This window comes from Prionailurus bengalensis, chromosome F2 (assembly GCF_016509475.1).
Source record: "Prionailurus bengalensis isolate Pbe53 chromosome F2, Fcat_Pben_1.1_paternal_pri, whole genome shotgun sequence".
Taxonomy (NCBI): domain Eukaryota; kingdom Metazoa; phylum Chordata; class Mammalia; order Carnivora; family Felidae; genus Prionailurus; species Prionailurus bengalensis.
The window spans coordinates 38,629,819-38,773,997 of record NC_057353.1 but is presented as its reverse complement, the minus strand read 5'-3'; the positions used below and the strand labels follow the sequence as shown (position 1 = coordinate 38,773,997).

Sequence of the window (144,179 nt, the reverse complement as noted above, 5' to 3'; positions counted from 1 at the left end):
TTTATTTACTGCATTCTCTAGGATTCAGATGTCCCAGAAAATTGAAGCTAGAAATACATTCATGTGGGAGACAGTGTAATCCAAATCCATACTCTTCTCCAAATACCTCTTCTTTATATTTTTCAAGCTCATGATGCCTGGTTTCTTCTTTCCTTCTAGCAATCCCTCTACTCTCCCTGCAATAGGTTTTCTTGGATCATCCACCAGAGCTTCAGATGAGCCAAGGTATTGCTGCCCTCTATCAGAAAGCAGTCTCTGGGGCGCCTGGGCTGCTCGGTCGATTAAGCGTCTGACTTAGGCTCAGGTCATGATCTCACGGTTCATGGGTTCAAGCCCTGCATCGGGCTCTGTGCCGACAGCTCAGAGCCTGGAGCCTATTTCAGGTTCTGTCTCCCTCTCTCTCTCTGCCCCTCCCTGGCTTGCACTCTGTCAGTCTCTCTCTCTCTCTCTATCTCAAAAATAAATAAACATTTAAAAAAAGAAGAAAAAAAAAGAAAACAGTCTCTTCTCTAGGTGTCCCACAGCAAAGCTGCATATATATACATATGTGTGTTATATATACATATATATATATATGTATGTATGTATGTATGTATGTATACACACACACACATGCATAATGATTCTCTTACAATTTAGGACAGTTTCACCTCAATTTTGAAATTGGGTATTTTAATGGGCATGAAGATTCAATAGATTTGGCATTCCTAAAATAACTACTAGACCAAAAGCATTTACATTTACAAAGGAAAATATCTGAAAATTAGTTTCATGACTTATCTCTTTACCTAGCTTGCAGTTTGGGTCAGACTACATGGGGATCAGGAAGGAATTCTAGAAATAAACTCCCTGGAACAAATTAGGGTGGGCTATGAGTTCCACCATTTTGAAGCCTAGTGAGAGGGGCTTCCCAAGGCCTCTCAAAGAACTTGATTTGTGTCTCTTTTATCTGGAACATTTACAGTGGACTCATGTCAGATTTTGCTAGTCAGAGTGTCTGGCTGGCCACTCTGAGGCTGAGAAGGCCAGCAGGGCCATAAATGGCATGTAGCACTATGATTTACTAAGTGTTCAAGGCCACATGAGACAAGTTCTAGCCAAGAGGAGTACCTAAAAGCCCAAAGGAGCCTCAGCACAGAGTAGCTGAAGTTTGTCCAAACTGGGAACGCTCAAGACCCATTGAACATAGGACCAGGAAAACAAAAACTTCCTTACACCCCTTATCCACCCTGCTTTCTTATCACTTTTCACCTCCCTTTCTCCCCTCAAAATCAGTAGCTATCAAGTGGGGAGGAGGTGATCCAAAAAGAGTGAAGAAGCTGACTTACACTCTTTTTTTCAGGGCAGATTGCTCACACGATGTGTCCCTCCTAGTTGTGGGATGAGAAGGCGGGCATGTTCTTCAATGAAAGATCTGAACATTCTAATTTCTAAATTGAGGACTAGAAAAGCCTTCACCAGAAAGTTACAAAAATGCCAAATTTTTGTTCAAAGTCATGGAAACCTAACCCCAGTAATTAAGACAAAAAGGCAATGAAAGTACAAAATAAAGTTGCTTTATGAAAACACTCCATGAATCCCGCATGTTCCATACAACAGGTGGGGTAGCCATGAATCCCAGATGGTAAGTGAAAAGCTCACACTTAACGCTTATATCTAGCTTAATCCCTTTTTCCTTCTTGACCCTTCCAATCTATATGACATTTCATGTTTCTAATTAGAACAACTTCTGTAGTGTTTCCAACATCACTGGTTATACCAGAGTTTTATAATCATATAAATTTTAAAGGTGGAAGTAAACTTAGGAACATCTAGTTTAGGGGTTCCCAACCTTTAATGTGCAAATGAATCACCTAAGACCTTGTTAAGACTCAGATTCTGATTCGGTATGTCTGAAATGAGGCTTGTGAGTCTGTGTTTCTAACAAACTCCCAGATGATGTCAGTGCTGCTGGTCCGCAGGCCATATTTTGCACAACAAGGCTCTGATCCACATCTGTCCCACCCTTATAATAGAATAAAGAAACTGAAAACTCTTGGGGACGCCTGGGTGGCCCAGTGGGTTAAGGGTCTGACTAATGATCTCTGTTCGGGTCACGATCTTATGGTTCATGGGTTGGAGTCCTGCATCGAGTTCTGGGCTGACAGTGTGGAGCCTTCTTGAGATTCTGTCTGTCTCCCTCTCTCTGCCCGGCCCTTGCTTGCTCTCTATCTCTCTCTCTTAAAATATATAAAAAAATAAACATAAAGAAAAAAAAAAGAAAGAAAACTCTTAAAATAAAGAATTGAAAGACCTGGTTTGAGGTAATGACATTAAGAAGAGGTGATCCTAAAATAGAGATCTCTGACATCTGCTTCTTTAGGCCATGCTTCACCGCCATTACTGCCATTACTCTGGCCATGTATTGTGACTAATTCAGGTGCTAAGTGACTTATGAAGCTCTTCATCCACATCCAAACACAGTAAGAGGTGCAATGGCTACACTTCCCAACGTGTTCTATGATGCCAGTATTACTGTAACTAAAGCCAGACAAAGACATCATAAGAAAAGAAAACCAGAGTCTGACATAGATGCAAAAATCCTTAATAAAATATTGGGAAACACAATTCAACATTCTATAAAAAAGATTATTGAGCATAACTGGCTAGGATATTTCCTGGTAATGCAAAGTTGCTTTAACATTCAAAACTCAAGGGGCACCTGGGTGGCTCAGTCCATTAAGCATCTGACTTCAGCAGGTCATGATCCCAGGGTTTGTGGGTTTGAGACCTGCATAATGTTCTGTGCTGATAGCCTGGACCCTACTTCAGATTCTGTGTCTCCCTCTCTTTCTGCGCCACCCCAACTTGTGTTCACACTCTCAAAAATAAATAAATAAATATTATTTAAAAATAAAAAAAATCAGTTGATATAATATACCATATTCATAAAGGACAAAAACCACATAGTCATCTCAATAATGGAGACGAATTGCTTGGCAAATATCTAATATCCAATTATGTTAAAAAACAAACAAACAAACAAACAACCTCTCAACAGACCAAGAGTATAAGGAATACTTCCTCAATCTAATAAAGAGCATCTACAAAAAATTTTTAAAGAACAGCTAATATTACACTAATGGTGAGAGACTGAAGATGAACCTTTTCCACTTAAGATTGAGAATAAGGCAAAGATGTCTAATCTTTCACTTCTATTCAACATTGTTTGGAGGGGTCCAACCAGAGAAGAAAAAGGAAAGAAAACAAGAGAGAAAAAAATTATTTTAAAAGGCAACCAGGTAGGAACAGAAAAAACAAAACTCCATTTTAGCAGCAACATGTTGCTATTTGTAGGAAATCCAAAGGAATCACAGAAATTACTACCACTGAGTTTAGCCAGGTCATAGGATATAAAATGAAGATACAAAGATCAATTTTATTTCTATATGCTAGCCATGAACAATCCAAAATGAAATTAAAAAACAATTTCATTCATAATTGGATGAAAAAACAGACTACCTAGGGAAAAGTTAACAAAAAAGTATAAGACTTATACACTGGAACTGTTAAATATTATTGTGAGAAATGTTAAAAGATATATAAATAAATGAAGTTATATCTTATATTCATGGATTGGAAACCTCAATATTATCAAAATGGCAATTCTCCCCCAAATTAATCTTTAAATTCAATGCAATCACTATCAAAAGTCTAACTGACTTTTTAATACAAATCGACAAGCTAATCCTAGAATGTATACAGTAATGCAAAAGACCTAGAATTGCCTAGAATTTGAAGGACTTACGCTACTAATTTCAGAATGTACCATAAAGCCATAGTAACCAACACAAAATGGTGTTCGTACAAGGAAAAGCATATAGATCAGTGAGGAATAGAATTAAGAGTCCATAAACAAACTCTTACATCAACTGATTTTCAACAAAGATGCTGAGGCAATTCAAAGGCAGAAGTGATAGACTTTTCAACAAATGGTGTTGGGACAACTGGATACCCACATGTAAAACAAACAAATAAATAGATCTTATGTCAAACAATCGAAAATTAACTCAAAATTGGTCATTGACTTAAATGTAAGAGCAAAACATATAAAGTTTCTGCAATATTTCATAGGAAAACAACTTTTAACTTTGAGTTAAGCAAAGAATTTTAGATATGGGATCAACAGCATAAGCCATAAAAGAAAAGTTGATAAGTTAGACCTCACTGAAACCAGACCTTCATATTTCCAACAACACAATTATGAAAATACAAAGACAAACCACAGGCTAGGAGAAAATATTTGCAAATCAAACATCTTATAAAGGACTTGTAAACAGAATATGTAAAGAACTCTTACGGCTCAATTAAAAAAACCAAAGAGATCAACTTAAGAATGGCAGAAGATGTAAATAAACATTTCATGTATTAGAATGGCTATAATAAGAAAGACACGTCAGTAGCAAGTATGGAGAAGATTGTTTTAAAATGGAACAGCCAATCTAGACAGCAGTTTGGGGGTTTCTTCAAAGGTTAACCATAAACCTACCATACAACCTACAAATTGTACTTCTCAGAATCTACCCAAGATAAATGAAAACACATGTCCACACAAAGACATGTACGTGAATGTTCACAGTGGCGTTATTTATAACAATCTCAAACTGGAAATGGTAAAAATATCCAACAACTGGTTAATGGATAAACAACATCCATACGAATAGAATACTACTTAGCAACATAAAGGAATGAGCTACTGACATGTGCTATTACATAGACGAACCTTGTAAACCATTATTTCTAAATTAATGCTTTCAACAAATATGTCTTTATTTTGTTTTTATTAAGATGTGATTGACATATAACATTATATTAGCTTAAGGTGTATAACACAGTGACTTGATACATGCAGGCGTTGCAAAATGATCACCACAATAAGTTTAGTTAACATCCATGACCACAGATAGTTACAATTTTTTTTTCTTGAGATAAAGGACTTTTATAATCTAGTCTCTTAGCAACTTTTAAATATACAATACAGTATTGTTAACTATAGTCACCAGAAAAACGTTATTTTAAGTGAAAGCAACCAGACACAAAAACCTTACATATTGTATGCTTCCATTTATATGAAATATCTAGAAAAGGCAAATTCGTAGAGACAGAAATCAGATCAGTGCGTTCTGAAGGCTGGGAGCTAGAGTGTAGAAAAAATTGCACACGGATGCAATGGAAAAGTTCTAAAACCCGACTTGTGTTGATGTTTGCACAACCAAATTTGCTAAAAATCTTTAACTGGAAAAAAAATGTTTAGGGGGAAAATGAGGCTAAATTTTAGAAGTACGAGTTTTTTCTTTTATTATTTCAGCGCCTCGCCCTACTTTTGGTTCATATACTAATTAATGCTGACATTAGCTGTCGAATCAGTTCAAGATATGAGTCGTAACATACCCTCTTCATAAAAACGTGTTGTTGCAACAGGCAAACGGTTTGAACGCTGTGCTCGCTCCGAGGGGACCAACTGAGTGCCCGTTCCGTGTGGACTCATTTCACAGGATATTTTTCGCGCTGTTTTGCACAAAGTCTGAAGCAGTGGTGCTTCCGGTCCAGCACCTTTATCATGGTTAAGTGATTTCTGGCTCTGCCCTTAAAAAAAAAAAAAAAAAAAAAAAAAAAAAAGAAAACACAAAATGCCAAAGTGCAGATGTCCCTACTAGTAAGCAGTGGGTTACACTAGGCTGGAGGAGTTTCCGATATGTCATAGAGCACACTGAGCCGAGTGTTTTAATCACCTCCTCGTCATCTTGTCGGTAAGGGAGAGATTCCCGCCCTCAGGTTAAGGGGATGGCTCAACACAAGACACCAGACCGATGAAAGCAATCGCAGTTTATTGTGCACAGACAGCCTGGGGGAGGCAGACACGCATGCCATGCAAGACCCCAGGGGCTTCCAAATGGGAACAGAGTGAGCAACCGGGAGCTGGTGGGGGTGGCGGGGGGAAGGCTTCCTGCTGCCAAGACTGCAGGGCATCCTCAGGTTCCAGGATGTGATTGTCTTGTTTGAATAATTCTGTGGGCCAGCAGGGGACTGAAGCCTGCTGCTGGGGGGGGAGGGGGGGGGATGGATAAGCAGGAAGTATACCTGGCCCATTTGACAGGGAGGTTGATTGGCCAGGGACCTTATTCTCAGGAGCAGAGAGGGGAGGCGACCTGCAGGTAGGCCACGTGGGGCCCTCCCGATTTTGCCAAACGTCTAGGAAGTATCTAAATAGCCTTAACGCTAGGTCTCACACCGTACCAAGTTTAATACGTAAACACCTTGCTTTCTGTTTTTGGTTGTGTACCCAGAAAAGTGAATCAATAGTCCTGTTCAAATTCTCATTTAGTCTCCCCACCCCCACCCCCACTCCATTTACAGTCACAGTGTCTGTCAATTTCATCGCGGGAGAGAAGAAACGTTAAAAAATTAATAACCAAGAAGTCACCTATAAAACGTTTTATACGCTTAGAAAGAAAAAAACTAAGCGTGATGTTCCGTGTCACAGATGTAAGAGACTGCTTTTAGGCAACAGGCTTGAGCAATGGAAATTTGAACAAGGCACAAGGGCCCACTGAGCACCACCCCTGAGCTGAATGCAAACTGGTGCTTGAAGGGACCCACCTCAAAACAGCCATCGGGCCTAAATGACCAATTACCATTGGTCATTACCAAGATTACCAAAAAAGGGAAAATTCCATTCGTTCCCCAAAGTCTTCACGCCTCATGGCAGTCTCTCCTTTGCTGTCCTGCCCGCTGGTCCCCTGCAGTGTATTCAATACACTTCTATCTCTTTTCTTCTGCGTCGGGTGAGTCCTTTCACCACCTGCACCACCAGCCCCCACCCGATCAGGACGTGCCACAGTAGACCCCATGACCAATATAGGAGAGAGATGGCCATTAAAAATGGCTTCTTTGTGTCCCCACTGAGCATCTTGTGCTACTCTTATCACTGTATCACACTAGATGGTTGGCTTAAGCTGCTTGAGGATGGGGCTGTGTCATAGCTAGTCATGGTGTCTCCACTCCATCACTGAGCCACATGTCTGGCAAAATATAGGAAACGAGACCCAACAGTTAATGAGAATTCACTACAGGCCAGGCAATGTTCTTTTTTTTTTTTTTTTTTTTTTTTTTAACGTTTATTCATTCTGGAGAGACAGAGTGCAAGCGGGGGTGGGGCAGAGAGAGCCAGAGACAGAATCTGAAGCGGGCTCCAGGGTCTGAGCTGTCAGCACAGAGCCCAACGTGTGGCTCAAACTCGCGAGATTATGACCTCAGCCGAAGTCAGAGCTTAAAAGACTGAGTCACCCAGGGGCCCCAGGCCAGTCGATGTTCTAAGCAATATGTACCTGTTATCTTGTTCAATTGTCACAATCACCTTATCAGGTCAATACGATCATTTCTGTTTACTAGATCCCACGCTGGCAAGCATTTCCTGTGAAGGGCCAGACAATGAATATTTTAGGCTTTGTGGACCATGGGACGTCCGCTGAGATACTCCACTGCTACAGTAGCATAAAAGCAGTGGACGACAAAATGTAAATGAGTGGGCATGGCCAGAACTTTATTTGCAAAAACAGGCAGTGGGCAAGTATGGCCCACAGGCCATAGTTTGCCAATGCTTGCTTTAGGTGATATGCTAATGTCAGGTGTGATTAAGTAATGTGCTCAAGGCACACAGTTCACAAGAGCAGAGCAGGATTTGTCTAATTCTAAAACTTCTCTCCCTAACCACTCTTCTGTGGTACAACTACCTACTGTACTAGTCAAAGGGGCTCTCTCTCTATGTGTTGAATAAATGAGAACTTCTCTTCTTATATTCCTTGTACAAGAGAAAAAAATGAGTTCGGTGACATTAAGTTAGCACAGAGTCAGGGCTTCTGACTCCTATTCTAAACTGAGTTTAAAATACAAGGGAGAATTAATCCGTTTGGAATCAGGACCCCTCTGTGTACTGGTTTAGTGGTATCTCAAGTCTACAACCAATAGGAAAGACCGGTCGTTAACAACAGCCGCTGGACCTTGGGCTCTATTTTCCATTACGTGGATTCTCATCGGCAGGGGCCTCACAATAAATCAGTTCCATTTCCTTCCAGCTCTGACTATGGACTGATGCATTTGACTTTCCAGGGCTGTTCAATCCTAAACCTGTTCACATTCCCATATGCTAAAAGAAATTCAAATACCCCAGCAACTGGCTCTTCTTCTCTCAAATTAGTTTCAAAAGACTAACAATGTTTTTTCACACTGTGTTGAAAAAATCACTTCCCAACTGGGATACTGTCGTCTAACTTTGAACCAAAAATACAGAGGATGAAGAATAAAAAATTGCTGACACATCTTTAACTGACGGTGCCTGGAATAATGGAATTTCTAAGATGGTTCAAATATTATTTTCCATAAACTGGAGGAATGAATAGCTACAGTATTCTTACTTATAATTCAGAGCTAGCTGGTATTAAAAAAAAAAAAAAAGACAGACATGTGACATCCGGAAAATGTAATTAATTTGATGGTATAAGCCTTCATAAATTATCAAGTATTCCCAGTAGCAGCCATGAAAAACTTAGAGAGAACATGAGCTGCCTTTAAATTGCTTAGTTTGCTCGCAACCAGAATTCTTTTAAGGTGGTTGAGCTGCTGTTGGTATTAAAAGATGTTTGAATTATTATTACCATTAATGGCGACTCCACCTTTAAATAAGGTAATAGAGATTTAGAGTCACACACACAAGCCAGCATCAGTGTCTTGAGGCTGTCATTCTTTTCGCTAATGAACTGCAGCTTACAGAAATTAATTATGGGGGAAAGGTTGTTGTTACCCCACCAGGAATGAAGTCTCCAGATTCCCAATCAAGTGTTACCGAGGAGGAAGTGCAAAGACTCCACCTCCCCGAGCTCTGCTCACATTGTGCTCATTCTGCCAGGAACAGGCGACACGCTTGACTGAACAGTGGGAGAAGAATGACTTAGGGAAGGAGTTTTTAATCTTAGCAATAAGTATAAAAGGCAGTCCAGGAAAGACAGAACAGCCTGGTGGCTTGAACAATTCCCAGGGCTGGAGTTGTGGGTTCTGGGCCAACGGGTGATCTTGAATTTACCTTTGAATATCTGCATGGTATTTGCAAAATAAGCAAGGCAATATCTAACCTTTCCAACTTGTCTAGAGACATATACATATATATATATATATATATATATATAAATATACATATATACGTATAAAATATATATGTATGTAAAAACTAGGCACATTTTTTTTTTAAACGTTTATTTATTTTTGAGACAGAGAGAGACAGAGCATGAACGGGGGAGGGGCAGAGAGAGAGGGAGACACAGAATCTGAAACAGGCTTCAGGCTCTGAGCTGTCAGCCCAGAGCCCGACGCGGGGCTCGAACTCACGGACTGCGAGATCGTGACCTGAGCTGAGGTCGGACGCTTAACCGACTGAGCCACCCAGGCGCCCCAAAACTAGGCACATTTTTAAACTGAAGGCAATGCACAGCATGATTCTATTTTCCAAAATAGTAGTTTAGAAGACATTTATAGTCTGCAAAGTGTTTAGGTGGGATCTGAAGACAATCTAAATCACCTCTAGCTATGTGGTCATGGGAGAAAAACAAACAAACAAGCAAACAAAATGCCAACTTCTCTGCCTTGGGAGAAAGTTCATTGAATTTGTCATCCTGGAGGTATTATGGTCTAAACTGTCTGCCTAATTTTTGTTAGTTTGAATGGGAGGTTCTAATATCTGCTTGAAGTTCTACTACTGGGTAATTTGATGTCCTTATTCATGTGACACTTTCATTATGTAATAAGACATTTGTGAAAAGTTTGGGCAATTAGGGAATTAGGAGCCTGATGGGACATCTGGGTGGCTCAGTCATTTGAGTGTCTGACTCTTTTTTTTTTCTTAACGTTTTATTTATTTTTGAGACAGAGAGACAGAGCATGAGCAGGGGAGGGGCAGAGAGAGAGGGAGACACAGAATCCGAAGCAGGCTCCAGGCTCTGAGCTGTCAGCACAGAGCCTGACGCGGGGCTCGAACTCACAGACCGTGAGATCACGACCTGAGCCAAAGTCGGATGCTTAACCGACTACCTTGAGGGTCTGACTCTTGATTTCCGCTTGGGGAGTGGTCTTGGTGTCATGAGACTGAGCCCTGTGTCAGGCTCCTCACTGAGCGTAGAGTCTGCTTTTCTTTCTTGCTCCCTAAAATTAAAAAAAAAAAAAAAATAGAAGCTTGAATTTTGTAACTTAAGTCAAAAAAATTAAAATCATAAGCGATCATTCCCAGTATTAACCAAAGTATTTTCTGAGTGAGGATAGGAGAAAAAGACCTAGGAATAAAATAGTCTACATTAGAGTTGGAATGTGGAGATTTCAGAAATTGGCCATTTGCCCAGCTGCATAAATGCTTACAGCTGATTTGAAGGCAATTTTACAGAAACATTCCTCATCCTCTCACTTGCAGAAATCAGAGGAAAAGTTACATGGAGTTGTGGATCCCTTGTTTGAGATTGGGCACTAGGAGTGAGGAGCACAAATTTTAAGACATCCATCAGGGCACCTGGGTGGCTCAGTCGGTTAAGTGTCCAACTTGAGCTCAAATCATGATCGCTCGGTTTGTGGGTTCGAGCCCTGTATCAGGTTCTGTGCTGACAGCTCAGAGCCTGGATCCTGCTTCAGATCCTGTGTCTCCTTCTCTCTCTGCCCCTTCCCTGTTTGTGCTCTCTCTCTCTCTCTCTCAAAAATAAATAAACATTTAAAAAAAAAAAAGACATTCATTATTAACACACTCCCTATTTACTGATGACTGATAGTTGTAAAGGAGTTGAAAAACTCTCTGAAAATACTGAAGAATGTTTTTATAAAAATGTTGTAACAGGACCTCCTGGGTGGCTCAGTTGGTTAAGCAACCGACTCTTAGTTTTGGGTCAGGTCATGATCTCACAGTTGGTGAGTTCAAGCCCCACATCAGGCTCTATATTGACAAGGTGGAGCTGCTTCTGTCTCCCTCTCTCTTTGCCCCTTCTTTGCTCTCTCTAAAAAAAAAAAAAAAAAAGAAAAAGAAAAACAACGGAATACAAAAAGTAAAATACCAATGTTGTAACTACTGGCTCTTGAATATTCAGTGTGTGAATTTGGGCTCTTCTCTTCATGTATTTATTTATGATAATCATAGGATATGTTAAATTAGATAATGAAAATGATTTCTCTTTTTTCCGGTTTTATTGAGAAATAACTGACATGTATCACCCTGTAAGTTTCAGACCTCCAGCATGGTGATTCAATTTACACATATTGTGAAATGATTACCACAATAGGTCCAGCTAACAGCCATCTTCTCATATAGATGTATTAAAAAGAAAAGAGAAAAAGAAAATAAATTCTCCTTGATGTGAGAACTCTTAGGATTTATTCTCTTATCAATTTCTGTGTATATCATAAAGTGGTGTTAGCTCTAATCATCAGGTTGTACATTGTTGGAATTTTGTATCTTTTGACCACCTTCCGCCAGTTTCTACTGCCCCCTACCCCTGCACCTTCCACCTCTGATATCTACAAGTCTGATTTCTTTTTCTATCAGTTTGATTTCATATATATATATATATATATATATATATGTATACATATACATATACATATATATCTCACAACTTCTTTATCTATTCACCTATTGATGGAAACTTAGGTTATTTCCATGTGTTAGCTATCACAAATAATGTTGCTCTGAACATGGGGTTATAGATACCTTTTTGAGTTACTGTTTTCATTTCCTTTGGATATATGCCCAGAAGTAGAATTGCTGCATCGTATGGTAGTCCTACTTTTAATTTTTTGAACATCCTCCATATCGTTTTCCATTGTGACTGTGCCGGTTTACATTCCCACCAATAGTGCACAAGGGCTCCCTTTTCTCCACATCCTCACCAGCACTTGTCATCGCTTGTCTTTTTGGTGATGGCCTTTCTAAGAGGCACGAGGTGATATCTCATTGTGCTTTTAATTTGCATTTCCCTGATTACTAGCGATGTTGAGCATCTTTTCACGTGCCTGTTGGCCTTTTGTATATCTTCTTTGAGAAGTTCATTTAGGAGTGAGAATGATTTCTTTTTAAGCACACATTGAAATATACAAAGAATAAAAGCGCCCAATCATAGAAATGTGTTTCTTCTGCAAAAAGAAAACAATCTGAGGTCAGAGTAACTGCAGCCTCTACTGTCAGTGATCCAGATTTATTGTCATCAAAGTACAGTGACTATACGTAGGCTCATCTCCTTGTGTCTCAGGGTCTACAAAGCTGATGATGCCTTGCTGGCGTAGCTGCTGAAAATACTCGCAGGAAACATAACCACTTTCCATCCATCCATCCGTCTGTCCGTCCATCCATCCATCTCCAGCTAGCTACCCAGCTAGCTAGCTATCATCTATGGACGAATGGATCTATCTATTGACCTATATGGATTTATCAAAATCTGTGAAGCCAATCCTCGGGCACAGGTCACTTACCAGTCAACTATTCCTGCCCAACAGTTTAGCAGAAATTCACTCTAGCAGATGCTGGTCAAAGCCCTTCCAGTTTGCTATGGGAAGTTAAGAAAACATAACAAGAAAATGACTCAGCTCACTACATTTTGTTTAAATAAAAAAACACACCCCAGATCAAAAAAAAAAGTAACAAAATAATATTTAAAGAATAGAAAACAAATTGTTCCTCCTTGGGTATTGTGAGGAATGAAAGGTAAAAAGGCCATGTGTATTTTCTGTTGAAGGAAGGGAGCACCTGCTAAATCATCTTAAATAATGCCATATTGGCCTTGACAGGTACATATTTCGCTAAAACAAACAAACAAAAAACACCCCCACTAAAAAGTATGAGAAAAAGATAGATCAACCTACTGAAAAAAAATTCGTGCAAATGGAAAACCAGTTAAAGAGGTTGCTTGTACCACTCAATTTAGTAAAATGTGAAGAATTTCCAAGTATTCTCTCTGCTTCCATAAAGAATAGCTTCATCCTTTTTTTTAGCTCTTCAAAAGAGGGATTTGGGGATTGATGCAGACAGAGGAGAAGGAAAGAATTCATCTCTCAAGCATGGGCACAGAAAGCATGAGTCAACATCAAGGGTGAGAACCACACACAAGCCCTGGAATTGATTGAGGAAACCCGAGAGCAAGCTCCTCATTCTAGAGATGAGGGCACTGATGTTCCAGGAGCAAAAACAATGCTTTCCAAACTTTGACCTTCATAGAAAGCATCTTGTCAAACTGATCATTCTGATCCAGAAGGTCTGGAGAGGGACCAGGATTCTTCATTGCTAACAAGCACCCAGGTACCATGCTGCCCTGTGGACCACACAGAGTAGTGAAATAGTGACTTTTCCAGTTTAGGGGATGGAATTAAGGAGACCTGGCATTCCCCAGGTGTCCCATTTTATATTAAATAAAATTATTAATTCTCTTGTCAAATATAATTAGGTAGCAGGTTCTATTTATTATTAATCAGAGGTACCCTTCATTCTCCTAATAGAGAAATAACATACTCTATGATATACTTCTTGGTGATAAAAACTGGATTCTGTGACAGGTTTTCTGGGTTCAATTCCAATTTTCCCACTTACTACTTATGTGACCTTGAGCAAGTATCTCAATTTCTTCAACTGTAAAATAGTGATAATAATATCATCTACCATGTAGAAGTTGGGTTTTGGGGGCGGTTGTTTGTTTGTTTGTTTGTTTGTTTTACCACAAGGGAATAAAAGAGCCTGGCATAAGCTAAGACTCAAAAAATGTTAGATATATTATCAAAGAATGGAGTCTGACTGATTTTATAGGTATGGAACCTGAGATTTAGAAGAAGCACAGAGCAGAATCAGAATTAACATGATTTATTGCTGCTTGAGACATTAGGAGAGAGAAAAGTTCAAAAGGCATTTTATCAACTTGTTCCAGAGCAGAAAGGAAAATTGCATGTGCTGAAAACTGATTTTGCCTCAGATGCCAAGTATTATCACCTTTAATTTTCTTAACAGCACTGTAGGATTGCCTTGTCACCCCCATGTTACAGGTGAAGAAACCAAGGCAAATACTTCCAGTGGCTGGTGAGTGGCCTCATGGCTTACAAACACGGCAGGTCCAAGTTTTGGCTTCAGCTTTGTTGATTCTAAAACCTGCATGAGGCCACTGAGTGCAAGCCCTCTGGTGTGGGAAAGCAGGTGTCTGGGCTGAGCTAAGGTAAGGCTACCTGCATCTTACAGGATCACCCTCCTAATTCTCCAACTGATCAGCCATTGTGGATTGGTCAGCTAACATTGTAATGTGTGGGGAAATGGGCTGGTAATTCTCTTACACACCAAAACCAAGTCATTTTCCTCTGACTTGTTGACTCTTTTTTTTTTTTTTTCCGTTTTAGGTGTTATAGGTGAGGGGAAATGAATGGAAAGGTTTAGTATCACCTTCCTCCCCAAGGACTTCAGGGGTTCTCCTGGTCTCTCTCTCTCTCTCTCACCTCTCCATTTTCCATCTTCTTCTCAAGGAATATCACCATCATGTCTCCACACTCCCACGTTAACCTTCATTCTTGCCTGAGCCACTGTGATTACAGAATTTTCTCCTTCTCTGGGTCACCATAACTAAGAGAGCCTCTCAAAAGGATTAGCAGGCAATTTAGAATTTACCGATGATTTCACAGGAGGGATGGAAGAGAAGGTTTACACTGGAAACACCTCAGCAAACTACTTAAAACTATCCTTCCACAATTTTTCTTTTTCCCCATGCTGCAAACAGGGGTCCTCAATCCCCCATTTCTTCATTGTAGCACTCACTTTGCTGCCTCTCCTCTTCCCTCCAATGGCCCCCCAGCCCTCTCACTTTTCTTAAGCAAAGTCACATAGCTTTTTTCTCAAACCGACATGTTTATATCCACTCCAGAGCAAAGTATGTTTCTTTGAGTCCCATGAGCTGCCTTTCTTAGAAGGTACTGAGTTCCTATAGCAGGAAGTTTGCTGGCCAGTCGCAAAATGTACAAATAGCATCACTGTGTGCCAGGCAGAAGGAATGCTCAACAAGAGGCCGGGCTCTCTCACACTTACAGTTCGGTGGGAAAATCAGACATTGACTCAATGACTACAGGGCCTGCAGGAGTTATGATAGAAGGCCAACCACTGTCTAAAGGAAAAGCCCTTTCAGGAACAGCTTTCCGAGGGAGGAATATATCAACCAAAACCTAAAGACAGAGCAGAAAACTCAGACGTAGAGATAGAGGAAGGAGAGTTCCTCTTCCAGGAAGGAGAGATAGAGGAAGGAGAATGGCAACAGATAGCCCAGCATGTTCTCATTCCTTGCTTCTCCATGGGGAAGACAGTCTCCCTTCTAATAACCCTTGCACATGATCTTGCAGGTGACCAGATGTCACAAATCATTTCAAAACTTATTATAAGTCCTCAAGGGATACTTGAGTGAAATATTAATAACCCATCCTAATCCAGAGAGTGGTGCCATGGTATCTCTCTAAACATTATTACATATCATCTTTAATGTATTAAAATATTCATGTGTCTACTGTATATATTTAATAGTTTATTCTTAGAGATAATAGGGAGTAAACACTATAATGCCACCTGCTGAAAAGCTATATGGATACACGTACATTTTTGGTGATATATATATATATATATATATATACACACACATATACATACGGTTTGCATAAATCAACAAAAAGGGCATTTTGTTTTTTTTTAACAATTTCCAACAACAATACTGTACACATGATTGTAGCTCTAAGTAATCAGTGGAATGACCAAACCCATCAGAAGTTGTATTTTGGGCTCTCTTTCCATGACCCCTTGTCAAAATTTACAGAAGCTTGAAAGTCTGGGATTCTTCAAAATAATTTTCTAAGATTACCCTATTTTTGAGTTCCAGTCCCTATCTTTCTAGTCACTGCATTTGCCTCTTTATCATAAAAAGACAGGAAAGACCAATGATTTCTATCTCACTCAAGGACAAAACCAAACTTCCTACGAGGAACCGTTCACTACTCTTCTCTCCACCCTGTGCCTCTTTCACATACAAGCTTCACGAGGGCACAGATTGTTGTGAGTGTTGCTCACCATGGTATCCCTACCTCCTACAACAGTGTCAGTGGATTACAACTTGAAAAAAAGTACTTTTTAATAACTCGGAATTACAATCGCCTTGAGTCATCAGTGAATCGTAATTCATTGGCCCTTGTTTTCACCTCTTATAGTACCTTGCGATGTTATTAAATAAAAATAACCCAGGACTGTATTCATTTTCACAAGCATATATGAATATGCAAATAATCACACCTATCTTGTCTTGTAATGACTCTATATTGCTCTTGTCTTCTCACCTTTTGCTGGATGGTAAACTCCTTGAGAGTAGATGACTATTTCTGATTCAATTCTGATTCCTTCTGCTAACCTAGAACAGAACCCGGAATATCACAGATGATGTTTGTTGAATATGTGCAAGCCAACAAGAGTAAGAGGTAGAGTTAACATAACAGATGAACTAGGTCCCCATTTTCTTACTAGACAGGTAACACGATCAGCCATTCTTCCTAACCCTGTATTATTGCAGGCCGTTCTAGATGGAGCACTGCAGGGCCACTAAAGAATTTTGCTCTGATGGCTCAATAGTTGTCACTTATATTCCCAGGCGGAAGGAGGGCGAAACGGGAAAACTGCCCAAGCTTCCTCTCCATTGATTATGCTCTGCAGCAACATGACTGTTTTCCCCAGGATGGCAGGTGGCACAAACGTTTTGTTACTCAGCAGGAGGTGTTGGCTTGATGCTCCGGACCTCAGTGATGCTGGCGGGTGCGGCAGAAGGGGAGCCGACTTCCTTTACACGGGTTCAACTGATTACGCCACGAGTCCCCACAGTGCCAGTGCCAGAAGGCCCCTGGGAGTGACTGCAGCCAACCTTCTCATTTACAGAGTTCCCTTTCTGTGATGCCTGACATATTTAAGGCTGAGCTGGCAAACAATCTATGAGGATAGCCTCCAGAGACAAGCCTCATATTAAGTAACCATAATAGCTTGAGTTTATAGGGAATCTCTCTTAGCACTTAAGTTGTTTCGTTTTTATCCTCTCTGTGTTCCTTTCCTGTGAAAAGCATAGAGTGATTCCCACCCCTGTTTTCCAGCTGAAGAAACAGAAGCACGTGGAGACCAAATGCGCCTCTAAGATTAACACCTAGGTGTTCGGATTTTTAGCTGAAGAATGTTTCACTCTTAGGCTCAGAGATAAAATGAAATTTTTTGAAAGCATGAGGGTAGCATTTTGGGGAAGAAGTCAAATGTAACTCAAAATGCAAGAAGCCAGGAACCATTCCCACCTTTCTCCAAATTTAAAACCTAAACTTCCTATATCTGATGTGGCTCATTCCTGAATTCTTGTTCTTGCCTATTACATTTTTGTAGAAAAAGCCATGTTAAATGCCAGGTTAGAGAAAGTTTGGGGTTGGTTCTAAAGCTATTTGTATTTCTCCCAAAGAAGGAGCTTAAGGGGCGCCTGGGTGGCTCAGTCGGTTAAGCGCCCGACTTCGGCTCAGGTCATGATCTCACAGTTCGTGAGTTCAAGCCCCTTGGCAGGCTCTGTGCTAACAGCTCGGAGCCTTGAGCCTGCTTCTGATTCTGTGTCTCCCTCTCCCTCTCCCCCTCTCCTGCTCGCACTGTATCTCTCTCTCAAAAAATAAATGAAAAGTAAAAAAAAAATTTTTTTAAAAGAAGGAGCTTAACTATTGGCTTGCAGGGGATTTTTTTTCCCTTAAGACTAAGAGTCACAGAAAAATCAGAATGACCCAAACCATTCATTTGGAGGGTTTCTTTTTAAATTTAATGACAGTATTTTTTCATTTTTAAAAAGTATTTTCATAGTACAAAGACAGGGAAAGAGAGGGGAAATATTCTTAGATATAAAAGAAAATTGAACAATGTACCACATCTTAAAACAAACAAAACAGTAAACAATAGTGGTGTTTCTTTGTATTTTTGTATTTCTTTGTTTTACATAATTAAGACTTTATCATTGTTATATAAAGAAAGCACTCAAAATTATGCTCTGATTACAAATTTTCTCTCATTTTCAAGGTAGATTGAGTGGCCAATTTCCAATTTCTACTCACTGCAGAGTACAGACATAGGTACACGTCAAGACCAGATGAAATCAAAAATCCAATGCACATAAAGAATTAGATGCCCACCAAATGCATCTTCCTTTAGTATCAGCTTGGCCACCTTCCAGACCAGTCATGTCTTACAGCAGACTTTGCTCATGATGTGGATATTAAGCCTAACCACCGAATAGTCATTAGAAATTTTCAACCAAAAGAAGATCCACACTCCATATTATGGAAGCATCAATTAATCTTGTTATCCTAATTATCTGAAAAATCTTCCCTTTTGTCACTGAGAAGAAATGTCTCTTGAACACGCTGGACTTTTTACTGGTTAGAAACTTACAGGTAACCTATTGTAACCTTCCAGATAGCCAGTACTCCCTTGCCTACTGAAGGTTTCTCTCCATGGTCCTGGGAATCCAGGATAATAGTGAATATTTCCAACCCTTTCAACTGCCACTTGAACTGAGTTTTCAATTGCCATCCTCTGAATACGTGTATCACCCCAGCAACACCAGCCAGTGCCTATGCACCAGAAGCCATTTTTGTTTATATAACTGTTTTTAAAGTAATAATTACTTTGGTTTTATTTTTTAAGTTTATTTATTTTGAGAGAGAGAGAGAGGGCAGAAGGAGAGAGGGAGATGGAGAATCCCAAGCAGACTCTGCACTGTCAGTGCAGAGCCTGATGCAGGGCTCGAACTTGTGAACCGTGAGATCGTGACCCGAGCCAAAATCGAGAGTAGGGCCCTTAACCAACTGAGACACTCAAGCACCCCAAAGTAATATTGCTTTGAATCATCATCTGTTTTGCATATATCATAACCGCTATCCGCACTTTACTCCTAAAGAAACTAAAGCAGAAAAATATGGAGGAGACCGTGCAGTCTTATTTTGCTTCTTAGAGCAACCCGAAGTGACTAATTCAGAATTTTCCTTAGAGGCATCACCTGTCCCAACGAGTTGACTTCCCTCCTGGGCACACAGTCACGAAGGGAACTTCTTATATAAGCTTTCTTGAATCTCATAGACATGTTAAAAACAACTATGGAAAAATATTTATTTAAGAGTTTTTCATTAACTTGAGCATTTGTAAATACGTTCTGGAGAGTGAATCACAGTAATGAATGTATGCTGGGCATCACAAAAAAATGTTGGCTTACACAGGACTTCTGTCAAGCATTTAGAGACAGCAATAACTGCTAGGGAGCTTTTAAAGCAGTTGTGACATCCTCCGTAGCAGTAAATTAAGCCCCACGAAAACTGTTAGTGTTATTTTTAAAATAATAATCAAAAATAACAGAAATACTTATTCCCAGTGACTCATACAAAGCAACAAGAAGAAAAGCCACAATTCCAATCGAGTCAGGCTTCCTAGGAGGCCTCAGGCAATCCTTCACAAATTTTGAAAGATCAATATTTAAGCAGCAGCAAGAAAACAAATATAGAGATTTTTCTTTTCTTCCCTATTTGTGAAACCAGTACAGGACTTCACAGAACAAGGTAGGAAATAAAATGAAAAATCATTTCCCAACATGAAGAGAAAATAAGGCGATGGGTGGGGAATGGAGGGGGGATATTTTTATAGATCAAACCAGTAAGCTTTACTGAGATCCAAGAGCCAATTACTTTCAGTGCTATTTTCTAAGGGATTTAAAAATACATCTCCTCCTAATATGTTCTAACGCCAGCTCTTGAGATGAGAGATTTGAGCTGCACACAGGTGTTGTGAGCGAGTGGCCCAAAATGAACAAAAGGAGCTCACTGGCTGTGCTGAAGAGGTGAATCTGCACAGGGAACATTCTGGATGGAACCCCACCCATCCCAGATCTTACCAAGGCAGTGTAGAATAAGAATCCATACATTATGAGAAAGTGTTTGCTTCAGATGAAAGAACTGAGAGGGGTAGGGGCTTCTTCTACCTTTTGATTTTTTTCTCCTCAGTGTCTTTTATTTATTCCCTCTGCCCACTAGGTGCTTTGCTGATCTTCCCTGCATTCAAGAGCAGGCTAGACTGCCCCAGCGGGTTGTAGCATGTGTATGTGGAAAAAAAAGATCCCCAAGATGATTTTCATTACAAAAAATTTTTATAGTGTTTTTTAATGTATTTATTTTTTAATTTACATCCAAGTTAGTTAGCATATAGTGCAACAATGATTTCAGGAGTAGATTCCTTAGTGCCCCTTACCCACTTAGCCCATCCCCCCTCCCACAAGCCCTCCAGTAACCCTCTGTTTGTTCTCCATATTTAAGAGTCTCTTATGTTTTGTCCCCCTCCTTGTTCTTATATTGTTTTTGCTTCCCTTGTCTTATGTTCATCTGTTTCATATCTTAAAGTCCTCATACGAGTGAAGTCATATGTTTTTTGTCTTTCTATGACTAATTTCACTTAGCATAATACCCTCTAGTTCCATCCATGTAGTTGCAAATGGCAAGATTTCATTCTTTTTGATTGGCAAGTAATACTCCTTTGTGTGTGTGTGTGTGTGTGTGTGTGTGTATACCACATCATCTATATCCATTCATCCATCAATGGACATTTGGGCTCTTTCCATACTTTGGCTATTGTTGATAGTGCTGCTATAAACATTGGGGTGCATGTGCCCCTTCGAAACAGCACACCTGTATCCCTTGGATAAATACCTAGTAGTGCAATTGCTGGGTCATAGGGTAGTTCTGTTTTTAATTTTTTGAGGAACCTCCATACTTTTTTCCAGAGTGGCTGCACCAGTTTGTATTCCTACCAATAATGCAAAAGAGATCCTGTTTCTTCACATCCTCGCCAACATCTGTTGTTGCCTGAGTTGTTAATGTTAGCCATTCTGACAGGTGTGAGATGATAGCTCATTGTGGTTTTGATTTGTATTTCCCTGATGATGAGTGATGTTGAGCAGTTTTTCATGTGTCAGTTGGCCATCTGGATGTCTTCTTTGGAAAAGTGTCTATTTCATGTCTTTTGCCCATTTCTTCATGGGATTATATTTGGGTTTTTGGGGGTATGGAGTTTGATAAGTTCTTTTTAGATTTTGGATACTAACCCTTTATCTGATATGTGGTTTACAAATATCTTCTCCCATTCTGTCGGTTGCCTTTTAGTTTTGCTGATTGTTTCCTTTGCTTTGCAGAAGATTTTTATTTTGATGAGGTCCCAGTAGTTCATTTTTGCTTTTGTTTCCCTTGCCTCCAGAGACATGTTGAGTAAGAAGTTGTGTGGCTGAGGTCGAAAAGGTTTATGCCTGCTTTCTCCTCGAGGATTTTGATGGCTTCCTGTCTTACACTGAGGTCTTTCATCCGTTTTGATTTTATTTTTGTGTATGGTGTGAGAAAGTGGTCCAGGTTCATTTTTTTGCATGTCGCTGTCCAGTTTTCCCAGCACCACTTGCTGAAGGGACTGTCTTTATTCCACTGGATATTCTTTCCTGCTTTGTCAAAGATTAGGTGGCCATACATTTGTGGGTCCATTTCTGGGTTCTCTATTCTGTTCCATTTTTCTGAGTGTCTGTTTTTGTACCAGTACCTTACTGTCTTAATGATTACAACTTTGTAATACAGCTTGAAGTCTGGGATTGTGATGCCTCCAGATTTGGTTTTCTTTTTCAAGATTGCTTTGGCTATTCAGGGTCTTTTCTGGTTCCATACAAATTTTAGGATTATTTGTTCTAGCTCTGTGAAGAATTCTGGTGTTATTTTCATAGGGATTGCTGAAAAAATCTTTTTAAATTCATTTTTGAGAGACAGAGAGACAGAGCGTGAGTGGGGGAGAGACACAGAGAGAGAGGGAGACACAGAATCAGAAGCAGACTCCAGGCTCTGAGCTGTCAGCACAGAGCCTGATGCAGAATTCAAACTCATGGACCATGAGATCATGATCTGAGCCTAAGCTGGATGCTTAACCGACTGAGCCACCCAGATGCCCCAAGATGATTTTCATTCTAATTCCCTCATGCTACCCCTTTGAGGACCGTTCACTCAAATACTGCCTTAAATCCCAGTATTCCTGTTTGTTCCTAGCCCTCTTTCCTTCCAGTATTATAACCTAACTAGACAATTCCATCAATTTCTATGGCTAGACATGTTAATGATTCTCTTATGAGTGTCTCTGACTGAGATGTGAATATTTAACTTCAAATTAGACATTACCTCTTTTTTTTTTTAGCTTTTATTTAAAGTCCAGTTCGTTAATAAAAAGTATAATGTTAATTTCAGGTGTACTGAAACTATACAATGAATATAGTGACTCAATACTTCTATACATCACCCAGTGCTCATCACAAGTGCACTCCTTAATCCCCATCACATAGTTCACCCATGTCCTCACCTCCTCCCCTCTGGTAATCATCAATTTATTCTCTACAGTAAAGAGTTTGTCTCTTGGTTTGCTCCCCCCCCTTTTTTTCCTTTTGCTCATTTGTTTCTTAAATTCCACATAAGAGTGAAATCATACGTATCTCTCTTTCTCTGACTGAATAAAGAAGATGTAGTAAAAAAAAAAATACAAACGAATATTACTCAGCCACATAAAAGAATGAAATCTTGCCATTTGCAATGACATATATGGAGCCAGAAAGTATTATGCTAAGTGAAATAAATCAGTCACAGTTAGACATTACCTCTTTGAGAGACACAGAGGTCCATCAAATTCACACTGTGTTTAAAAGTGAAATTTAAAGGGTGCTTGAGGGGCGCATGGGCGGCTCGGTCGGTTAAGCGTCTGACTTTGGCTCAGGTCATGATCTCATGGTCTGTGAGTTTGAATTCTGCATCAGGCTCTGTGCTGACAGCTCGCCTGGAGTCTGCTTCTGCTTCTGTGTCTCCCTCTCTCTCTGCCCCTCCCCTGTTCATGCTCTGTCTCAAAAATAAATGTTAAAAAAAAATTTTTTTTAATTAAAAAAAATAAATAAAAGGTGCTTGATGGCTCAGTTGGTTAAGCATCCAGCTTTAGCTCACGTCATGATCTTGCGGTCCGTGAGTTTGAGCCCCATGTCGGGCTCTGTGCTGACAGCTCAGAGCCTGGAGCCTGCTTCAGATTCTGTGTCTCCTTCTCTCTCTGCATCTCTCTCTCTCTCTCTCTCTCTCTCTCAAAAGTAAATAAACATTTTTTTAAGTGAAATTTAAGACCCTCTGCTAGGAGTCTAATCCTACCGAAATTAATTCCAGGAAGAGGGGGCTTACAACAGGATGCAACAAAAAAAAGTACATGGGCTTCCAGGGACAAATGCTGAGGTGAAGTTAGCAGGTGGGGATTGGACCAGAAGGTCAGGAATCAGGCCCATACCTTTGCATTGTTATTCCTGTCTGTCCAGTCTCATAAGCTCTTTTTCTGTTCACACTTGCCTTCTCAGTGTCATGAAAGCTTCATATTGCCCACAGTATTGGTTTTCTACATGTATTTTTAAAGATGATTTGGGCTGTAATAAAAAAAATGACGTACTCAATTTGCCTTATACTTTATGGAAAATTTTGTTATTTTCTGTTAAAGAACAGACAAAGTAGGGTTGGCTGATTCATCAGCTCAATGACCTCACTAAAGCTCAAGTTACTTATCTTTCTGGTACCTTTTCTCAACTCTGCTTCTTCATTGAGATTCTCTGTCCAGAGACCTTACCACCATTCACCCAAATGGCCAAACCATAAAACTGTTCTCTGCTGAGATTCTCAATCCTCTCTAAGGAAACATCATTCTCATTTAATTGGTAACAAACTTTTTTTAGATATACCTCTTTATCACATCTCATAACTACCTCCTCTTTCCATCTCCAATGTTAATATTTGGGATCAGATCTTCTCTCGTAATGCTGTCATATTTGTATGTCTTTTTAATTTCATAAATGGTTATTTAACACCTTACCATGTTGCTGATCTTGCCCGAAGGTTCTACAAATGTTAAATTATTTAATCCACCCAACAACCCTATGAGGTAGGCATTATTTTTACTACCAATATACCTCTTTAAAAGTGAGAGAACTGAGGCACAGCAAGCTTGAAAAATGCCACTCCACAGTGGTAGAGTGAAGGATTAAGCCCAGGCAGTTGACTTTAGGAGTAAGGGATCAGCCCCCATGCTGTACTGCCCTAACAGATATTTCTAACAGTGATTCCATTCCTTGGTCATTTCTGGATATATTTTTATTAAATAAACATATATGGTCTCTTTTGAGATTTTAAAAAAAGTGGGCAGAAGTTAAAATTCTAGTCTTGGAAGAAAGTGTCCAGAGAAGGGGCAGAGTAAAATATTCTTCACTGGACCACAGAGAGATAGCTGTTATATTTACTTCTATTTTCTACAATAAGGGTGGGCAAATGATGACCCATGGGCCAAATCCAGCCTGTCACCTATTTTTGTTAATAAACCTTTATTGGAATACAGAGATACCCATTCATTTCTGTATTATCTATGCTGCTCTCATGTTACCACTGCAGATTTGAGTCGTTGTGACAAAGACCATATGTCCTGCAAAGCTGAAAATATTTCATATCTGGTCCTTTACAGAAAAAATGTTTGCAACCCCAGCCCTACAACATAATGCTCAGTGACTGTCTTACATAGGTTATTTGATGATGCACCATTTGTCAATCTAGACCTGCTACCACAGGGCAAGTCTAGAGATAAATGTTATCACAGGAAGAGGAAGAAGGATACCAGCATTACTTGAAATCATCATTTATTAAAAAAAATATTTTTTAATGTTTATTTTTGAGAGGGAGGGGAAGGGGCAGAGAGATGGGGACGGATGATCCAAAGCAGGCTCCGTGCTGACAGCAGCAAACCCAATATGGGGATTGAACTCACAAAGTGTGAGATCATGACCTGAGTCGAAGTTTGATGCTTAACCGACTGAGCCACCCAAGTGTCCCTCGAATTCATCATTTCTATAGTGTATGACAGAATTTTTGTCATTCCCTCCTGGGGCCTAGGACATGGTCATGCCCCTTTGGGGGCTGGCCCAGATAAAACTAAGACACTCATGAAGAGATTGGAATACTTCCCTACATGTGCCTAAGCTGTGTTTGGAGATGGCTTATCTTAATGAGGAAAACCTTCGGTCTTATAGACGCTTCACCCCAATACTGGACCACGTAGGGCAACTTTTCTCCACCTTTTCCTTGTAGGTATATGATCTGAAATGAGCTCCCCACCCCATCCATCTGAGCTTCACTAGAGGGGAAACTGAATGGAAGTAAATAACTGAGAGCTCTCTTCAAAGGCCAAAAGAAAGAAGTGGGATAATAAAGGACATGCAGAGAGGTGGGGGAGTTTTAAGGAAGGTGGTGGTGGTACAGAAGAGAGATGGGCCCCAGGGAAGGACTCCCCTTACTCTGAAATCAATAAGGATCCATAGGTTTCCTGGGCAAAAAAGTAAATTCTTTCACTTTGTTTTCTGGGATCTTGATGTGGGCTTGGTTATCTTGATGTGGGTTTGATGTGGGCCAATGGACTGTCCCTTCCCACCCTTCCTAACGTCAAGGGCGCAGCTCGAGGGCTTAAACTACATTTTTCATCTCATAGCTCTGTCATTAAAATGGCAGTCAATTTACCCAGGGCATGGAGTCAAAAGAAGACTAGATCTTTTGTTCTGGTCCATGCTACCATTGCTTTGCCATTTCCCCGGGCCCCGGGACAAAGTGGATAAAAAACCAGCTCTAGATTTGGCATCCCAGGAGAGTGTGTTCACTTCCAGCCCTACAGATATTTGCGTGTGCGCAACAACATCTGGCCAGATGTAGGCAACGCTAGCGGGTCTTTACAAAAGCAGATGCCGTGTGAGCCATTTTGCACTACTCACCAGTAAAAGGGGCAGGCGAGCAGAACGGTGCTGTTCTTTCCTGGCATTTGGCAAAAAAAAGAAAACAAGTGCATTTTTGACATCTGTTCCTGCTTTTTTTGAGAGCTTAGCTCTGCCAGCCACGCAGGCCTGATCGGGCATAATTGATAAATTATTAAAGGCAACTTGACAAGGAGGGCAATGAAAACTAATCAGAAGAAAAAGGAGAAATGAGTTGACTCATGTCTGTCAGGTGCTTTGAAGGAAAAAAAAAAAAAACCTAAAGGGACAAGAAAGTCTCAAGAAAAATCACAATTGTTTTAGGAAGAGGCCTACAGTGCCATGGTGACTAAAACATAAATAACTTGGTTCTTTGTTTCCTCCCACGAGTTATTGGGAGCAGACTGCAAAGCTAAATTCTTCGTATCACGAAATAATGACAGCTACAACTTACAGCACGCTCTGTAAGGCACTACGTAATCTTTAAATGCACAGCAGAAATCGTTCCCATTTTAGAGACTGGAAAACGGATGCCCCAAAGACTGTGTCACACAGGTGACCAAATGGCAGTGGCAGGGCATGCAGGATGCCTTCGATGTGCCCTCTCCGCTGACAACTGCTCCCACATACGCGGCTGTTTAGAGAATTATGGCCTGATGGCAAGAGCGGGAAACTTGACATAAGAGAGTTCTGAAGCCTGCTTCTGCTGCATCGTAGCTGGTGGATTTGGTTTAGTCTTTTAACTTCAGAAATCCGTTTCCTTGGCTGGCAATGGACAAAAACATCTACCTCACTGGGCTTTGGTGTGACGTGAGGAAATATTGATCAACTGCTTAGAAGTAGGACATACCCGGTAACAGCTTCGCATCTTCCTTTTCTCATGGAATCATACCATCTGTACCCAGCTCAAAATAGCATTCAGAGAAGACAAATAGTGGTACTTAATATATCGTGGTATACTATAAAAAATTGTCCCAAGCTGCTGCACTTGATAGAAGATGTTTCAAATAAAAAGTTTTGCTCAGGATCCATTATCCAATCTTACCACCAGCTATATTACCAGTCGTGTTATATCCTGAAGTGATCAGAATTTTTCAAGCCATCTTTCTTTTTTTTTTTTTATTTTTAAAAAAAATTTTTTTTTCAACGTTTATTTATTTTTGGGACAGAGAGAGACAGAGCATGAACGGGGGAGGGGCAGAGAGCGAGGGAGACACAGAATCGGAAACAGGCTCCAGGCTCTGAGCCATCAGCCCAGAGCCTGACGCGGGGCTCGAACTCGCGGACCGCGAGATCGTGACCTGGCTGAAGTTGGACGCTTAACCGACTGCACCACCCAGGCGCCCCTTTCAAGCCATCTTTCTAATGAGCATTGGAAGACAAGATCCAGAGTGATAGAAAGTTGGCTTCTCACTGTCCCATGAGAGACACAGCCAACACCTGAAAGCCAATCTGTCTAGCATCTATACCTTTATTTGGTCATTGAAAAGTTCCATCGCCTGCTTTTTGCCTCTGTCTTACTTACTATCCCATAGGAGCTTTTGAGTATACTCTTACTTTTATTACAATTGCATATATCAAATGGATGTTGAATTATTAGTTGACACATAAGAAGAAAAATAAGAATTATAATAGATGACTTTTTAAGAAATAAGTTTTCGAGTGTAAAGCCTATGAGAAATCTGGCAGGGGGGTGAAGGGAGTGCAGGGAGCGTTCTTACCTTTGTATATTCTAACATGGCATTTGCCCTTCGGGCTTCCTTTAAGTCCCCTGGGAAACACTTTCGTAGCTCTCCCCATTCTCCTGTAATAATACCTATGATGATTAGAAAAAGAACAAGGCACAGGTGTAAATGTTCGGCAAGGTTACAATTTGCAAATTGTGCAGTATTAGAAGTCAAATATGAGTGGAATCAGTGTGTATACAGAGACCACAAGTGAGATGTGAAGTAGTTCCTTTTCTATCCGTATTTCCACTGTTTCTTTCTAATAGCAGCAGAGTTAATTAATCAGGTGTTCAGCATTTTTTTTTAAACTCAATGATGCCGTAAGTCAAGCAGACATCCTAAGGAATGAGAGCAAAAGAAGATCTAGTCCAGATGAACTTAGGAGCAATATGAACCTTGAAAAGAGAGACTGCTTCATCACCATGGTGGTCTGAAAAATATTTTCTTTGTTCTCAAAGCCATGGAACCATCTTAACCATGACCTTGTAACTTCCCAGCAGAGATGTAAGTGTAAAGATCTGTAGATGAACCTGAAAGACAGCAATTACTTTCAAAGGCCAACTTTCAATTCCATCAAACAGTTATTCAGGAACACTATGTATATATATCACACTATATTTTGTATACACACACACACACACACACACACACACACATGGAAAGTGGACAAAACTTGGGATCAAGCTCTATCATTCACAAGTTTTGTATCATTAGTCAAATTCCTTATTCACTATGAACTTCAGTGCCTCATCTGGAAAACGGAGACAATACTTGTGCCAGTTACCTATTACTGTGAAACAAATCACCCAATCATGAATTTTGTTCCAAAATCAGCAATTTAGACAGGACAACACCAACAACTTGTCTCTGTTTCATGCAGCAGTGGCTGGGGATACCTTGCCAGCTGGGGGCTAGAATCATCTGGAGGCTCACCATTCATCTCTGGTGGGGGCTTGTTGATGGCTGGAACCTCGGATGAAAATGTGGAGTATGCACATTGGGTTTTCTCCACATGGGCCACTTCATATGGTACCTGAGATGCCTCATGGCATGGAGGCTATGTTCCAAGAGTAAGCTCCTCCATAAAACTGTGCAGAAGCTATAAGCTCTGTACTCATGAGCAGCCTTGAAGTTGAGACATCGTAGCTTCTGTCACAGTCAGGAGCCTACTCAGATAGGAGGGGAGGAAAAATAGACCCACCTCTCATTGGGGGTTACCTAGAGAGAAGAGCATGTAGCGTTGGAAATATGGTCATGTTATTTTTGGAATATATAATTTACCACAATAATAAAACCTACCATCTCATGTACATTCCTGTTCCACTTTTTTTCTTTCAACAAACTCTGTACAAGCCTTTGCACACATTTTTACAAATCTCTCAAAATAACAAAAAATAAATAAATAAAAACACCGAACTTAATTTCTAACCTTGCATCTTTCTTCTTTAGATAATGGCTTCTTGAGTGAGGATACGTGGTAGCTTTAGTGACTATAAGTCAGGGAGGGGTGCCACATGTAAAGCACACCTGTTGTCTTGAATTGTGAGAACGTGCTTTGAGTAAACTTTGCTACTGGGACAAACAGAATCGCACTTTCACCAAGACTATGTTTGCTTTATGAAAATATCCTTTATAGAGGCACCTGGTGGCTCAGTCAGTTAAGCGTCCGACTTCAGCTCAGGTCATAAGCTCACGGTTTGGGAATTTGAGCCCCGCTTCGGGCTCTGTGCTGACAGCTCAGAGCCTGGAACCTGCTTCAGATTCTGTCTCCCTCTCTCTCTCTGCCCCTCCCCTGCTCGCGCTCTGTCTCTCAAAAATGAATAAATGTCAAAAAAAAATTTAAAAAGAAGAAAATATCCTTTATATCTAAGATCCATGTGTTAAACACCTCTTCTTCTTGTGCCCTTTTGTTTTTCGTAAAGTATGAGCATTAGGAAAGGGCTAGGATACCCGATCTCTTGCATAGGTATTGTTGTGAGTGTTACATGCTACAATATATGAGGGCTTCTAGGCTTCTGACCTTCTAACCACTGGTTGAATAAGCAACTCTTTCTAAACAGGTAAAAACCAAATCTCAAGCAACAATCAAAGGAACCAAGTTTACTGATGGGCAAATTAGTGATACATTATTAATTCTAAGTCCCAACATCCTCATTCTTATCAAAAGAATTACTTATAAGGCCAGTTGGGAGAAATAAAAAGCAGAATTTTCCCCAAATGTCCCCCAAATGTTTCCCAAATGTTGTAGAGAACCCACAAAGAGAGCTCCTTAAATGTTTGTCTTCCCATCAGAAAGCTGTTATAATACTCAATGCCAGATATTCAAACAAAATAAGCTCCTCCCAAATTATTCATAATTCGACATTTTCCAAATTCCCAGATATTAAACATCACAAAGATTCAATTAAAATCTGTTTACCTCCAAGTTTTCTTTTGGCATTGATTTATTAAACAAGAAACTGAGAAAGTCATTGAAAACAGTAGCAAAATGAAGTGCATTATTCAACTGTCAGCAAAACTGCCAGTTTTCTCATTTGTGGGGAAAGGGAATAAAAATAATGTAGGAGACAGAGTTTTCATTACTTCCATTAAACTGTTGCTTTTCTTGTTGCCAAATCATACTATCTGGAGGCAGTGCGTGGAAGGCGGAGTAGACACGAAAGATCCACATCAGCAGCCAATACTCCGCCCCGGATGTTTCCACCCTCTTCTATTCATGGCTGCACGTGCAGTTCCCCTCTTCAGAGTAGTAAGATCAGTGGTGGATTTTCTGTTGCTGTCAACAGGGATAGCCCCGGAAGTTTATGTTGGACCCTGGAAATCAATGTTGGCGTTGAAAAAGATGTCTTTTAGACAATGTAGGGAGAAAAAAAAAGTCAGTTGTATCCTACGTGTGTGTTGTCCAGTTTAAATAGCAGGGCACATTTTACCAGTGTAAATGTAACCATTGGGTTTCTCTAGTGATGACAAGGTAATTACTTAATCCTTGTGAATATCTTAAATCTCTAGGCTGAAGATGCCACTTTAATGAAACGACCCTTTATCTGGAAAGAAAGTGACATAACATAAAGTAGCCTTAAGAAGTGCAACATGTACACTTTTATGCAATGTCTTTGTTCTGCGGCCTGATGCTTTCAAATCTGTGACTATACTCCTGCCATAAGTTAAAGATATAAGATGACTGTTGCAGTTAACTCTTGGTTATTCTTGAGAATAGGAGGGTATGGATAAATAAAACCCACAGATAACACAAAATGTCTCTCACAGTCCTCCCTCTGGGGAAGAAGCTGATGGATGGATTGTTACAAGGTCTCATTTGGAGACTGAGCTGAGCTATGCTAATTGGTGAGCCAGGCTGCCAGGATTTGATTGACAAGAGGAAGAGGGATTTGGGAAGTATTCCACTGGGAGGCATTATTTTTATCTATTGCTATGTAACAAACTATCACAAATTGAGAGGTTTAAAACAGTACATGCACACTATCTCACAGTTACCGTGGGTCCGAAATTCGGACACAGCTTCTTGGGTCTTCTGCTTCAGTTTCCACAAACCTGCAATTAAAGTGTCAGCCCGGGGTGAGGTTTCATCTGAAGGCTCAACAGAGGAGAGATGTGTTTGTCGGTTCAGTGGTCGTGGGCAAGATTCAGTTCCTAAAGGGCTGATAGACTGAGGACTTTAGTTCCTCACAGGCTATTGGCCACAGGTCATCTAATTTCCTGCCATGTAGGCCTCTCCGCATGGCGACTTGTTTCATCAAAGTTGCAAGCCAAGAAAACAATAAAATCTGCTAGCAAATTGGAAGTCACAACATTTTACAGCCTCAACATGGAAGTGGCATCCCATTACCTGTAAGGTGTTCTATTGGTTAGACATAGACCATTATGTCTAGCCCTCACCCAAAGGGAAGGTATGACATTTGGGCATGAATAACAGGAGGAAGGCCTTACTGGGGCCAATCTTATCTGCCTACCTCAGGATGGTTGAGGACAGAGAGATTGGGATGCGAGGGAAGTTGTGGGTCTACCCCAGATGGTGGCTTCTGGACCTGTATGTCCCCACGTTCTGAGCTGAGGCCCTCAATAGGCTGGAATTGGAGGGACTGTTTTCACCTAGAAGGATTCAAAGAAACCTGAGAGTTGTGGCTTTTTCTGCTGTGTGACAACATGTGACACTGGATGGATATAAAGAATATGCTCTTCTTTTCTGCATGCACCACAGCATTGCTTTGTCCTTATATAGCCTGTGTTCTCTACAGCAAGAATGCAGGGGGTGGAGCTTTAGTGCCTCAAGACTCTGAATTACAAGAAGTGCTGGGAGATTGTGTCCTTGGGTTTTTATGCAGCTGTAAAAGGGAATGTTAAGCATTGCAAGAATGGATGACTCTTGTCTGAGCAGCCTTGTACATACTGGATCTGGATATGTAGGTGAACACTTAATTATTTTCAGGAATATATGTGCCCTGTTTTGTAGTTCTTCCATTTTCTTACCTTCCTTTCTTCCTTTGACTCAGTGATCACACTTTCTGGAGGTTTTAAACATCCTAATTTGTATCTAAAAATAATAAGGAATGGGGAGCCTAGGTGGCTCAGTCCGTTAAACGTCCAACTTCGCCTCAGGTCATGATCTTATGGTGCGTGGGTTCGAGCCCCGCGTCAGGCTCTGTGCTGACAGCTCAGATTCTGGGACCTGCTTCAGATTCTGTGTCTCCCTCTGTCTCTTCTCCTCCCCCACTCATGCTCTGTCTCTGTCTGTCTCTCAAAAATAAACATTAAAAAAAATTAAAAGAAATAAAAATAATAAGGAAAGCCAAATTCTTAATTCTCTAAGTTAATTCTCTAGGTTTCACAGCAGAAGGCTGAGGGAGAAGGCAGGCTGGTGATGGCTGCTACCCTGACCTCTGATCTATATCCAGAGGCATGCTTTAACTTGATATTCCTGTATTATTTTGGATAGGTAAGTGGATATGTCAGCATACTAATACTATATGTTGTGAACCATATCCTGGCCACTAAAATGTATCCATTTATCCACCCACATGCTAGATACACAAAGAGGGTATAAATGTTGATACCTGTCAAGAAATAACAGGCTAAAGCAGGAGAGGAAGAGAAATGTGAAGAGAGTAGGTTTTTTCCTCCGATCGTGTTTATCAGATCTCTTCTGAAAGATATACTCCAAGGGCCACCACAGAATGTTCACGCACTTTGTTTCTCTTGAACAAAGCGCCTTCAGACTCCTCCTGGAATGAAGGGAAGGACTACAGGAGCAGAAATCTCAGATTTGTCTATTGAGATGGCTCTATAATTTATTTTGTAAATAGTTTCATAATGAGCTTATGATGGACTATGTTGTCTGAAATCCTACAGATTTCAGGATGGTGTTTCAGGACCACCTTATGTCTAATATTTATCAAAACAGGAGAGACTAAAGGATTAAAATGTCTAAACGTTATCACACATGTGTGTCTGCGGGCAAGACTATAGAACAGTTGTTCATATTGAAAATGAGATGAAAGATGTTCTAAATTTATCTTATCAGCGCTGTCTTTCAACGTAATGATACTTACTTGACACTATCTCATTGCTTTTCAGCCAGTTGCAACCAAGTCTTCAAAAGACACACATTCATTCAGAAGTCATGGCTCAGAAATAGAGAGTGATGCCAAATGAAACAGATAAGTGTTCATTCACCTGGGAACCATATTTTGACTGCAAGTTGAAAAAAAAAAGGAAAAAGCAATGTTCACATCAATTTAAAACTCATACTTAAAAGACCTCAGATGGAAACCATATATTTTTCCAATATCCATATATAAATTAATACATACCATCTGGGTTACATCTGGCAACATAAAAATGTTGTCTTAAGAACACTAAAGGTGTGAGAACCATCAAGCAGAAAACCAAGCTGATTTGGCACATTTGTTCACGAAAGGAGGCAGTTCTTTATGCGGCAAGATTTAACCTAGAATGTAAGTAGAGGTTTAAGAACTCATCCCAACATACACAGTTTTATAAAGAATATAAAGAAATGAATTTCATTAATATTCATTAGATAACCAGATTGCCTTCTACATTAGAAGATTATAGATTTAATTTTTTTTGTTTATTCATTTTTGTTTTTTTTTTTAAAAATTTTTTTTTCAACGTTTATTTATTTTTGGGACAGAGAGAGACAGAGCATGAGCGGGGGAGGGGCAGAGAGAGAGGGAGACACAGAATCGGAAACAGGCTCCAGGCTCTGAGCCATCAGCCCAGAGCCTGACGCGGGGCTCAAACTCACGCACCGCGAGATTGTGACCTGGCTGAAGTCGGACGCTTAACCGACTGCGCCACCCAGATGCCCCAATGTTTATTCATTTTTGAAAGACAGAGAGAGAGAGAGACAGAGCACAAGCAGGAGTGGGGCAGAGAGAGAATGAGACACAGAACCTGAAGCAAGCTCCAGGCTCTGAGCCGTCAGCACAGAGCCTAACGCGGGGCTCGAACCCACAAACCGCGAGATCATGACCTGAGCCGAAGTCGGACGCTCAACCGACTAAACCACCCAGGTGCCCCTACATTAGAAGATTATAAAAAAAGAAGAGTGCATTTTGGAAAATAAGTCTGCTTTGGGGTCTTTTTATCAAGGCTGGTTGGCACTCACTTTAGAAATATAATATTGTATAAAGAAATTGTGTGATTCTCCTAAGAAGGAAAACCAAGATTTAGCCCTCAGTCTGTCTGCAGATTTGTGTCCTACGCTATATGAAAGGTCAAAGCTCCCCAATATATCGTATATGCTGGCCATTACACTGACAGTCTCAACTTCAACTCTACTCTAGTACGAACATTAAGAAAAGTGTTTAATATGTTGCCTATATTTTACTGTTGTTTGGAAAGGAGCATTTATGAATAGGTTACTAAAATGAAAACAAGATTCTTTCCAAATTAACACATTACTCTCATTTGTTAGGAGATATCCAGGCTAAAAGCTAATATGATTAACTAAGAGCCTTTATTCAACATGACTAACAAAAAGATAAAATAAGGGAGAAAGAGGTCTATGATTTAATATACAAAGGATGACGCTAAAAGGTGCCTGGGTGGCTCTGTCGGTTAAGTGTCCGACTCTTGATTTCATGCTCAGGTCATGATCTCATAGTTTGTGAGTTCAAGCCCCACAGCAGGCTCTGTGCTGACAGCATGGAGTCTGCTTGGGATTCTCTCTCTCTCTCTCTCTCTCTCTCTCTCTCTCTCTTTCTGCCCCTCCTCTGCTTGTGCTCTCTTTCTCTCAAAATACATAAGCATTAAAAAAAACCAAAAATTTAAAAAATTGAGTTAAAAGAAAAGAATGGTGCTAAATAATTATTCCACAGGGGCTGAAATTATGAATGGGAATCTGTTAAAGTGCAAATGGGATAATAATAACTGTGATATTACCTATAACTGGAAGCACTTATTCCATAGAATTGGCAAAGTTGTAAGAAAAGCAACACAATCAAGTAATAGAATATAATATACTCAGCTTTTTCAATCTGAAGGCTAGAAGGAAATCTTCCTGTTGGTCCATGCCTTTGTATCTGCCCTGCGATGTGGCCCTGGGTGGCCAGCTGGACTTATACAGCTCTACAGGGTGGAGAGTGGGGCAGAGAGCAAGAAGCAGGGAGGCATCTGGGAAGTGCTGGGAGCATAGCTCCTGGGTTTCCCTGAGCCTGTGGATCTGGCTGTATTTCTGGGACCCTCAGCTGCGTGCTCAGGCCAGGCCAGACTATTGGGGAGGGTCACAAATCACCTGCAGGAACTTCCTTTCTTTTTGTCTCCCCAGTATTTTTATGCGGGTTCAATGTGTTCACAGTTAGAGCCAAGGGAAACAGGAAAGGAAAAAGAAGTTAAAAAAAAAAAAAAGATATCACAGGAGTATCAAAAAGTAACCAATCCCCCTCACCTAGGTTGTGTTCGTTTTTTTCAAGTTTATTTATTTATAATAAAGAGCATGTGAGCGCTCCTGTAAGCGGGGGAGGGGCAGAAAGGGAGGGCGAGAGAACTCTGGCTCCAGGCTCCCTGCTCTCAGCACAGAGCCCCATCCGGGGCTCAAGCTCATGAACTGTGAGATCATGACCTGAGCAAACTATTCCCTGGCAACACGAAGCTTCCCAGGTGTCTCACAGGCTGGCAGCGCTGTGTGAAGGTCACCATAATCAAAAGCCTGAGCACCACAGCCATGCAGACTCAGAAACCCAATTTTGGCCACACCTTGAGAAGAACTGTCTTCTGAGTTAACTACATTAACTAAATTCATAAGCCTGACGAAGGCAACAGGAGCGTCATTCCAGGCATTCAGGAGCCACCAAGAGTCTTTCTGCCTGTCTGCATTCCTCCGTATTACCTTTCTGAGCGAACATCCTTCTACCCTACCCCTTGCACACTGTGCTTGGGCCACTCTGACCCCCATGATCTTCTTCAGACACACCAGACGTGTTCTTTCTCCCAGGGCCCTGGTCGTTACTTGTCTTCACAACTGGATCCCTCACCTCTTATGGCCCATTTCACAAATGCCAGGGACTCATGTCCCTGTTTAAAATTCCATGTCTCCCCCACCCCACCCCATTCTCACTGCTTTCCCTTCTCTGCTTTTTTTCCGCAGCACCATCTGATGCAATTTCATACTTTACTTATTCGTTTTGTTTGTTTTTATTTACTAGATATAAATTCTGCTTATTTACTAGAAGGTAAACATGACGGCAGGGGCCTCTGTCTCCTTTATTCATAGCTGTATCCCCAGAATCTAGAACACTGCCTGGAACATAATAGCTATTCTATTAAAAGTACATTTAATAAACCTAAAATGGGGACCCTCCCCAAACAAAACTCCCCAAAAGCAGTTCCCCTCCTCGATCTTACCGTAAGGATGGGGGGGGGGGGGCAGGGAGGTATTGGTAAATTTCAAAGTACTCCTGGTACTCCTATGATAGGACAGGGTTTAGAGCTTTAGTTTTAAAAACAGCTTGGCAAGTGAATATGTTTGTGTGTAAATAAAAGCAAAAAAGGAAAAAATGCATTTAATTATTTAACTAATAGAGAAATATATAACTAAAACTATGTTTATCAGGGTCCTCCAGAGAAACAGAACCAAATGGTAGATTTATGTGTGTATGTATATGCATATAGGGAGAGAGACAGAGAGACAGAGAGATTTATTATAATTGGCTCATACAGTTATGGAAGCAGAGGCGTCCCTTGATCTGCCATATGCAAACTGGACAGCAAGAAAAGCTGGTGGTGTTATTGAGTCTAAGTCCAAAAGCCTGAGACTGGGGGATCGGGTAGTGGTATGGGTCCAGGTCCGAGTTCGAAGCCTGAGAACCAGAAGCACTGATGTCCAAGGCAGAAGAAGATGAGTGTCCCAGCTAAAGCAGAAAGAGTGAACTTGCCCTTCCCCTACCTTTTTGTTCTATTCAGACCCTCAAGGATTAATTGATGCACACATCCGTGAGGGTGATCTGTCTACAGATTCAAATGTTAATCTGTTCCAGAGACATCGTCACAGACACAGCCAGAAATAACGTCTTACCAGCTAACTGTGCGTCCCTTAGTTATTATCCCTTAAAATTACAGTGATAATTTTATCAGTCAGGTTGACACGTAAAACTAACCATCACACTATGTAAAAATGTAAATATGACAACTTATGTTACGTGATATGTGGCATGATAAATATGGTGCTTTGTTACATACAAAATATAAATAGGATACTCATGTACAGTTTGACTCCCATGTTTACTCAGTAGACAGTGGAACATGGTAAGAAAATTAAAAATTTGGAATTGTTTGGGGAGTATGCAACCAGGCTAAGACAATTGATTACACACGTAGTAGCAACTAACTCTCAAATCATAACCTTGGGTATGCTCCTCAAAATAAGTAATTTCATTTAATTGCATTTAATTTTTAGCTTGAGCCCCATTCTGTCTGGTAGCAGAATCACTTAATTTCTAACAGTTAAACATACTCGATTCAAGGTAGACTCAGTCAGTCCAGAATTGTTCTTCCTCTTTTGTGGTTTCTAAGTCTTGGGAAGTTTACTTAGTGTCAGGGCACTGAGGGCAAGGGCCACCTCGTCTTGGCTCACCGTTTCCTACTTTGCTGGCATCGGCTCAGCCTGCTACATTCCCACGCCCCACCCCCACCTCCACCCCATGTATGCCTCACGGTAGCACTCCGTGGCTTCCCTTCATCCTACTCCGGGGGCCCCTTCACATCTGCCAGCTTTCTTTCTAATACCGTCGTGCTCTTCTGGAAGAGGCTCTGCAGGTACACAAGAAAAGTTCCTGTGCTCTCCCATACCGCTCTGGAGGCACAGCAGACTTCCAAGGAGGGTGCCAATGAGGGAGTGCTGGGTAGGGGATGTCTTTGAACTTCTGTGACTACTCAAGCTACATTTCTTCTTGACTGCTCCTTCATCATTTTAGAGTGCAGAATCCCCTCAAATCTTGCCACTTTTCAGAACCACAGATGGGAAATGGGGTGCATGTTGATTTTGTCCTGTAGCCCAAACCTACATGGTAATTAGTGGCGGAAATGGCCAGCTTTCCACCAAAATGGCATGCTTCTCCTTCCACAGTATGGAATAATCGCCGCGTCTAGACTGTGTAGCCAGGGGCTGTATTTCCAAGTTTTTGCATCAAGTTGCGGGTATGTAATTCAGATAGTTCTTGCCAATGAGAGTAGAGGTGACGTATGCCATTTCTATAGCAGGGTTTATAAAAAGTGGGGGTGGGGGCGCCTGGGTGGCGCAGTCGGTTAAGCGTCCGACTTCAGCCAGGTCACGATCTCGCGGTCTGTGAGTTCGAGCCCCGCGTCGGGCTCTGGGCTGATGGCTCAGAGCCTGGAGCCTGTTTCTGATTCTGTGTTTCCCTTTCTCTCTGCCCCTCCCCCGCTCATGCTTTGTCTCTCTCTGTCCCAAAAATAAATAAACGTTGAAAAAAAAATTTAAAAAAAAAAAAAGTGGGGGTGGAACCTTCTCTTTTTTTCTTCTGGCTGTTGGATGCTAAGTTTCCAAGGAATTGAGGAAGTCCAAGATGGGAGGAGCTGGAGTACATGAGTCATCAGATGGACAACAGCTGCCTACCGATCAGACCAACCTGCTTGGACACTTGCATAAAAAAAATAAAAAATAAAATACTACTGCGGTAAGCCTTCAAAATTTGGTGATAGCAGCAAGTATTACCTTAACAAATAGAGAGTTCTGTGGTCCTCCAGAACTAGGTCTGGGGATAGAGGGTAGATCCTTTCATAGCACACTCAGGGGCATCTGCCCTGTTTCCTTTCACATATATGCTGATCCTGGCCCATGGGATCTTCATCTCATCTGAATTCACAGAAGAACTGTTTCTGGGTGATATTTATTCTTCTATGAATATTATTTAGCACAGGGCCAGGCCTGTCTGATGAAACCAAAGTCTCGTCCTTGGGTTTCAAACGTATGTCTAGCAATCTAAAGTTGAGTTTGCTTGAAGCTTAATCTTTGCATTCTGACTGTTACAATTCTTCTGAGGCCCCGAATGCTTCCGGCTGAATGAAAGTTAGCGAGGTTAGCCTCTAGTTTGGGTAGTCTGAGTAGAGAAGGCGAACTTCAATTAAGATAATATCTTCTTATCTCCTGTATTTATACAACATGACATCAGGATGGACTTTCCATAAGATTGTATAGGAAGTACGTAAAGTCTAAGAATTGAGATTTACTTTTCTCTAGAGAGCACCTTAGATGAGCTCTGCCAACGTTTTCCTTGGTGGCCTTCCTTTGTCTACACTTACTTGGCCAATCCTCACTTCTGACCAACGCGTGATTTCTTTGGACGCCTCGTGCTCGCAGACTGTCTTCAGGGCTGATGGTTGGAGTCATTTGAACCTTTCAGGTGACCGCATTTATCCATGTGCTTGCCAATTGCGTATTTCTTTTAGGAAGCATATGTCGGAGAATGATCAGCTATTCCTTAATTCTAAGATTTGGGGAATGGCATCTGTCTGCCCACTCTCCACATTCTCAGACACCGGGTTTTGGGGGAGGCCTTTCTCCTCTTGCTGTTTGGCAACCAAGTTACACTCTCTGGGAGGCCAACCGAATCTGTCCCCCTAAGCTGACTACCAGGCAAAACCTCTGCAGTTACAGAAGAAGGTCTTCCAAATGTGAATGGGTTGAAGAGTTGTGGATATATAGAATGCGTTTTTGGAAAGAAAAGAAGTCGTGGCAGTAGATCCAGGCGGCTGAGATCCCATGCTGAGACCCTTGGCTGTTTCAAAACTACGCTCGCTATCACTCGGCACAAGGGTTCTGTTAGGACAGTGAGAGTTCGACATTCGCAGAATGAAAGATATTTGTAGTTGATTTTTGAGTGCAGATGGTGAAATTTGGGGTAATAAGGATGATCTTTATTTCCATGTTCTTCTTTATAAGGAAAAGGTTCTAGTAGTTTCTCTCAGTGGGCATTCTACTGGATTCTTCTTGTTATGTCCACCAATGTCTTCCTATTCGCTGTGGAGATAAGGCAATAAACTTACTAGCGTATTAGGAATTGTTCAAATGTCTGCATGATTAACAGGAACTTGAACATCATGGACCTTATGGAAGTGGATGTACTTTTCTGGAACTAGGAGGCATCACCTTATGTTTTCTCTGTACTTCTCAGATAATAAACTGAGATTCGGAAAGGTAACACACTTGCCTAAAGTTATCCTTCTTTGTACAGAATGAGATAGAACCATAAAGAAATGCATGCTAGCTAGGAAAGGATAGGAAACATGGAAACATTGTCGATGACAGGGGATGTGTTCTTAACATAGCAAATAAGACACACACACACATACACACACACACACACACACACACACACATTTACTTCATTAGGCAAGAAGCATGGAATACCAGCATATTAAAATGCAAGAAACAGCATACAAATTTTCTCTATTTTTAGAATGGTGTTATTTGTTAGGGATACATGTTCAGAGGCCTTGGCAGCTAAACCACCTTCTAAAATGAAAACAAGTAAATAAATGAGGTGCTCAAATAGGCACACCAAAGCAGTTTGAATATTCGAGGGAAAAGTTGTAGTAGAGATGAACCAGATTATGATAGCTGCTAATATGCTAAACTTGATGTTCATTGAATTATTGCAACAACCTGATGACTAGTATACATTTTGCCATTGTAAAGACGCAGAAACTGAGAGGCTCAGTGGGATTAATGGAGCTTTCTACACAACAACTAAGCAGCAGGGCAAAATTTGAACACAATTTTGTCTCGCTCCAGACTCTTTCCTCCCACTATAACTCATGCCTTCTTAGCCATCCAAAGAAAAGCAAGTTTAGCTATTTTCTAACTTGCTTTGCCCCTTTCTGTCTGAATCTAACTCTTGCTCCAATGGCAGCTTTACTGATGCACTTGTCCCAATGTTTGTTAGGACCCGTCTACACATCCAAGGGCTCACTGCCCTCTAGTGCACATCAAAGGCGCTCAAATAAATAGGAAATCATTTCCTCTTGTAAATCTTGTAGACTAGAAGTTCAACACACAGACTAAGGTAATTTTCCACTGGAAAAAAAGAACCTTTCAAAATCCAGTGGTTCATAAAAATTAAAAAATTCTGCCTCAACCATCTCTTTACTGGTCCCCAAAGAGCCATAGAGTGAAAAGGTGTGGCCGGCAGTAAAATACAGTAACTTGAAAATTATCTTTTGAAATACCGATCGCTGGCGATGCCCTTGCTGCTGCCGCCCCTTCTTTGGTTTCTTAGTGTGATATGCACGGCTTTGTGAGTGGTGCTAAAACTTGAGGTCGGGCTCACAAGTGAAACTCCTGTCTGGGCAGAATGAAGGCTTCCCAACCTTGCTACCACACGCCCCTCACCCATTTCGAAATCTTCTCAGACAATGCCCCTCGGTCTCAATCAGCATCTTGATTTTTTTTTTTTTTTTTTTTTTTTTTTTTTGCTAGAAGGTAAGCAGAGGTGGAAAAAAGACCGGGACCCACACCCTTTTCGTTCAGACAGGCAGCACGTAGTCACAGAGTGCTGGCGAGGTGTCGTATCTCTTGCCCAGTCAAGGAGCACAAGGAAGGATCATGCAAGGCCGTGGACCTCAAGAAGCTTACAGTCCAGTGGTCTTTTATGCTCTTTTTTCGGACTCACATTCCAGTGGTTGAACTGGCATCTCCAAGGTGGGATCAGCATTATGGGCTCGGGTACATAATTCTGTGAAAGAAATGGCAGCGTGGAAATTCAAAGGCAGACACAGAAGACCATGAACTCATGCAGATTAAACTTCCTAACTCCAGTTGCTTTGGCATCTCAAGAATCACACACTAATAGCCAATAGCACATTTCACATTCAACTGCTTTCTAGACGCTGGTGCCTGCTGGAGGATGGAGTTCAGAGGAGAGACTTTTATCGTTATGACACATTTGTACAGAGACTCTTCCAGACGAGTAAACATTCCCAGGTTTAATTTGGTCCCTTCACTGACCATCAGCTTTAATTATGTCTCTGGACCATTTGCGTGGTGTGTTTCATGCAAATGCCCTTATTAGAAAATGAGGTATCGCTTCAAGAATCGATCCGATTTCCTTCTCTGTCTGTAGCCTATAGCTTTTGACTTCAGCCCACAAACTCTGTTCTCCACCCACATGTCACCCCCCCCCCCCCCCATCACAGGGAAATAGAAGCTCTGAGTGCATGAATGTCAAAACAATGTGCTAATGTGGAATCCGGCCACCAAGTTTGCTCGGAGCACAGCTATTGCGAAATCCAATCTATTTTATCACTCTGTCTTCGTGCTGGATTTAGCAGCTTCATAATTCCACACCTCTGTCAACGAGACCCTCATTATGCAGGCTTCTAAACATTTTACTTGGGGAAAGAATAAACAACATATTTAGTACTAATGAGGTGAGATATTGCTTTTTTATTTGCATTACTGTTTAATGATTGTGATATCTCCAGCACTTTGAGCTCTGGAAGCTTGTTTTGATTGATGCGATTTTTCAGTGAGCATCTCTTGCAGACAACTAGTTACTTGCACAGCACAGTTTGTCACATGTTCTGGATGTGTGGCCTCAGGATTACAGCAAAATGGAGTGCCGTCTTCCACTCACTGTGGTTGCTATACAGGTAATAATGCTACTCATTTTGTTTATGTTTCAGCATAAACATTCAAAATGGAATGTTCACCAACCAGAGAAATTTAATCATAACATTTTTTCCGGTATTTTTCTCCTTCTCCTCTCTGCTGTGCAATGGCTGTGAAATGCCAACAATTTTAAATGTTTTCTCTGATCCTAATTCATCTTGATTCTTCTTATTTTAATGTGTCTTTCAAAGATCATTTACTACAACGAAACGTTCTTTGGTCTATCTTGTAAAATAAAGTTAAATACTCCATACCCACTCTAAACAAAGCATGGCCAATAGCAGCAACTGTTGGTGTTTAAATGGGGAGAGTTTGGGAGCAATTAGAATAATGGCAGAATTGGGGCGCCTGGGTGGCGCAGTCGGTTAAGCGTCCGACTTCAGCTCAGGTCACAATCTCGCGGTCCGTGAGTTCGAGCCCCGCGTCAGGCTCTGGGCTGATGGCTCAGAGCCTGGAGCCTGTTTCCGATTCTGTGTCTCCCTCTCTCTCTGCCCCTCCCCCGTTCATGCTCTGTCTCTCTCTGTCCCAAAAATAAATAAACGTTGAAAAAAAAAAAAAGAATAATGGCAGAATTAACTTCAGGACAGACCAAATGCAAAGGCCAGAGGAAAAGAATAGAAGCTTTGTGACCAGGCAGTGCCGGGTTTGAATCCCATCTGTGCTACTTAGCAGCCTGTCCCAGTGACTTAATAGGACACTCAGGTTCTTTATCAATAATGGGGATTTTAAAAAGGCCAAGGAAGAGCATCTTTTCTTTCTCTCAGTGTTTAATCCTTGAACTTTGAAAACAGGCTACTCTCCATTTGTACCCAAACTTTGTATGCCTAGGGGACATTCAAGAATTTCCAAACTATTCCTTTACCAGGAGGGAAAGAATCTATTCTATTATGAGAGGCAGTCCTCAAAAGGAGCAAGAGAGTCGGCGCCTTGCAACATGTTCCTAAACCCCAGTGGAAGCCACGTGAGCCTACTAGAGATCTTTGTCCAAAGGAAGAAGTAAGAAAGGCCTAGAATTAAGCTGGGAAGCTCGTAGCTGGGAATCTCTTCCTTCAACAGATACTTTTTCTGCCTCTCCACGTGGAGTCTGAAGACCTGGATCAAATTCTGATTCTATCACTCGCCAGTCTATAAAGGAAAACTCTATCCTATTGACATCAAGTAAAGTGAGGTAACGTAATGGAGACGGCTTCGCAAATTCTAAGACACTTTTTTTGTATGCTGGGTACTGTGTTCACTAGCTGAGATGTAGAAAATAAGACACTAATTAGAAATACAATTTAAAGTTATTTGTGGTTTTCCTTAATCAGTAAATGTAAGGCTTAGGAGTACTAAATTTGTTTTTTTTTTCCTAAATGCCTGCGGTGAGATGTCAATGTTGACATCATTAGACCAAGAGCCTGGAGAGCAGACCGCACTCAAATATCTGTGGATCCCTTTAGTTACAACATTTATCCAGAACACCTCTGTGGCCCATCGGGTGTCACAATAGAGAAAAGAGGATGCTAGGAATTGAGTTAAAGGAAGGTTTCACAATGGATGAGCAGAGTTTCAGAAATGTTTTAAATCCTACGTGGATAAGACTTGGTGAGTCTGGCCTCAATGGGACATCAGACTTCTTCCTTCAGGAAAAAAAAAATTGATGGTTTGAGTGCCTAAAGGAAATGATACACATTTTTATTTACTGCCAAGAATCATTCCATTCCTCTTTATTTCTGCCATGTAATGTCATGAGACAAAATATACTCATCGATATAGTTAGCATAGAGCTAAAACATGATCATCAATTTTTTTTTTACTTGCTCGACCATTCTACATCACATCTTCTCCTCAAATTTGCCTATAAACACATGAATCACAGAAATGTCTCAAGAAGCACAGTCTAATTTCATTTTAAAGTTAGCAATAGAAACCATTATCTGGAGCACAACAAAAAGTTCTTACCAAAAAAAAAAAAAAAAAACAAAAAAAAAAAAAAAAAAAAACAAAAAACCAAAAAAAAAGCTTCTTGATTTAGGCCCGGTTTTGAGAAATCCCCAAATATAATTTAGACTCTTTCTCTGATTCGAATGGTATATTTATTTATTCCCACGTGTTCAGTGAATCCCTTCTGTGTTCCAGGCATGTGCTAGGGCCTGGGGTAATGACATGATGTGAGGCAGACATGATGCCTGCTTCTGCACACAGGCTGGGCTGCTGGACCCAGGGCATGGGGAGCCTTGTCAGAATCCCCACACATGGCATGGAGGGGAAGCAGAAGCATGGAGATTTGAGAAAAGAGTGGGGAGGGCATGTATTAGGAAGACTGACCTAGAGAAGAAATGGCAGAGGTTTGAGGCCTCCCCAAACTCTCGCTGAAAAAGAATTTCAGATGTCATTGACTTTCCATAAATAACTATTTATAGGTGAGTTTTAAGTTTTTATAGCTCCAAGGAGATGCCAAGTTTAATGTTTCATATTATAGAATACACAGTGAATTGCTGCATTAAAATAAGGAGTGGCTAGAGATTCGAAGTTGTGAGGGTCCGTTTTTATGTCTTTATAATGTTTTGGTACACAGCAATCAAGCTCTGCGGTGAAAACAGGCTAAAGCACACCTTTTATAAAGGGAGAATTAAATAAAAATTTTGGTACTCAGAACTATAATTACAAAGGATTAGGTAGGTGTTTGAACTTGGACACTAGGGAGAATTATTTTCACATACGCTTGGTTAAATACACGCAATGCTGCCGTAATTTATTGTGATTACAACCAACCTGGTTGGCATTCCATAAGCTAGAAATATGGGTTGAGGCACCACTTGACTTAAATCTTTTCCAAGTCAGTGGCAATGAGTTGCCACTTCTTACTCAAAGAAAAGACAGGAATTAGTTCAAAGAGATTACTCACAATCCATCTGAATGTTATTGCGTTAAAAACACATACTGGGAATTTACTCATTTTATGGAATTCATTTCTTTCCCTATAACATTAATCAGTAACAGATAGAGAATCTGGGTTCCTTTAGTAAAATATCACGTGTGTATCTATAAAGGCACAGAGAAGGCATGGAAATCAACTTTTCTGAGAATTAATTCCTTTCAACCCCTCCAGCTTCCATGCATTGTCCTTTTATGAGCCATCTTTCTGCCCCTGCCTGAGGCAGGGTCATAGGGAGATAGTGACACTCTCATGCCGAGAATAGCTGTACTGCTGTTAGCAGAACATTTTTCATCTCACACGTGAATCTTGACAAATATAGCTACTTACTGGTCTAGCGTCTCTTGATTCTCAACCCGCTCTCCATTTCTTTTGATGTCTACATACATCGAACCTTTCTTCTTTTTACCAGCGGTGCCCACTGGGGCTCACTTAAATATGCCCACATTTGAACCCAAGCCTGAGATGCAAGTTTCCATTCAGCCCCTCTTCTCTGTGATTCTCTGGATACCTGGGCAGGAATGATTATATGTTGCCTTTTGGAGGAAATAAACTAACGGTAAAAGGCTTGTACAGAAATTACAGGCTCCCACAGAAGTTAATACAAGCCTGTTTTCTGTAGACAAATAGAGCTGCATACTATAAGTGGTGAGGAAAGTACCAGATCTGATGAGAATCATTAGCAATCTTTTAAATACACTAAATGCACCATGAATGCATTTCACCCAAGTCAGTGTGATGTATTATAATTAAATGGGCAGAGCACTGCACACTTTGGGTTTAAAAAAAAAAAATCAATTTGCCCAGGGACGACTCATCGCATGTAAACTATGAGAGAAGAGGAAAGAGGGGAAAAATGGAGAGGAAAGCCCCTTTTTGGTCCTAACTCAGTAGAAGTAACTACTAACTATTTACAGTGGACATTCATTTCTTGCTGACTTTTGGGGTTTAGGATAGGTATCTACACAGAAAATGCTTCTAAAAGCTGAATGTGACTTTCTGTCTGGTTTTAATTTATTAATGTGCATCAGTAGACTCACCTGTAGTTTGAATGTTAAGACCGTACACTGAGCTCAGCAGGTAATAATTATCCATCATTCTATGCTGTTTCCTTCTTTCCACTGGCCCGGTGCACCTCTCATGTGTGTGTGAGGATAGGTGGGCAGGAAGGTTGCCAGCCATGGGTCTACACTCACACCTGGCTGGAAGTGGGGCTGAAGTTGGAATTAGAGTATTCCTACTCCAGACAACATCACTTGCTAACAGTCAGTCACTGACAAGATCCACTGAGAATTGTCAACATCTGAATATTAACACGACAAAGTCTAAATGCTAGCAGACATGGGGATCAGAGTAAAAATCTAGTCTATTATTACTGAACCAAGAGTTCATCCTGGGTGAAGAAGGCTCACATCACAAGTAGAACATGAGTAAATACAGAAGGTTCCTAAGCAGTTGACCCTAACACATGTGACTATGAATAGTTCACCTTTAGGTTTCCAGAGGTGAGTTCTGGAGAGATAGAAAGTTAATAACACAGAGTGAATACACAGATGAAGCATATACTGATACTCCTAGAATCTCTTAACGGCTTAAACTGTAGCTGTGATTCCCCTTAAATTGTTCACATGTTTTTCATACCCATAAACAACATAGGAGTCAGAATTAGACAAGTTCTTGGGATGATCTAGTCTAGATCAGATTGGGATAAAGCCAAGCGACAAAAAAAGTTGATTAGTTTTAAGTACATATACATGAAAGTCTAATTCCCTCGCTGTACATTAGATTCACCTGGAGAGCTTAGTTTTTGCTGTTGTTACGTTTGTTTGTTTGTTTGTTTGTTTGTTTTAGTTTAATTTGGTTTGGCTTTTAAAGTCCCTAATTCCTGGGTTCCATTCAAACCAGTTTAATGGAATATCTGGAGGGTGGTCTCAGGCGTCAATATTCATTTAGAAACTCTCTAGGTGATTCAAATTCACAGGCAAAATTGAGAGCCACTAACCTAATGCTCTGCATCCTGAAAGTCAACTTCAGTCTTTTAGGGAAAATTGAGAAAAGTCATTGGACATTCAAGTATAATATGAAATGAGGGAAGAATAATTACTATTTATAGTTACTATACATATCCTTCATTATGTTAATGAACTCATCCAATAAGCATTTATTAAATGGCTACTCTGTGCCAAGCACAGGTACTAAGGGTAAGTGCAAACAGCAGAATCACAAGCAGAGACTAGTTCTCTGTCTTTTAAGGAAGCCTGAAACACATGACTCCTCTCTACCCAGGGGCCAGTAAAAGGAATCAGAGACAGTTCAAGGTCATTTCAGGAATTTCCCCGGACCTCTTTGCTTGCATCCTGGTGTTTCACAGATTTCATCAGCTTGGCTTGAGATCTTCTGCTCAGTGACTCCGATTCTGCCTGTGGAACTGTGACCCTGCTATTTACATATGATCTCTCCATTTCACTTTTAGATTCCTCTAGTACCTTTGATCTTCACATTGGTGTCTGACTCTTCCTACTCCAGGCTGCCTTAGATAGGTTTTTGCTCTTCAAAGAATAATCTTTTTTATAGTTCTAGTTCACTAGTAAAACGGGAGAATTCTGATTTATGCATATTTACTCCTATATCCCAAGAAATAACAAGTTATGTTGAAACTATTTAAAAAAACAACAACAGCATTTTCTATGTTCCCAGTGTAAGAGACAACTCAATGTCAAGCATACCCAAATCCTAACTGATCAATTAAGTTTACATTAAGTGCCACAAAGTTTCGGTCTCTTAAGAAGTGATTCTCAAATTTGGCTCTTGGTCAGGATCAACTAGCATTGAGTGTGTGGGCGGGCGGTTGAAAACAGCATTCTTAGGTACCACTCAGAGTAACTGAATCAGAAGCTTGGGTGAAGGTTGATGGAGGATGGACCCCTTGCTTTTTAAAAGTTTGCCAGGTAACATTGAGGCATGATGAGGGTTAAGAACCACAGCTCTAAAAGAACGTATGACAATGGAAAGAAACCCATCTCCGGCAGCTTTTGTTAACTCACCAGGAACCCCAATAAAGTATATGCCTTTCTTGTCTTCAGAGCCTACAGGAAGCTAATAAAATTAATTCCACTGACCTTTCGTAGAGAAGAGGAAGAAAAGGAAACTCAACGAAAGTACACTGATTTTGCCAGAGGGCCGTGGCTTAGATTACTACCTCAAAGTTTCTGTTTGGCAGGTACTTTGCCCAGGCATTTTCATCTTTTAATGACATACCCTTGGTTGAATTATTTTAAAGATACTTTATTCTCCAAGACCATAACCATAGCCCTCCCTTCAAAAACCATTATTCTCCCCAAACTTACATGGCTTTTGAAAAGAAAAAGAAAACAAGGTAATATCAAAAACAGATCAAGCAAGAGTCAATAATGGATCAGCACTTTTAGTCTGAAAAGAAAAATCAGTGTCATCCACTTCTAAAGATTAACAGGTACCCTTTAATTTATCTTGAAAACCTGGTGACTAGTTGTAAAACTCCATCACATCTCCCTAAAAGTATTTGTGTTCTCTGTGGACACAGTATGGGGTTTCTCAATCTTTCCAACATCTCTCTTTAATTACACAGCAGGCCATTGTGTGCTTCACTCTCATACACAGACTCTCCAGCTAGTGGTACCATTGTGCTGAACACAGTATGGGGCCTCTCCATTTCTGCAAAATAGCTTTCTCATAGAAATTTCATCCGTAGACTAATGGTTTCACTACAGATTGTCTTTCCCCAAGTGGAAATACCACATTTTTGCTGTTAGACTTTTTCTCCTTCCCTTTACCTCAGTCACAAATCCCTTCCTCTGCGGGGAAGTTTTTGAAAGAAACAAGTGCATTAGGGAACCAATATCCTCTTTTTGTAAGAACAGACTTAAGAAATGTTAATCCATTATGTATCAGAAATTCCAAACCATTTTTCTTATCCTGACATAAAAACTTCGTATTTCATTCCTTTAAAATTCTTTTTTTTTTTTTTTTTAATTTAAAAACTAGGAAGTCTTCTAGGATTTTCCTAACTTGCACATGGCTTTAAATTTAGACGTATTCATGTTTGGAATCCAGTCTGAGTCAGTATTTTTATCCTGAAATTATAGAAGGGAAACACTTTTTTGAAAAAGCAATGAACAGGCTGGCTTGTCTAAAAACTCATCTTCACATTTTTACTCAAATCACCAGTGCACATGGCCTCAATTTATTAGCAGGAAAGGTATGGTTGCATCAGAATCATTCTTTTCTTTGTTAATCAACTACTGTTACAAGGCATTTTGCTACAATTGCATATAGACAATACAAACATGAGTAGCACAGGACTGTCTGGATGGCTCAGTCCATTGAGCGTCCCGATTTTGGCTCAGATCATGATCCCACAGTGGTGGGATCAAGCCTTATATCTGGCTCTGCACTGAGCGTGGAGCCTGATTGGGATTCTCTCTCTCTCCCTCTGCCCCTCTCCCCTGTTCACACACACACACACACACACGTACATACACACACACACTCTCCCTCTCTCTCTCAAAAATTTATTTTAAAGGAGTAGCACATTGTTTCTGTCCTCAGAAATCTTGAAGTTTAAGTGGTGTGAAAGGGATGGAATTATTGAATCAAATAATGGTATCAGAATCTGATAAACGTCACAAGAGACATACAAAGTGCTCCGCAGGTTCTGAGAAGGGAGACTAAACACTTGATTAGGGTACAGGGAAGTCTCTGTTTTTCCACTCATTGAAGATTGTCGACTCCACCATCTTTCGTGAATATAGTGCACAGAATATCTTTAAGCTGCAGACGTATTCCTCGGGTGCAATCCATGCCTGCTTTACAAAAGTAAATGACCTTTTCCCACAAAAGAACCGGGCGCATGTACACATGGCTGGCTCTATTCTCTGCTCAGGTCCCCGAAGGTGGGGCATGGATGGCTGAGGACAGCCTGTCCTGCTGGCACAGATATGCTGCTTTTAGTTTGCACCACGACTGTCACTTCGCATCCTGCCAGCTATCTTCACAGACAGGGAGGGACAGGCCAAATTATTCTTATCCAAATTGAATCTCAGACTTATTAAAAAGTAGGCCAATTTATCTTCAGAATTTCAGACTGTGCTTTCTGGATCTTCTTCCCTCCTATTTCATACACTCATTTGCACCAACTTGCCTCGGAAATCCTGGGATACAGCCTATTAAAATATACCTGTAGGTCGCTCCAAAGCACAGGAAGACACGAACGATGGATAGTGTGCAAACAGATGCTATCAGCAATTAAAAGAAATCACCAATGACAGTAAGAATCACTCATCCCTTTGGCGCGGGGGGTTATCGTTTGCGATACCCTTTTGCTTTCTTTTCTCATTTGCTCCTCGCAGCCGCTCCGTGAAGTAGTCATGCAGGTATTATTGTCTGTATTTTACAGGCGGAGAAAATGAAGCTAAAAGAGATTGTGTGGTTGTTCAGAGCCTCACAGTGATCCTGTGCCATTGCCCTCACTCAAACACCAGCGCTGTGAGTTTAAATCCATTGCTATACACGCAGGTAATAGAAGTTCAGGCACCCACTTTGTTCTGAGGGAAATAGAAGCTTTACCACTTTCTGAGACAGTAGACCAGAAAGACGCTGCTTATTCTGCCTTCGTATTTGACCGGCCCTGGCTATATTACCCAGGACAGTAAGCTCTCTGATAATTTTCATTTTTCCCATTAAGTTACATCTACTGTTTGTCATTCAGAATGCATTAAATCAGAAGAAGAAAAAAAACCTCATAGGAAATCAACATTTCAAACATTAAAATTCAAGACTGGAGCATGATTTGGACAAACTGAGGATGCCACGTGATTTCTGCTGATACCATAGCTGTCACTCAATCGCTTTCTCAGGATTCTCCTCCAGCAGCAAAAAACAAAGTGTCTAAGCTCAGCCAAAGGAGGACCAACGATGATATGAAATGACAGAGCTTTCACTGCACGGGAGACAGCTTAGCTAGCTCTTGCATTGGACTCCTAAAAGATGCATATGGAACGCTCAGTCTATGAATGAAGCATGTGTGATCTTCAGGGAGAGCCGGCCAAAGTGCTAAAGTGCATGGATTTTAGATAAGTCAGTGTGAACATGTGGCACTGTGTGAATAAAATGTGATTGAGCCTGTATCATATTCTTACTTGACACATTAAGCAAAGCTTTTAGTTCTGGGCGTACTGATGATGGAATTTTGTTCACAATTGTCTCATGAGAGCTTGTTCAGGGATTTTAAAACTGAAATCTCTTTATCTTCCCCTCAGGAAAGACCTCAAAGGGAGCACCATATACTTAATAGTGGACTCTGTCCCTCCAGGGTTGAGAAGTCATTTTTTTCTCATCGTCAACCTAAAGAGCTCAGCCTGTTGAATACTCTGGCCAGTGTTAGGCTTCACGTAGAGAACCTTTTCTTTCCACGGCCCAATCAAAAACACGGGACCAGGAATTACATATTTCAGTGGCGACACCACATTCTTGAGTTACAATTCTCTGGTCAGATGTAATAAGGGGGATAATCGTGTGCACGTGTCTATTCCTCCAATATGTTTGTTCATATCTACTGAGCTAAACAGATGGAGGGAAGTGCCTATGTTTTTGTTTATTTGTTTCTATCTTACTTTGAAATCTCTAATGTTGTTGACCGATACAATTCTTCACCGTACCATTCATGGATCATCTTAGGGTCAGGGTGTCATAGACTGGGTTCCCCAGAAATCAGGACCTAAAACCAAGTGGGAGTGCTTTATTGGGAAATACGATCCAAGAAGAAGAAATGAGAGATGGGGGAGGGAAGAAGGGAAGAAGGGAGAACCAATTCAAAGACTCCACCCCGAGTTGGCCGTTGCTATGGTGGTTCAATCCCATACGGCCTCCAGAAGAGCTTTAGAAAGCACATTTCAGGACTCCTATTAGAGTAGGACAGCAGGAAGCTCCTATCCATGCACTCTTGTCTCCCACCAGTCAAAGCAGCTCCAGATTGCACTTGAGTGTTCCGAGGGTTTCCTTACTCCACAGCTGTACCACATGGTGGGCTTGCAGTGCTGGGAGAGTTTACCTGGACGACTAGCTCGAGCCAAAGCAGAACTGGTTGTTCCTGTGGCTGCAATAAGAGAGAATCTGTGGTGGTGCCTAAGAGGAGTCTGATACATGAGGGCTCCATGATGGATGGAGAAACCACCTTCCCAAAGTTTATTTGTAAGTCTGCCCTGTGACTGTTTTCTTCCTCACACTGTTTAAATCTCTACACCCTTCTCTTTCTACAGACATATATAAAGACATCCTCAGGGTAATCCATAGAAGCCCGTTTAACCCATAGAGATAAACATATTCACTTTTTTCCCCCAAATGAAAAATTGTGCCGAACAATACTGCTATAACTCTATAGCACATTGTTTTAGCAAAACAATGCCCTTAGACATCTAGTAGCTCGTGGAAAATGGCTAATGGTCTCAGCCGAACCAGGCTGACTTCAGAAATTCATTCTCACTAGAGTAATAGTGAATGATATCAGATCAGTATGACTGGTGGGGAAAATAAGGAAAAAAAAGCCACAAGAGTGAAGTAGTGAGCGAGAAAATTGGCAAAGGTGAAATTTTCCTAAATTGCTTTGAACAGACTGCTTCCCAACTTCCTTTCCTCTCACAGCTTTGCATCACATACATTGTTTCTGTATTGCTCCTGCTCTGACCACAACTTTCCAGTCTGGGTCTGCAAGGCAATTCAAAAGAACATGCTGTAAATCAACAGTCTTTTATTTTTCATTCATTAGTTGTTATGCCATTATTTGAATGGATAGAGAAGGAAAAATGGGAGAGAGTACTGAGCCATCCTGTACTTTGATTATGTTTGTAAATTAAGCCACTAAAATTGGGGGATACATCTATTTTTATTGCGACCAAACTTTATTCCTGAATTCTGTGTCTTTCTTGTTTTTCTTTGCGGAATGGAAAAAAGTCTGAAAAGCAATCTGGTTTATTATTTTGAGGTACTTCTCAAAAATTCTTTTAAGAAGAGGTGATTTTTCTTAGGAATCTATCCACAATTATCCCAAGAGGAGAGACCATCTCTTTGACGTCTCGACTCCATGCTTAATCATTACATTATGAACAAGCAATGAAAGCCATAAAAAAACGTATTGAAGAGTGAGTGATGTCAGTGCAAACAGTGGAGAAAGGAACTCCAAAAGTCCATCCCTCCAAAAAAGCAATGACAGATGAGAAATCTGGCAAAAAATGGCCAGAATCAACTTTTTTTTTTTTTTGGAACTCTAGAAACCAATCAAAAGCCTTTCATAACCAAGGTAAAACTGTATCAAGAAAAACAAAGTAAATCTTACTAAGAAAAGCGAGAGTTGTGACATTTAAATTTCCCATGTCCCATCTCTCACTCCCCCAGGGAAGCGGGGACCTTAGACAGAACAGCCTGCATTTCTGGTACACAGAGGGAGCAGAATGAACCACATTTACCAAGAACTGTGGTTGTTTGTTTTGACCTGTCTTGTGGCTCCATGGGAAGGCCAGCTCAAAAGTGTTTACTTTATCTCACCTAACTCAGGACTCCACAGTGCTGAGGGGGCATTTGTCAAAACATTTGTAGGCAAATGTATTAGCTGTTGCTAAATATAGCAATGGATAACAGTTGGGGCAAACGATAGACTAACCAAACCTGGGGAGGATAGTCTCAGGGATTAGGTGCTTTCAGGAAGAAGGCTCTGAAAAGCTCTGACGTATTCCTGGAAATCTAGAAGTTCCCACACATGCCCAGGCTGCGTATATGCACAGGGGAAAACAACAACAACAACAACAACAACAACAAAATACACACAAAAAAACAAGAAAGCCCTATGTTGTCACTTCTGGTTGACCTTCAAGCTTTGTGCGAGTCAGAAATGAAGTCTAAAGCAGAGTTGTAAATGGCCTATTTGTGTGTTGAAGATGTGTTGCAACACACACACAGAGCCTACCGGCCAAAACTGGAAGATATTTTTGTTTCCAGGTGTTTGAGGTAGTATCTGTCCAAACACTGGCTAACCCCAAAGCTAACAAAATAGAGACTTCAGTCACTCCCCACCACCAAGAATGTCAACTTTAAAAAACAGGTCCAGTAGACAAATCTAGAACAACCACCAAGGCAAGGTCAAAAATAAACCCTAGGGGAATAAAATAAAATAAAATAAAATAAAATAAAGGAAGTAAAAGTTTAAGAAAGTAAACCCTGGGTAGGAGGTAAAATCTGTTTCCCAGAGTTGGCACATTATAATATTCAAAATTTCCAGCTTTCAACAAAAATATATGAGGCATGCAAACAAATAAGAGAGTGCAACCCACGTATAAGGGGGTAAAAAGCAAGTAATAGAAGTTTTCTCTGAGGATGCCCAGACCCTGGATTTACTAGACAATGACTTTAGAGCACATATTTTAAGTATGTTCCAAGGGCTAAAGGAAACCATGACCAAAGAGCAAAAGCAAACTATGAGAACCATGTGTCATCAAATAGATAATGTTACTGAAGAGGTAGAAACTAGATTATTGCTGTCCAGAGTCTGGGAAGAGAGGGGACTGGAGAGTGATTATTAGGTCCAGGGTTTCCGTGGGTGTGATGAAATGTTCTAGGATTAGTTGGTGGTGATGCCTGTGCAAAATTGCCAATATACAAAAAAAAAAAAAAAAAAAAAAGAAATCACTGAATTGTATACTTTAAAATGATTAAAATGGTGAATGTGAATTATGTATTTTGTCTCTTTAAAAATCTAAATTTATTACAGAAAATATGTCAAATATATTTTTGCACTCTTAATTAACAGAATTACAATGTTATATTAAGTTATAATACATCCAATAAGCATATTTCCATGAGTAAAGTAAATAACACAGTTCTTAATTCTGCAACACCTAGGATATTTTTTCTCAGTAAATATAAAGATATGGATGCTAGGGTTGTTTAAAAATCCCTCCTAGGCAGCTGCCTGAAGAGAAAGAAAAAGTAGGCTTTTCTGTTTAGTATGAGAACCGGGCTATTTCTTTGAATTAAACAAATGTAAACATTTTTATCTCAAATCATTGGATTCCCAGGAATAATGGACTTTAACTATAGCTTCCAGTTATATTCATTTAAATTCAAATTTGGGACTAAAATCAAAACTCTTTCAAGTAAATTAAATAGACACACAAATTTATGTCTATGTCTCTAGCACTGGAGGTAGAGCTCCTTGATGTAATTAAATCCTTCATCATTTGGAGCCATTCTAAGAGTGCACTAATTGTACGCACTGAAACTTTCAGGCAATAAATCAGAAGCGAGGGCTCTCTTCCCCCAGTATGATTACAGCAATGCTTCAGCGGGAGTGCGCTTTCTCTCAGGGCTCGCTAATGCCTTCAGTTGTATCAAATTCCTTCTGAGCCAAATGGTAGTGGAATGTATGGTGCATCCTTCAAGATGCATTTGTTTGGGGGCACCTGGGAGGCTCATTCGGTTAAGCATCAGGCTTCCGCTCAGGTCATGATCTCGGGATCCGTGGGTTCGAGCCCCGTGTCGGCGTCGGGCTCTGGGCTGAGGGCTGGAACCTGCTTCAGATGCTGTGTCTCCCTCTCTGCCCTTCCCCTGCTCACACTCTGTTTCCCTCTCTCTCAAAAATAAGTATTAAAACAATTTTTTAAAATGCATTTGTTTCAAGGAGAGGCTGGATAAAACGTCGATAAAATAAACACTAAAACTGATAGTGTCTGATATTAACCATTTTTCATTACTATTCGTTCACCTGATGGGCACTTATTTAGCAGTTATTCATTCGTTAGCTAAGCGCTGCTCTTGACAAGGAATTGAAGTTTCACATTCACTGCTTTGGAGGAGTCCGCAGTATCTTGGGTGATGTAGAGACAAAACTACAAATAATGATAATTCAATGTTGGCGGGTCCAATGACAGAAACATGCCAGAGCGAGAACCCAGAAGAAGACCACACAGCATAACCTGGATGATGAGGGAAAGCTTCCTGGGGGAGTAAAGTCTGTTTCTCTGGGCAAGACAGATGACTGGAGAAAGAGGAAAAAGGGAAAGGAATTCTGGGCACGAGATAATAATTCATGAAGATGCACAGGAAAGAAACAATGTGGAGTGTAAGTCAAGTGCAAGAGGTTTTGCCTAGAAACGGTCAGATCAAGAAAGGCTTTGGATACCATGTGAAGGAGCTTAGATCTGACCATATTGGTAGCAAAAAGCTGCTACAGCAGCAAAGTACAAGATGATTTGTATCTTGCACAGTACACTTTTGAGGGAACATGCAATTTTAGGGGACATACTAGAAAATGTTAGAGTGAATCATCTGTAGGACACATACTCTATGCACCATAATAAAAATTTACAAATTCATGATATATCTTTACTGGAGAATAAAGAGGACTTTTTGGCACATATGGGTATAGGTTTAGAAACTGAGTAAGAATGACACTTGTAAATCTATGTACTATTTCCTCAAAAAAGAATTTTTCCTGAGTCAAGAGCAGATATCAAGTTAAGGGTTAGAGTTTAAGCCTAGGATCAGGGTTTGGGTTCAACCAGTGCTATCGTGAAAGTCCCAGTCTTTTGCAAGACCTGAAAAGCAAGGAATCCTAACCCTCACATAGTAGGTCCCCGATACTTGCCTTCGGTCTTATCTAGAGATTCCTCAGTTCCAAAACAATGTCCAAACCAACAAATGACATTTGACTGAACATTTTTCAGTAAACTTGAAAAGTTAAATAAAAAAGTGGAATAGAACAATCAATCAGATCACCGCAAAATCCAATCAGCACAGAACTTTTCGTTTTGCTTTGTTTCTAGACAAGTTTTTAGGGACTGTCTAGATTGACCGTCAATCTGATTATTGCAAACATTGCAAAGGCCACAATGCGTGGTAAAGACCCCAGTGCACAACCGTTCGGCAAATGCCATCAATTACTCTGCAGTAAATTGTGAATATGGATATGGCCAGAGGACAAAGCAGAAAAGAGTTGAGACAAATCCCAGATAAAGCATAAAAGCTGAGACTCCTCTTTTTTTCCTCCCTCTCTCTCTGAAAACTTTCATCTCGTAAATCGAAACAGTGTCTTATTGTCCTGAACAAAATCCCTCCTTTCTCAGAGGAAAAACACCATGAAAATTAACGTCCACTAACATCAATGTTTGTTTGAAGTAAAGAGTCTATTATAACTCCATTAGAAGAGAATTGCTTGTGGCACCAAATTACTGTGGGAAACCAGTTCATGCTCCGCCTTCCCATACACACATTGCTAAGACCCCGTAGAGAATCCATTAGTGGGACCCAGAGTTACACTAGCCTATAATTTTTCTTTGCCTTAGGAAAACAGTAGCCTGTAATTTTTCTTTGCCTGAGGTTTTAAAAAGGCCGTCCCTGGCTGTCTCATGCATGCTGTCAGAGTCCCCAGTCCAACTCATATCCAAGTTACCGTCTGGACACCTTCTCAAGAAAAGAAGGCTCAATGGAAACAGCTTTTCTTGTCTTACGGTTTATCTAGTGAGCAAAGAATCCCTTTTAGCCCAGTTCTCTTTCTTGATTTTCCATTGCAAATTTGATTTTGATTTTATAAAATAAAGTTCGCAAATATTTGGTTTTAGTTTAATATTAGATCAAGTCTGTCATCAAAAGTTTGCGTTTGATTTTGTAAGCTTTATACTGATGTGAAAATCTACACTGTGCTAAAACAGATTCTTGGTCGTTATGGAAGGCCATATTTTTATGAGCATAGTGTAATGCTGAAATATATTATACCAAAGTATCTCAGCCTGACGTTACTTTAACAGATGGCATTTGTCTCGTTATGGACACAAAAAGTTAAAATAATTGTGAGAGTAGGTCAAACATGGATTATGTTTACTCCAAGATACAATAATTTCTTAATTGTTCAGGTTAATGGAGAAAAAATAGACATAAAGCTTAGATAAGGACAGTCTCTATATTAAAAGGCATAATTTTAATTAAGTAATTTTATAAAAACCTCCCCCCAGGGGCGCCTGGGTGGCGCAGTCGGTTAAGCGTCCGACTTCAGCCAGGTCACGATCTCGCGGTCCGTGAGTTCGAGCCCCGTGTCAGGCTCTGGGCTGATGGCTCGGAGCCTGGAGCCTGTTTCCGATTCTGTGTCTCCCTCTCTGCCCCTCCCCCGTTCATGCTCTGTCTCTCTCTGTCCGAAAAATAAATAAACGTTGAAAAAAAAAATTTAAAAAAAAAAAAAAAAAACCTCCCCCCAAATCTGAGTAGAATTATTTGCATCTTCTCTAGTTTAGTTCTTCTAAGAACTTGGACTAATGATAAAGCAGCAATGTCTTCCCCAGAGGGAAGTTTTAGATACTTTACTATTATACAATGTTGCTCTTTTCACCTATAATGATTTTTACATAGTGGGGGCAGGGATAGGAGGAAATATCACCAGACACATTACTTTGGCTGTGGGAGTATTACCACCTATATAAGATTGGGTCTCCCGTGACCTTTGAACCTTGCATAGCTTCTCCTTTTGAGCAATATGGTCTTGTTATCCAGGATGCAGGTACCGATTTTATAGTAAATAGACTATGATTGTAAAACCAACAATGGAAAGGAAAATTCTAGAGAACTTACATATTATCATGTATTCAGCCAATGAATAGTTAGTATCAGAAGCATATGTCATAGCGCATCACTCCAGTCTTCTGGAACTACATCCTTCACTTGACTCTTTAAGTTCTCTTGCTATCTGATTGCTCACTTACTCTCCTCTTTCTCTCTCGCCTCCAACTTAGCTTTCCAAACTGTGAACAATGGAACGTCTTAGGACTCAATCTTGGTATCACTTTTTAAATCTACATACCAAGAAACTCTTGGCGGCCTCGTCTTGTCCCATGGTTTTAAATACCACCTTTATGCTAAAAACCCTCAGGTTCACAAACCCACTCTGATCTCTCCTTGAAATGTATGCATTGGTTCATATCTAATTCTCTTCTTGACACAAATTCTTAAATGTATGAAAGGCATCTCAAAATCAACTCTTCTAAAACTTTCTCCCTGTAAACTTATTTTACCTTCATTTGCCCTGTATCAATAAATAGCAATCCCATTCTTGCAACTGTTCAAACCAAAAGTGTCTTTGTCCTCCTTATTCCCTCTCCTTCTTTCACAGCCCAGATCTGAGCCGTTAACAAATACAATCGGTTTTACTTCAAAATATTTCCAGAATCCAACCTTTCCTCACCAATACCATTCTTAGCCCCTAGTCCAAGCCACCATTATTTTTTTTTGCCTGGATATCACAGTCGTCTGCAATTATCATTACTGCTTACTCTGCTATTGTTTATTCCTTACAAAGCAACCAGAATTGATTTCTTTACCAGCGAGCTCAGATTCTTATTCTTCAGCTCAAATTTTCCTGTGTCATTTCATCTTATTCAGAATAAATCCCCAAGTTTGATTGTCACTTACAAGTGCCTACATGATCTGGCCCTGTTCATTTCTCTGGCCTCATTCCTACTAACTGATTGCTCTCTCTGCCCTGCTACTTCACTGTGTTGTCTTTCTGGCTGCTCCTGGAATGTTCCAAGCCCATTCTCACCTCATGGCCTTTGCCGTGGCTATTGTTTCTGTCTGGAGAATTACCTGTATCTATGTATTCATGGATTAATAAATATCACTGCATCACTTCATACAAGTTTTTATTCAAATGTTACCTTAAAAGAGAGACCCTCCCTGACCACTCTGAGTGGAGGGGCACCCTCATCCATTCTCTGTCCATATTTGTTTACCTTGTTTATTTTACCTAACAGTACTTCAGAGCACTGACATTATATGGGTTCCTTTATTTATTGTCTACGGCCCCTTACCTGGATGTACATTTCTTGAAGGCAGAGATAGTTTTATTCTCTAAAGAATCTTCATCGACTTGGGCAGTAGGTAGTAAGTCCTTCGACAATATCTGAGAGTCAATGAATTTGTTATGCCTTCTACTAGGGAACATGTTTTCCTGACTTCATGTTAAAAGTAATTTTAAAAGTTTTCCCTGTTTTGGAGAAAGAAGTGTCAGCTTCCCAAGCTGTCTTTCAATTTCTCAAAAACCTGCTTAAAATATAAATGATTACATAAGCTTTAAAAACAAGCCTGCTACTTTGGCAAAGAAACAGCCATGGAATCTCTTGCCATTTATTTGCTAGTGCTGAATTTCTCTTCTTCAAACTATTAACTCACTTTGCTGGTAAAAATATTCTGATAGAATCCCTCTCAGTCTTCAAACATTTGTTCAGTGTTCTGGTCTGTGACTGCAGCCATGTGTACATCTTAGCATTTGCTCTTGAAAGCTATTTAAAACAAAAATTAAAAAATAGAATAAAAGAAAGCTTCTATGGTTTGGGGGAAATATCTTATTTGTGTGGGCACTAAGACTGAGCAGAGACAAGTTCTCATCCAATGTATGTTTCTTGGATTAAAGGTTTCAACACATTATGAATTTCACTTAAGGTCAATTTCATTACTTATTGCAACCAAACAAGGCAAATACATAGACATCTCCTTGTGAGATACACATTCTACAAGAATTCGACTTGAAAGAATTTCCCAAATCCATCCAGAAGGTAAAAGGGATAAAAATACATACAAGAGTTTTACATTATCACACACAAAAAAAAGATTCTGTAAAGCATTTGGGATTTTCTCATAAGGAAGTTGAAGGCAACGCTCCTAGAATTCTCTGTCCCTTGGATATTCTTAGTTACAGATACTCTTACTTGTTGATGACACCTCCCTGGCATTCATCACACTGTTAGAACTCTATTCTCCCCACTTTTGTTAAGTGTGGGAAAAAGCAAACTTTGACTTCCTTTCCAGGGTTCAAATATTATGTACTGTTTATCAAATATCCGGCTTCAGCACATATTTTCCCCCAGGTATGTTTCAGTCAAACCTAATATATCTGCTTAGTGTTATCCATCACAACAACAATATACTTGGGTTTTTTCCCATATATACATTTCGGAATCAAACATAATTTGGATTTGGCAGATGGTGAGTGGTATGTGGTCCAGATTTTTTAGAGTGCATTCTTCTGGTGGCGGAGGAACTAAGAAATCCTTCTTATAGAGTGTTTCCCAATAATAATACCTTTTCGGGTATGCCCATGTAGGGACATGCTTTTCTGGCATAGTTTCTTTGGCGTGCTAAGAATTCATGTATAATATATGGCAACAGTACACAACAATATGTTTTTCTGCCGTCCTGATCTTTGCCCATTTTGGTCAATAATTTTACTTCTACATGTATTATGTATTCCCACTATACTTGTTACTCTTTTTGCTTTCCTCAGTCAAATATATCGTAACGATCTTTTGAGACAAGAAGTAATCTTTTATGTTTACCCACAATTTTACTATTCCAGGCTATTCCTTTCTTTGGGCAGATATGAGTTTCTATCTGAAATCTTTTTCCTTTAGGCTGAAGAATGTTTTTAAGTTCTTTTAATGAAGGCCTCCTTGTAACAGATTCTCCCAGACTTTGTTATTCTAAAAAGGTCCTGTTTTACTTTCATTCTTGGAGGTTATTTTTGCTGGATATAGAATTCTAGGTCAACTTTTTTAAATCTTTCAACTTATTAAAAATATCATCCCATTTTCTTTCTGGCGTGCATTATGAGTAATGAGAAGTCAGTTCAATTCCTTATCTTTGCTCCCTTATATGTAATGTATCATTTTCCTCTAAAAGCTTTCTTGTCATTATTGGTTTTTAATCGTTAGATTATGATATGTCTACGCGTGGTTTTATTCATATGCATCCAGTCTTGGTTTCATTGAGCTTCTTGAATTTGTAAATTTGTTTTATATCAAATTTAGGAAATTTTCAGCCAGATTCATTCAAAATTAGTTTATGCTTCTCTATCAAAAACTTCAAATACATGTGTGCCAGAGAACTTATTAATGTAGGCCACTGAGTCTCTGTTTACTTTTTCTGTTTATTATTTTTCCTCTCTGTACTTAAGTTTTGAAAATTTCTCATGCACTGATTCATTGTACGAAACATTTTCTTTTATGGTATCTAACATGTAGTTACATCAGCCAATGACTTTTTTTCTCAGATCTCTATTTTTCATCCCAAGAAGTTTCATTTGCTTATTTTGCAAATAGGCTTCACTTTTTCTCCTAATTATGTTTATATTTTCTTATAAAGTTTTGAGCATATTAAACCTATTTTAATTTTGTTCTCATTCCATCACTCTATATGAAGGCTCAGATATTCTAGCCCATGGGACTGTTTTATAATGTCCATGAGCTAATAATAGTTTATATATTTATAAATAACTGTAAAAATGCACACATAAATACACAATACAACATAACAAAGAAAAACATGTTACAGAAACTATATGAAGACTTCAAAGCCCAAAATATTTATTTTCTGCCCTTTACAGGAAAACATTGTTGTCTCAACCTACATCATTTCTGAATACATTTCTTTTTTTTTTTTAATTTTTTTTTAAGGTTTAATTAGTTTTGAGAGAGAGAGACAGAGAGAAAGAGAATGAGCAGGGAAAGAGCAGAGAGAGAGAGAGAGAGAAAGAGAGAGAGAGACAGAATGCTGAGAGATCATGACCTGTGCTGAAGTCAGACGCTTAACCAATGGAGCCACCCAGGTGCCCCTGAGTACATTTCTGCTGACTGACTTATCTTCTAGCTATGGGCATCATTACTTCTTCAATGTATAGTAATCTTTGATTGCATGCTGGGTATTACATTACTTTGCTGGTTGCCTGGATTTTGAAGTTTTTAATTTAATTTAATTTAAATTTAATTTTAATGTTTATTTTTGAGAGAGAGAGACAGAGACAGAGTGTGAGCAGGGGAAAGGCAGAGAGAGAAGGAGACACAGAATCCAGAAGCAGGCTCCAGGCTCAGAGCTGTCAGCACAGAGCCCGTTGTGGGGCTCAAACTCACTAACTGTGAGATCCTGTCTTGAGCAGAAGTCAGACACTTAACCTACTGAGCCACCCAGGCACCCTTGAAGTCTTTTCAAAAGAATATTGAGTTTTATTCTGAAAAGTAGTATTTTTATTGGCCAACCATTTGATCATTTTAAGAATTATTTTACAGCTTGTTAGGGCAGGTTTAGAGTAACCTTTATCTTAAAAGTAGTTTAGCTCTACTCGTAAGGTATGGCCTTCTGAAGTCTCTCCTGAATACCCCAATTACTCAATAAGTTCTCTCCACTCTGGAGAGTCAAATTTTGAATGTCTTCCAACTCATTGTGATCTCCAGTAAGTTTTTTTTTAATATCTTATTCTCTATATGGTGTTCTTTACTCAGTCTGATTAATACCAACATAATCTTTAGTCAAAGACTTTGACTAACTTAAGCACACCAACTTAGTATTTAGCTGAAGTCAAGAGACTTTATTGATTTCTGGGGTTCTTTGTTGACATAGCTTTCTCTTAACTCAGAGTCTGCAATAAACCCATCTCATGTTAATATGAATAATGCATTTCTATGAAAATATCTGAATTGTCCAAAATAAATTTCTTAAAAAAACTCATATTTATAACCTTAAACTACTATCTTAGATAATTCTAGAAAAACACAAGAATATGCAAACACACATTCCATTAACCGTCATTACAAAGATGTAACCACATATACTATAGTCTCTACATTTTTGAGAGAATGAAGGTCAAAAGTTACATAGAGCACTGGGGCACCTGGTTGGCTCAGCCAGTTAAGTGTCTAACTTTTGACTTCGACTCAGGTCATGATCTTGGAGTTCGTGGGTTCCAGCCCTGGGTTGGACTCTGCATTGACAGTGCAAAGCCTGCCTGGGATTCTGTCACCCTCTCTCTGCCCCTCTCCTACTCACTTTCTCTGTCTCTCAAAATAAATAAAGTTTATATTAAAAAAAAACTACATAGAGCACTAATTTTTTTTGCATTTTACTGAGATTTAATTTACATACCATACAGTTTATTCATTTAAAGTATATAATACAGTGGCTTTTAGTACATTCACAGAGTATCTATCACACAGTATATCTATCACCACAATTAATCTTACATTATTTTCATTACTCTAAAAAGAAATTCCACACTCCTTAGCCACCACACCCCAAGCTCCAATCCCCTGCATTCCTAAGCAGCCACTAATCTACTTCCTGCCTGTATAGATTTGGCTACTAGGGGCATTTCATCAAAAAGTAATCATATATATACATATATACATATATATATATACACACATATATACATATATATATATGTACATATATATATACATATATACATACATATATACATATATATGTACATATATACATATACATATATATATGATATATACACACACATACACACACACACACACACACACATATATATATATATATATACACACAGAAAGAATCCTTTGTGACTGGCTCCTTTCATGTGATGTTTTTAACTTTTATCCATGTTCTAACACTTATAAATATTTCATTCCTTTTTATCGCCAAATACCACATTTGTATGGCTATACCACATTTCATTTTTTTCATTAATCTGGACATTTGGGCTATTTTTACTTGTCAATTATGAATAATGTTGATATAAACACCTTTATATAAGTTTTTGTTTTTTTTTTTTTAATTTTTTTTTTCTACGTTTATTTTATTTTTGGGACAGAGAGAGACAGAGCATGAACGGGGGAGGGGCAGAGAGAGAGGGAGACACAGAATCGGAAACAGGCTCCAGGCTCTGAGCCATCAGCCCAGAGCCTGACACGGGGCTCGAACTCACGGACCGCAAGATCATGACCTGGCTGAAGTCGGACGCTTAACCGACTGCGCCACCCAGGCGCCCCAATATAAGTTTTTGTATACATATGTTTCCATTTCTCTTGGGTATATACCTAGGAGTGGAATTGCTGGGTTATATGGTAACGTTACGTTTAACCATTTTAGGAACTACCAGACTGTTTTCATACTGGTCACACAAATCTACGTTTCTATCAGCAATGGATGAGGGTTTTAATTTCTCTATATCTTTCTTTTTTATTATAGCTATGCTATTGTGTGTAAAGTGAAATCACACTGTAGTTTTGATTTGTATCTCCCTTATGGTTAATGATGTTGAACATCTTTTCTTGTGCCTACTGGTCACTTGTGTATCTTTTTTTGAATAACTATTCAGATCTCTTATTCATTTGTTAATTGGCTTGTTTTTCACTTTATTATTAAATTTTTATAGCTGTTTGTATATTCTATGTACAAATGCCTTATCACATTTAAGATTTGCAAAAGTTTTCTCCTATGCTGTGAGTTGTCTTTTCACTTTCTTCATGGGGTCCTCTGAGGCAAAAAGTTTGTAATTTTGATGATGTCCAGTATATCTATTTTTCCTTTTTTTGGTGTATGTGGTTTTAGTGCCATGTTTAAGAAGCCATTCATTAACTTATCACAGGTCATGAAAATTTACATCAGTATTTTTCTCTATGAGTTTTACAGTTTTAACCCTTACATTTAGGAGAATTGATTTTGTATATGGCATGAGGTATGGGCCCCACTTCATTATTTTGCATGTGGATATCCAGTTGCCTTATCACCATTTGTTGAGAAAACTGTTCTTTCCTCCATTGAGTTTTCTTGGTATCCAAAAATTGTTATTTTTTATTTTGGATCCCCAACATTATCTCAATAACCTGTGACTTTCCAGAAAACACTGAGAACTGCTATAATGAATAGACACATTCATTTTTATTTGATACACAATTCTCCAAGAAGCCATTTTAAAAAGCAAGCTTTCACTGTGTCCTAAACTCTTTTCCACCTGAGGTAAAATGGTTATGTAGGTAGCACAGTTAATAACATTTAATTGAACAAAATGTGCTTGCTAGCCAAATGAATGGCCATTGGCTTTTAAAAAATATTCAAACACATCTTCATCACCCATTGCCTATCTCAAGCAGGATAAGACTGAATATGGCCTTAAAGGACCCAACTACCCTTTCATACAATTTGGGTTTCACTCACCCACAAAAGATAAACTTAAAGCTTTACCGTAGTCCCCCCTGCTTATCTGTGGTTCCACTTTCCCCAGTTTTAGTTACCAACAGTCAACAATGTTTTGAGAGCAGATGATCCTCCTTCTGATGAATTGTCAGAAAGTCATTAGTAGCCTAACGCTACATCACAGTGCCTGTATCATTCACCTCACTTCATCTCATCACGTAGGCATTTTGTCATCTCATATCACGAGAAGAATAAGGGTGAATACAGTGCAATAAGACATTTGAGAGACCATGTTGACATAATTTTTGTTACAGTATATCTGAATAATTTTCTATTTCATTATTAGTGTTTTTAATGTCTTAGTGTGCCTAATATGTAAATTAAACTTTATCATAGGCATGCATGTATAGGAAAAAAACAAAGTATGTACAGGATTCAGTACTATTTACGATTTCAAGCATCCAGCGGGGGTCTGGGAATGTATCCCCTGTGGATAAGGGAGGACTACTCTAGTATAAAATCCTGAAAGTCATGAGTTGAGGTTCTCAGGATAGACAGACCTCTGCAGCTGAATTTTGTCCCACAACTTACGGTGTGCCTTCATCTTATTTCTAAGACTCTTTAAGCTTCAATATAAATGAAGACAATAATCTATCATCTATAAAATGAAGACGATAATAAAGCTTCATTGTATTGGTGTAAGCACGTGGCACAGATTTGGACTTACAGTAAAGTCTCAATGCATGTTCGTTATGATTAACTAATAAAGAGTCACCAATTACGCAAGGCACTATTAAGCACTGGAAATAATAAATTAAGACCCAGTCCTTGGTTCCAAAGCAAGGACTGACATATGTTGTCTTTACCAGCCTCTTATATATTTGCTTCCTTCCTGGGTATGTTTTCACACTTAGAGTTATCCTCTTTGATCTTCACGTACTCAATGGTTTCTTTGTTTTAATCTGCTGCTCCAAAGTACAACCCCAGAATGAAACACGAGGTAATCAAACATCATCATCTACATTTTAGCTAAAACTCATTTACACCAAAGTGTGTCTTAAGGTTCATGCAATCATTTATTTCCTCATTTATTCATCAATGAAACCATCAAAAGTTATTGAGCACTTACTAATGCTAAGCACTGAGCAAGATAATGGCAAAATAAATAAGACATGATTCCTAAGCCCAAAGAAAGAACATAGGTTATGAATATGAATAAGAATATAAGAAATATAGTTACTTAATCATTATAATAAATGCTATAAATGTTCAAAGAAAGATACGGCAAATATGTTTGAAGGGATGATGTCAACAATCTACATGATAGTTGTCATGGTCTGTGTTTCACTAAAGAGGTCATCTTACAAGATTAAAAAAAAATAGAAGAAAAATTACCACTAATTCACAGTTGAGACTATATTACAAACGAACTATTTTGCTTAATGGATCGGGCTTTTTTTTAAATTACTTTTTTAACGTTTTCATTTTATGTTTTGAGAGACAGAGACAGAGCACGAGTTGGGCAGGGACAGGGAGAGAGGGAGACACGGAATGTGAAGCAGGCTCCAGGCTCTGAGCTGTCAGCACAGAGACTGATGTGGGGCTCAAACCCACAAACTGTGAGATCATGACCTGAGTGGAAGTCCAAAGCTTAACCGACTGAGCCACCCAGGCACCCCTGTTTTTATCTTTAATTTCTTTCAGTTGAATAGACTGTTATTCTTGTTTAACATGTCGTGTTTTGGAATCATTATAATCATTTGAAAACAATTAAAGACTCATGTCATATAGACTAACTCTGAATTAGTTTCTGTTGATTACCAGTAGGTTAATGATCTCTCCAGCTTATTGATCAGGTTCTCACCAGATTACCTGCAATTTTATGCATTAACTTCTTATGAAAAGCACCTGTGTTTAGTGTAATATCTTCTTTAGCAATGCCGTTCTCACAGTTATTCATTCTTTGAGTATAAGTTGAGTAAGACCAAGTTGTTTCCTAAAACCAGAACTGATTCCACTTTGTCCAACAAGAATAAAAAAAAATTTTCAGAATATAAATAGTTTAAAGATACTTTTTTTCTACTGTAAATGGCACACAGATGGTGCTTAACTGTTCTCTGAATCAATTCCAAAAATGTGCAACATCCTTAATAGAACTGAAGATGGTTGAGGTTCTATGAAAATCTTTAGAACTTATAATGTTTTTCTAGATTTTAGATTGAAATTTTATTACTGGTAAAAAGTTGTTTGGAGGAAAATCCACTTTTATAGTGAATGACTTTGAATGACGTTTAACAATGTCTGTCTAATAAAATATTTTAATTTTCCTTGTACATTATTGCATGGATAGTTAAGACTCTAAAAACCCAAATACTTCCGTCTTCACCCCCACCCCCTGGCTAGCTTGTGTGCTCACAGATGGAGCTTTTAACAATTTTATTTGGATTTCACTCTTCCTTGAAAGATGTATCATTCTGTTTCCAGAACTCTATCTCTACATGTTTTATTTTCTTGCATTTAATTATTCTTTCTTCTCTTTCATATTCTTCTATTTCATGCCTTTTCTTTCTTCTTAGCCTTATAATAGGAAATGATAAAAGCAAGGTAAATGAGAGTAAAAAGAATAAAAGGAGGAAGGACAGGATCTTTAAATCGCAGGATTCCTACAGAAAGCCTGACATATCCCCAGGGGCTCTCTTATGCAAGCGCATATCCACATCTATAAAATAACCTATATGCTATGTCATCTTCCTGTTATGGAGTCAATGAGGACTTGAAAACAGTCCTGGAAAGTCTTGGGCTCAAGGAAACACAGAAACACATATCATTCAAATAGAATAGTACATCGTTAGAGAGTGTCACCATTTCGCAAATGAACGTGGAAAGCCTGAGTGCCCACAATCAAATAGCCGACTCCTGCTTGGAACATTAAGAACATTCACAGACCAGCAGAGCTGAAGGTGGTGCTTCTCCTTGAATCACCTCTCTAAGGTCCCTGAAAGAATGTTTATCCACTGAGGATGTTTCTGTTCAATACTACTGTGTGCCAGTCACTTGACTTGGTCCTACCTTGCGGAGACAAATGACAAATGGTCCCTGATTACAAAAACATATAGCATGGAGGCAATTGCATAGACAGTAACAAAGAATCTATAGGGTCCAATAAACAAAGAGTTATTTATTCTGCCTGTGGGCTGAGATGGAAATGGGCAAGAGCAGCTTGAGAGACTCAGAATATCTGAAAAGGGCGTGAAGATTGAAGAATGCCCCACTACTAACAATTACTATGGATAATAATCACAGTGAATTGGTTTGACTTGGGGATGATTGCTTACATACTGTAAGGACCAACCCAAGCCTGAGTATTAACTTTTTCTTCTGGCAAGACAGGAATGTACAACCTTAAGCTATGCTTGAAGATGCTCTGATGGAATCTTTCAAAGAAAAAGAAAATATAATTAACAAGCTAGATGTTTTACTCCATAATTTTACTTGTGGCAGAGTTGGCACATTCAAATTCCCATAAGGGCCAAACAGAAAGTGTAAATGAGTGAGTGGAACAGGGTAGAGATTAAACACATATGAATAGAGTTCATTTCCATAAAGAAAAACACAAAGCCATTGCAGCCTTTCATTTTTTTTTCAACTTTTGATAAATACACAGGTTCAGAGAAATAATTCTCTGACATTCGCTCTCAATTTGGGAGAACACTAGGAATTATTGGGAAGTGGGGCAAACTGGAGAGCCCTTGAGCTGCCCCATGAGGGTAGTTGCTACTTAACTTCAGCCAATTTTTGCCATTCCAGAATGTGGAACAAATATCAACAGATATTTGAGTTATTAAGAACTGGAAATATTAATTGTGTGTGAATTGTCCTAATTTTTATAAAGCATAATTTGCTTAAAATGGAAGTCACTCTTGTGCAAGTCAGGGAGCATTGGCTACTTTATGCGGACATGTTCCCAACACCAGGGTCAAGATACAGAGCATTTCCTTTTTCCCAGAATGTTCTCTGATGCAGCTTTTCCATCTACCCTCTCCCACCATACCTGGCCCTTGACATCTATCCACATGTCTTCTATCCTTATAGCTTTTCCTTTAAAAATTTTTCATAGAAAAGGAATCCGTATGAAGTCTTGCGCGACTTGCTTCTTTCACTTAAAATGATGATTGCTATTATTTTACCCATGATGTTTCATGTTTAAGTACGTACATTTATTTTTATTTCCTAGTGGTATTCCATTGTAAGGTTATACCATAACTTGCTTACCATTCACCAGTTGCTGGATATCTGAGTCATTTTCAACATTTGGCTATTATGAATAAAGCTGTTAAGAACATTTTTCTACAGGTCTTTGTGTGCATTCATTTACATTTATATTTCAAAGGGGAACTGCTGGATTTTATGTGTGTGTTTAATAGGAAACTGTTTTCTAAAGGGGCTGTGACATTTTTCATTCTCACCAGAAATATTTAGGAGTTCCAGCTGCTCTAGAACCTTTCCAACCCTTGATATATTTATTCTTTTTTGTTTTAGATTTTAATTATTCTCATGTATTTGTGTTGGTGTATGATTACGATTTTATTTTTTACATTTTTAAATGTTTATTTATTTATTTTGAGAGAGAGAGAGCAAGGGAGGGACAGGGAGAGAGAGAGGGAGAGAAAGAGAATCCCACGCAGGCTCTGTACTGTTAGCACAGAGCCAGATGAGGGGCTCAAACCCACAAACCCTGAGATTATGACCTGAGATGAAATCAAGAGTCAGACACTTAATGGACTGAGCCACCCAGGCACCCCAGTCTGCATTTAATAACATGCATCTTGAACTTATCATAGTTCTCCTTCAAATAATAGTGTACCACTTTTTGCACACTGGAAGAACCTCATAACAGTATGCTTCCTTTTCCTCCCTCCCACCATTCGTACTATTCTTGCCATATATTTTACTTTTACATGTGATATAAAAACCATAATATTTTTGCTATTCCTTTTCTTCTAGAATGTCAATGACATGTGAAAAAGATAAAAAATAAGTGAAAAAAGTCTTCTCTGTTTATTCACATTTTTATCATTTCTGGGGATAATGCATTCTTTTGTGTAGAAACAGACTTCCAACTGGCTCATATTCGTTATGCCTATAAAACTTACTTTAACATGTCTTCAGTACAGGTGTGGGGATAAATTTTTTTCAGTTTTGGTTTTTATTTTTTATTTATTTATTTATTTTATTTTATTTTGGGACAGAGAGAGACAGAGCATGAACGGGGGAGGGGCAGAGAGAGAGGGAGACACAGAATCGGAAACAGGCTCCAGCCTCCGAGCCATGAGCCCAGAGCCCGACGCGGGGCTCGAACTCACGGACCGCGAGATCGTGACCTGGCTGAAGTCGGACGCTTAACCGACTGCGCCACCCAGGCGCCCCAAGTTTTGGTTTTTATTCTGGAAAATTATTTTACCTTTATTTTTTAAAGGGATTTCTGTTAGGTACAACATTCTCAGTTGACAAGTTTTGTTTCTTTACCAGTCCAGATGTCACGTTCATGACTTTTGGCTTATTTACATTCTAATAAGCAGCCTACGGTCATTATTAGCTTTGTTCTCTATATGTTTCTTTCTTCTTCTTCTTTTTTTTTTCTGACTGCTTCACAGTTTTTTTTCTTTCCTTTTGTTTTTCAGCGGTTTGACTATGATGTGCCTAGGTGTATTTAGTGTACTTAGTGTTCTTTGGGATTTTTTGAAATATTGATTAATTGGTGAAGGGTAGCATAATATATATAGCACTCTAAAATATACCACTGGATATATTATTTTACGCTGTAAACACTTGAAAACCAGCAAATTCAAGGAGAGGCTTTCTCTCAGATCCCCCAAAAGGAACTCAGTTGTCATAGATCCCTTCCCTGAAAGTTTCATCAACCAGGGAGGACCGACTCACCACAGGAGAGGAGATTAGAAGTCCACACCACACCCAGACAAACTTCATCACAAACTATCATACCTACTATCTATTCTTCTAGGAGCCATTCATGTTTCCCCCAAATCATTTAGTCTCCCCTAAGAGCCCTACATTCCCTTCCCTATTAAGATGTCATTTCATCTTAATTCTAAAGCGACCTCTTGACTTACTCATTTTTTCTGGGTATTTCCCACATATATGTGAATTATACATGTTAATAAACCTCTGCATGTTTTTCTCTTGTCTTTTATTACAGGAGTCTCAGCTACAAACTCAGAAGGGTAGAGGAAAAATTATTTTTCCTCCCCTACATCGGCTTCAGTCAATTTTGGAGAATTCTTGGCCCGGATCTCTACCTATATTGTCGTAGCCCACTCATCCCTCTTCATTCTGGAATACCATCCAGGTATTTAAAGAGTTTGATAATGTCCTACATATGCACGAATGCCCTGATAGACATTTTATAGAAATAAAATAGATTTCTTTAGTGAAAATATGCTCTATGTCCAGAAATTACTCCGCTAAATATTTTAATTTATTAAGTTTACCAATATGCACTTCCATGGTAAAATGATAATTCAGCTATTATTAAATTTAAGTCTAGGGGGAAAAACAGAATTTCACATTTGTTTTATTCAGGGGGCTGAGATAATTACCTTTTGTATTTTCTGTGAGGGAGAATATGATCGTTTGAGATTTGCACAAATTTCCTGATTACAGACAGTGGCACAAGGAATAATCCAGACTGGACTTCAGCCAAATACATGGAAATCTAAGGCAGGGTTTTCTGACCCAAATGACTCTAATTTGCTTTTAGACATTTGGTGTTTTAATAAACAAAACATCCATTAATTTAGGCCATCTGGGAAGTACTTCTGTGCTTGGGCCATGAAGTCAGGGATCTTTCTGCCCTGCTCTCTTTAACCAGATTATTTGTGAAAGTGAGGTTCAGACACTCAGCATTAGGCAAGATAGTCCCAATTTTTGACACCAATCTTTTTGATAGCGGATATTCCAAATGATCTTTTATTTATTTTTTTTTTTTAATTTTTTTTTCAACGTTTTTATTTATTTTTGGGACAGAGAGAGACAGAGCATGAATGGGGGAGGGGCAGAGAGAGAGGGAGACACAGAATCGGAAACAGGCTCCAGGCTCCCAGCCATCAGCCCAGAGCCTGACGCGGGGCTCGAACTCACGGACAGTGAGATCGTGACCTGGCTGAAGTCGGACGCTTAACCGACTGCGCCACCCAGGCGCCCCCCAAATGATCTTTTAGATACATGCTAGTTTACATTAAATCTCATTCTCTCCTTCCTTCTTTCCTTCCTCTTCATTTTTCCATTTGTTGTCCACCATAAATTCTTGCCAAACAAGTTTTCTTACATCCCTACACAGGAGAGCGCTGTTTTTAAACTTCAGTAAGTTTAAATTTAAAAAATTTATTTACTTAGACTTATCTTATGCAATTATAGTCATCAAATCAGTAGTTCTCACACATCAGTACACCCTGGAATCACCTGAAGAGCTTGCTTGTTGAACCAGATTGCTGGGCCTCCCTCTCTGGTCTCTGATTCAGTAGGTCTAGGGGTGGGGCTTGATAATTTGCATTTCTTGCAAGTTCCCAGGTGATGCTGATGCTGTTTGGGAATCCCATATCAAATTGTGGTTTTGCTGGGCTAATTATGTGTAAACATGAACCCATATGTTTTCTAATATAATAATGGATGTTCAGTATGTAACTATGAAAACCAATGTTTGCTTTGTGAACCACCAAGAAATTTTCTCACCTATCCCACCTTTTCTGGAAGAATTTTCTAGCAGATCTCACTGGATTCCCCTGATGAATTACCCTCTGTTTGGTTATTCTTACTTCTCAATTTTTTTTCACTTGTACCGTAAGTTCAGAATGCCTATACTGTTAGCCGACGACATATAAAATATCACTTGGCATACCCTATACTTCCAGCATAAATATAAAGGGGTTATCAGGTACCCATTAGTTTTGGCGGGGAGGAAGGTTTGTCTCAAGGAACCAAGGGAAAAGTGCCCACACAACATTCATTAGCACAGAAAGCCTGGTATTCACAGTATAACTTCCGACAGCTCCCGACCCTCCCTTTTCCTGATCTTTGCCCCTAAATCTGGCTGAGTGACATCATTTTTCTGAATCCCAGAAAGCCATGTTCTCTTCGTCATATTACTTGTAAACCAGTATTTAGTAAGTAATGGGTTTGGAGAACCGCATTTAAGGATGGATGTTTATTGGTATACATTGACATCGAGGAATATAAGTGCAGATTAGACAAATAATATGACAAGGAGATTACTGAGATATCATCATTATTTTTTCTGTTATTGTCTAATGATCATGACTGTCACTAATGCTCTTAACAAGTCAACAATGACAAGGTCAGCAAAATCAGAAAGGAGATGAAAATTCAAGACATTTTCTAAAACCGCCTCTCAGCTCTTTAGGTTAAGACGCTCGTACTATATTTTCACAAACAAAATGAAAATGCACACCTTGCTTCCTTTCACCCTTAGGAATTCCCTTACAATGCCGTTCTCATCTGGAATGTCTTCCTTTCTCACCTCTATCAATTCAAACTTGACCTTTGCTTTAAGGCGCAGCTGGAACACCACCCCTCTAACAGAGCCTTCATCAATCTTTCATTCCTGGGAACACCTAAAGCAATTATGGAATGTACAGTTTAGCACTTATATTCTGTCATGTATTTTTCAACATTGTTTAATAAAATTTTCTCCTCCACTGAAAAGAGTGTCCCTTCCAGCCCCAATAAATGTACTATTTTCCCATTGGTTCATCTTTGATTGTATTTATATGTTCTAATAACTCCTAAAGAAACATCTAATTATATTGCTTTTCTTGTTACTTAAATCCATTTCTTATCTTACTCATAGTTGAAAATCGTCGGAGTCAAAATTTTGCTATTAATTCATTGTGCAATCATAAATTTTGTATATGTGTGTATCTTACCTCTTGCCTTCTTCATAATTTTCGTTTAATTTACTACGGCCAATACAATGTAATTTTACAGAGAATTGGTCATTTTAACTCAAAGATTCGAACATGGAGTCCTAGTTTTAGATTAGTTGCCTAAACAAACAAATAGGCTCTTAATAATCCTGACTTCAAAAGTCAAGAAAAAAGCACCCCTAATTTTATATCCATAAGAAAGAAATTATAAAGCATGATATAATTTTCCTGCTTCGGGGAAAAAAAATACATAATAGCTAGCATCAGGAAAGTTAAAGTTGTGGCTACAAAACATCATGTAACTAGTTTATTTGCATTTTTCTTTTGTCAACAGCCATTTGGCATCTTGTAGACAATGCTAATGTCTATACGATGCCAAAATATTTACCGTAACAGTCAACTGACATGTGAGGGGAAATCAACATGATTTCTTTCATACCCTTGGTGCTAAATCACTGGCTCAACTTATTTTTTTTAATGGAAACAGCCATATTAACTGGAAGTTTATATCCTAGTCTCTCCAATTTAGGCTAAGAGTGAGGAAAACATGGATATTTCTTTTGTCTCTGCCAGGAGGCCCTTTGCCGCTCTGTAAAACCTACGGAGGAGTCCTGGCTAAGGGAGACAGGTCGGGTCTAGGGGCAGCCTGCTGAGGAGGAAGGGGAAATGCATTATCGATCACAGAGATTGTCTCAAGAAGCTTCTACCCGCACAAATAAAAGCTCAGCTGAAAACTGTGGTGATACTGAAAGCATGGTAAATTGATTCAGAGGAGGGGACAAACCACTTTTTGATCAGAAAAGGCCACCATTCAGCATTTTCCCTTTCCTTAAAGGTACAGAAAGTAGTATTAAACTACGCAGTAATAAGTTATGTTCCACCATATTCTAATTATGCCACAGTTGTTTTTCTCCCCACCTTGCATTTGACGATAATTCCGATTCGGACAGTTTCCACTGAGGTGTAAGAACATTCAATTGTAACCTGTAAAACTTATTTTCCAAAAAAGTTCTGAGGTAAAACCAGTACCGGATACAAAAGGGAAATAAACCTTGGAGCCAGAAGCCTTGGAGCCAAGCCTCCTTCCTTATTAACCGGTTCTGTTTTACCATTACCTAGTTATGTCAGCTTGGCCCGGCTGCTTTCATTGCCTGAATTTAATTGTCTCATCTGTAGGATATAATTACTAATAACCATTTTACCACTCTGTGGTGAGAGTAAATGAAATAACACATAGACATATTCTTTGTCAACTAGAAAAAGCCAAAAAAATAAAATAAAATAAAGTAAAATAAAATAAAGTAAAATAAAATAAAATAAAATATAAAATAAAATATAAAATATAAAATAAAATAAAATATAAAATAAAATATAAAATAAAATAAAATAAAATATAAAATAAAATAAAATAAAATATAAAATAAAATAAAATAAAATAAAATAAAATATAAAATAAAATAGCAGCAGCCCAGATCACTGACTTCTTTGTTATTATTCATACCATCAAAGAAGAAAGGGCTATAGAGCTGTCACACCTTGTCATGTACTTTTCATAGTTGTACCAAGTTTTATCAGTGTCCCTAAAAATATGGGTGCTTCAAGTTCCCACCCTCTTATGAATATTTAGTGGCAACTTGAATAAAGCAGCTGCATGATTAATTTAATTTTTCTTTTCTTTTGAAAGTTAGTGATGTGTGGGCAGAATGCATTTGGCCAGCGAAAAGTTTTTTAAAAAGTGCACAACACGAAGAGTGCCAAACAAATATGGCAACCACATAAAAAACTAAACCAACTGACTCCAGTGTAATTCAATCTGCAGTGGTGGACGACATTGTCAGATCCATAGAATCTGGAAAGCTGGAAGAAAGAAATCGAGTTCTCCTCCTCTTCCCTCATGAGATAATCCCCTCTACAGTTTCATGACCAGCTAGATGCTCTTCATTACATCCTAGTCAGGAATTTTCTTCTCCCCTCTATAGCTAATGTGTCAGCTGATCTCACTGTCATCCCTTAAATGCATGACAATTTTTCTAGATTCCTTCTGAAATTTTTTTCTAGGTATCACAAATTATGATATCCACCCCTGGCATGAGATATCAGAGAATCTTCTAGGGAGAAGGAGCAAGGGGCATGACTTTCAAAGCACTAAATATTTTCTTTTTCAACTTTTTTTAAATTTTTATTATTATTTTTTTTTTATTTTTGGGACAGAGAGAGACAGAGCATGAACGGGGGAGGGGCAGAGAGAGAGGGAGACACAGAATCGGAAACAGGCTCCAGCCTCCGAGCCATCAGCCCAGAGCCTGACGCGGGGCTCGAACTCACGGACTGCGAGATCTTGACCTGGCTGAAGTCGGACGCTTAACCGACTGCGCCACCCAGGCGCCCCCAAAGCACTAAATATCTTCAAAAGTTCGTTCAGCCAAATGGAGATTTACACAATCCTAAATACATATCATTTGTTTATGAATGTTTCCAGGTCTCCATACAATTTTTTTGTTACCAAATGGTAATTTTTTTAGCAGATATTCCGATACTCTCACCATACTAGTAATTTTTAAACTGTATCTTTTTATTAAGGTTGTGATATTGTAAACACAGCTTGGCTTATTTTACACATAAAATTAATGCATATGTAACCCATTAACTTAGATTCAGAAATTAATTTATAAAAATAATGTATTTTCAATTTTAAGTTCTTACCATTCTTTAAGTGCTCTAACATCACTGCTCTTCTTGTTCTACAGCCTTTTTGTCAAATGTAATCAAGGACTTTACCTGAAATATAAAGCCATAAGTTTTTCCACCCACAGGTGGAAAATTGAAGACATTTGTTTTATCAGGAGCTGGATAAAGAACAAGAAAAATTGAAAAGAGAAAAAGGAAAATTGAAAATGTTTTAAGTCATATTCTCCAGGCTGCAGAAGACTGTGACTTCAAAATAAAGTACTTCCTTTTTTTACTGATTTATTTTGGTACAGGCACTCATCCTGTTTGACTCAGGAATGCTAGGCTTTTATTAGATTTCCCACTCCCAGGTACCTCTGGGAATGCTGAGAGCCGTTGTTATATGTTCTCAAAATCTTTCCTGGTACTCAGCAGTCACTTGGAAAAACCAACATCTTAACTCTGGACCCTGTTCCCTGGCTCTGAGTTGAGTTTCAATTCATGTGTGTTTCAGGGTGAGGGTGTTTCTCCCTCTTCTTTACCTTCACCCCAAGTACAGTGACAACCTCAACCTTCAAGTCCCTAAAGAACAACAGGACTATATGATGCTTAAGAGGACTATTCCTAGAAGCAACCAGAGAAAGGAATTATAATACAGAAGACTTAGAATCGGTTGTAGTCATTTTCAGAATCTATAGTCAAGGGTCTCTTGGCACCATTTTTCCCCCTTAGATCTTACCCTGCCTCACTGCAGTAAAAGCTCAACATCCCTGTCATACTTTTCCTCTTCTACTTCATAGTCCTGCTTAAGTCTTGGTGGATAGGCAAGGTGAACTTTCTAAATACACCTCTTCTCCTGTAGTCTATATGCCAACTCAATGAGGCCAGAGAGAAAAGATATGACTTTTCCATCCCTCTGACTCCCCCAGGAATCCTCAATTTCAGCCCTGACTGACCTCTCCTTAGCCTGATCCATGGGGACCATGCATTCTCTTTGGGAAGAACGCTATCCCCCACCCACAGGTGTTGGTGTTCCAGGCTTCCCTCAAGAGAATTCCACAATTCAAAGAATTCTCTGTGTATTTCCAAAAGTGTGAAATGCTAAGAATTGAAAAATGTCAATGGAGTCAAGGAAGTTGAGATTAAGCCATAAAGCTCTCGTTTCTGTTTCTAGCATTTTGTGAGTAAATGCTTGCACAGGAAAACTCACAAACACATACATCCCCTAAGAACAAATGAAGAAAAAATAATAGCCAATCTAAGTCAGAATCATATTATCAAAGAGAACATTTGCTATCCCAGTCTTAAGTATCATCATATGGATTTTTCTGATTTCAGGATTTTCTCAAAAAGAAAATATAGGTAACTTTCTGTCTGAATAACTTTAAAAATCCCACAAACTTGCTCAGAGTAGACAAAAGGATCATAACAAGAGGATAAGGAAAAACAAACAAACAAACAAACAACAACAAAAAGTCTACCCTAGAAGGCAGAAATTAAGTTCTAGTAACTTGTTTAAGACAATTTTTGTAGAGCAATTTTAGATTCATGGCAAAATTGAGAGGAAGGCACGGACATTTTTCCTACACCTACTGCCTCCACACATGCATAATCTCCCCCTTTATCAAATCCCCCAGCAGAGTGGTAGATTTGTTATAACTGATGACTCTCCACTGACACAATATAATCACCCCAAATCCACGATTTACATCAGGGTTTACACTTGCTGTTGTCTATTCTATGGGTTTGGACAAATGTATAATGACATATATCCATCACAATAGTATCGTACAGTTTTCCCACTGCCTAAAAATCCTCTACCTAGTCATCTCTCTCCTCCTCACAATCCTTGGCAACCACTGATCTGTTTACTCTCTCCATAGTTTTACCTTTTCCAGAATGTCATATAGTTAGAATCAAGTATGTAGCCTTTTCACATTGGCTTCTTTCACTTAGTAATATGCATTTAATGTTCTTCCATGGATTGTTAATTATAACTTAGTGAACATTTTATCTTATAATTTTCCTAAAGTGTGTGAATAAGTTTCTATATGGATATGCATATATGTTGTGTTATACTTACTCCAGATCCATAAAAATGTCGGGCAGTTTAATATTTATTTTGCCACTTGCTTAAAGTTGACTAATTTCTTTGTAGCACTTCCTAAATCTAAACCTTTAATATCACTGAAAATATGTTATACTAAACTTCCAAGCAGTCACCAGCTCCATTTTCGAATAATGTCATGTACCAGGCTTTTAAACTGCAAACATACTTTCAATAGCTTTGGCCCTTTGTGGTAGATAGAATCCTATGATAGCATCAAATGAGTAACACTCTAGTATAGCAAGTGTGGGCAGGACCTAGAACTGGCTTCTGACCAACGGGATATGGAAAATGCAATGGGATAGTCATGGCCCTGGTCAGGTTACATTTTATAGCAAGCGTGGATGGACATTTCAGATGTAATTAAAGCCTACAATTAGTTGGCTGTAAATTAATACAGAGAAAGATTTTATTGGGCGGGCCTGACCTAATCCATTGATGATTTTGAAAGAGGGTTTAGGAGTCAAAAACTCTCTTTCCTACTAACCTCGAACAAGCAAACTACCGTGAGTTTTACTGTTGCAAGAAAACGAATTGTGGCTAGGGCCACATAAGTTTGTGAAGAGGACACTGGGCCTCAGATGAAACTCCAGCCAAGGGAAGCCCCTCACTTAAGCCCCTGTGAGATCGTGAGCAGATAGTCTAGCTATAGTGGCCGTTCCCAGATTTCTGACTCATGGAAAACTGTGAGCTCCTAAGTGTGTGTTGCTTAAACTACCAAGTTTGTACTAATTTGTTACGCAACGATAGAAAACCAATACTTCTTTCATCAGAAAACATTTATTAAGCACTTACTGTGTGCCAGGAACTACTCTAGCATTGGGGGTACAACCCTCAAAAAGACAGGAAAAGTCCTTGCCCTCAAGAAAATTCTATTATGCGCTGAAGGAGTGGGTCCCTGCCGTACTCCATTTAATACAACCAGCCTTTTCTCTTTTTATCTGAGTCATGTCAGTTAGTTGGATGTTTTCTGTTTCATTAGGATAACACTAGCTGCTACAACAGAGAAATCTCCATATGTCAGTGTTTTAATATAATACAAATATATATATATATATATATATATTTTTTTTTTTCTTGCACAACAATTCTGTGAGAATGTTTGGCATATAGCATTCCACATGATTCAGGACAAAGAATCTTTCCATACTCTGACACCACCATCCCCTCCAGGTCTCATGGTATTTTGCTTACAGATTAAGCAAACACACTTCTCTTTCCCATGGAGAAAAGAAAAGTGAAAGTAGAGAAGGCACATTTGTTTCTTTATCAGTTTGGCTTGAAGTGGTATATCTTCACTCGTATTCCATTTAGAAGAGTTCATCTCATGTAGTCAGCTGCACAACGGCTTCTTAGCAAATAATCTCCATTATGCAAGGGGAACATGGCTATTTGCTAGACAGCAGGATGTGCCTGCCAGAAATCTTAATAGCTTGATATTTGGCCTCAGGTAGACCAAACTATATTATGGGCATTGAATGGATGAATGAATGTGCTTAGGTACACATTTGGGAATGATGTAGTATGCGAATTGAGCCCATAGGGTATCATGAACATCTTGTTTTGGTTTGTGCAATATTCCTTCTCACTTCTGGTAACACATTCTTTGTGCTTTGTCTAGAGCCATAAAACCCACTGCCAACCACTGACAGGGGAACACACTGGCCAGGCCTTGTCATTCCAAGTGGACTGAACCAATCTGGGCCAGTCAGGGTTCTCCATGGGGTTTAATAGTTGGAAGGATGCAGATATAGGAGTACCAGCACTTGTCATGCCCTTCATAAGAAGAGCGTTCATAAGAAAGAAAACCTGACAGACCAGTAGTGAAGCCCCAGCCCAATGTTATTTTATTTTCTCATTTTCATTTATCATACATCATTCTTACTTATATTTTATCTGATCTGGTTCCTAAAGAATGAGCAGCAGGGAGAGACAGGAATTAATTAACAATGAAGACAAGTGTGTGAATAATGCAAGGGAACATGTATAGAAGATGGTGGCCTGACTGGATGACAGGGAGAACAGAGGCTTAAAGGAAGGTACAGTTGCTCAGTAAGATGGGGCCATCCCAGAAAACATCTTTAAAGCTGGAAAATTAGTGGGAGGTTTCTTCTGTGGGTGGTAGGTAGACATTAAAATTTTTGAAAAAAACAGTTATATTGGATCATAAAACTAAATTAAGAATCCATAAAACTTCAGAGTTGGAAAGACGTAGAGATTGTTGTATCAAACACTTCTATTCTCTCTATAATTAAGTTCAAGGTCAAAGTTGAAAGTTGGATGATTGGAAATTTACCTTGTGGGAAAATGAAAAATGGAATAGTGCAGGGTGATGTCACAGTAGGCTTGAGTTAGGAAGGTGGTCCTGAAAAAGCAAGGATGATTATTAAAAGCATTCCATAGACAGAAACAAAGCAAGGAAAAGTTACACGCATGGAGACTTTAATTGAGGAAATGGAGAAAGATGCTACCGCTGACCAAAACGAGGAAGTTGAGTGAGAATCCCAGTTCAAGGGAAATACCACCAATTCTCTTTTATATGCACACGTTTGGAGTATGTTGAGTTTCTGAATATAGCATATCACTCGGGAAAACTTTCCAGTAGAACTAGTTACAGAGCACATATTATGGGCTAAGTACTGTGATAAATGATTTATAGATATTATCAAATTCGATCCTCACCACACTTCTTGGGGGTGTTTAACAAGATGGTTTAGCAGCTTTCCCTAAAGTTCCCCAACTACTAAGGGTCAGGGCTGGGAGTTTTGCCAAGACTCAGCTGTTTTCCAGGCTCATATTCTTGATAGTGATGTCTCCCATTATTCTGCCTTCCTGAAGTCAACCAACATGACTCCGTGACTACCTACATACAGGATCTGAAGAAGGTGATAGGGATAGATACTCCCAAAGCATAGGTGTATATATTGATGCTTAAATTATTCATATATAGACGTAACGTGGTGGCTTTGAAAAAGACATGAGTCACTTCTCAAGTTGTGATAATAAAATGAGAAAAGCGTACAGAATCAAGGCACAGTCTTAAACACCCACATCCACAAGAAAGTCCTCACCAGCAAAAAAGAGCTAATAACAGGGCAGAAAAAGCAATCTCAGAAAACAGAAGATTTAGAAATGACAGGTTTTAAAGTCTGTAATACCTTAGAAACCAAGGAAGAGGTTAAAGAAGATGGATTTGATTACTTTGGTCAAAAGCAATTAAAAAAAAATCAAGCTAAAATTGTGAAAAATAGATTTGGCTATTACCGTACATAGTGATCTTAGAGGGTATAGTCCCCTATTAATGCAGAACTAGTTTGGGGTGGTTAAATAGAGAATTCGAGGTACGGAAGTAAGAACACTAGGTCTAATCCTGTTTCCACATGGATTTTTGTCTTCATCTGTCTCTACTTCATATAATCCTAACCGCATATAATCTATATTTCTACATTCGATACTGTATCAGCATACCTATTTCATTCGGACTTTGATCCTTTGCTATTTGGTCCCCTCAACGATTCTCAGACCAGCCATTACTTCACAGGCATCTACATGTTCTAAAAAGAACAGATATTGCTGTCTGTGTTCTAAATCACAGTGACTTAGAACAGGCAGAAATCCATTACAGGGGAAACCAGTGGGAAAGGGCTGTGTCGTGATAAAGGAAAGCGGACAGCCTTGATAAAGCTTTTTAAAGGAATTCCTTCCTTTCCCCACTGTTACCTGTCTGGCCGCAAATCACTCACAGCCAGACGGAGCGAGGCTTGCAAGAGCTGACTTACTGGCAGAGACCAAACTGTGTCACTTCTCAAAGCGGGAGTAGCCAGACCTGCTGCAGAAGCAGCCTTCCTTCTAGATTTCAACATGGAATTTTTATGTGGTTGTGCTTGCTCCTCTTCGGTGTTATAAAACAGTCAAGCAAGATGAATATGGCTGGTAATTTATACTGGAAACTTGCATTGAATTATACTTGGATGACTTATTAAATGAAGGATATTATCAATATTACATCTGTCATAAATGAAAAACTCCACGTTTGAATGGATCTAATCCATTCATTGTTTTATGAGCACGCTGGCCTCCAGAGAGAGTCACAAATCCAAATGATGTTCCTGAGTGATGGATTTTATGTTCTCTTCTCAGGCATGGCTGAAAAATGTGCGAAATCTTTATGTAGAATGAGGGTTCCCCTCTGGCCAAGCATCGAAAGAGTCTTTTATAGAAAAATTTCACGCGACTATCAGAAAATGTTTCTGTCCAGCTTCAAAGATTAGGAAAGGCAAGGTGGTGAGTGGCAGATGGGTATCTCGGCGTCAGATAAACAGAACTGCATAAAACCTCTTGTTTACTTAGTAGTCCCCATAAAATCATTTGATACAAGAGCCTGGATTTGGAAGTCTAGGCTTCCTCCACTCAGTGATCATTGTTTAATTCACCCATTGTGTTTTGCAACAAAGCTCAGGAAATTAAAAACTGCAACAGTTTCCTCATTTCCTTAAGCAAATTCCCTATTATATATGATATTTTGCTTTGATTTGTCATGCTTAATCTCTCTTTGGTGAACTGTAATATCTTCCATGAAAGGCAGGATCCATTTTGTGTAAACTCAAGTCTAAAATAAAAATGACTGGCTGGCAATGTTCTTTAGAAGCTTTATACATCCTCTCTTATTTAATCCTATAAGGCCTCTATAAGGTAGGTTATATAATTATACTAATTTTCAGGTAAGAAAACTGAGGAATATTTCTCTCAAAATAAATAAATAAACTTCAAAAACATAAAAAAATAAAGTAAAAATTGCCTAATGTTAAACACTGTGCTTCAGAACTCTGGAACTCTCACTCTTAATCATTGACTATAAGTCCTCATAAAGGCACTTTAGAAGAAAATCTCCCAGTGTGAATATACATTATTCTACTGATTGAAAAGTGTCTAGTGTAACAGATGAAAAAGGGATCTCAACAAAGCATATCTTTTTGAAATTTCATAGTAAGAATGAGGAGTAGTAACTAAAAGCTTCAGAAAGAATAAACATCACCTACTCAGAAATGGAGAATCACATGACGTAAGGCATTTTTTTTTTTAATTTTTTTTTCAACATTTATTTATTTTTTTGGGACAGAGAGAGACAAAGCATGAACGGGGGAGGGGCAGAGAGAGAGGGAGACACAGGATCGGAAACAGGCTCCAGGCTCTGAGCCATCAGCCCAGAGCCTGACGCGGGGCTCGAACTCACGGACCACGAGATCGTGACCTGGCTGAAGTCGGACGCTTAACCGACTGCGCCACCCAGGCGCCCCGACGTAAGGCATTTTAAACTAAGTTTCATTACTAGAAAGAAGATCACAGAGAACATTCTCAAATTTGGGAGAAGTAAATTTTAGCCTAGAATCTTGTGCCCAGTCTTTTAAGCAGTAGACGACAGAATGAAGACATTTACAAACAAGTATGATCTGTGAGAACTTACCTGCTATGAATTCTTTTTTAGGGAGCTCCTTCCGAGTGAACTGCAGCAAAAGCAAATGAGCAAACCAAGAGAGAAGACACCGGATTTGGGAAACCATGACTGAGATACAAGAGTGTGATAATACCAGAATCATGTCCAGGCCCTACATCCTGAGGAATCCTGAGATCTCTGAGCCAAGACTGAAGCCAAATAAGGTAAAGCTTCAGGGGAAGGTCATTAAGGAAAAAGGTAATTCATTAAAATTTTTAAATGGTGTCGTGTTTGTAAAAAAAAAAAAAAAAAAGAAAGATGACTCTTTTAAGTCATTGACATGGAGAATGGAAGAGAAGGGATATTTCAGAGAGAGGAATTAATAGTTTGATGATGAATATACTGGGGAAAGAATTAACAATGGGCAGAAGTAAGAAAAAAGAGATTTTGAAACAGATGAGAGAATGTATGCCGTGTTTCTAAGATGACGACGTTAGAAATTTATTTTATCTTTCTGACTAGGCCACCTCCAAAGTGTCTTTTTTCGACTCTCCATTATCTGACTGGGAAGATACCTTTTTTTGTGGGTGATGAAGAGGAGGAGGGATATTAAAAGGGTTTTCTTCCCCCATCCCACCTCCACCTTTAGGGAGTCACCACGGGAAGTCAACTAGATGAGAAAGAGACTAGATTTGTAAGCAGAATTGGCCAACCTGACCAAGATCTAGAGAAACTTTTTATGCAAGTTTCCAAGTCTACGCTGGTATTGCAGGGGTCAACTGGGGAAGGAGGTGAGGAGAGACACCTTTCGCAAAGGAATCAACATTGAAGCCTGGAGGAGTTAGTCAAGCCAAAGTGAGCAGTAGGGGAAACTTTCCAGGCTGAGGGAACAGCTTGGCAAGAAGTGAGAAGACCATATCACATTCTGGAAACTGATAAGAAGTTGTTCCATGTGACTAGATTGTGAAAGATCTGAATTCATGTTTGAAAAAAACACACCAGAAAGGAGGAGAGCAGTTCAGAAAATCCTTGCTGGAGGGATGGACCTTCCAAACCTGAGCCAGTCAATGTGAAACGGTTCCGAATCCATGTCCAAACACGAGGAACTGATGCCCCAATATATCTAAAAAATAAGAAAACAGAACAAACACATGTGAGTAGAGAGGTAAAATTTTATATATAAGTCCACAAAGCGAGAAAAATAGTGGAAAGCAAATGTGATCACACTGAGTAAAGAGAATTTCCATTGTGCTCAGACATGACGAAGAATCAGCTATAGGTCTGGAAGCCTGAAGTAACAGGAAGAGCGTTTGTAAACTACTTTCTCCTTATGAAAGTCATGTACGTTGGATGTTCCTATTCCAGATGGTAGCACTGGTTGCCCCCAGGGTGCACTGGGACTACGGCTCCAGGTGATGCTTGGGGGAAGAGTGTGTACAAGATGGAGTCAGGAAGTGAATGCCCCTTGCACAATCTCTGTTCATATCAAGGTAGCTGGGCCAGTAAACAGGGACCTGAAGTGAGGCTCGCTAACCTAGAGGAGACCATTTGAAGTCTAGTCAAAATAGCAATCGCTCAAAGACAACCACTGCCCTCTGAAATTTGAACAGTGACAGGAATCAAAATTAATTGCGGACATTTAGGACGTTTTCTGATCCACACCAGTATCACATCAAAAGTGTTGTGTTTCTTACTCTAGGGGTACACGAGCATGAGTGTTTTTCATACAAAGTTTGTATTTGCTGCTTATGCTTTTCCTACTAACCATGTTCCACATATTTTGGCTGCCTCTGTATTCTGCTACCATTCCATAACCATGAGATGAGAGAATAGAACAAATTATTCAGGAAGTGAGTCAGCCGTCATTTTGACAAAGTATACTTAAACGTCTTATGGGAGCTCCTTCACCCTCCAGAAGGAGACACAGACAGTGGACTTCTGATACCAAAGTCACAGTTGTGGGGAATATAGCTTTTAGCAAGAGGAAAAGGCTGAGGCCTAGAGAAAAGAAGGCCAGGAGGAAGCAACGTGGGGTTTTTAGGAGAACAGAAAGTGTTTGAGAAGCACATGTGGGCAATGGATTTCGCTGGATTAGAAGTTCGGGGACAAACGTTTATACGAAAAATAACATGCACATTTATCTGTAATACAATCTCTGCATATATCCCCTGAAAATCCAAGTGGTTGAGGATTCTGTGGCGTGAGGCCTCAGTCATTTCTCTTTCCCTTAGGGACATAATTAATACTCATTACCACTAAAATAAAATAACTAATAAATACTTTTCAAGTACTCACTAGATATCTATATACAATGGCTTCAAGATAGAATATATCTCTTTGAAATCACAGAATTCTTTTGTAAAAGGAGAATAATGAGGTTACTTTTCAAAAATTAATAAAAGGGAAGATACACGCAAACTCTACTACATTTTTCTCTTATTACAAGTAGATTATGAATTCCTCTTATAAAATTTAGAAAGTACAGATTAGCGAAACTACACCCAGGTTTTTCTACAAAACCAATTTGAATCCCATCCTAAGCATACCATGAATATACTTACTTATCACTAACTGGTCTCCACAAAATCATTTTTAATGATGGTTTACCATTCCATTTTATGAATATTCTATCATTTATATTGTCAGTTATCAATGGTTGGATATTTGGCTTCCTTTTGCTCCCTCCTCTTCTTCATTTATTGCTTTTAGAAGAAATAAGGCTGGTTTTTGATATTTCTTATCCATTTTTAAAATTTTTCAAAGCTTCAAAGGAAAAACAAGGGAAAACACTATATCTCTATATACGTGGGTACATGATCTGTATCCATTAACAATGAAAAAATAAAATAAAAACTGCCCTTTAAAAAATTGCCATTGCCTTGGCCAAGAATTAAAACACTTAAAATGGGGCTGCCTGAGTGGCTCAGTCGGTCGAGCCTCTGACTTCAGCTCAGGTCATGATCTCGCGGTCCATGAATTCGAGCCCTGTGTCGGGCTCTGTGCTGAGAGTTCAGAGCCTGGAGCCTGTTTCAGATTCTGTGTCTCCCTCTCTCTCTCTGCCCCTCCCTGCTTGCTCTCTTTCCCTCTCAAAAAATAAATATTGAAAAATAATTTTAAAATACTTAAAATGATTACAAGAAGAAACGTAACCATTTCTTTTGGTTAAAATGCTAAAATCAATGTACGCAATTATCTAGTGGGGATGAAAGTTGCATGTGACAAGAAATATCTGGTCTATGTGAAGATCTATCGAACATCTACAAAGGGAAAGAAGACTTGATTGACATTCTCAATTGACATCCCACATTCAGATTTATGTTATTAAAATAATAGATTACTTAGGGTAGAGAAGGAAGTGCCATGTTTTTTTCCAAATTCAGTCTGACAGGGAGGTGTTAGGCCTAAGAGCTTATAGGAAACCTTTAAAAATTAAACTTATTTTCATTTCTGCTTGAATAAAACGTTATTTTGAAATACATCTCTTAGATGTGCAATTGTACAATGTACCTGCCTTCCACTAGTTTTTAAGCTTTATTTTATTTATTTTGGGGGGGAAGGGGCAAAGAAACATAAGTCCAAGCAAGAATCATCCGTGCTGTCAGTACAGAGCCCCATGAGGGGCTCAGTCTCACGAACCGTAAGATGGTGACCTGAGCAGAAATCAAGAGTCAGACACTTAACCAACTGAACTACCCAGGTGCCCCTGCCTTAAAAGTATTTATTGACTTAGGGTATATCCCCAACTGGGTAGTTTCTTCATGGTCTCATGTTAATGAACTTTCATAAGTAAAATTTCTGACTCAGTAGGCAGCTGGGCTTCTAGAATATGAATTCAAACACTCTCTTTTTACTCGTCAGCCTATGGTGTTTACACATATGGGTACATCTGCTATTGCCCTAAGAGTGCACTACACTCTCCTACTTATCCTGCTCTCTCATTAGACAGGAAACTTCTTGAGGACTGGGACCTTATCTTTCATGTCTTTGGGTCTTCATTTTGTTAAATAAATTAATCTTCAAATTGCCCCTTTGTTGAGTTGGCAGGCATACATCTTCAAATACATTTGTTAGAAAGGACACTGGCTTCTGGAAGAATATAAAACTATTCTAGGGGCGCCTGGATGGCTCAGTCGGTTAAGCGTCTGACTTCAGCTCAGATCACGATCTCGCGGTTTGTGAGTTAGAGCCCCGCGTGGGGCTCTGGGCTGATGGCTCAGAGCCTGGAGCCTGCTTCCGATTCTGTGTCTCCCTCTCTCTCTGCCCCTCCCCCACTCATGCTCTGTCTCTCTCTGTCCCAAAAATAAACGTTAAAAAAAAAATTAAAAAAAAATAAAACTATTCTAAATGTTCTGTTTTGTACTTTATCACCACTTATTTATCTGTTCTCAAGTACTCATGGCTAAGGCATTTTAGGCAAGAAAATAAAACATGACGTGACAATGAAAACAGCTTGAGATTAAACTGACCCTCACACTTATCCCATGAAAAATCAAACTGAGCCCTCCGTATTTGATCTAGTTATTGAAATGGATGACAGATAATCCCACAGTAAGATGATACTAACAAATAAATTTTGGGCTTCCATGTTGAGATGGGAAGATTTTCTATATTTCTCTCAATCTCCTTTCTGGTGTTTTTAGAACTCATCTTCTATATTTGGGTCCATAAAGTTGGGAAGTTCAATGACCGTGAAGAATAAATGAGCAAATAATAAGGTGAATGTGAGACTTGGTAGACTATAATTGAAACCCTTTTTTTTTTCTAAACATAAGAATTACTTTTACTCACATTTTCCTTTAGACACAAGCAGACTATTAAACTGTACTTGAACTCCTTGTTTTAAAACATATATCAATACTATCCACATCAGGCTCTTTGCTAAGAAGTCTGTACTGTGCCAATAGCAAAGACGATATGCAGGACAGGGTTGAATATCAAAATGTGTCTCTTTGTTGACAACATTTTGTGCAGGTTGAGTCACTCATACAAAGGAAATTATTTACTTCATTTCTATTTATTTACAATATCTTAGAAATGATTTGATGGCAAGCCATTTTCACTAAAAGAGAAAGAGTGACATCTGGTGGAATAACTTAAATTTATCCCAAAGTCCTGTCCTTAACATTTCTACTCTCTCAAAATAAGTGTTTAAAATACACGTTCTCTTCCTGGAGAACAAATGTGTCTCTATGATGGGAACTGGCACCTGCTCTGTATCTTGATATGATTTTATGGTACCAATACCAGTAACAAATTCCCTTCTGAAAATAAAAATATGGTGATTCCTCAGTAGCGTCCATAACAATAAATCTTTAAAAAAAAAAAAAAAAAGAAAAAAAAACTGATAATAAGAATTTGAATCCTCTACCCTTCTAGCTATTTGAACAATGCAACCTGAAAGCAGCAAGCTATAAGCTATGTACAAAAGTATATAAACATGCTCATATATATGTATGTATATTATATTTTTATATACAGATCTTCCTTAATGATGAGGTTTTGTCCCGATAAACTCATGGTAAGTTGACAAAGCACTTAATACACCTAACCTATTGAACATTATAGCTTAGCCTAGCTTCGGGTTTAGATGCTCAGAACATTTACATTAGCCTGGAGTCGGACAAAATCATCCAACACAAAGCCTGTTTTATAATAAAGTGCTGAATGTCTCATGTAATTTACTGAATACTGCACTGAAAGTATAAAACAGAATGGGTCATATGGGTACAGAAATGTAAGTACATTGCAAGTACTTACATTGTAAGTACATCGTTGTTTATCCTTGTGATCACACATATGACTGGGAACTGCAGCTAGCCCCTGTCCTGCATCACAGAAGAGTATTGTACCACATTTTGGTAGCCCAGGAAAAGATCCAAATTCGAAACTTGAAGCATGATTTGTACTGAATGCATATTTCTTTCTCACTATCGTAAAGTTGAAGATTTATAAGTCAAACCATTGTAAGGCAGGGACCATCTATATGATATATTTAGTATAATTATATATGTGTAATATATAAACATAATTGTGAGTAAAGGCAATATGGAGGAAAGTGCAATATGATTTTATAATGTTCAAGAGGGGTTGACCCAGACCATCATAAATTTATAGGTCTTCAAATGCCTGTGGAGCATATAATTTTTTAATTAAATAATAAATGAATATGAATAGTGAACCACAAAATAGCCATAAATTACAATGTCCAACACCCATACAGCAGCCACAAAGGGTTAATGTTTCCATGATTACTAGTTGTACTAGATGTCCTGGAATGTGAGTTATTTGCAGGCATTGTGTACTACAAATTAAAGCCAATGGTCTCTGTAGGTTACATGGAGTGCAATCTTGAGAGACAGTCACAGTCTTAGACTTCGATTCCCCCAGACCTGGGTTAAAATCCTGGTTCCACTAGCTGTGTAAATTGAACAAGTTACATAATTTCTCTATATCTTATGATCTCAACCAGAAAAATGGGCACAAATATCAATGGAGTTGTGGGTATTAATTGAAAAATATACGTACGACATTTCAGCAGGGTGACTAGAAAATAGTACTTATTTGTCATTGGTATGGTTAGTCTATTAACCCCTTTGTGTTTCACATATTTAACTGTATTATACTGTGTGACATAATATGTTATATTACAAATTTATTGTTGTGTAAAAGTTTCTTGGAGGGTACTGTTTTATGTTAATAAGAAATGTCAGAACTACACAGTATTTGAGAGCTTGGAGTCGAGAAAAAGGAACTTGGAGCAGACAGATAATACAGAGGATATTAATAGTAAATTATTCTCAAACAGATAAGATTCATAAAATAAAAAACAGAATGCTATAAGAACAGAATTTTTAAAGAATGAGGAATAGCTCTTTGGAATTCAAAATACAGTAATGGAAATAAAAATTTTGATAGACTAACTGAATGATAAAATTGTGGAACATTCCAGAATATAGAAAAAAATTCAAAGAGATGAACAATAAAAAAGACAACATAAGAAAAATAGAAGATGCAGGTACAACGTTTGACTAATAAAAGTTCTAGAAAGGAAATGAAAAAACAGACATCCAAAATTTGTTTTCAAAAAACTAATGAAGAACATAAAAATTTCCCAGAATTAAAGGCCAGTTGAAGTTGCCAAAGTCTCCCATACAATGAATTTAAAAATTTGCACATTAATGAATATCATTGAGAAATTTCAGACTAATAAGAATAGAGAGAATTTATTGAAAAATTATCAGAAGGAAAACCAACAAACAAATTCAGAATATACACAGACTTCTTAACAATAGTTGTTGAAATTAGAAAACAATAGTGTAATACATGCCTTGTTATGTACAAGGAAACCAACCCCCTAAGGCAATCAGCAGATTTCTCAGCAGAAACTTTGCAAACAAGGCTAGAGTAACATGACATGTTCAAAGTGCTGAAAAGAAAAAAGCTTACAATCAAGAATACTCTATCCAGCAAGGTTATCATTCATATTTGAAAGAGAAATAAAAAGTTTCCAAGACAAGCAAAAGCTAAAAGGGTTCATCACTACGAAACTGTCCTTAGAAACAATAGTGAAGGGATTTTGTTAAACTAAAAAAAAAAAAAAAATGGCAGTCATTAATAATAAGAAAGCACACAAAAGTAAAAAAATCTCACTGGAAAGGTAAATATATAGTAAAGGTTGTGGATTAATTATAAGCTACTAAGAAAGTCAAAAGACATAAGTTGTAAAATCGACTAAAACTACAATAACTAGTGAAGAGATACATAAAATAAAAAGACATAGAAAGTGACATCAGAAAAATAAAATATGAGCAGGTGACTACAAATATAGAGTTATGGAATATATATAAACTTAAGTTTCTATCAACTTAAAATAGACTATTGTAAACATAGAATGAGAAATGTGAACTTCACCAAAACCACAAAGAAAAAATTTATAGTAAATACACAAAAGAAAATGTGAAAGTAATCTAAACATAACACACAAAAAAATCATCAAACCACAAAGGAAGAGAGAAAGAGAAAAATAAAGGAACAGAGAGAAACTATAAAAACAACCAGAAAACAATTAACAAAATGATGGTCAATACATATCTATCAATAATTACTCTAAAAATAGAGTAAATTCTCCAATCAAAAGACACAGAGTGGCTGAATAGCTTCAAAAAAATAGGACACATCTATATACTCTCTACAACACACTCACTTCAGGAGCAAGGATACAAACAGACTAAAAGTGAAGGGATGGAAAAAAATATTTCATGCAATGGAAATGAAAAGAAAGCTGGTGTAGCTGTATTCATATCAGACAAAGTAGACTTTAAAACAAAGACTGTAATAAGAGACAAAGAGGGACAGTGCATAACGATAAAGGGATCAATCCAGCAAGAAGATACAGCATTTATAAATACATATGCCCCCAATATAGAGCACCAAAATATAAAAAGCAAATATTAACAGACCTAGTGGGAGAAATTGACAGCAATTCAAACATTTGTTTTGCCACAGTGGTATAAAACTAGATATAAATAAGAAGAAGAAAAATGGAAAAAGTACAAATACATGAAAATTAAACAACATGTTCCTGAACAACTACTGGGTCATAAAATAAATCAAGGGAGAAATAAAGAAATTACCTAAGACAGATGAAAAGAGAAATGCAACGTATCAAAATCCATGGGATGCAGCAAAAGCTGTTATAAAAGAGAAGTTCATAGCAATACAAACCTACTCAAGAAATGAGAGAAATCTCAAATAACTTCACATTGGAACTGAAAAAAAGAGAATAAGAAAGTCCAACTTTAGTAGAAGGAAGAAAAGAAAAAAGATCAAAACAAAAATAAATAAAATAGAGACAAAAAACACAATAGAAATGATCAATGAGACTAAGAGCTGTTTCTTCGAAAAGATAAAGATTGACAAACATCTACCAAGAAAAAAGAGAGAGAGTTTTGGGCAGGGGATCTAAATACACATTTTCCAAAGTAAACATACAGATGGCCAACAGGCACATGAAAAGATGTTCAACATCACGAAGTATCAGGGAAATTCAAATAAAAACCACAAGGAGATATCATCTTACCTCTCAGAATGGCTACTACAAAATAGACAAAAGATAACGGTGAGAATGCTAAGAAACGGGAATCCTTGTGCACTATTGGTGGGAATATAAACTGGTGCAGTCACTATGAAAAACAGTATGGAGTTTCCTTACACAATTAAAAATAGAGATACTATATAATTCAGTAATTTCACTACTGGGTACCTATCTGAAGAAAATGAAAACACTAATTTGGGAATACATGTACATCCCTATATGTTCATTGTAGCATTTTTTACAATAGCCATGATATGGAGGCAACCTACGTGTACAATAGAATGGATAAAGAATATGTGCTGTGTGTGTGTGTGTGTGTGTGTATACATATATATAATGTGGTGTGTGTATGTATATATATATATAAATATATATATATATACTATATACTACGATGGAAGACTACTCAGTCATAAAAAGAACAAAATCTTGCCATTTGTGACAATACTTTCCGGGTTTTTTTTTTTTTATGTTTATTCATTTATTTTGAAAAAGAGAGAACGTGTGCAGGCAAGAGATGGGGAGAAAGAGAATCCCAAGCAGGTTCTATGCTGTCATCACAGAGCCTGCTGCAGGGCTCGATCTCACGAACCTCGAGATCACGACCTAAGCCAAAACCAAGAGTCTGATGCTTAGCCAACTGAGCCACCCAGACACGCTGAGGGTGTTTCTTTTAAAAAGCAGAGTATGCATGATATTTTGAAATAGAGAGGCATACCAGAAGAATAAATGAAAATAGTCCTAAGAGGTTTACTTCTAGTGAGCAAGTATTAAGGTGGGGTGTGGGAAGATAACTGTAGTTTGTTTGTAATTATGTGCTTTATAGTATATTTTTCTCTGTAAACTGTGTGTGTGTGCATGTGTGTGTATTACTGTGATAACTATTTTTTTTAATTTTTATTTTATTTTTTTCAATTCTTTTTTTTATTACTTTTTATTTATTTAATTTACATCCAAATTAGTTAGCATAGATTGCAACAATGATTTCAGGAGCAGATTTCTTATTGCCTCTTACCCATTTAGCCCATCCCCCCTCCCACAACCCCTCCAGGAGCCCTCTGTTTGTTCTCCATGTTTAAGAGTCTCTTCTGTTTTGTCCCCCTCCCTGTTTTTATATGATTTTTGCTTCCCTTCCCTTATGTTCATCTGTTCTGTGTCTTAAAGTCCTCATATGTGTGAAGTCATATGATATTTGTCTTTCTCTGACTAATTTCACTTAGCATAATACCTTCTAGTTCCATCCACGTGCTTGCAAATGGCAAGATTTCATTCTGTTTGATTGCCAAATAGTACTCCATTGTGTATATATACCACATCTTTATCCATTCATCCATCAATGGACATTTGGGCTCTTTCCATACTTTGATTATTGTCGATAGTGCTTCTATAAATATGGGGGTGCATGTGTCCCTTTGAAACAGCATACCTGTATCCCTTGGATAAATACCTAGTAGTGCAATTGCTGGGTCGGAGGGTAGTTCTATTTTTAATTTTTTGAGGAAGCTCCATAGTGTTTTCACACTGTTTGCAGAGGGGCTGTACCAGCTTGCATTTGCACCAGCAGTGCAAAAGAGATCCTCTTTCTCCGCATCCTCGCCAACATCTTTTGTTGCCTGAGTTGTTAATGTTAGCCATTCTGACAGGTGTGAGGTGATATCTCATTGTGGTTTTGATTTGTATTTCCCTGATGATAAGCAATGTTGAGCATTTTTTCATGTGTCAGTTGGCCATCTGGATGTCTTCTTTGGAAAAGTGTTTATTCACGTCTTTACCCATTTCTTCACTGGATTATTTGTTTTTTGGGTGTTGGGTTTGCGGAGTTCTTTGTAGATGTTGGATACTAGCCCTTTATCTGATATGTCATTTGCAAATATCTTCTCCCATTCTGTCAGTTGCCTTTTAGTTTTGCTGATTGTTTCCTTCGCTGTGCAGAAGCTTTTTATTTTGATGAGGTCCCAGTAGTTCATTTTTGCTTTTGTTTCCCTTGCCTCCAGACGTGCTGAGTAAGAAGTTGCTGCGGCCAAGATCAAAGAGGTTTTTGCCTGCTTTCTCCTCGAGGATTTTGATGGATAACTATTTATTTTTAAACAAAATTTCTTTCTTGGGGCACCTAGGTGGCTCAGTCATTTAAGCGTTCGACTCTTGGTTTCAGCTCAGGTCATGATCTCACAGTGGTTAGATCGAGCAGAGTCGGGCTCTGTGCTTGGGATTCTCTCTCCCTCTCTCTCTGCCACTCCCCTGCTCATGCGCGCTTTCTCTGTCTCTGTGTGTGTGTGTGTGTGTGTGTGTGTCTCTCTCTCAAATAAATAAATGAACTTTAAAAAACAAAAAGAACATTTATTTCTTATGCTGACCTGACATCTGCCTTCTTAACTTCTGGTCCTAATTACAGTCTCCAGAAGAAAATAATAATAATAATAATAATAGTCTCTCTTTACCGGGACTATCTTTCAAGTACTTTAAACCAGAGCTCGTGTTCTTCCTTCAGTTTTCATTTATAAGATAGGGGTAAAATTGCTCAGGTCATTCAACCACACCTCACATGAAATCATTCCCTTCCCTCATCTGATTGTTTTCTTCTGTACTCAAGACAGTGGTGTCCAGAACCAAGGCTGATACTCTGGATATAGTCTAGCTAATTTACAGCAACGCTATCATTACTTTCATTCTGTATATTGTGATCCATTAAGGCAACAAAGATCACATTAACTTCCTTAGAAGTTAAACTGCGTTAATGCTTCATATTGAAATCTTAGAGCCTTTTCCACACGTGTGATTTTTAAGTCACCTGTCCTATATTTGCATCTGTGTGTTTTTCATTTTCGTGGAGGACCTTACATTTCTATCTATTAACGTGTGACTTATTAAAGTCCCCTTATTGTCCAACCGAAAAGAAAATATATTTGGCTTTTCATTTACTCACAGAAAATATTAGCTATTTCTTCCAAATTTGTGCCTCTCATATATTTGATAACTGTACTTTCATTCAGGTCTTGAGTAAAACTGACGAACCCCAGCCAAGCTCACAAGACCAAGCCCTTCAGCCACCAGAACGTGCGTTTCAGGTTAACAGCCATCTATTAATCAGCCTTACATTACAAGTTGTCCGCCCATTGGAAGTTCATCAGATCTAACCAAGCACCAGATACTTCAAGTACACGACAGTCCTATCTTAGCCATTTATTAGCCAGGTCATTAAAAAGATAAATTAATATAATTAAATCTATTATTCCTTTTTCTGAACGTGCATTATTATGAGATAGGTAAAAGCGGCTATGATCCTTCCTACTTCAGTAGGTATTCAGAACAGAGACATCATTTGACTTATCTAAGATTTTATAGTGACAGACCTGGGCCCAGGTTTTGACTGGGGGTCCTGATGTATAGCCCTATTCTCTGGAAGTTGGCCAGTGCCTTGGGATATAGTATGATGGTGGTTGCTGTTATCTTAGAGTCAGGTTTTAAGCCTAAAATTTAGCTTTACTTTTCTAGCCTGAAATCGCACCCAGATACGAAATAGTTCAGTCCTGGAGGTCATGCCATCGATATTCAAATTATAATGGGCCGGCCCTGCCCCCAACAGACCCAGCTCTTCCTGACAAGTGACTGAGGATACAGCTTTAAGCCTTTAAATATTCCTAGGCAAAGAGTCTGTGCTTTGACATTTGCATTTGTCTCATTATGTTTGATTGGCATATTGAGATCCATAAGCTTGTGGTTAATATATTGCCAAGGATTCTTAATTAAGCTGGTTGTGCAAAAAAGGCATCCGAGTCTCCTGAGAAATGTATAATCTTTGCCAGTCATTCACTCTGAATTTGCCTCGCTGCCCTGGTGGCGTAGCAGTAGCACCACAGGGAGAATTGGAGCCTTGACATAACAACCGCGGGCTTTCATAACCTGGTGCTGCCATTTGAGTTGGGAGGAAAGGGAGGCTGTTACCACAGAGACTGGGGGGCAAGCAGGATCTCTAAGTCCGTGGTCCAAGTAGACACATGAAGCAGCACAAAATCTGGGACAGGCAAACTGCCAGTCGTCACACTCCAAGGAATTATTAAACATTAATGTGTGTACTTTCTCCTCACTTTTTCTTCCCGGTCTTTTCATGAAAGTGATCGTTTGGGAAGCCAAAGCAGGAAAACAAACCTGTCCTGAATCAAAACCACCTGTAAACACCTCCCAGCCCCCCTCCCCCCCTCCCCGGTGTGCTGCGAGGCAGTGGGTCTCAAAGTCTGTCGCCCAGACCAACAGGATCCTGTATATCCTGACAACTTAGAAATGCAGATTCTCAGGTCTCAAACAGTCCTGTTTCATCAGAAGCTTTGACAAGCAAAATGGGATCCAAAGGTACAAATTTACAGTTATAAAATACACAAATCATGGGGATGTCATGTACAGCATGGTGACTATAGTTGATAACACTGTATTGCATATTTGACAGCTGCTATGAGGCGATCTTAAATATCCTCATTAGAAGAAAAAAATTGTAACTATGAACGGTGACGGATGTTAACTAAACATGGTGGCGATCATGTCACAATATATATAAATCCTACCATTACGTGGTATACCTGAAGCTACTATAACATTATGTATCAACTATATTCAGTAAAAAAACAAAACAAACAACAAAAAAAACCAAGCAAACAAACAAAACAAGCCATCCACATTATTCTGATGTGCTTCAGTTTGACCGCTGCTATAAAGGAACCACTCAGATTTTCGAAGGTCAGAGCCTTTCAAACAAGCTGATTCTGAGCAAAGCAAGGGCAACTCTTGGGGAATCCCAGTCTGAGGCTACTTCCTGGCTCACTTTTCCCTATTATGCCTGCTTGGATGTCACTTCATTGACATCCCCTGAGTGACAAATGCCACAGGGACTCCAGTGACCATCAGATGTTTTCAGGAGTCCCCTTCAGGAAGCAGCATTCCTACAGGAACGTGATGCATTTCTCCCTATGACTCATTGCCTGCCAAGGTAACTTCCCCTTTTGCTTTCAGCCTTCTTCCCTCTGCCTCGCAACTGTGAGCCTTGGGAGAAAATTAACTTTTGTTGACTCCGGACATTATGCACTCATCTCTTTCCTACCTTCCCACCCCTTCCTGTTCAGTCTTCCTCCAGGCATCCCCCTTACGGCCTGACCTCAGCAGGATGCTGCGGTTTAAATGTGGGTCATGCATTGAGCAGTGTGCCGCTAGAAGCCAGTGCGATCTGCTTTGCTCACACCCTGTTGATTTCAGATGATCCCATTTTCAATTCTATTCCAAACCTCTAGGTGATGCCTCCCTGGCACACAATGGCTGAGACATCTCAGCACTGCTGTGCCCACTGAGAATCCGTTAAATACAGAGAAGAGTTACTGGGCTTTAGTCCGAGAAGGGTTTGGTGAAATTTCCCCTATTTGTTGTATACACATAATATCCCGATGTAATGTACCCCTGCACAGAGATTGCTCTATTAGGAGGCATCCGGGGGTACATGCTGTAACAAATGCATTTAAATCTTTTCGATCTGTGGATTCCTAGGTTGTTTATCTTTTGCTATTCGCTCCGTGTGCCTAACCTTTGCCAAACAATCGCAGAGCTGTGTCCTGGCCACAGGTTTTATTTGCTGCCTTTAGTCATTTTCGATTTCTTAGCAGAAGCAAATACAAGGGTAAAAGTCAATGGAAAGCAGGTTTAGATAAGCTCCATTCCGTCCATACACATTGCCAAGAATCCCTGCGTGTTCTTGGGGCAAGGAAGGAGTTTCTGTTCTGATTTGGAACACCATAAATCAAACAACTACAGTTCAACCACCCCCAAGACTGCTGACACGGCCCCCTCCCAATATTTATTGCCAAATGTACGAACTTACAAATGCCAGCATGAGTATGCTGCCTGCACCTGGCAAATTGTTTCTGGTTTGTCAGAAAATCCAGGGGCTCCTTTTGTTTGATGTTAGGCTTGTTCGGTTATTGTTTCAGTGCCGTTTGCATGACAATCATCTCACAGCGTCAGAGAGGGTGGGAATCACCTGGAGAACCTCCAGGCCTCCTGTGGCATAGTTCTTTTCTCTATAAACACAAACTGACAAGCCTCTCTTCGTATGTGCCAACAGTGAAACATTTCAAAGACAGAGGTGGAGAGCGAGAAAGTGTTTTCCAAGCCATCTGGCAGAGTTAGTTGTTATTTACATGGGTGAGAAAACAATGTGTCTGATGACCATGTCGCGAGCATCCTGTGTGCCACTCTGCTGGGGACAGCGGACACAGGTCCTGCCCACAGGAAGCTTACATCCTCTAGCACCATTTAGGGATAATAAAGGGAGATTGCTGATGAATCTGACTCTATTATGTCACTCCAGGGGTTCCAAGCGGCTTCTCCTCGCTCGTTGACAAATACAGTTGCTTACTCCGAGGTCTGAGAAGTTTTCAGCTGTTCTTTGCACTGAGCTCTGTGGGAAGGAGCGAGGGATTGTAGCCCAGCTATTGAAAAAGCACTTGGAACTCTTAATTGATAGTGTCTAATAGCATCGCTAAAGTTAACTCGGATATAGTCAGCAGATAAAGATTTTTCTGAAGAATCTACGGTGACAATAGATTATCTACTTAGAAAAGTATAAATATTGGGGCACCTGGGTGGCTCAGTCGGTTAAGCGTCCGACTTCGGCTCGGGTCATGAGCTCACTGTCCGTGAGTTCAAGCCCCGCGTCGGGCTCTGGGCTGACAGCTCAGAGCCTGGAGCCTGTTTCAGATCTGTGTCTCCCTCTCTCTCTGACCCTCCCCTGTTCATGCTCTGTCTCTCTCTGTCTCAAAAATAAATAAACGTTAAAAAAAAATTTTTTGTAAGTATAAATATTAATGTAGAATCACATGTAATCTCTCTCCCCAGAGAGAAGCTGTTGCCATCTTGTTACAACTGTGTAAATACACCTACGTATAAAAATGAAACATGGATTATAGTGAGCATACAATTTTGAATCTGATTTCTTCATCTGAGCATTTTTCATATCATTACAATTATAATGGTTGCATAATATTCTATTATTTGGACATGCCATGACGTTTTTAAACCATTCTTCTATTGTAGTACATGTAATTTTCCTGATTTTCATCAGTTCTAATACTCCCATGATTGAGATTCTTATACATAATTTTTCATGTATCATAATTTCCAATTATTTCCTTAGGATTTATACCGAGAAGCAGATAAATACCTAGGTTAAACCCTACGAGGTCTCTTATGTCTCTTGGTTACCAAAAGGCAAAATTGTTTTCCAGATATGTTATGCTAATTTAAATTTCCATTAAAAATGTTTAAGAACACCTCAGAACAAGAGTTGTTGTTGTTTTTTTCCAAATTCTTGTATAAAATATTATAACACCTTACAAGTCAGGGGCACCTGGGTGGCTCAGTCAGTTAAGCGTCCAACTCTTGATTTCAGCTCAGGTCATAATCTCATGGCTCATGAGTTTGAGCCCCACATCAGGTTCTGCACTGACAGTGGGAGCTTGCTTGGGATTCTCTCTCTCTCCCTCTCTCTGCCCTTCCCCTGTTCATGCTCTCTCTCTTTCAAAGTAAATAAATAAACTTAAAAAAGATCTTACAGGTCAAAAAGTGTATATTTTTTTCTAAGCAATCTTCCTTCCAACTGACTATTTTTAACATTATTCTTCATACGTTTCTTTGCATGATGTAGATGGGCTGCGCTAAAATGAGACCATGTTTGCTAGGACAGTAATCTTAACCCCATAATGGACTATGAAAGTTACGACGTTTGCCATCACAGGGTGTCTCCTGCTCCCCTTCTTGGCTTATAGCAGCCTGTTTTTCCTTCAGAGAATAACCTGTCTCTCATTCCTATGGCCCCACTAGGCTTTCATTCAAACTACCATACCTTTGTCTAGACACAGTGCAAACCAAAGCTGGTCATTGCAACATGATCACATGATTCTATGAGAGCCCATCTGTACTTCCTAAGGCTTTTCTCTTGAGCTAACAGGGACTCCGGTCCCATGACCGCTACATGGAAAGAGCCTGCCTGGGGAAAGAAGTCAAGCAGAGCCAGTGAGAAAGTACTCTAATGATAATCTCTGATTTCCAGGATGTAGCTATGCTTGAAGTATAGGTTTTATTCCTAGAGTTTTAAGTTTCAAGAGACAATAATTACTATTTAGCTCAGATCGGCTGTAGATTTTTTTGAAACTTTCCAGCAAAAAGAATCCATTTGAATATACCACTCCAAACGATCCTACAGAGATACAGAATATATAAAATCTTAGGCCAAGACGGGACCACATGGAGTAAGGTGTGGTAAGGAATGTATCCGTTTGAACAGAACTACAAACCTGAAGAATGGACACAATTCTCAGGTTAAAGGAAATGAAAAGGCATGTGGAAATGCACTCCTCAGGTCTCACACAGTACATGCCTGCTTTTCTATAAATACGAAGAAAGGAAACTCTTCCTCAGATGCGATGTCATGATAGTCCCTGAGGAGGAATGAATGTAAGTGGAAAACATGGCACTCACTTCCAAGAGTTACAATCTAATCTGACAAAACGTATCCATGCGTATTTCTGTTGCTGGACTGAAAGCTGAAAGTTACCAAGTAGACTGTCCCTCTGAAGCCTGTCCAGAACTTTTCAGAACATAAAGTCCACGTAGAACTACATAGGATGGACACTTGTTCCATTTAAACTCCAGTTGGTGCTGAGATACATCCTATGAATGTATATAATGTGTAAAATACATGTAAAATATTATGGAGTAATAGTAATAGCCCTGAAATGACAGCCTAGAGGTTTGTGTGGTCCAGGACCCTCATTGTCATGGGTCCTTGTGATAATTATTTCGCTCTGAGTCCCAGTTTACATATACACAGCAAGCAATTTAAACTTCATAGGCTCTAGCATGGAGTCAGAGACTCATCATTCAAAGTATAATGACCTCAAAATAAGGAGTTAGCATTGTTCCCAGGAGTCACTTTTTTTCCCCACACCCGGCTCATGGCACCACCTTGGCGAACCCCTGAGCATTCTAGACAAGAGATCTAACACATCTAAGCATTCAAGATGGTTGAGAGTAAAGAATGGAAAAGACAAAAGTGGGCGAACACTTAACAACAAGCTGGGGTAGCTGTGTTAATAACACTATTAAACATATAAATATAATTTCACCAATTATTACCAAGTACACACCTTGTACCCGCCATCCAGATCAAGAAGAGAGTATTGTTCATACAGCTCGCCCCCACCCGAAGCTACTTTGCATCTCTTTTTTAAAAAATTTTTGTTAACGTTTATTTTATTTTTGAGAAACAGAGACAGGGACAGAGCATGAGTGGTGGGGGCAGGGCAGGGGGGCAGAGAGAGAGGGAGACACAGAATCCAAAGCAGGCTCCAGGCTCTGAGCTGTCAGCACAGAGCCCAACGTGGGACTTCAACTTAGGAACTGCGAGATCATGACCTGAGCCCAAGTCGGACTCTTCACCGACTGAGCCACCCAGGCGCCCCCCTTTGCATCTCTTATTGATCCCAGTGGCTTCCTTCCCTCCTGAAGATATGACAATGATTTTGTGGCAATTATGTTTTTGCTAGACTTCGGATCCACCGCTGGTTTTCAACTTAATATAAAATAGATTGTAGTATATACATCCTTCGTAATTTGCCTCTTTAAGGTAACTTTATATTTGAAAGATGTTATGGCCAATTGCAATGTCTTTACTCTTATTGCCATATGATAGTCTGTGTCTGCTAGTTATTGACTTACCGTATCTCTTACCCTTCCTTGTCCGAGCTTTGTGAGACTGGAGCTGCACCTTGCACTTATTTCTCCTTTACTGGCTAGCACAATGTTAAGCTTTGCGAGTAGAGAGCCCTAGGGGGCGCCCTGAAGGAAGAAGGTGTTTTGTTGTTTTTTTCCTGGTTCAGGTGTTTTCTGATTCTTGCTCCTGTGGCTTACAGACTCCAACAGCATCAGGGACACCTGATGACACTCAGGGGCACCTCAGGGGGTGGTTTCCTATTTGCCAACCCTGGTCTATGGCCCCCCAGCAAATGTCTCTGACATGCAGTGGGCCACAGCTGCAGCCACGCCCACTCCGTGAGGTCTGAACCTCATCCTTGGAGGGGAACGCTCTTCCAAGGTCCTTCCTTCCTTCCTTGGGTGACTCCTCTCAGCTCTGGGCTGTCTTTATATTGGTTAGAGTTACCTCTGTTAGTAGCTTATACCCTGTGGCTAGTTAATCTTTTATATTAAATTTTCAAATTACTGGTATGGTTGTCCCCTGACTGATATGTTTTACGTACACCAAATATTTGTGAATTGTATACACTGTGTTTCAAACCAACTCCTGTTCCCGTTGATGTTCACCATTGTTATGTTCCTGTTCTATATCACTATTTTCTGGTTAGTGCAATCTTTTTTCTACTTTATTTGGGTTTCTTTTACTGCTTCTTTTCTTTTTTTAAGTTTACTTTATTTATTTATTTTGAAAGAGAGAGGGGAGGGGAGGGGAGGGCAGAGACAGGGATAGAGAGAATTCCAAGAAGGCTCTGTGCTGCCAGTGTAGAGCTTGACACAGGGCTCAAGCCCATGAACCGTGAGATCCTGATCTGAGCCAAAACCAAGAGTCAGACGGTTAGCCAACTGAGCCAGCCAGGCACCTCGACTATGTATTTTCTAACTTCCGAGATGGAGACTTATTTCATTTATTTTCACCTTTCTTATTGTCTAGTATAGGGATTTAAGGCTTTAAACTGCTAAGTACTACTGTAGTTTCCAGCAGACGTGTTTCTACATGTGATAGGTTATCATTTAGTGGAAACTATGTTATTTCCAGTTTTGTTTCTTTTTTAACTCAGGGAAGATTTAATTCTCAAATATTTGGGAAATGTCTAGTTCTCTTTTTGATATTGACTTTCAGCTTTTATTTGCCCTTTTACCAGATAACAGTCCTTATCTGATGTCAATTCTGTGAAATTGTCAGGGCTCAGAAAATGGAAAAATTTGATTTATGTATCTTGAGGCTATATTATTAGGTGCATACAAATTTACATTGGTATATTTTCTTGATGAATTTAATACTTTCATAAGTATGAAGTGAGCCTCTTTATCTCCCTTAATGATTTTTTTTTTAATTTTTTTTTCAACGTTTATTTATTTTTGGGACAGAGAGAGACAGAGCATGAACGGGGGAGGGGCAGAGAGAGAGGGAGACACAGAATCGGAAACAGGCTCCAGGCTCTGAGCCATCAGCCCAGAGCCTGACGCGGGGCTCAAACTCACGGACCACGAGATCGTGACCTGGCTGAAGTCGGACGCTTAACCGACTGCGCCACCCAGGCGCCCCTTAATGATTTTTTTTTATCTAAAATCTATTTTGGGCATTATTAATGTAGCTGCAAAAACTTTCTGTTGGTAAGTATTTACCTAGTATATAAATACTTTCAGATTGTCAACCTTTCCATACTCTTAGGCTTTAAGTGTTTTTATTTTAAGTGGTATAATTGGATTTTTTAAAAAATTCATTCAGAAAATCTGTATCTTTTAATATTTTTTCTCTTTGCATTTATATGAATACTGATATATTTGGGCTTATATCTATCATGCAGTTGTCCTGCTTGATAAATATTCTTTTTTCCTTATCTCTATTGTTTCCTTTTGTATTGCTAAATATTCGTAGTATTTGCTGGGGTTTTTTGTTTGTTTGTTTGTCCTTTTAGGTTCTATGCCTTTAGTGAGTATCTTAGGAATTAAAACATGCATACTTAGCAAAACTAATTAAAACATATGCCCCCACCTCCAGATAGCACAAGGGCCTGAGAACGTTTTTAGCTCCATTTCAGTCTCCTTGACTGGCATTTTATAATTTTCCAGGTATTTTAACACAATAACTTTTAACCCAGACATTATTCTAACTATTCTGTACACTCAATGTTCATTTTCATCTGCCCCCATATATACTTTTCCCCGCTTAATTCGCTTTTGCATCTTACCCCTTCCAGCTGGTATCACTTTCATTCTTAAACATCTTTAGCATATCCTATTGAAATACTGCTATTAGTAAGTTTTTTCATTTATATCTTTGAAGATACCTTTATTTTATATTTATCCTTAAAAAATATTTTTTATGGGTGTGAAAGTTTAAGTGGGGATAATTTTTCCCTAGCAAATTGGAAATATGAGTCCACTTCCAGCTTCTTTTTTTTATAGTTGAGAAATCATTTGTCAGTAGTTTAAACAGAATTCAGGTTTGGTTTGGCATCTTCAAATTCTTCAAGATTTTTCCTCTTTCTCTTTATTTTGATGTGATTTTATTATGGTATGACTTGGTGTGAAATTTAAAATTCGTTTTATCCTGTGGGCCCCTTCAATCTGTGAATGGAATAATTTCTCATTTCCGAAAATTTCCCAGCCACTATGTCTTCAAGTGTTACATTTGTTCCTCTTTCTAAAGGACTCTGATGAAATGCTGCTAACCTTCTTAGAGTTTCCTCCACATTTCTTATCCTGTATTTTACATCCTTTTTGCCTGTCCATGTGTCGGGTAAATTCTTCTGATCAGTTTTTCAGTTCACACATTCTTGTTTTTTTGTTTTTTTTGTTGTTTTTTTTTTGTCCTGTCTGCTGCTAAACACTTCCATTGATGTTTTTCTGGTAATTTTAACTGTTTAGACAGAAGTGGCTACAGTAATACAGTATAGTTACTATACCGTTTTAATCTTATCAGCTCACAGCCAATCTTACTTCATTTACCTCTCTTCCCACCTATCCCATACTTTTAACATTTTGAAGCAATTCTCAGAGAACATTTCACTTCATCTGTAAGTAGTTTAATGTGTTTTTCTAAAAGAAAGAATTTTTCAAAAATAACTGCAAGAATATTATCACAGATGGAACTTTAGAAGTCTTTGCTATGATCAAATAAGTATCCAGAGTTAAATTTCCTATTGCCTTGCAAGTATACTTTGCTTTGGTACGTTTTTGTTGTTTTCCTTTAAATCCTTGAGCTCACTGAGCTTGTTTATAAGAAGTCTTTTAAAATCCTTGTCTGCTACTTTCATCACCTCTGTCATTTCTAGGTCTGTTTCTATTGACTGCTTTTTCTCCTAGTAATGCGTCTTTTTTTTTCCTGCCTCTTCATGTGTCTAGTAACTTTCATTAGATCCCAGACATCTTAAATCTTATTCTTGAATACTAGATTTTTGTCGTATTCCTTTAGAGTTATGGGCTTTGCTCTGTCAAGGAGTTACGGTACTTGTGGATCAGCTTGATCTTTTCCAGAATTCTTTTTAAACTTTTGTAGAACCAAGTTAGAGTAGCTTTACTTTAGCCTTACTTTAGTCCCACACTAATGTTTGACCTTTTAACGTTTCTGTTTAGAGGCTGACATACTCATCTCGGTCTCTTCACTATAACTAGTGGAAACTGAAATGACTCCCAGTCTCTGTGGACTTTTAAGACCGTTCAGTTTACTGTTCCCTGGTAACTATCTTTGTTTTGCATAATCTTTGGAGTTTCACTTTACATGTGCACAGATGGGTACTAAGACAAAGACTGAAGGAACTCTCTATGCAGATTTCTGCAGCTCTTTCTTTGCATGGCTCTCTCCTCTATGATACTATTATTTGAAAGTCTATCTCAGCTTAGTAGATGTGCTGAATACCATTTGGGTTCCCTACCTTTCGATTAATTCAGAAATTGCCATCAGACACATAGTTGCAGACACATAGTACAGGGCTCACTACCTTGGTTTCCCTCCTTGCAAAACACAGAGTCTGAACTATTGTTCAACGTCTGAAAAGAATGGTTTGATACATTTTTTCTCATAGTTTACAATGATGAAGTAAGTCTTGTAGAAGTAATCAAAAACAGAAGTCTGTTCATTATTTTCTTTTAACATAGGAAATATAGATGTTTTATAAACTTTGGATAAGTTTATGAAATCTCTTTTCTCTGCTGGTTCTTATTTATAGTGCCTTGGTTCCTTTTAATTATTTATCTTTGGCAGGATAACGGCCGTGGGTTTTGTTTGTTTTTATTACCTAGAGATGTCCTAAATCCTAGGAAAAATGTGTCCTCTACTAGAAACATCTAGTGGTATTACCCGTTGAGAATCATCTCAAACCTGGGGCTAATAATAATAATAATAGGGAAGAGTTGCTTAAGTTTGAAGATATCTTTATCTTTTTTTTTTTTCATATTCTCCTACTTCACTGCTCCCTAAAGCAGATTTTTCTGGGTTTGGGAAGAAACACAAAGATAGTTTTAATTATGGGTTGCCTGAAGAGATCAGGGTGAAACCCTTTTGGGTTCTAGCTTAATGTGGGAAAAAAAGTCATAAATTGTGGATAGCATCTTTTATAAAACATAAAAACAGAAACTTGATTTTAATTTCTGTTTTCCTAGCCCCAAGAGGCCCAAGAATATGTTACTTTCACACATCCTCAACACACAACAAATAAACAAACAGCATTAGTGCTCTGATAGTCTGTTCATCTGCTCACTTTTCAAGGCTTAGACTCTCCCAAAATATTTAAATTTTATATGCAGTTCCCCACTAATATATTACATATAAATTAATCCTGGGGGCGCCTGGGTGGCTCAGTCAGTTAAGCTCAGGTCATGATCTCACAGTTCGTGAGTTTGAGCCCCATGTTGGGCTCTGTGCTGACAGCTCGGAGCCTAGAGCCTGCTTGGGATTCTGTGTCTCCCTCTCTCTCTGCCATCCCTCCAACCCCCCACACTCTGTCTCTCTCTCTCTCCCTCTCTCAAAAATAAACATTAAAATTTTTAAAATTAATTAATCCTTATAAAATATATAATCAATAATGTATATGATCCTGTTTATATTATATTTGTATAAAATACATATTATATATATATATAATATAAAATATATATGGAACAAGCATATCATTCAACTATATCTTATTGTTTTCAGCAAGAGGCAGTAGTAATCCAAGTAATCTAACTCACCGTTCCCAGAAATAGAATTCTTTCAAAGAATTTTTTAAAAACCTGAAATCATGAAGCGGATTGTTCTCCTATTCTTTCTCAGCCCAAGTCCAAGGAGAGGCAGTGATTCTGGGTATGGGTGACTGCCCTGAAGACTGAAGTCTCCCTCAGGTGGGCTTCTCTAAAATCCAGACTTAGGGGAACAGACAGTATTCGCAGGTGGATTTTATTACAGATCTGTAGCCATACACTTTGCTCAGGTTTGTCAATGATAAAATGGAAATGTGACCTCCAATTCTGTTTTCTATGTCTTATTTCTCGATTTCTTTCCAAACTTGGAAAAGAATAGTGACCCATCCTACCCACCTGACCCCACCCTGGCCCGAAAGAAAAAGCAAAAACACAACAGCGGGTATTAAAAAATGGGTTTCCATTTAGTCCCTCGCTAAATTTACATGAGGGGCTATGGAAAAAAATAAGAAAGAAACCAAAGAAACGCAAACAAATCCTGCTTGCTAGTTATGGTAAAAGAGGACTCATGAGTTCTTTCTCCTCTTCCACTGCCCAGAGAATAACCTGATGGTCCCTTCCTACCACCAAGTCCAATGGTGCCCAAAAGTGCCTTGCTGCAGTTTGTAATTTTATAGCGTGTGGGTCCACCAGATCAACGTGTTACTTTGTTTTATTTCTATGGACAACTAAGGTCATTACACACAGCAGTGTCTTCTTCTAGCACTTTGATTCAATAACTAATCATCACCAGTTAAGTACTCATTTGAGCAGCCTTTGCATTTCTTTAACTTCTCCAGCTAGATTATTAAAAAAAAAATACTGGGGTGTCTGGGTGTCTCAGCAGGTTAAGCATCCGACTTTGGCTCAGGTCATGATCTCACAGTCCCTGAGTTTGAGTGCCGTGTTGGGCTCTGTGCTGACAGCTCGGAGACTGGAGCCTGCTTTAGATTCTGTGTCTCCCTCTCGCTCTGACCGTCCCCTGCTCTCTCTCTCTCAAAAATAAACAAAAACTTTAAAAACTACTTAAACAAATAACTAAAAACCTCGCAATGCCGTAAGGTAAGAATTCAAGAGAATTGCTTAGTCATTAAATACTCGAAAAAGTATTAGCCACAAAAATCTCCACTTTCTATGCACTCTTCAAATCATCCTGGTTTCCGGTGCCTGGGACAGGCTGAAGCAGCCTGCACTGTAACTCAGTTACCAGCCCACTCGCATCAGTTACACACAAGACAACATCTCATTGGATGACTAAAGAGTCTGTGCCGCAGTGTAAAAAAGTTAAAAGGTCAGAAAGGTAAACAGAATCAGGGCTATTGAGAGCTTTATAGGTCATTAAAAGGATTTTAAAAACCATATGCTGTCTAGGAGGCAGCCAAGATAGAGACTGTAAGATGGGAGAAATATGATCTGTAGATCAAGTCCTAGTAACAACGCTGGCAGCAGCAGCATTCAAAACCATCTGCAGCCAGTTTAGCAAACAATCTGGAATGCCACCAGGAACAAATTAAAATAGTCAATCCTGGAAGAAACGAAAGCCTAGCATGGATGAGTGAAACGTTGCTTGCTGGAGAATGCGGAGCCTGTAATCTTACAATATTCTAGAAACCATAAAAAGAATTTTTCGCCACCAAAGAAAGATGGAGATTGAAAGTTAAATTGAGGACCGTAAAAAGAAACATGCGTGGCGGAACCGCCCCTCCAAGGCAATGAGCATGAATCCCAGTCTCAGTGGTCCTGCTAGCGTAAGGCTCGACCGGGAAGGGGTGAATTTGACTAACTCTGCTGCAGACTGCAAGGGACATTGCTCACCTGGCCAGCCCTCGAAGGGAGTGCAATAATGTTGAGGGTGATCATTGGTTTGGGAACAGGCAATCTGAATAACATCCCGTGACGATATCTGAAGTGGACTTTTAGATCAGAACTACATAATGATCACAGCGTGATTTGTTAGCAGTTGCTGAGAATGAACTCACCTCATTCAGCGAAGTTACCCTGATTCTTAAATAGCAATTAAAAACAGACGCAATATGATCACTAACTTTTAATAAATGTTACTATGTGTCAACACAGTTGTATGTGCTTTGTATCAAGTCTGAGGTAATTCTAACACCACGAATTGCCGTTATGATTCATATTATTGTTTCATTTAGGATAAGTGCCAAGGTGCCCTATGACTCTCCTTCCTAACCCCTTAATGACTCTGCTGAGGAAGAAAAGTCCATGCCCTGCCCATCGCAATCATTGGAGCAGGAAATTTTTAAGAATGAGCATGGGAATTCTAGCGTTGCATGTACATGTGTAGAAACTGATGGAATTAAATATCCCCAATGAGCTACCGTTATTGGTGACGTAATGCGATCATCCCCATTTTACAGATAAGAAAGCCAAGGCACCCTAAAATTTAGTAACTTGCACTTTCATATGCGGAAGAGCCAGAATTTGAACTCTGCTGCTTTGAAATTTTACCAAACAAATCTAACCACAGAGTGGTTCAGGATTTAATCTCAGAATCTAGTCCCATCTCACTCGGGCCACGATGAAACCATCAGATAGGAACAGCTGGGAGGTTTCATCCATCCTGAGCCTTGCCTTTCTCCTCCTGCATTCACCCAGTTCTGCACTAGTCACAATACGTCGTAGGCCAACTTTATTCTCAGCCCCTCTTTCTCTTTTTCTGTCCTCCATTACTCCCTGTATCAGTGATAAATGTGGAAACTATGGTATATTTTGGCATCTACCTGAAATTGTTCACACTTCGGAACTTTTTTTTTTTTAATTTTTTTTCAATGTTTTTTATTTATTTTTGGGACAGAGACAGAGCATGAACGGGGGAGGGGCAGAGAGAAAGGGAGACACAGAATCGGAAGCAGGCTCCAGGCTCCGAGCCATCAGCCCAGAGCCTGACGCAGGGCTCGAACTCACGGACTGCGAGATCGTGACCTGAGCTGAAGTCGGTCGCATAACCGACTGCGCCACCCAGGCGCCCCCACACTTCGGAACTTTTAAAGACAAAGTCTTCCACAGGAAGATTGAAACATCTCCGGTTTGTGGTCCCATTTTTTACTGCAATGTTAGCACGTCCATATTCAACTGGAGAAGTTGTCTGTTCCAGTTGGCTGCAAAGGGCCGACTGTGGTCTCTTGCCTCTCTTGGCAACGTCACTGGGGAGTTAAGCAGAGAAGTCACAGGATAAACTCGGCAGTAACAACTTTCTACTTGAGCTCTGCCTCAAAAGGTTATACCCCATTTCAGTGACTTTTTAAAAGCTGTACAGATACTTTCTAGGTTATACTCATAAAGCTCCCCCCCCCCCCCCCCCCATTGCAGGAAGGAATTACAAGCGTTGACCAACAGTACCTTCCTGCTAGTTAATTTTTTTTTTTGCTCACTGTGCTGGCTTTACTTGCAGGCTCCAAAAGAATATCAACTATGAACGATTGGAGATTTGGAAGGGGGCTTAAACCTCTTCAGAAATAACACCCATGCAAGCATGAAGGGGCAGTTATCTTTTAAAGCACACAGCAACCATGAAAGGTTAGATGAGTGCTTGAAGGTTTTTATTTGTTTTATCATGAATCTCAAAAGAAAAAGAGTCACAGAAATAACCTACTTGCAAGGAAGCCAAATCTAATATGTAAATTTTGAGAATGATTCAAAAGTCAGTTAAGCGTTACATATGATTTTGATATTTTAAGTAGATGCTTTGTAAATTTGCTCTAAAATATGGGATAAAAGATTATTCTAATTTCAAAGAGCACTATTAGAACTGCATTTGGAGCCAAATTTATGAACACTGAAAGACATTTTGTATTCTCAAAAAAATAGAGAATCAAATTTACATATAGAGATGTCATTACTGACATTGATAGCAATTGATTTGGGGAATAAAATTTATAAGAGACATAAAGTTATTTTTGTCTTTATTGCCTCTGTACATATGAGACATATTAGGGATTAGAATTAAGTGTTTTAATAGCTAATTCAATAGAATGCCTTTGATGATTACCCCATTTAAACTAAATACCAACTGCTGGTTCCATAATTTATCAAAATTTCACAGCAAAGAAAGAAACTCATAAATGAGATGGAAATACACTGAAGAAAAAGAGTAGATGTCATGTATTCAGGGCTTAAAATATGCTAGGCACATCCTAAACTTTCTAGATTTGGTGTTCATTTGATCAATCTGCTCTATTAAAAACTGCTTTAGAGATGAAGACTCCAACTATAGTAGCCAATGGGAACAAGAAGTTACCATTTAAAAGCATAAAAATAGATTAATACTATAAATGTCTAAGTCAATGCTTCATGATCCAGGAATTTGACATATTCTGTAGATAGCATTGAGATGGCACTCTTGTCCTAATGCAATGTCTAAATATTTATTTCAGTAATTTTCAAGAAATATTTCCACACTCTTTAAAGCTGAAGATTGCATATATAAATACCCATCCATATGCATGTGTATATATACATATATCTGTATATATAAACATATATACACATATATACAAATACTCATATACAGACAGTCTGAAATTTATATTAATCATGCAGAAAGTTGGGAAAAATTTTTTAAAAACTTCCTTTTCCTTGATCCAACAAATCCACTCCCAGTCACAGACTCAAAAGAAAACCTACACCTGTACAAAACTTGTACATACATGTTCACACCAGTGTTAATCATAGTAGAAAAAATGGAGACAACACAAGTATCTATCAACTCATGAACAGTTAAGCAAAATACAGCATGCTCACCCAATAGAATGTTATTCAGCAATAAAAATGATAAAGTACCGACACATGCTGCAACGCAAATGACCCTTGAAAACATTAAGGTAACTGGAAGAAGCCAGTAACAAAAGACATGCTGTATATTTTTGTTTACATGAGATGGGTAGAACAAGGATGTCTATGGAGGCAAAACGTAGCTTCGTGATTCCAGGCACTAGGGAATAGGGGGTGACCAGTAAGGGGTATTGAGGTGATAAAATGTTCTAAAATTAGTTAGTGGTGATGGTTGTATATCTTTGTAAATATACTAAAAACCTCTGAACTGAATATTTTAAAAAAGCAAGTTTTACGGTGAATGAATTGTATCTCAGTAAAGTTATAAAAATATATAACTATGATCACATTTAGAATAATAATTGTGAATTGATAAAAGCAACATGAATCAAGAAAAAACATTGTGTGCAGGCATGCAGCAAATAAAATTGGACAATTTTGATGCAGTTCCAGTCTAGAGGTTATTAACTTTTAAGGGCAGATAACTAATCACCAAAAAAGAGAATGTGTGATTAAATTATCTTTCAGAGGCAAATGATTGCAAATCTAGCTTGAAATCTGAAGATCATTTTAGTAAGTAATTTTTAAGTATTATGCATTATTGTTGGTAAACATGACCGGTCTTATGTGGTCTTCTTAAATAAAAGAAGATCAACTTACCAAAAATTAAGCTCACATATGGTCTACCTTTTATGAGAAAATGTCATTATTTTGACTGTCATTGTTAAGAATATTTAAAATCAGTTCATATAATATTATGTGTGACTCTTTAGAATAGAATATGATATACAAGAAGAAGACTGATATTCAGGTGGACCACTGGTATGACCATGCCAGCCGTTAAAATAGTGAAATAGTCTACATTTCCTGGCAAAGAGCCTCTGCCTCTAGTTAGTTAGTGACTCTCTGTCTTCCAGTTGACTTAAACTCTACCTTAGACCCCAACCCCAACTATAGAGTTGAAACAGTGGCATGGTTCCTACCAAGTTCCCAAGCAACCTTCCTGCTAAGACCATTGGACACAGAAACCATGTGATGTTGTACACTTCAAGGATTTAAATTTATTGAAGAGTAAATAAATAAAATTGGGAGGGGGGGATTGTGGAAGGAAATTACCTCAACATAATAAAGGCCATCTATGAAAAACTCACAACTAACATCATACTCAATGATGAAAGATTAAAAGCCTTTCCTTAAAAAAATAAAAACCAAAACAGAAAAGACAAGGATGCCCACTTTTGCCACTTCTATTTAACATAGTACTAGAAGTCCTAGCTAGAGCAATCGTGTAAGAAAAATAAATAAAAGGAACCCACAGTGGAAAGAAAAAGAGTGAAATCATTTTTGTTCATCGATGGTATGATCTTATATATAGAAATTCCACAGATTCAACAAAAAGTGTTAGAAACAATAAATGAATTTAGCATGCACATATTAAGATAAAAAAATCAAAATCAGTACACAAAACTCAGTTTTGTTTCTATACACTAACAATGAACAATCTGAAAAGGAAAATAAGAAAACAATTGCATTTACCAAAGCTTCAAAAATAATAAAATTCTTAAGGGGTGCCTGGGTGGCCCAGTCAGTTGAGCAACTGATTCTTGATTTCAGCTCAGGTCATGGTCCCAGGGTCATGGAATCAAGCCCCATGTCAGGCTTCACACTGAGTGTGGAGCCTGCTTAAGATTTTGTCTCTCTCTCTCTCTCTCAAAAAAAGAATAAAATGCTTAAAAATTAAAGACAGAGACAGAAGGCTTGTACACTAAAAACTATAAAGTATTTCTGAAGAAAGTTAAAGAAGACATCAAAAGGAAAGATATCCTGTGTTTATGGACTGGAACTGTTTATTACAATTCTTAATATTGTTAAGATGTCAATACTACCCAAAATTATCTATGAATGCAATATAATCTTTATCAAAATCCCAATTAATTTTTTTTTGCAGAACTTGAAAAATTCATTCTATAATTTAAATGGAATATTAATAGAACTTTAACAGCCAAAACAACCTTGAAATAAAAGCAGAGCTGGAAGCTTCGTACTCCCTGATTTCAATAATTACTGCAAATCTAGAATAATCAAAAGACCGTAGTACTGGCATAAAGACAGACGTATGGACCAGTGGAATGGAATAGAGAATCCAGAAATAAACCCTCACTTATGGTTGAAAGATTTTCAGTGAGAGTGCCAAACCCACTCGATGCAGAAAGGACATTCTTCAACAAACAGTATTGGGAAAACTGGATAATCACATGCAAAAGAATAAAATTAGAACCTTATCTAATACCATATACAAATATTAACTCAAAATGGACCAAAAGCCCAAAACTGAGATGTGAAATTACAAAACTTAAAAAGAAAACTTAAGGGAAAAAGCTTTATGACTATGGATTTGGTGATGATTTATCAGTGAAGATACGAAAAGCACAGGCCAAAACAACAAAAAAATATATTGAGCTACCTCAATGTTAAAAATTTTTATACATCAGAGGACACTATAAACAGTGTAAACATACAACCCACATAATGGGAGAAAGTATTTGTAAACCATATATCTGATAAAGGGTTAATATCCATAATGTATAAGGAACACCTGTAACTCAAGACTAAGAAAGCAACCCAACTGAAAAAAAATGGGCAAAGGACTTGAATATACATTTCTCCAAAGAAGATACACACATCTTCAGCCAGCGTATGAAAAGATGTTCAACATCACTAATAATTAAGGAAATCCCAATAAAAACCACAATGAGAGGGGCGCCTGGGTGGCGCAGTCGGTTAAGCGTCCGACTTCAGCCAGGTCACGATCTCGCGGTCCGTGAGTTCGAGCCCCGCGTCGGGCTCTGGGCTGATGGCTCAGAGCCTGGAGCCTGTTTCCGATTCTGTGTCTCCCTCTCTCTCTGCCCCTCCCCCGTTCATGCTCTGTCTCTCTCTGTCCCAAAAATAAATAAAAAATGTTGAAAAAAATATTTAAAAAAAAAAAACCACAATGAGATACTACTTTACACATATTGGGATGGATATTATTAAAAAAATAATAAAACAACAAATATTGGTGAGGATAGTGGTGAAATTGGAATCCTTGTGCCTTGTTGGTGGGAATGTAAAATGGGGCCACCACTGTAGAAAACCGTATGATGGCTCCTCAAAAAAAATTAAAATAGAATTACTATACGATCCAGCAATTCTACGTGTGGATCTGTACCCAAAAGAATTGAAAGCAGGGACCTGACCAGATATCTGTAGACCCATATTATAGCAGTGCTATTCACGATACTCAAAAGATGGAAGCAACCCAAGTGTGTATTGAAGGATGAATGTTTAAACGTATTATTCAGCCTTAAAACAGAAGATTCTGATACATGCTAAAACATAGATGAACCTTAAAGACATTATGCTAAGTGAAATAAGCCAGTCACAAATTGATAAATATTGTATGATTCCGCTTACATGAGCTACCTAGAATAGCCAGATTCATAAAGACAGAGAGTCCAATGGTGTTTACTAGGAGGTAAAAGGACAGAGAACATGGAGTTGGTGTCTCACGGTATAGAGTTTCAGTTGGAAAAGAGGCAAAAGTTCTGGAGATGGATGGTGGGGACGGTTGTACAAGTGATGGTTGTACAACGATATGGATATATTTAATGCCATAAAACTGTACACTTAGAAATAGCTTCAATGGTAAGATTTACATTATGCATATTTTTCCGCCATAAAAATTTACTTTTATGTCTATCGTGGTGGCGAGCATCTAATTCACTAAATCAGAGATGGTACCTCTAGAAAATAGATCTCAAGAAGCTCAAGAAGCACCTTATCACAAGGATATTTAGTATCCTTAGTCCATGATTAGTTACTCGGGGAACTTAAGAAGAGTTGAAGCTGTAGGCAACACTCTGAAGTTGATATCCTACACCACCCTGTACTAGTCTGGCAAGGCTACCATAACAGAATACCACAGACACGGTGGCTTAAACAATAGGAGTGTGTTTTCTCACAGTTCTGGAGGCTGGAAGTCCAAGATCAAGGTGTCATCAGGGTTGGTTTCTAGTAAGACCTCTCTTCCTGGTTTGCAGATGGCTGCCTTCCCACTGTGTCATCATATCGCCTTTCCTCTGTGCATGCACACTCCTGATGTCTTCTTTCCTTCTTTTATGAACACTTTTCTATTGGATCAGGGCCCCATTCTTATGAGCTCATCATTTCTTAATCACCTCCGTAATGGCCCTATCTCCAAACACAGTCACAATTGGGAGTTAGAACTTCAACATAAAATTGGGAAGACACAGTTCAGTGCATAACAGATCCCCATGTACTCTCACATGGCACCATCACCATAGACAAATTGCTGACCGAATTCTATCTAACAATTACTACAATTTCTACAATTCTACAATTCTACAATTACTACAATTTCATACAAAATTATTTCTTATTTGATAATAAAGTAACCACGATTATGTTGCCAACTAAATCGAAATTTTCGAGACAGTAAATTAGTTGAAAATGCCGTGTCTAGTTATTCTCCGGGGAAAAATTCAAGTTGAATTATTCAATAAGAAAGCACAGAGCATTGCACCTTTGCATAGTACCACATCCATCAGACCAGACAACTGCATCTTCATCCATCATTTGGTACAGTCAAAATAAAATTGTTATAACAGAACATCAATGTCGACTGCTTCAAAACTAAATCCTTCATTTCAACGAATGTCTTGGCTGCTCCCATGATTCCATCTTACAACGCACTAACATTGTCTGCGGTCCACATCCCATCCTTTGTGAGCTAAAGGTTACGAACATTGGATTAGATAGACAAAACAGGAGCTTCTTTGAACGCATAGGCTGTATACTCTAAGAATGTTTTCTGTCTTTGCCAGTTTGTTATTGTCCAGCTTTCAAAAAGTGGTAGGTTGCTATCTTGCTAGTCATGAGTCCGTGCTACGTTGTGCCTCATCTGAGCCCCCGAACCTTGGAGAAAACACTGACTCACTTTTATCACTTAGGACCTATCCAGTTTTTAAAGTTTATCCCAAATATTTAAAAATGATAAAACTGTTCTCTATCATATCCATCAGTATTAAAATCAGGATTTGCCAGTTAGGGTAGCCAATCATTTACATTAATAAAGCAATTTTTAAAATTTACTTATAGGAAGAAATAAAATATAGGAAATGTTACATTTCACAATTGACTTCTCACTACTGCAGCAAACTCAAAATATTTCTTTCTGGATGGTGAGGTTTTTTAGGCTTTTAAATGCTTTTTATGTGGTTATCTCATTTAAAGTAAGTTTATTTTGCAAACAAAACTAACATTATCACTAATGGAATATCATTATTTCATCAAACTTTTAGAGTATTGATAACAGATGCTTGCTGATCATTCACTTTGTTCTAAAGAAATTAACTGAGACTTCTAGAAAGCCCTATTATTATGGATTAAATATCTAGTAATTGAAGCACATTACAACGGTGGGCAAATTGAAGGCATTTGATAGATAGTAATAATTATTATATTGCTCTCTCATTCTCTTCTGTGACTAAGATTCAAATAAAATATTTTTATATAAAATGTTATATAAAAACATTTTATATAAAAATAGATATAGTTCCTGTCTTCAATCAGAGATCATTCAATACATAATTATTGAGTGCCCACTATGAGCAAGTCTCAGCAATGATCTCTGAGAATAACTTAGCGCATAAAACAACATCTTTGGAAATGGCTGATACAAAAACAAGATCCATTTTTCTATCTACAGATCCTTTGCAACCCTGCTTGTCCCCATACAAAGTAAGTCCAATCTGTATGACTCACAGCATAATATTTTGAGTGGGATTTTCCTTCAGTATTGCAGCATGATCACAAAATTATCTCTAATATCTATTTCTTTATCATATGGTTCTGTCACTATTGGAAAATATTAAAGACATAAAGAGAGCTGGTCTCAGTTTCTTCTTGAGGGTTCTAAAATTTGATTCACTCTTCATCAACTCCTCCCGCGCTTCCTGAAAGAGAAAAATAGAAGTGGTTGGCCAAAGGCAAGAATATCAAATGAAGAAGTTGTGCTCACTCAGCTCTTTTTAGCTCACTGACATTTCACATACATTAAAGAAGAGAGAGAAAGAGAGAAAAGAAAAATGATAAGAGAGAAAGAAAAGAAAAAAAAACAACCCACTTCTCCTGAGCTGCAGTAGCCCAGTTAAAACGTATAAGAACAGTCAGCTCTGTTATAGTTCTCTTGTGAGAAATTGCAGTTGGAGAATAAGACCAAAAAGGAAGAAGTCCTCCTCCAACATTATGTTTTGTAAAGAATTTTCCAAAGATTTCCAGCTTTCCTATAGAAAAGAATCAGAGTTCATTGATTCAAATGGTCATCTCTGTCTATGGGATGGAAATCGGATGAACCTAGATCTTTTTCCTAGCTAAAAACCCCTTAAGAAAGGAGAATAGGTATGTTATTGGTTGACTACAGATGAGAGAAGGTACTGGTTTGATTCAGGACATTCCTGCAGTTCAATGAAAAAAATGTTTTGTGTTATAATTCCATTGAACTGAGCATCGTAATGTATTACCAGCCAAAAATATCTTCAGCCATGCTAAAAAAAAATGTAAGAATGTTGTCATTAGAATGAAAATGTACAGTTTAATCTCAATCTAGTTGCCTAGAATTATATACATCTTTACTGATTTGGAAATTAATTAATCTCAAGTACAATAAAATAGCATTAAATCGCTTAAATTATTTCTTTGGGTCTATAACAGAATTTGAAAATAAAATACAGAGGCTATGTGATGCAATTTTGAGTATATGTGAGTTTTGTTTTGAATATTAGGAAACTGACCAAAACTGGGACGCTACAGAGCTTTCTTTGAAGACTTGTACATAGGTACACTTATTTATCCTTGTTAATCTTTGAAAATAAATGAATGGGAAGCTTAACTCTTAGGCATTTATACATACCAAATTTGAAGCTGATAATCACAAGGGTATTTATTTTGAAAACTTTGCCTCAGGACTTGGCTGAGTCTCCACTGGATTGCTGCATGTTAATATCAATCTCTTTTCACATTGCCCAGAAATCCAAGTCCTAAAGGAAATCTCCTTTCAGTTCTATTCTTTCTTTCGTTAACTTATATTTTTGGTGAAAAATACTAGAAACTGACTTATTTACATCATTTATAGAAAACAAATAGAAACAACAGCATGTATTCCTTTCCTTGTTCAGCTAGAGTATACATGAAATGAAAAAATAAAGTTTCAACAAGTACTATCCCAAGATCAGTAAGACTTTTCTCTGAACACAAAAAGACACCCTCCTTCAAAATAGTAAGCATAAATCGTGAAATCATCCGTCATTTAACAAATAGGAATTGAACACTTTCTCTACATCAGACATTGTGATTGATGACATATACAAAATGAATAGGGCGTGGGGTCCCTTTCCTGAAAATGTTACCACCTGAGAAGAGAAATACATACATAAATACAGGGTGGTAAATTCTATAGCTAGGTTGAGGTCCTCAAAGCTTAATGGTCAGCTTAATCTGAAGATATCAAGAGAAAGTTTGATAAGAAGTGATGTATGGAGTCTGGAAGGATGATCCTTCAATGAGGATCATCCTTGAGAAGGGATGCATTGTGCAAAGACACAGAGACATGGGGGGTTGTGAATGTGCTGCAGTATGACTAAACATTAAATGTATATGTGGGGACTGTATGAGTCAGTGCTTCTTTTTTTTTTTTTTTTTTACAAGAGACAGAAGTATACCTTGAATGAACTTAAACATAAAAAGGAAACCTGTTGATTTGAAAGCAAAGGTAGCCTTTGGGCCAGTGGGACCCAATTTATTAGGGTTCTATTTCTCCATTTTTCTTTCTTTCTGTCTCTAATCTCTGCTTCGTTTTGCATTTTATGAATCTTTCTCACTATATGAGGGCTTTCCCCACAGGGTAGAGAATGCAACCACAGGGAGGGAAAGACTCACATACCACCCATTCCACCAACAGAGAGAAACGCCAACTTCAGATTGAGAATTTCCATGGAAGGACTAATAAAATAGGTCCCGTCTGAGTCTTATAAAAGGGAGTGAATATAAGAGCTACAACAGGATAACAGATAACATAGTTACAAAAGTAAGTTGTGATCAGATCTTTGAGAATCTTTTATGCTACACAAAGCTTGGATTTCATCCTGTACGTTAAAGGGAACAAGTTAAGGATTTTAAACTGGGGAGTAATATGATGAGATCTCCATACTTAGAGCACAGACAATGATAGAGTAAGGGAAGAGAGGGTGGGGTGACAGGAGATGGTTGCAATTATTTACGTGTAAGATGAGAATGCACTGAACTGAACGATAGCGATGGTAATGCAGGAGAACTAGAACAGATAGAAATTAGTATTTACTAATTAAAAGTATCCAAGAGGGAGAGCTATTGAGAATGACTAAAAGATTTCTGCTTTGGATGCTAGGTAAACAATAGTGCCCTTAGCCAGAATGAGAACTACACACAAAAGGAGAGAGATGAATTCATTTTGAACAAGGTGAGGGCCATGTGAAATCTCAAGGTGATGTCCAGTGGGGCATTTTAAATATCTAAGTAGATAGCTCAAAAGACACCAGCTGAGTTGGGTGTATAAAGCTGGGGAATATTCACATAGAAGTCATGGAGAGGGATATGGTAGCAGAAGAATATGTAAGTTGAGAAAAGAAGAGAACAAAGTACATGATTTTATAGACTTAAAAGATGAATGTGATGAGCCCACTTGAGTAGACTGAAGTTTATTTTCCAGAATTCCTTTTGCCTGTGTATTTTCAGTTGGGGTGGGCTGGAGATTCTTTTGCTAGGTTAGGGGGCAGAAAGGAGATGGTAGTTATCTTGTTTTGTGGCCTACCATGTGATCTATCATGGAGATTATTCTATGTGTGCTTGAGACGAATAGTCTGTTCTTGTCAGGTGGGGTGCTTTGTGTATGTCTATCAGGACCAATTGGTCTATAGTGTTGAGATTCAAGTCCTCTGTTTCCTTATTTATCTGTCTGACTAATCTACCCATTATTAAAGGTATTGAAGTATCCTACTGTTATTTGTTACTGTCTGAATCCTCCCTTCAATTCTGTCAATATTTGCTTTATACATTTGGGTGTTCTGCTGCTTGGTACATATATATTTATGTGTTATATCTTCCTGGTGAGTTGATTATACATGATTATACAGTGACCTTCTTTGTCTCTTGTAAGTTTTTGACTGATTTTGTCTGATATTAGGATATCCATCCACTCTGCTTTGATTACCATTTTCATAGAATATCTTTTTCTATTCTCTCACTTTCAGCCTGTGGATGGCATTATATTTAAAGTGAGTCTCTTACACCAAACTCCACACCCAAAAAACAAATAATCCAGTGAAGAAATGGGCAGAAAACATGAATAGACATTTCTCTAAAGAAGACATCCAGATGGCCAACAGGCACATGAAAAGATGCTCAGCATCACTCCTCATCAGGTAAATACAAATCAAAACCACACTCAGATATCACCTCACGCCAGTCAGAGTGGCCAAAATGAACAAATCAGGAGACTATAGATGCTGGAGAGGATGTGGAGAAACGGGAACCCTCTTGCACTGTTGGTGGGAATGCAAACTGGTGCAGCCGCTCTGGAAAACAGTGTGGAGGTTCCTAAAAAAATTAAGAATAGACCTACCCTATGACCCAGCAGTAGCACTGCTAAGAATTTACCCAAGGGATACAGGAGTACTGATGCATAGGGGCACTTGGACCCCAATGTTCATAGCAGCACTCTCAACAATAGCCAAATTGTGGAAAGAGCCTAAATGTCCATCAACTGATGAATGGATAAAGAAATTGTGGTTTATATACACAATGGAGTACTACGTGGCAATGAGAAAGAATGAAATATGGCCTTTTGTAGCAACGTGGATGGAACTGGAGAGTGTGATGCTAAGTGAGATAAGCCATACAGAGAAAGACAGATACCATATGTTTTCACTCTTATGTGGATCCTGAGAAACTTAACAGAAACCCATGGGGGAGGGGAAGGTAAAAAAAAAAAAAAAAGGTTAGAGTGGGAGAGAGCCAAAGCATGAGACTCTTAAAAACTGAGAACAAACTGAGGGCTGATGGGGGGGTGTGACGGAGGGGAGGGTGGGTGATGGGTATTGAAGAGGGCATCTTTTGGGATGAGCACTGGGTGTTGTATGGAAACCAATTTGACAATAAATTTCACATATTAAAAAAATTAAATAAATAAATAAATAAATAAAGTGAGTCTCTTAGCGTATATCTGGACCTTATTTTTTTTATCCATTCATCCACTCTATGTCTTTTGATTAGAGAGTTTAAACCATTTATATTTGCAGTAGTTAGTGGCAGGGAAGGACCTCATGTTGTCATTCTCTATTTTGTCTAATTATTTGGTTATTTTCCTCCCTTGCTATCTCCCTTTGTGTTTTATTGATTTTTTTGTGATGATATATTTTGATTCCTTTCTCATTTTCTTTTGCGTGACTTCTATAGGTATTTTCTTTGTGGCTACCATGCAGATTATGCAAAATACCTTATAGTTATAACAGTCTATTTTAAACTGACAACAGCTTAACTTCAGTCACATAAAAACTCTACTCCTTTACATCTCCCTCCACCATTGTATGTTGTCAATATCACGAATTACACCTTTTTAATATTCTGTATCCATTAATATAGCTTTAGAGTGAAATATTTATGGTTTTATCTTTTAAATTCTATACCTAAATTGAAAATGATTTATGCAGCACCCTTACAGTGTTAGAAGATTCTGTATTTGTCTATATATTTACCTTTACTAGAGAGTTTTATATTTTCATACCCTTTCATGTTGCTGCCTAGCATTCTTTCATTTCAACTTGAAGGACTTCCTTTAGTGATTCTTGTAAGGGATGCCTAGTGGGGTGATGAACTTCCTCAGCTTTTTTTTTTTTAATCTGGGAAGGATTTATTTCTTCTTCATTTTTGGAAGGACAGTTTTGCCCAATAAAGTACTCTTGGTTGCCAGGTTTTGTTTTGTTGTTGTTGTTGTTCATTTAACACTTTAAATATATCATCCCACTCCCTCCTGGCTTGAAATGTTTCTGCTGAGAAATGTTCTGAGTATCTTATGGGAGCTCCCTTACATGTGGTGAGTCACTTTTCCTTTGCTACTTTCAAGATTCTTTCTTTGATTTTGATTATAATGTGTCTCATGCACCTGTCCTCTGGAATCAAATTACTTATAGATACACTGAAAAATGGAATTCCTGGACTTACAAACCAAGAGCCAGACATATACTACTCATCAATTTACTTTCCTGAGAGGCCTTCTCCAAACAGCAACCTGTTAGCATCTTGAATGTCTTCCTTTCTTTTAGTTGACCTCGTTACGTCTCAGTCAATGTTTGTTAAATAAGTGAGTGACCAGCCAGTATCTTTAAATGATTGCTCTGTAGTCCAATCAACAATATGGATTATATTTGCAGGAGTTTGAGCTTCTTTGAAAGAAGAATCTTTTGAATCCAAGGGAGTATAATGAAACATGGCATAAATAATATTGTCTTAGACATATTTTTCTAACATCTTGCTTTCTTCATGAAGACAATTCTCACCAAAGTTGTCCAGGCATCGACAATACTGTTGTTCTCAGAGAGAACATTGTTCTCAGAGAGGGGCATTGAACCAGAAGATGGTTTAGCTGTTGTGTGACATAATGGTACCCTCTCCAAGTTCTGTGGCCGCTTGTCTCCTGAGGGTTTTTGGACACAGTCATGGTCTTACAGGTTAGGCCCACTGGGGTATAGATGTTCTCCTAAGCTTTCTTTTTGTAGGAGGTTGATTGATTTCTTAAAAAAATATATCTTTATCATTTTCATCCTATGCAAATAACATTGGTTGCCAAGTATTTATTCAAAATATGTCCTCCAAAACACCTACCTTGGCTCTACAGTTCATTTCAGAGTAATATCAGGTCTCATCTTTGAGTAGATAAAGTGATCCACTTACTGAGTGAGTTTCCTTTAAGTATATTGACCATAGACAAGAAAAGTTCTTATTTAAGTTTTAAAAATAACTGTAGAAAAAAGTGGTTTCTTGGTGATATAATCTACTTAATATCCTCAGTCTTTAATACAAAACCAGAATTGACCAGGATTATGGATAGATTTTCTAAATGTTTAGAAAAAACTCAAGTGCACATATTTTAGAAATCTGTCAATTTGTATTAAATGACAGATCAGGCTATCTAAATTTCTCTGGTTTAGTGTATGCAAAGTAACTTGATGCAACTGAATTAATCACAAACTCAAGCTAATTCTTTTTGCATCCTTATTAATCAAGTTGGGGTTTCTGTTCTATGAATGTAAACACAGAAAGGTCAACAATTTTGCTAGGGGCATGTTCCAGGGCATGGGAATTAAGTGAAAAATCGTCTTTCATTCCCTTACTGGACTAAAAACAGCCTCAAACCTCAATACTGAATTTTAGATAATGTGGAATGTGCTGTATTCACAGAGCATATAAGTTTCTGAGCAACAATGAAGATAATTTATTATAGGATTGTCAGCCAAGTCCGCAATGATTCTTTGATTAGTGAAAAGTGGTTTTGCATGTTATGCCCTGGGATATTTCTTTAAATATTTTCTTTTCCCTCCAAGAGGATTTTGTGGATTGTACTAATGCTCCACATGCTGGTTTTTAGTATAAGATTTGCTACATGATGTGCCAAAGGTGATGAACAATAAAGCAGATAGCTTAAATTAATTTAGAAAGTTTGTGTTTTTTCTCTAAGAGAAAATATTATATTAGAAGCCCTCATAAAAGACAGCAGTGAGGAAGTTGCATAAAGCAAAGCTCTTTTTAACTCTTAAAGTTTTAAAATGTGACCATTTGGGGACAAAATTGCAAGACAGGGGGTAAGTTTTTACATTACAAACTTGTGCTACCTAAAACTTTATATACCATAAACCCATCTTGCTGTCTTAGACACATCAAACACCAGCTATTGCTTCTTCATTGTGGGGAATACAAAGCTTCATTGAATCAGCCAAAATAATTTCAAGTGAAAACACCCCTCAGCTCCAAATCTGTGTGGTAGCTTTAGCCAACCTATTTCTTTCGATTGCTTTCAAACAATTAAGAACTGCAACTAAGAAATACTGTTTGCCTTTTGAGTTGGGATGTAATTCCCCTCTAATTTCTCCAACGTCATGATTTTGTCCAATTTTCTGATATTGTAGGTATTTAACAGATTCCTGAATGGAGAACCTGCAGCTGAAGGCAGCTCAAGTTACCCAGGGCATTTGAAAACCAATATGGCCATTTGTTCAATAATGTCTTTGTTCAAACATTGAACAAATATTGATTGGACCCTTCATTAAGCTAGTCACCATACTAGATATTTGAGGTAGGGCTTTGGATTTAGAGAACAAACCAGACATTATCCCTAGTCTCTTGAAGTTTATAAATTAGCAGGTTCATTGGCGAACATTTTTTTTTCCCCAAAGGCCTTAGGAATTCTCTTCCCTGAGAGGGCACACATCTCTCTGACACAAGTGGTTCCCTCAGTTTTGCCAAAAGCGTGCTTCTCTGGCATTCTCATCACCCCGATAAGGACAATTGCTACTCTGCAGTAGGAATAACTGTCCTATCACTATTGATACCTTGCCCACCCAATTTCCCCTCCAGATCCAAAATGGTTCCCACAACGGAACCAAAAGACATTCCTTTTATCTAAACATATCTGTGGAGTCCTGTGTATTTACTCTGCCCAATTATCCCATGAAGCCAACCATCTGTCCAATGAAAGTCAGATCGTCTTCCTTCCTTCCTCAGCTTCTAAAAGACACTTGGGAACCTACCTTCTACCAGCAGCAGTGCCAGTAAGTGACTATTGTTGTCTTGGGATGGAGCTGCTACTGTTGAGATAGGTATCACAACTCCTGCCCTTGAAGGACATATAGCTTAGCTCAGGACTTCTATGTCACTACCACTGTGCCTGCTTTAGGACTTTCTCAATACATCTAGGCCTAGAGTTTCCTGGTGCTCTGATTGGCACTCCCACTTGGGTCTCACAGCCCAACTGATCACTGCAATATGGACACTTTATCTTAAGATTTTGTTGTGGGAGCAGATCTGGTCTCAGACACTCTGACACTCAGATTGGCAATACAGAATAGACGGATCCATGTGTAGCTGGCAGAGGGGATCTTTGCAGGCCTTGCACTAAGGCATCTGGGTAACTGGTTCACTTGTCATGGGCTCTAGGAGGGGTACCTGATCCCTAAGCTTTACTTAGGGTGAAGGTAGTTCATCTGTATCATCCTGTACTTACAGCAAGGAAGTGTAAAGCACTCACTTATTCAGTGCCTTTCAGGAGTCAGGCTCAGGGCTAGGAATTCAGCATCCATTAGTAGTAATCTTCGTTTAAAAGTTCTTCTATAGGATAGATACAGAGAAGCATTTGTTGTCCAAGGACACAAAGCCAAGATTCAAACCTGCGTCAGCTTTCTGGTTATGGTTCTAATTCCCTGATGCAGCTAATGTGCTACCTTGAAACCAGCCCATTTGCTCCGACATGTTTACCTCTCCTGGTTCTTGCCAGTTCCTTTCCCCAAGATTGAAGCCTGCTCTTCAATACTCCCAAGACATTTTCAAAGACCCTGCTTTCATTTGGAAAGACTCAGTGAGTCTTGATGCTGCAATTTACCTGGTCGAAAATATCACCGTCAACTGGAAGCCGCTGCTGAGTCCACCCACCAGGTCCAACTCTTTGGATGGTGATGATGGGGGTGATATTGATAACCACTGGTTTTGAAAGTATCAGACTCTTTACTAGGATCTTTACACGTAGCAAGTAGTTTATTCCTCACAAAACTTCTATACTACAGCCATTGTCATCTCCAGTTTACCAGAATGAGGCCCAGAAATGTGAAGCCATTTGCCCGAGATCTGACTAGAAACTGGATTCAAACTCGGTTTAGCTTTCTCCACAATCCATGTTCTGACCTTTAGGAATGATTGTGACATAGGACTCCCTTTAGAGGATCAGCCTCTCTGATTTAGGGTGACAAATTATCCCCATTCTCCTGAGACTCTCCTGATTTTAACTGCATGAGAGCTACATCCTGGGAAGCCCCTCAGTCTCAGAAAAGCCAGACCCAGGGGCCACCCTAGCTGGTGTTAGGAGCCTTGACTCTGGCCCATTCTCTCTTCTCCATGGTCAGAGCCACAGTAGGTCAAGCCTGCAGTAGGCTCAATGGAGCGCTGGGCATTTGAGGGCAGAAGTTACTCCTCCCCGGGGGTAACTGAGGGCAGATTAGAGGCTTCTAGGCCCCTGGCCTTTTTGAGTAGTGAGCTTCAGCTGCCTTTGGCAAGGCACTAGAAGAACATTGAGGAGCGATGTCCCTTTACCCACATATTTTTTTCTTTGCACTGTTGGTTTCTTTAGTAGGAAATAGAAGGGACAACACTCTTCAGCTGAGTCCAAGTTGTCACTCTCTCCAGTCTTCAAATCCGAACCAGTCCTTAGTGACATTGCGTAACTTACCTTCCCTTGCCCTTCTCCCAGTCCCATGCAAGGCTAAGTTTCGGGAATGTTCTATCATGGAAGCCATGTACAACTTCAGAGCCCACATGCTCTTGGGATGGCTCATGGCTAGATCTATCCTCAGATGGGCAGCAGAGGCCCCATGAAGCTAGTGAAGCTTAACCTTCAGAGCCCTGTACCTGCAAGAGTCCTTGCAAAGTGCCTGAGAAAGATTTCTGCCATATGTTCACTGATGGAACTTCTTTTCTCAACATTTTCAAAAGTGAGACATATTAACCTCAACTGATTAAGACTGGTGTCTCCTTCCATGCCTGCTACTCCTTCATCAAACTTCACATGCAGCAGTTCAGGTCAGCAAGCCATGACTACCTTTTGGGACCTGGCTATGGAGAAATTAGGTTGGGGACATGCCATATGAAATGACATCTGGAGGGATGTTTTGGGAAGTTTCAATAAAACAAATGGAAATTCCAGAAAATTGGGCTTTATATTTTTTGTTTTAAAATTTACGTATTAAATAAGTTAAAAAACCCAGATGAAAATTAGTGGCGCAGGAAACAGAAGCAAAAACATGTGCAAGGAGGTGAAGAAAAAGAGCCTACAATGACAACCGAGCTGCAGCCCAACGAAAACTCACATAATATCAAAAGCAGTGATATTTTATTTCTTTATTTCATTTCATTTATTTCATTTCCCAGTAAAGAGGGTGAGCAGGCCCTTGGTTTGTTTGAAAAGCGAGGTAATGTCTGGGCGCCTGGGTGGCTCAGTCGGTTAAGCGTCCGACTTCGGCTCAGGTCATGATCTCACAGTCTGTGGGTTCAAGCCCCGCATTGGGCTCTGTACTGACAGCTCAGAGCCTGGAGCCTGCTTCCAATTCTGTGTCTCCCTCTCTCTCTGCCCCTCCCCTGCTCATGTTCTATCTCTCTCTGTGCAAAAATAAAAACATTAAAAAATTAAAAAAAAAAAAAAAAGAAAATCGAGTTAACGAAAAGAAGTAAATCAGGTAACACATTTTTTAAATTAATTATTTGCTCTTTATTTTATTTATTTATTATTTATTTATTTTTTTTTTTTTTTTTGAGAGAGAGAGAGAGAGAGAGCGAGTGGGGAAAGGGCAGAGGGAGAGCAAGACTCTTAGAGCCCAACATGGGGCTGGTTCCCACAGCCATGAGATCACGACCTGCACGGAAGCTGGATGCTTAACCGACTCTGCATGGTCGTGAATTCTTTGTCAAAAGAGCACACGCACTACCATCCAGAATAAAAGCCATGTTGAGTGGCCCAGGTCAATTTGCTGAGAACGAGATTAATGAAGTCAATTTTAGAGACATCCCTTCACATGCGCTATCAAAAGTATGCAGGTGCTTTACCTACGAGGTTCGCGGCACCAGCAGCTCCACGGAGATTCCTGTATTCCTGGTTGCAGCCGCACTTGCACGGGAGCTGCTGATGGCTGCGAACTCCCTAGATTGTTAAATAAGATAAATTATAATACACTGTGAACTTTTTCCAGTATTCAATACCTGTAGTTCAGTAAGCAATTTTCTCATGTATGGCATGCTGCTGGGGCGCAGTTGAACTTTAAAGTTCATCGCAAAGCAGATGATCTTTCGTTCTTTTGCATAGCAATCAGAGTTGAAATTTGTTTGCTTACATCCACAAATTGAGGACGGTTTCACAAAGTGAGAAGTAAACAGAAATGCCAATTTGCAAAAAATTAAATGAAATTAAATGTATTAACATCCTCGGAACACTGCACTACAACAAGAACACCAATGACATACCGGTGAATGCCAACGGTCAATTCAAGGACCACATAAAAGTAGTTATTGCGCAAGAAAACTTGAAATGTCCCGAAATAGTACAGCTGACCCACGAAAGAAATTTTGGTAGACATTTTCACAACTTTGGCAGCTACGCTAAATGTCCACATGACATTACTGATACCAAACGGGGAATCTAAAGTACTTTAAATATTATCGACACAAAAAGACAAATTTTACTCAACCATGCGAAGGGCAATAGTGAATTTTCTTTTTTCCTCTTTAAAAAATGTTACATAATTGCTGGCATATGAAGAGGCGATGAAAGAGTACATTAAAAAAAAATGTTTTAAAAAATATGCCGGAAGTAAATCCAGAAGTGAATTAATTAAAAATAATATACTACTCTGCTGAGTCTTGAGGGGGTTTGTGGTATTTGTCAGTTTGGCCACATTTTAAAAATGTGATTTCATTTTTCTTCATGTCATTCTAAATAAATATCTATTTTCACTTCTAATTTTGTAATCTGTTTCAGAATTAAAGATTTGGCACTTCCGAAAGATTAAGCTCCAGATCCCTTGGAGTATAGACCTGCCTTCTCCCCATTCGCAATGCCTAAGGGCAGTAGATTCGAGCCACCAAGCAGGCCTGGGCTATTTTTGTATGCAGAGTCAGAATCCATATTATGCAACTGGAACTCCCACGTCTCTTTTTTTTCAGGCCCTAGCTTGAGAATTGCAAATGCTCAAAACTTCCCAATTTTAAGACGGTGATTCTCCAAAGGAACATTTTGGAAGTATCCTTATTTGTTCGCAGGAGTACACCCCTGCTATTTCCCACAGTCTATTTTAGAGTCTGTTTTTATTTTATAAAGTTTTGGCCTAAATACGACAGAGCCCCAATAGATGTTCAACCATGTATTAATTATTAACATGCAGTTAGAAAATTTGATAGTAAATAAAGTTTTGTAAATGTAATCAGATGGACTTAGTGAAATCAGCTGGTTTTGCTTTATTTATTGTAACTGTTATTGTAGTAGCCAGAGGCATTAGAAATGAAAACACACACACACACACACACACACACACACACACAAAACCCTAAACGTAAGATATCAAAACGTACGATATCAAACGTAAGATATCAAAAATACCCAACAGGACTACTCCTCCCCGTCACTTCAGGCCATCTGGTCCTTTGCTTGGCCTAGATTCTACTCATTTATCTATAGCGTCAAGGAGTCTGGCAAAACTAAACACTATTGTATGAAAAAATGAGGCAAATTAAATACACCATGATTCAGTTTATTTAAAGTAATTTCAACCTTTTTGGGCTATCTAGTTATTTACTAATATGAACAATCAAGTTTATTTGAAACATCTCATCTTATTTATTAGAAACAGCCAAGTCCCATGATATTCAAGCCAGGCTCAAATTATGACTTAAAATCCTGATTTTATTCCAAGTGCATGACTTAGGATTTCAGAACAACGATGCAATAGAGTCAAAAGTCTAGAAGAGCCACACCTGGAGGTAGAAGACTATACTTCCAATAATAAATGTTTTGGCATATAAAATTTATATCAGGAAATAAAGCTAATCATCAAATACCTACAGCAGTCATCGGTCTGAATTTAGAAGCTGAATTTAGAGCCAGACAGACCTGGGTTCAAAAGCTATCTAACATGGCCAGGTTATTGCACTAAGTTTGCCTAATTTCCCTGGTGTGCAAAAACAGCATAATAACACAGACCTTATAAGGCGGTTGAGACAATAAATGAGACAAATGTGCATAATAAATGCTGGTGAATGGGAGTTATTTTTAACATTGCTCTAATAAGTTGATAATAATTTTTAATAATAAGGGTAGTGTTCTGTACTATCTATTTAAAATATCTTCCATTGTTTATTACACTTTGTTTGCCAATATAAAATTTTTAAATGATTAGAATCAAAACAAATTTTTGGAGGATCTTTATATCTGACAGGGAAGAATCCTAGCCTAATTAGACAAGAAGGGAGGGAATAAATCTGAGACCATCCCTTACATGCCAAATGTAGACGAGACAGCGTGTTACTCACAGCACAGCACACAGCAGGAGCATCAGCATAGTGATGCCCGATTCCAGGTCTCCAAGCCCCACGGGTGACACCATGGGCCCAGATGGAGGCTACACATGCAGTGGATTGTACTGCAGCTGAGGAACCCAGAACCAAGGGACCAGCAATTCCTGAGCAAGCCGCAAACAAGCCAGTCCCCTCCACTAGAGCGTGAGCAGTTATACGGAGGTCATGATGTGGTCATCCGCACCAGCTTAGTGGCTCATGTGGCTGACTATGAAGACTGCTCAGTATCAGGGGATTGATACACCTTGCAGTTTATATCCAAGGACATGCAGGGATAAATAATCAGGGCTCAAATGAACTGCTTCCCTAACAATGCTGTTTTCAAGAAACCACAGTCTTTCCTTGAAGTTACGCATTAACTGGAGATACTATTGTTTACATCATCTGATTCTGATTCAATGATCTTAACTGCCTTGAGAATCTAAGACATTTTACCTTTTTACAAATTAATATTGTGAAATAATAAGGAACCTACTTCCTCCATTCCCACCTATCCAGAATTGTCTAGCTAATTAGCCTCTACAATTGAGTGCAACATTTCAAACTGGTGCAGAAGTATATAAAATGCTGTTTGTTGGGCTCCTGGGTGGCTCAGTCGGTTGAACACCTGACCTCTGCTCAGGTCCTGATCTCACGGTTCGTGGGTTTGAGCCCCACATCATGTTCGCTGCTGTCAGCACGCAGCCTGCTTCGGATCCTCTGTCCCTCTCTCTCTCTCTGAGGACCAGATGGCCTCCTCCCCCGCCTGTGCGCTTTCTCTTTCTCTCTCTCTCTCTCTCTCTCTCTCTCTCTCTCTCAAAAATAAATAAACATTTAAAAAGATAAAATAAAATAAAATGCTATTTGTGATACAAACTAACCATTTCACTCCGGTCACTGGGTTTCTCTGCAACATCTACACATGTTTCTTACAGATCTGTTTCTGCCTCTATCCTCCTACTCAGTCTCAGAGCGCATAATAACAGGTACAAAAATATAAAAATCCAGTAACAATCTGCAAAACATTAATAGCTCCAACACAAGTAGATTGACTTTTAGGGCTTTTCATTGTTCCTGTTTCGTCCCTTAGTAAACTGTTGGCCACAAGAAAACACATTTTTTTCCCGTAAAGTTACTGTAAGACTCAGCACCATTTTTAACTTCTACAAAGCAAAAGATGGAAAGACTATGTAAGATTATGCAAAATATCATTTAACACCATAGATTTTCAAAAGATCAACCGCCTGATACGATGTTAAATATAGTTGAATGTGGTCCCACATCTCTGTGCCATCTTGCCAACTTTCCGTCGGATGCAATTTGCAACAAGCAACATATTAAACCCCCATAAATAGTCATTATAATGTAAACACCGAACACTCCTTATTGTAGCAGTGAAAGCAGCCTATCCAAAATATATTAAAAAAAAAAAGCAGAAAACAAATCCTTGAATTTCATCTCAGGGCAGAAGGTGGATTTGAATTTGAAGACATGCCAAATGGTAATTTTGGGCACAAATATTTCAGACAAAGCTGATCTATTATGAGTAATAACAGCATATGTTAGTTTCTAAGTCAGTTTGCATATGTCACAGGAAGCACACCCAATTAGCATGTGAGGCCATTTACACTTCAGCAAAGTTATTAACAGTAAATCATAACAAAGTAGGTATGATCAAATTATACATTCTATTTTGAATATGCATAAAAATCTGACACAAAAACAGCAAAATAGAGAAAGGTAGAATCTTACATGAATTAAATCAGCAAACTCGCTTCTTTTTTTCTTTTTGTTGCCAATGACTGTTATTATTAATAATTATTATTATTCTTTTCTTTCCACATAGCTGGTTGCTATGGCTCTTGACAGTTTCCTTTTAGCTAGCTAAGCCTCGGAGGATTAAAGAAGACATTTGGCCTTTATGGTTTTCTGTGTCTGAATGTGTATGTCCTGAGGAGAGAAAGGGCTGTGCGAGAAGCTATTAAACACCAATGAGCGAGCACGGATGTGGAATGTCTGAGTTATGTTCACTGAAACAGATGTCGTGTCCCACAATTCCCTGAGCTGCCTCAGGCTTTTGCTGGTGTCAACCCTGTGGTAAATGGGTTTTCATAATGAATTTACTGTGAATTCTCACACACACACACAAACCATTAGAATCACATTAAAGGGCTGACTAACAGCCACCGAGACTCTGAGCAGGACTGTCTTTTGTTCGTTTGGGAGAAGCTCTGAAGGACCCAGAGTCTCAAATCAATCATTCATGATAGTTTGGAGAGAGTAACAAGCCCTCTCTATGGCTGGAGAGGGACAAGCACATTTTTGGGGAGGAGGAGGGTTCTTGAACCCCATGGAGTGCAGGACTTCCTTTTTTTTCCCAGATTGTTACAGGAATGATTATTCCTCTCAATACCAAATGGACGGTAGTTGATCAAACTAACCTGTGCTTTCAGTTATTTTGTTTAGTCATTGCTCTCTTTTTTTGTGTTTATTTATTTTTGAGAGACAAAGTACGAGCAGGGGAGGGGCAGAGAGAGAGGGAGACACCGAATCTGAAGCAGGCTCCAGGCTCTGAGCTGTCAGCACAGAGCCTGACATGGGTCTCAAACTTGTGAACCGCGAGATCATGACCTGGCTCAACGGACTGAGCCACCCAGGCGCCCCTAGTCATTTATCTTTAAAAAAATATTTTAGCAAACAAACCAAACAAAATCTTTGCAGTAAATGATGCAAATATATTGAAGAATATTCCAAAGGGGTTACCAAATATGTATGGAATATCTAGAGGGCAGGGACAGCTTACGGTTGGCCTGAAGGTAAGGATGAAAAGCTGCAAGGAAGAACCAGAGATTGTGACAGAAACAAAGATACAGAAGAGCCATATCAAAAGGAGACACTCGAAGTGTGATCTGTTTCTCAGAAAATAGCAAGGCTACTTGTACCACTAAACATAACAAAAACAACAGTAAATTCTGTTGGTTGAGCACCTAGTATGTCTCAAGCAGTAGACTAGATGTTTTTAATACATTGTCTTCTTTTTCCCTCATAAAAACCTCAAGAATGAAAACCAAAAGCATTTGTAAACGCTTCCCTGCTGCCAGCCTTTGTTCTCAGGCTCACGCCATTCCCCATCACCACCATCACCCTGGGGCTACCCTGTTGTTCTCTCAGCCAGTTGACCCTCAAGCTCTTTCCTCTTGCTAAGATTTTGTGCCTGAGTTTTCCCCTTTTGGGATCCTCCAGGGGTCTGCTTCCCTCACCCTAACCTTGCTTTATGTTTGGATGTCATCCTCTCCTCCCATATGTCCTAGTTAAAAATTGTCCCCTCTAAGAATCCTTCCTGGAGTGCCTTAGCCTGAGTGAGTTCCCAAGTGTCTCCCCCAATCCTGCCTCTACCCTCTTTTTTCCTGGCTTTGTTATTCTCTACCATAGTGGTGCCTTGCTGTATCAGCTCTTCAGGGCACTTTCTTGATTTGCAAGTATTTATTTGCATGTTGACTTGCCTGACTTTTGTCTCCTCCTTACTAGAGTAAAACACCACAAAGTCAGCTTCCAGCTTCTTCTTATTCACTCACTGATCTCTACCCAGCACACGGTCAACAGTTTGGCTTACAGGCAGGTGCTCAATAAACATTCATTGGATGACAAAATGTGCTAAATGCCTTGAATTAATTCTTTCACTTAATGAGTGGCCTTCCTGTTCGCTTACTGAGGACAATACACCATGGGCCTCGCAGAGAGTAAACGCCTGGGTAAGATCGAAAACCAATTCTATAGGACTTCAGACCATGCCTTTAACCATGACTTGCCCATCTGACAGATCTCACAGACTTGGAGTATCCATTTGCTATAGACCTTTAGGATTGTTTTGTGGTTTTTATTTTGAAGTCTCTTCCACAATCTTGACCAACAGCCACCTTTTCAGTGCTGCTTTAGCGCTGCTGCTCTCAGGCGTCCATCAGCTACACTCGGCCCCCGAGCTCTTCGGCAACTTGCGGTCAAGCACATCAGGCAAGGAAAAGGTGGAACGTTTCCACCAGATCTGTAGCTCGAGTTGTGTACAAGCCTAGGGAACAAAAACCTCACCCTGTTCTAACACCTGCGGGTGGATTAAAGCCACAGGCTTTGTCAGGTGGGGACTTGGTTGGAACCCAAAAGGAATGATCATTCTATTTCACTGGAGCTTCTAACTAACTTCCAGCTACTATGATCCATGGTGAAGGAGGGAAGGAAGGAACGAATGAAGGAATGAAGGAAAAGAAAGGAGAAAGGGAAAAAGGAAGCTGTAGTTTCTGCTATGGACTGAATTATGTCTCCCCCAAACTCACATGTTGAGGCTCTAACCTCCAATGTGGTGATACCTGAAGGTAGGACCTTTAGGAGGTCATTAGGTTTTGATGAAGTCATAGGGTGGAGCCCTCAGGATGGGATTAGTGCCTTCATGAGGAGAAACAGAGGAAAGCTTGCTTCCCCCTCACTCTCACCACCTTCATTCACTGAGGAAAGGTCGTATGAAGACATTACAAGAAAGAAGTCATCAGTAGTGCAAGGAGAGAGCTATCAAAAGACACTGACCCTGCTAGCACTTTGATCTTGAACTTCCAGTCTCCAGAAGTCTGAGAAATAAATTCCTCTTGTTTAAACCCCCCAAACAATGGTATTTTGTTATGGTGCTTCAAGCCGACTGAGACAGTTTCTCCCATCAAAAATAAAACTAGGTAAGTGTGATTACTAGCTCTTGTTTCCCATGACATCATTTCTTTTTCACTTTTTGGTCATGTCCTTATGGTAAATCATCTTCCTTCTAGTCATTGAGCTTTGGGAGATTTGGGAAACTTAAAGAAACCTGTAGACTACTTGTACCTTGGCTTCTAAATATTTGTTTGGTGACACAGCATCACCCATCTCACGGGCCCCGAGCAGATTTCTATGCTAGGAAATATCACAAAGTTGCCACAAACACGTTGCTGCACCACAATATTATATTATTTCCTTTTTTTTTTCTTCCTAATCTCATCTTTATTTCACCACTATGGGGAAAATGAGCAGGAGGAAAGACCTTAAATACACTCTTATCTCCCCTAATAGTCCAAGAAGTTTATCTCTGAATTGGTACATTATGCTTCAAAAACTACCCATTTCAAGCTCTGTGACTCCATGACTTTTTGAAATTGGTCTCAGATATAAACCAATTATATGGAAGGGGCAAAAGTGCAAACTAAAGCAAAATCATGCAGAAGTCCAGCTAATTTTGCCCTTAGAATGAATAGATACACATAGACGTAAATACAGAGAAAATGTGGATCTTCCTGAAATGTTTAAAGATGAATGTTCAGCTTTTTGGACATCCTAACCACTGTGTAAAAAGATAAACTCTGAATAAGACTTTCTACCCTACAGAGTTGCTTTAAGCATTACATTATATAATACTTGTCTTTAAAACAATGCTGCCATAGCAGGTCATCAATAAGTGATCATTTATTTATACTTCATATTTACACATTTTAGACACTGTTTTATAAAATGAATCCCTTAGGGTTTGCCTTATAACCTAGGGATACACCAGATTCTTTGTGTTTTCAATCAGTTCAGACATTTTCAATGTCTATTTTCCCTCCTCTTGGAGAAGATTAAGGTGAATGAGGGAATACTCTCTGGACAGGTTTGCACAGAGCCTGACGCAGGGCTTGAACTCATGAACGCAAGATCATGATCTGAGCCGAAGTCAGATGCTTAACCCACTGAGCCACCTAGGCACCCCTCTGGACAAGTTTTATTGCCCTTTAACAGTGGCTTAAGTTAGGGTATTATTCTTATTATTATTACTTGTTTTTCTTTGATGTGCCTTTTCATTCCTTGTCAGGGAAGGGAGTGGGATACAATGCAGATATCCTGGCCAAAGAATTTTGCTAAGAAGTTTGTGAGATAGGGCAGAGGCAATTAATTGTTTAGGTCACGTATCGGGGAGTGAGAGTCAGCAGGTGTAGAGGAAAGAGGGGAAAGGGGGGCCAGAAAGTAGCTTACTAGTGGTATAGCTGGAAGATCAGTGAGGAAGCATGGCTAGAGACTGGTAAAAAGACAACTCAGTTATATGCAGACAGAACAACTGAGGCATTACTGCCCAGCAACTTGAAATATTAGGAAATGCATTTATGGGTCTGGCTAAGGAGAGTGTCAGGCATTGTTAAACATGTCATTTGGTTTTTTTGTTTGGGTTTTTGTTTTTAGCTGCATCGGATCAGGTGAAGACAGAGATGAACAAAGACAAAATTTCTCAGTTTGAAAGCAGAATTTAGAGGAAATGTAGGAGAACTAGGGATTGCTGGGTTGAAATATAAAACTGATTCCCATTTCCAACCCATAGAAGATTCATTGTGAGAAATGGCCTTTGCATAAAGATGTATTTGAGTCTATAGTTATAAAACCCTTTAAGATCTCAGAAAGACTTCAACTGGTAGCTAATAGACTTATAGTCAGTCACAATGTTGTTTGAAATTTGAAAGTGTGTTGTCCCACAGCACTTTTATATGCTCAGAGTTATAGGGATCTGTTCCCCTCCTCCCTCCCCAAATTATGGATGTCACCTTTGGGGTATGACATCAATCCTACTAAGATTCACGAAAATTTTAAGAGAATGGTACTGATGCAAACATTGGCTCTTTGGACCAAAAAGAACAGACCTGGTTAAGAAAATTTAAATAACAATAAAAAAGGCCTCTGGACCTTCAACCTTCCATGAAAAAGAAGCTGAGACAAGTACTCAGCTGCAAACACCAGCTACCTCTGATCAAAAAGGAGAACAGAAAAAAGGCCAGGGGGTGGAACCAAGATCTGAGACCAACGGATTCAGGAGCCACTCCCAGGCTGCAGCACCAGACCCTGATCAAGGAACAAGCCTTGTCCGCGTGAAGGAACACTGGTGATGGGTGCCCAACTGCTTTTCAGAATCACGGCAAAATCCTGACCACTACATGCTTCCCCTTCTTTACTTTTCATTTAAATATATATATTGTTAATTTTGGAGTAGTCTTCATATTTACTGGAAAGCTGCAAAGATAATACAGAGAGTTCCCATGTACTCCTCATGCATGTTTCCCAGACTGTTAACATTTTACAAAACCATGAAGCATTTGTCTCAGCTAAGGAACCATATTGGTGCGTTGCCATTAATTAAAGTCTACAGTTTATTCAAGTTCCACTGCTTGTCCCCTCGTGTCCTCATTTCCCTACTGTCCTAAGGCTCTGTGTCGGGAAACTCTGCAGGATACCACAACACATTTCGCCAACACGTCTCCTTAGCTTCCTCTGCTGTGACGGTATCTTCATCTTTCTTTGCATTTGAGAACCTTGATGGTTTTGAGGTCTGTTTAGAAGGTATTTTAAAGTCAAATTAGAGGTCTTTGACCCTCAATTTGGGGCTTTTCTGGTGTTTTTCTTATGGTGGCACTGCTCCGGCCCTAATGGGATTGTCTAATGGAGAATCTGCCCGTTTCTCCAAGGAGCCCTGGTTCCCTCTACTGGATGATGGCATTGGGAACAAAGACCCAAGTGCTGGGTGTGCTCCGTGCTCCATTCTTACTGTTTTTTGAGCACAGGTGTCTACTGTGATTACTCTGACCCCGTCTTACCATTTTATGTTGAGTGTGTAGCTGGACGATCACTCGTGCTTCTAGTTCACATCTTTCAGAATCAAAGGAAGCTGCCTCTAAGGAGCTTCCCCCACAACGAACTAGACCCTGGTCGCGAGGTCCCGGACTTTAAGCCAGGTGTCATAATTGGTGTGAGCCTTTGGGGTCCCTGGAGGAGAGTGAGCATATTTTTCATGTTGCCAGAACGTGAATAATTTGTGTCAGCAGAGGTGGACTCTGGTATACTGTTTGATGGCCACGGCATTATTCACCTCCCTTTCACACAGTGGTTTTGGTGTTCCTCCCATCCATGGACGGAGTGCATTTCTCCTTTTGCTTGAAACCGGACTGGAGTTGTGGAAGTTATGTGTTTCGAGCTCTTGAGTCAAGGCTTCCGGAGGGCTTGCGCCTGCTGCTTTCCTTCTCTTAGGATCCTGACACCACTAGGCTGATGAGAAGCACAAGTGCAGACCGCTTGGGTGAGGAAGCCCACTCACTGGGTACATCCCAGGTGAGCCCAGCCCCCAGCTCGCTCACCGGCTGAGTGCAGCAATATAGTGAGCCCAGGGGAGACCAGCAGAGTCCAGCCACTCACGCCATTGTGAGAAATGATAACTCAACCTTTTGGGGAGTAATTTGTTAAGAAGAAATGGATACTGGGGCGCCTGGGTGGCTCAGTCGGTTGAGTGTCCGACTTCGGCTCAGGTCATGATCTCACGGTCTGTGAGTTCGAGCCCCGAGTCGGGCTCTGTGCTGACAGCTCAGAGCCTGGAGCCTGCTTCCGATTCTGTGTCTCCCTCTCTCTCTGCCCCTCCCCCATTCATGCTCTGTCTCTGTCTCAAAAATAAATAAACATTAAAAAAAAATTAAAAAAAAAAGAAGACGAAATGGATAATTAACATAGCACAGAAACTTTCTCGTAGACTGCTCAAAAGGTCATCTTTCTATTGGTCCAAAATCTACTGCCCTGTAAGTTCTATTTGCCCAGGTCAGGGGTTTTCATAGGTCATGAAATATAGTAAATTGTAATAGTGAGTTAAGAGTTGATTTCTTCTTTTTATATTACAGTAGTCCCCCTTCATCTGCAGTTTCACTTTCCCCGGTTTCAGTTACCAGTAGTCAAACGCTGTCCGGAAGCAGAACCTCCTCCTTCAGAAGGTCAAGAGTAGCAAACACCACATCACGATGCCGCCGTTGTTCACTTCTCTGCATATTATCAGGTAGGCATTTTATCATTTCGTGTCATCCCAAGAAGGGTGAGTACATACAATAAGGTATTTTGAGAGAGAGGCCACATTCAAATAATCTTCATTACAATGTATTGTTATAATTGTTCTATTTTATTATTAGTTGTTGTTAATCTCTTACTGTGCCTACTTCTTCAATTAAACTTTATTATAGGTATGTATGCATAGGAAAAAACCAAAATCTATAGGATTTGGTGTTATCCGTGGTTCCAGGAATCCGCTGGGGATGTTGGGACATATCTCCCATTGATAAGGCGGGGGGGGGGGGGGTGGGATACTGTATAGTATTTTTACTGAAGACATGAAATTAGTGCTTTCCTAGAACAGAAAGTTGTATCAGTAGACATATTGAGAACTGTCACAAATTGGCAAGGTATTGGGAATTGAAGGTTCTGATTCCCCCACCCTTACCCCCCACCCCCGCCCCCAACCAGATGGCACCTTAGAGATACCTACTGACTCCTCCTGAAAGTAGGGATTAGTTCTCTAGGAGGTCAGGTTAGGAAAGTGCAAGTGTAGTTGTGATTAAAAACTGGCAAGTTTAAATTGTTCAACAGAGACAGCAACTTTCTCATGAGGAAAGTTCTATTTACGTTTCCAGATTTACGTCAAGTCACTGACCTTGTGCAGCCTGGCCTTGGGTCTTCTAAAGATAGATGCCAACTTCTTTTCTTTAGTTGATTCTTAGGTTTTTAATATCTTCATATAGTTTTAGTGTTGATAGATTGACCGTTTTATTCATCCCTTCAACAAACACATATTAACTATAACAGTTGATGGGGCAAGAATACAATAATAATTCCTACATAGCCAAAGCTTTTAAAAGCATATAAATGAACAATTTAGTAAAATATTACTAAAAATATTTAGTAAATATTAGAGGAAAAAACAAGTGGGCATCTAATGTACACTGGATGAATTGCAATAAAGGATCTAAATCTGTTTTTGATGTCTGACTACTGCTGACAGCTTTTAAGCCTTACATCTCACTCCCTCCCTTTTGCCCACATCTGGGCAAGCTGATAAGAAAGCCTGGTGCTTCCTCCTTTGTTGTGGGAAGTTCAACCTTTTCCCTAGCCACACCCCCTAACCACCAC

At 39.1% G+C, this 144,179-nt stretch overlaps 1 long non-coding RNA gene across 1 annotated transcript; it reads left to right on the top strand.

Moving 5' to 3' along the window:
- The first annotated feature begins 84,104 nt into the window (after positions 1-84,104).
- On the top strand, positions 84,105-143,049 carry LOC122495591. The gene is made up of 3 exons (XR_006300503.1): positions 84,105-84,414; positions 85,967-86,173; positions 142,945-143,049. It is a non-coding gene; the product is annotated as an uncharacterized LOC122495591 (long non-coding RNA).
- Positions 143,050-144,179: the final 1,130 nt, after the last annotated feature.